This window comes from Pan troglodytes, chromosome 20 (assembly GCF_028858775.2).
Source record: "Pan troglodytes isolate AG18354 chromosome 20, NHGRI_mPanTro3-v2.0_pri, whole genome shotgun sequence".
Lineage (NCBI taxonomy): Eukaryota > Metazoa > Chordata > Mammalia > Primates > Hominidae > Pan > Pan troglodytes.
The window spans coordinates 42464971-42584472 of NC_072418.2; the positions used below are offsets into that span (position 1 = coordinate 42464971).

General features: G+C 52.2%; 7 protein-coding genes and 1 non-coding gene across 35 annotated transcripts; 4 read left to right on the forward strand and 4 right to left on the reverse strand.

Moving 5' to 3' along the window:
- Nucleotides 1-2597: 2597 nt before the first annotated feature.
- GMFG (glia maturation factor gamma) lies at nt 2598-16650 on the reverse strand. Of its 4 annotated transcripts, none has more exons than XM_063801666.1 (7): nt 16563-16650; nt 9695-9791; nt 9521-9570; nt 7336-7385; nt 3770-3852; nt 3226-3299; nt 2598-2787 (listed from the first exon to the last, which is right to left on the reverse strand). In XM_063801666.1, coding segments are annotated over exons 2-7 (330 nt in total). In that variant the 5' UTR covers nt 9696-9791; nt 16563-16650; the 3' UTR covers nt 2598-2715. The 4 variants fall into 4 exon arrangements, with proteins under 4 accessions (XP_063657736.1, XP_016791408.1, XP_512648.2 ...); XM_016935919.4 differs by lacking the exon at nt 16563-16650 and adding an exon at nt 15782-15935; XM_512648.7 differs by lacking the exon at nt 16563-16650 and adding an exon at nt 10234-10383.
- Nucleotides 16651-16691: 41 nt separating this feature from the next.
- SAMD4B (sterile alpha motif domain containing 4B) lies at nt 16692-59955 on the forward strand. Of its 15 annotated transcripts, none has more exons than XM_016935911.3 (16): nt 16692-16865; nt 22571-22672; nt 26103-26660; nt 28287-28347; nt 30972-31372; nt 43937-44407; nt 49905-50144; nt 50692-50801; nt 50960-51046; nt 51740-52079; nt 52758-52843; nt 54212-54330; nt 54834-55032; nt 55237-55360; nt 57456-57539; nt 57747-59955. In XM_016935911.3, exons 5-16 carry the CDS (start codon nt 31177-31179, stop codon nt 57773-57775), a joined length of 2085 nt encoding a protein of 694 aa, XP_016791400.1. In that variant the 5' UTR covers nt 16692-16865; nt 22571-22672; nt 26103-26660; nt 28287-28347; nt 30972-31176; the 3' UTR covers nt 57776-59955. The 15 variants fall into 15 exon arrangements, with proteins under 15 accessions (XP_016791400.1, XP_063657731.1, XP_063657734.1 ...); XM_063801661.1 differs by lacking the exon at nt 26103-26660 and adding an exon at nt 29335-29430; XM_063801664.1 differs by lacking the exon at nt 26103-26660 and adding an exon at nt 29335-29430 and having other exon boundaries at nt 57956-59070.
- A 144-nt stretch (nt 59956-60099) lies between these two features.
- Nucleotides 60100-84020, reverse strand: PAF1 (PAF1 homolog, Paf1/RNA polymerase II complex component). Of its 3 annotated transcripts, none has more exons than XM_054672477.2 (15): nt 83811-84020; nt 65073-65479; nt 64512-64541; nt 64321-64413; nt 63892-64013; nt 63732-63798; nt 63534-63635; nt 63345-63450; nt 63199-63267; nt 63014-63117; nt 62812-62928; nt 62591-62719; nt 60948-61053; nt 60736-60826; nt 60100-60657 (listed from the first exon to the last, which is right to left on the reverse strand). In XM_054672477.2, the coding sequence occupies exons 2-15, from the start codon at nt 65117-65119 to the stop codon at nt 60239-60241; spliced, it is 1602 nt and encodes a 533-aa protein (XP_054528452.1). In that variant the 5' UTR covers nt 65120-65479; nt 83811-84020; the 3' UTR covers nt 60100-60238. The 3 variants fall into 3 exon arrangements, with proteins under 3 accessions (XP_054528452.1, XP_063656362.1, NP_001267355.1); XM_063800292.1 differs by lacking the exon at nt 83811-84020 and adding an exon at nt 81252-81484; NM_001280426.2 differs by lacking the exon at nt 83811-84020 and having other exon boundaries at nt 65073-65405.
- On the forward strand, nt 65616-74846 carry MED29 (mediator complex subunit 29). Of its 2 annotated transcripts, none has more exons than XM_016935917.3 (4): nt 65616-65894; nt 66717-66775; nt 67808-67892; nt 71740-74846. In XM_016935917.3, exons 1-4 carry the CDS (start codon nt 65616-65618, stop codon nt 71980-71982), a joined length of 666 nt encoding a protein of 221 aa, XP_016791406.2. In that variant the 3' UTR covers nt 71983-74846. The 2 variants fall into 2 exon arrangements, with proteins under 2 accessions (XP_016791406.2, XP_016791407.2); XM_016935918.3 differs by having other exon boundaries at nt 71810-74843.
- On the forward strand, nt 81063-83699 carry ZFP36 (ZFP36 ring finger protein). The gene is made up of 2 exons (XM_016935916.3): nt 81063-81220; nt 82035-83699. Exons 1-2 carry the CDS (start codon nt 81179-81181, stop codon nt 82989-82991), a joined length of 999 nt encoding a protein of 332 aa, XP_016791405.1. The 5' UTR covers nt 81063-81178; the 3' UTR covers nt 82992-83699.
- Nucleotides 84021-86466: 2446 nt separating the features above from the next.
- On the reverse strand, nt 86467-86559 carry TRNAI-UAU (transfer RNA isoleucine (anticodon UAU)). Its single transcript is given in 2 exon segments — nt 86467-86502; nt 86522-86559. It is a non-coding gene; the product is annotated as a tRNA-Ile (tRNA).
- Nucleotides 86560-86851: 292 nt separating this feature from the next.
- PLEKHG2 (pleckstrin homology and RhoGEF domain containing G2) lies at nt 86852-99734 on the forward strand. Of its 7 annotated transcripts, none has more exons than XM_024351331.3 (19): nt 86852-87709; nt 88362-88492; nt 89283-89554; nt 89633-89733; nt 90536-90602; nt 90739-90785; nt 91038-91188; nt 91744-91881; nt 92094-92294; nt 92923-93015; nt 93106-93192; nt 94835-94868; nt 94960-95061; nt 95158-95205; nt 95284-95322; nt 95491-95507; nt 96323-96496; nt 96953-97874; nt 97954-99734. In XM_024351331.3, exons 2-19 carry the CDS (start codon nt 88384-88386, stop codon nt 99513-99515), a joined length of 4164 nt encoding a protein of 1387 aa, XP_024207099.1. In that variant the 5' UTR covers nt 86852-87709; nt 88362-88383; the 3' UTR covers nt 99516-99734. The 7 variants fall into 7 exon arrangements, with proteins under 7 accessions (XP_024207099.1, XP_024207102.1, XP_063657728.1 ...); XM_024351334.3 differs by having other exon boundaries at nt 89286-89554; XM_024351338.3 differs by having other exon boundaries at nt 86884-87709; nt 89463-89554.
- Nucleotides 99735-107369: 7635 nt separating this feature from the next.
- Nucleotides 107370-110252, reverse strand: RPS16 (ribosomal protein S16). Of its 2 annotated transcripts, XM_512651.7 has the most exons (5): nt 110008-110252; nt 109767-109868; nt 107828-107924; nt 107685-107732; nt 107370-107581 (listed from the first exon to the last, which is right to left on the reverse strand). In XM_512651.7, exons 1-5 carry the CDS (start codon nt 110053-110055, stop codon nt 107436-107438), a joined length of 441 nt encoding a protein of 146 aa, XP_512651.1. In that variant the 5' UTR covers nt 110056-110252; the 3' UTR covers nt 107370-107435. The 2 variants fall into 2 exon arrangements, with proteins under 2 accessions (XP_512651.1, XP_009433846.1); XM_009435571.2 differs by having other exon boundaries at nt 107685-107924; nt 110008-110166.
- Between the last annotated feature and the right edge of the window lie 9250 nt (nt 110253-119502).

The window sequence follows — 119502 nt, forward strand, 5'->3', positions numbered from 1 at the left end:
CGCCCAGCTATTTTTTTGTATTTTTAGTAGAGATGGGGTTTCACCATGTTGACCAGGCTGGTCTCGAACTCCTGACCTTAGGTGATCCTCTGGGATTGCAGACGTGAGCCACCGTGCCTGGCCCAACATGTGTTCTCAAGTGCGTCTTGGGAGAGGACTGGGGAGCTAGTCTGGCTCCAGACTCAGTTCAGGGACCACAGGAAGGAATAAATACGACCTCTTAGCCCAGGTTCCCTAGAAGAAAAGGGTATGCCCAGCAGCTGGAGAATGTCTCATAAGGTAAGGGAATGTGTGAGTTGGCCTGAAAAACGGGCAACAGGTTGAACTAGACATCTTAATTGTTTCCCTGGAGCCCTAATTCCTGCCCCAAACCTAATACAGACCCTCTACCAATCCCATTCTTCTGGCCCCGCCCCAAGCCTAGGCCCCACCCCCAGACTCTTAGGCCCTGCCCCAAAGCAAAAACTCCAGCCCTTTTAAAGCTAAGCAATGCCCATTCCGGCCCTTTCAAGGTTAGGAAGTCCCCCAAGTCTAGGGCACCGACTCAAAACTTAGGGAGCTTGGATCTGTGGGCGTTTATAGGATAGGTTGGTGGAACTAGAGGAGGCGGTCCCCAGTTTGTACTGCCTCTCCAGGGAATCTCCCCAAACCCGAAGACACGTCCCATTGTGCTGACTCCTCATTGGATGGTGCAGTCTGTTCTGGCCTCTCTGATTGGTCCTTCCACAATCCCTAGCTGTACTCTCTCTGCATTGGACTGCGCCTGTGAGCCACCCTTTCTGATTGGCCCCTGCTTTCCCATGCTTTGCTCCTGATCGGGCAAGTCCTTGTGCATGGCTCTTTCTAATTGGACCGTTTGTAATCACAAGCCTGGATGAAACAGAAGTTCCACTATGGAGGGTGGGAGTACCACCAAGGAGGACGAGGAGGAGGGGGAGGGGGAGGGGGAGGGGGAGAGGGAAGGGGAGGGGAGGGGAGGGGGAGGGGAGGGGGGAGGAGGAGGAGGTTCCCTAAGTCTCTTGCCTAAGAGAGGGTGTGGCCATTGACCCCCAAGATAGCCTGGGGTTAAAGAGTTCTAACTGTACAGACCACAGGTGCCTTTGGCTTCTATGCCTCAGGTTTTTATCGTCTTTAAGTTGGAGAGAATAATAGTACCTTTTTCACGAGGTATTGCAATAATTAAATAAGCTAATGCCTATAAACTGCTTATAGAAGTACCTGGTACATAGGAAGCCCTCAAGAGGAGGGTCAGCTATTAGTATTCATTTGATCATGTAAGTGCATGACCTTGGATGAGTCCCTCTGCCTCTCTGACCTCTGCAGGCCAGGAGTTCCTTGTCCATTTAATTGAATGACCCCTCTTGTCTCCAGTCCTCCTCCCTCTCCATCTCCTGCCTTCAGGGACTGGGCCTGTGATCAGAGGGAGGGACAGAGAGATAGGGACAGGAAAACAGCACTAGTGGAGGGCAGAGGAGCTCAACCTAACCCTCCAGAGAATTTAGGGCAGGGTGAATTTTCTCTATGGACCAGTGTAGAGTGATTCTATCCCGAATCCCTCATGCAAAGGACTTGCCCTGATTGGGGGTGAGCGGGCAAGAGATAGGGTAGAGTGGGGTGGTAAGAGGATGGTGTGTTAAGGCTGGGAGGGCTTGGAGCTGGGCTTTTGGGACCCTATCCCCGGAAACACCAAGGTTGGGGGAACGGGCAGCCCAGGCCCAAGGTCACTATGTCTTTGTTACCATGGCAACAGCCACCTCTCTACCGGGAACCTGAAAAGGGGTGGGGGGAGGGAGTTCCCACGTCCCTGAAACCGGGGACAGAGAGGGGAACAATTAGAAACATGGAAGAGAAGCAGAGAGACAGAAAGGGTGTGATTCATCTCTGTGAAGACCTGCCCATCTCGGAATTCTCAGAGCCCAGTACATTGTGGGTACTTAATCAATGTCCCTCAGAGACAGACGCAGAAAGCCTGAGAAAGTTCGATGTCCAGAGATGCCAGAAAAAAGAAAAGAAGAATCTTCAGATGGGGGCAAGTGTCCCTTCCCTGTCTCCTCAATCTCACACCCCTGGGAGTCCACCGAGGGCCCAGGATCGACTTCAGCTTCCCCAGCCCTGGGTGTTCAGGCCTACCTGACCGTACAAACCACTCACCCCCCAGCAGCTCCTGATATCCTGAAGCAATTACGTTCAAACCTCTTCCGCCTTTAAATTCTTCCTATCTAAGGGCTCAGCTGAGAAAAGTCGCATTCGGTGATGCCTCCTACCCCCCAGAGGTGGGGAGTGGGGGAGGAAACGGGCACTTTGCCTCCTTTATTCTCAGGGGTCCTTGTTCCCCTTGGGAGTGACCGCTCTGTAGATCCAGATATTTCCCCAATACCTCCAGGAGACCCAGGCCTCGCCCATCCGTCCCCTACCCCCCAAGGAAATCCTTCAGGCCCTTCCCTTTCTTTCTAAGAAAGAGGTATCCTCCTTCCCTCCCGTGACCCAGCTCGCATTCCTCTAGGTCAGCCCGCCCCCTGCTGGCCCAAGCCTCGTACTGCAGGAACCGTCAGCTAGAGCCCAGATGAGAGGCAGAAACTGAGTCCAAACTGAGGATCTCCGAGTTTTTGCATTTTAAAATTTATTTAAAGTCTTGGTTGTTCAGGTCCTAGGGGTTCCAAGTCCCCAGTCACCTTGAGGACTCAGACATCAGGAATTCAGTCCCCAGCCCAGAGATCAACGAAAGAAAGACAACTTTTCTTGGAGCCAGGCCTCGGTGAGGTCATCAGTGGTGCGGATTTCAAACACCTGGGCAGAGAGAGGTCTCGGCATTATGATCTACTCAAGCACTGAGACAGTGGCTGGGCACGGTGGCTCACCTGTAAGAGAGCACTTTGGGAGGCTGAGGTGGGTGGATCACTTAAGGTCAGGAGTTCGAGACCAGCCTGGCCAATATGGTGAAACCCTGACTCTACTAAAAATACAAAAATTAGCCAGGTGTGGTGGCGTGTGCCTGTCGTCCCACTATTTGGGAGGCTGAGGCAGGAGAATTGCTTGAACCCAGGAGGAGGAGGTTGCAGTGAGCCGAGGTTGTGCCACTGCACTCCAGCCTGGATGACAGAGCGAGACCCAGTTCTTTTTAAAACAAAAACCACTGAGACAGTGAGGACTCTAGTCCCTCTTCCCTCAGACCCAGGACCCACACCACCTCTCCCTAACACTCTGGAGCCCCATCCCAGTCTGAACCTTTGTGAGCTCTGCTGTCTGCACCAGCCTGTTTTTACTCCCTGCATACATCATCTGTTGTTCCGGCTTGCAGCCTGCGTGGAAAAGAGGAGAAAGGCACATCAGTGGGGACCCAGGCGTGTTCTCTAAAGCTCTAGTAATGTCCTGAAGGCCCTGCAGTTTTCCAAGGGTTCTAGGAGCTCTTCTAAGGAGGTCCCTGCACTGTACTCAGTTTCTAGGTTGGCTTGGGGGCTTCAAGTTATTCTGAGGGTCTCTGGAGATGATTTAGGGGCCAGACGGGGATTTCTAGGTGAAAGGAAAAGGTGGGTTGGCTTAGGCCCCAGGACTGAGAACGGGTGGGCTCTTGGTGAATCTGAGCCCCCACCTCCACTTCACTGCCCTCCCACATCATGCGTGCGACACACACACATCCTCACCCAGTCACACACAGGCTGTCACATGCTCACACTCTTACACAAGTGCCTGCACACATTCGCATTTACACACAAACACACACACACAGAATCGAAGACCCTCTCCTGAGGACAGTAGAGCTGTGTCTCACCCACAGGGCTGGAGAAGATGAAACACAAAGGGTAGGACACTCGGCCATCGTCATGCACGTACTTGTAGCTGTAAACCACGAACCTACCGTGAAAGGGAATTGAAAATCAGGACTCTGGCCTGCAGCCCAGGCTTAACAGCCATTACCTGAGTCCACAGCCTTGAAATGTTGGCTGAGTCTGAGAACCCAGGGTTGATGTCTGGGACTCAGGGTACTGACCTCAAACACAACAAATGATTAAAAAATAATCATAGGGCCGGGCGCAGGACTCACACCTATAATCCCAGCACTTTGGGAGGCCGAGGCGGGTGGATCACCTGAGATCAGGAGTTCGAGACCAGCCTGGCCAACATGGTGAAACCTCATCTCTACTAAAAATACAAAAATTAGCCGGGAGTAGTGGTGGGCGCCTGTAATCCCAGCTAGTCAGGAGGCTGAGGCAGGAGAATCGCTTGAACTCAGGAGGCAGAGGTTGCAGTGAGCCAAGATCACGCCATTGCACTCCAGCGTGGGTGACAAAAGTGGAACTCCATCTCAAATAATAATAATAATGATAGTGCTCATTTGACTCACAATTACTTTATAATATAGGTGCTATTAATTAATATCCCCATCGTATAGATGAGAAAACTGAGGCCCAAAGTCACTTGCCTAAGGTTCTACAGATAGGGGAGAGATTTGAACCTGGGAAAGTGAATGCCAGCGTGTAAGTTCTCACCCCCTATGCAATTCTGTCCAGTGCACTTGAACCCCAGTGCACTGTGACCAGTGATGGCTACAGAATCATCCAAGCCCGGTATAAAATGAAAATGTGGGGCATCTAGTTCAAGAAGCAGGAAAATTGTTTTCCTTTCTTTTGTAGTCTCTCTCTAGACTGATCATCGTCTTTTTTTTTACTATTATTAGAGACAGGGCCTCACTCTGTTGCCCAGGCTGGAGTGCAATGGTGCGATCCTAGCTCACTGCAGTCTTGAACTCCTGGGCTCAAGCAATCCTCCTGTCTCAGCCTCCAGAGTAGCTGGGAGTATAGGTGCACACCACCGTGCCCAGCTAATTTTTTTTTTTTTTTTTTTTTTGAGACAGGGTCTCACTTTGTCACCCAGGTTGGAGTACAGGGACGTGGTCTCAGCTCATTGCAGCCTTGACCTCCCAGGTTCAGGTGATCCTCCTGCCTCAGCCCCCCAAGTAGCTGAGATTACAGGGGCGTGCCACCACATCCAGCTAATGTTTTTTGTGTTTTTTGCAGAGACAGAGTTTCACCATGTTGCCCAGGCTGGTCTCGAACTCCTGAGCTCAAGTGATCTGTCCACCTCAGCCTCCCAAAGTGCTGGGATTACAGGTATGAGCCACTGCACCTGGCCTTTTTAAAAAAAATTTTAGTAGAAATGGGGGTCTTATTATGTTGCCCAGGCTGGTCTTGAACTCCTGGCCACAAGCAGTACTCCCACCTCAGACTCCCAAAGTGCTGAGATTACAGGTGTGAGCCACTGCGCTCAGCCTGTCTTTTTTAGTTTGCTATTTAAAGTCGTGCTCCCTCGGGCATGAGGATATGCGCAGGCAGAGTGCAGATGCTCACAGGAACACCCTGTAACTTGTCAGGCAAGGGGTGCCTTCTGGACCCTGACCCTCCCTACACCAGCAGGAAACCCAAGGACAGCAGTGGTCACTGGGTGGGTGCAGAGAGTGGGTGGCTGAGAACCTGTTCAGGGAGGCAGCCAGGTGGTGGACTGCCTGTGAACCTAGCTCCAAACCCCAGCACATTTGTGTGAAGTCCATTGTCCCATCTGACTTCATACAAAACAGAAATTCAAAGATAAAACTATAAAGAAGGTGACCGTTAACCCCCACATGTGAGGCCCCCTCCTGGGTGCGGGGCCCTGTGCAATTATCATATGCCCATGAAGCTGGTCCTTGTTGAGTCCTACAGCCTGGATTGAGGATCAAAATCCTAGAGACCCAAAATGAATTCAGTCAAGATGAAAAATCTTAGCAGACCAGTTTTCACAGAAATAGTCAAAGAGCTCTTCCACCAAAAAAAGCACCAGGCTCATGAGACTTCGCCCAGGATTCTACCTGATAGTTAAAAGTCGAGTCATTCCTTTAGCAGGGTGCAGTGGCAGTGCCTGTAGTCCCAGTTACTTGGGAGGCTGAGGCAGGAGGATGGCTTGAGCCCAGGAGTTAGAGGCTACAGTGAGCCAGGATCACAGCACTGCCCAATAGCCTGGGTGACACAGTGAGACCCTGTCTCTAAAAATTTTTTTAATAAAATAACAATAATAATAATTAATTTGTTTGCTACCTAAAGTGTTCCCAAACATTGAAAAAGAAGGAAAATTTCTTTTTTTGTTTTTTTGAGACAGGGTCTTGCTCTGTCACCCAGGCTGGAGTACAGGGGTGCTATCTTGGCTCACTTGCAGCCTCAGCTTCCTGAACTCAACTGACCCCCGACATCAGCCTCCCAAGTAGCTGGAACCACAGGCACATGCCACCATGCCTGGCTAATTTTTTTTTTTTTTAATAGAGACAAGGTCCTCCACCAGGCGCGGTGGCTCACGCCTGTAATCCCAGCACTTTGGGAGGCCGAAGCAGGGATCACCTGAGGTTAGGAGTTCGAAACCAGCCTGACCAACATGTCTCTACTAAAAATACAAAAATTATCCAGACATGGTGGTGGGCCCCTGTAATCCCAGCTACTCAGGAGGCTGAGGCCAGAGAATCGCTTGAACCCAGGAGGCGGAGGTTGCAGTGAGTCAAGATCGCGCCACTGCACTCCAACCTGGGCAACAGAGCGAGACTCTGTCTCTAACAAAAAAAAAAAAAAAAAAATAGAGACAAGGTCTTGCTATGTTGCCCAGGCTAGTCTCGAACTCCTGGCCTCAGGTGATCCTCTCACCTCAGGCTCCCAAAGGGCTGGGATTACAGGTGGGAGTCACAGTACCTGGCCAAAATTTCATTTTTAAAAAATGATGCCAGCATAATGTTGAAACAAAAACTCAACAAAGTTTGTACAAAAAAAAAAAAGACTCTAAACCGGTATCATAAATAACCGGTATCATAAATAAATAATCGGTGTAAAATTCTGCAATAAAATATTGCTATACAAACAAAAAGTTCTAGAATATGAACTCTTGGCCTCAAACACAGATTCTTTTTTTTTTTTTTTTTTGAGATAGAGTCTCGCTGTGTCACCCAGGCTGGAGTGCAGTGGTGCGATCTCAGCTCACTGCAGCCTCTGCCTGCCAGGTTCAAGCGATTCTCGTGCCTCAGCCTCCCAAGTAGCTGGGATTACAGTCACATGCCACCACGCCCAGTTAATTTTTGTATTTTTAGTAGAGACGGGATTTCACCATGTTGGTCAGGCTAGTCTTGAACTCCTGACCTCAAGTGATCCACCCTCCTCAACCTCCCAAAGTGCTGGGATTACAGGGATGAGCCACCTCACTCGGCCAAACACAGAGATTCAAAGTCCATGAATAGGGCTGGAACTCCAGCAGTCCCTTAGCCTATACCTCCAACATCACCCCTCCCCTCATGGCCTGATCCAACCCTTTCTTCCCCCAGGATACCTGGGCTGTCTCTCCGGCAACTCCATTTTGAGCTCCTCTGGGGAAATGTTCTGAGGCAAGAAAACAGAAGAAAAGACAAAGAATGAGGCAGGGCGCAGTGGCTCACACCTGTAATCCCAGCACTTTGGGAGGCCGAGGCAGGTGGATCACAAGGTCAGGAAATCATTGAGACCATCCTGGCTAACAGGGTGAAACCCGTCTCTACTAAAAATACAGAAAATTAGCCAGGCATGGTGGCACGCACCTGTAGTCCCAGCTACTCGAGAGGCTGAGGCAGGAGAATTGCTTGAATCAGGGATGCAGAGGTTGCAGTGAGCCGAGATCGCGCCACTGCACTCCAGCCTGGGAGACAGAGTGAGACTCCATTTCCAACAAAAAAATTAGCCAGGCGTGTTCGGGACGCTGAGGCAGGAGAATTGCTTGAACCCGGGAGGCGGAGGTTGCAGTGAATCAAGATTGTGCCATAGCACTCCAGCCTGAGCAAAAAAGATCGAAACTCCGTCTCAAAAAAAAAAAAAAAAAAAGAATGACCACCTTTAGGTGAGCACTTACCATGTGCCAAGGCATCATTCTATGAAACACACATGGATTAATTCATGCAACTATCCCGTAAGTCTGTGGGGTAGGTCCCATCATTATGCCCACTATACAGCTGAGAAAACTGAGGCCCAGAGGTGTTAAGGCATTTGCCCAAGATTGCACAGATAGAAAGCAGCAGAGTTGAGATTTGAATCTGGGTTCGAATCATAACTGCTTCACTATACTGCCTTTCAGAGGGCCTGAGAGAGCCCCAGCCCCCAGTCTCCATGGATTCCCTTATAAATCCTTATCGCAACACTAGAGAAATAAGCCTTATTATCATTCTTGTTATTGATAAAGACAGTGAGGCCACCAGGGGGTGAGGTCTACCCCCCTTTTTCTTTTTTTGTAGAGATGGAGTCTTTTTTTTTTTTTTTTTTTTTTTTGAGACAGAGTCTGCCGCCCAGGCTGGAGTGCAGTGGCACGATCTTGGCTCACTGCAAGCTCCGCCTCCTGGGTTCACGCCATTCTCCTGCCTCAGCCTCCCGAGTAGCTGGGACTACAGGCACCCGCCACCACACCCAGCTAATTTTTTGAATTTTTAGTAGAGACGGGGTTTCACCATGTTAGCCAGGATGGTCTCGATCTCCTGACCTTGTGATCCGCCCGCCTCAGCCTCCCAAAGTGCTGAGATTACAGGCGTGAGCCACCGCGCCCAGCCGAGATGGGGTCTTGCTTTGTTGCCCAGGTTGGTCTCAAAACTCCCAGCCTCAAGCAACCCTCCCACCTCAGCCTCCTGTGTAGCTGAGATCACAGGTGCACACCACTGTGCTTGGCTAATTTTTGTATTTTTAGTAGAGTTAGGGTGTTACCATGTTGCCCAGGCTGGTCTTAAACTCCTGGGCTCAAGTGATCCTCCTGCCTCAGCCTCCCAAAGCGCTGGGATTACAGGCATGAGCCACCATGCCTGGCTAGCTTTTTAACTTATATGGAAACTCTTTAATTTAAATGCCAATAAAGCATTATTATCATCATTATTAAGATCATCATCACCTTATTGAGCATATACTAAGTGCCAGGCCTTGTTCTAAACCCATTACAAGAATTAAATCACTGGATGTAAAAACAAGCCTATGAGATAAGTACTATTCTCCCCATTTCACAGATGAGGAAATAGAGACACAAACAGGCAAAGTCTCTTGCTGGGGGTCATGAGTGAGCTAGAACTTGATCTCCAGGGTTTTTTGTTTTTTTGTTTTTTGTTTTTGTTTTTGAGACAGAGTCTTGCTCTGTGGTTCAGACTGAAGTGTAGTGGCACAATCTCGGCTCGCTACGGCCTCCATCTCCCGGGTTCCAGCGATTCTCCTGCCTCGGCCTCCCAAGTAGCTGTGATTACAGGTGCCCACCACCATGCCTAGCTAACTTTTTATATTTTTAGTACAGACGGGGTTTCACCATGTTTGCCAGGCTGGTCTTGAACTCCCCACCTCAGGTGATCCACCTGCCTCAGCCTCCCAAAGTGCTGGGATTACAGGCATGAGCCACCGTGCTCGGCCAATCTCCAGGTCTTTCTACCCCCATGCCAGGCTCTTCGTATCAGTTCCCACCACTTGGTTCTCCCAGTCTCACCCTGTACCTCCCAGTCCCAATCACCCCAGCCCATCACCTGAAATTCTTCCTCCAGCACCACCATCTGCCGGTCTTTGTCCACCTTCACTGGGGAGGGGTGGCACACAGGGATTAGACACTCCCCCTGATCCATGGGGGACACAAGCCCAGCCCTCCCTATCTGCCCTCACCACCGCCCTCCCATCCTTCCGTGGGGGAAGATGTCACTCACTTATGATGGCTGCATTGTCTGTCTCTTTTCGGAAGCGGAATTTCCTCAGCTTTTCTGTTAGCTCTGGGTCTACCTCGCACACCACCAGGGAGTCAGACTGCCGGAGGGACCCAGGAAGAGCTGAAATGGCCTGGCCTCAGCCCTCACCCCTTCCCCAAACCTGTTTCTCCATCCACTAATGAAGAGGAGCATCGCGCCGGCCCATCTGATGCCTTTGTGAACATTGAGAAAAGGCACCCTTCCCACAGAGTAGATACCCCTCACCAGGGCGCTCAGCTTGGGGGGCGGAGCAGAGGCTGGGTTCCCGCCTTCTCCACGGGGACTCTTGGGGGACACTCAAGGAGGTGCAGAGATCCACTTCCTGAGCCTAAACCCAGAGCCACTGTCTCTCTGTTCTTCCAGCCAGGCTGTTCACCACAGTTGGGTCCCCTTCCCGGCCCGTGACCTCCATCCCATAGCCTGACCTTCGCCCAGGTGTCCTCCAAGCCCCAGCCCCAACCCCAGCCCCAGCTCTTCCCATAGGACCCCTGGCCCCTGACCATGATTGTTCTGTCCACAGGCCTTTTCTTTTCTCAGTTCCGCTGTCTTCTAGGCGTGGGGACCGGGGCTGTGGGGGGGCGGGCTGTGCAGTAGGAGGAAGGTTTCATCCAACACCACATCCTGTTTATGCCCTTTCTGGGACAACTGTCACAGAGGGCTCCTCCCCCTCCTTCCTTCCCCTCATCTGCCAGGACCTGTCAGGAAATCGCTCAGACCAGGGTTCGAAAGCTTCCTTGCTGTGTGACCCTAGCTAAGTAACTTTACCCCTCTGATTTGAGATTGTGGTGAGGATATAAATAGCTTCACATCGGCCGGGCATGGTGGCTCACACCTGTAATGCCAGCACTTTGGGAGGCCGAGGCAGGCGGATTACCTGAGGTCAGGAGTTGTAGACCAGCCTGACCAACATGGCAAAACCCCATCTCTACTAAAAACACAAAATATTAGCCTGGCATGGTGGTGCACACCTGTAATCCCAGCTGCTCGGGAGTCTGAGGCACAAGAATTGCTTGAATCCGAGCAGCAGAGGTTGCAGTGAGCCAAGATCACATCATTGCACTCTATCCCAGGCAATAAAAATAAATAAAAATAAATAAATAAATAGCTTCACATAGCTGCCAGCACGGCAGACACAATAGGTACTAAAAACAAACTATTTTGCTCCTCCCCTCCTCCAGGTGGCCTTCCTAGATTTACCCCCATCTGGGATATTTGAATTGCAGGGCTGGAAAAGGGGAGTTTAGTCTTTTGCTGGTCAGACTGACGCCCATTATGTCAATGGCAAAATGGGGACCAGAGGGGCAACCCCACAGTGCCTGGGTAATGGTGACTTTTTTCCTGCACTTTTTCAACCTCACTAGCCTTGCAATGACCTATGAGGCCCTACAACAAGGGAGTTCAATCCTGTCAGACCGGTACCCACTTTTTTTTTTTTTGAGACAGGGTCTCACTCTGTCGCCCAGGCTGGAGTGCAGTGGTGCGATCTCAGCTCACTGCAACCTCTGCCTCCCAGGTTCAAGCCATTCTTCGGCCTCAGCCTCCCAAGTAGCTGGGACTACAGGCACGTGCCACTACGCCCGGCTAATTTTTGTATTTTTAGTAGAGATGGGGTTTCACCATGTTGGCCATGTTGGTCTCGAACTCCTGACCTCAAATGATTCACCTGCCTCAGCCTCCGAAAGTGCTGGGATTCCAGGTGTGAGCCACTGTGAGCCACCGTGCCTGGCTATTTTTTTTATTGAGTATTTTTGCACTGCCCCCTTTTCCCATCCCGAAATAAAATTCCTAGATAATATAACCTACTTACACACATAAATTCAAAAAAAAATCAATATAATGTCCTGACTGTCATATAAAGAAGAAATAAAAGGAATGTAGTTCACACAAAAACCATATGTATTTCAGTGAGAAGATAAAAGCAAACAAAAGACAATTTTCACAGGGTCCTAGGCCAACTGTGACTGGCCCACTTCCCTCCATGGTGGGCAAACCCCGGACCCTACACTGGACTCTACCCCTTCACCTACATCTCTGCAGCTGTCCTCTCTCTCCCTCTTGTCTCACCAATGTCCCCATGCCTCCTGGATCTTTCTCCTTAGTCTCCATGCAGTGTTACTTCTTCCATCTTAATTTTTTTTCTTTTCTTTTTTTCTTTTATTTTGAGACAGGGTCTCATTCTGTCACCCAGGCTGAAGTGCAGCGGTGTAATCATGGCTCACTGCAGTCTCCAACTCCTGGGCTCAAGCCACCTTCCCACCTTGGCCTCCTAGGTAGCTGGGACTATAGGCACGCAACACCATGCCTGGCCAATTTTACTTTTGATTTTTATAGAGACAGGATCTCGCTATGTGGCCCAGGCTGGCCTCAAACTCCTGGCCTCAAGCGATCCTCCTGCCTCAGCCTCCTGGTGTGCAGGGATTACAGGCGTGAGTCACTGTGTCTGGCCTCTTCCATCTTAAAAACATAAAACTGTATCTCCTGTCCAGCTGCTGCTCACTCATTTCCTTCCCTTTTCTGCAAGATTTCTCAAAAGAGGCTGGGCGTGGTGGCTCATGCCTGTAATCCCAGCACTTTGGGAGGCCAAGGTGGGTGGATCACGAGGTCAGGAGATCGAGACCATCCTGGCTAACAAGGTGAAACCCCATGTCTACTAAAAATACAAAAAATTAGCCGGGCGTGGCAGCAGGTGCCTGTAGTCCCAGTTACTCAGGAGGATGAGGCAGGAGAATGGCATGAACCCAGGAGGCGGAGCTTGCAGTGAGCCGAGATTGCGCCACTGCACTCTAGCCTGGATGACAGAGTGAGACTCCGTCTCAAAAAAAAAAAAAGATTTCTCAAAAGAATAATCTACATTGCTGCCTCCAATTTCTCCTCCCAGTTTTCTCTTCTGCCTTCTCCAATCAGCCTTTCACCCGTATTCCTCTCAGCTGACATGCCCTTGTCAAGGTCACCCATGCACTCCACGGTGCTGGATCTAATGGTCAATTCTCAGTCCTCCTCAGCCACATCTGACACAGCCCATCACTCCCTGTTCCCTGAAACATCGTCTTCATGACACCACACTTGCCTGGTTTTCTTTTTTTCTTTTCCTTTTTTTTTTTTTTGAGACAGGGGTCTCGCTCTGTCACCCAGGCTGGAGTACAGTGGCACCATCTCAGCTCACTGCAACCTCCGCCTCCTGGGTTCAAGCGATTCTCTCACTTCAGCCTCCCAAGTAGCTGGGATTACAGGCGTGAGCCACCACACCCGGCTAATTTTTTTTTTTTTTCCTTGAGATGGAGTGTCTCTCTGTCACCCAGGCTGGAGTGCAGTGGCACAATCTTGGCTCACTGCAACCTCCACCTCCCAGGTTCAAGCAGTTCTCCTGCCTCAGCCTCATGAGTAGCTGGGATTACAGGTGTGCGCCACCACAACCAGCTAATTTTTGTATTTCTAGTAGAGACGGGGTCTCACCATGTTGGTCAGGCTAGTCTCGAACTCCTGACCTCGTGATCGGCCCGCCTCAGCTTCCCAAAGTGCTGGGATTACAGGCGTGAGCCACCGCGCCTAGCCATATTTTTGTATTTTTAGTAGAGACAGGGTTTTACCATGTTGGCCAGGCTGGTCTCGAACCCTCCCATGGGCCAGACACAGTGGCTCACGCCTGTAATCCCAGCACTTTGGGAGGCCAAGGCAGGAGAATTGCTTGAGACCAGGAGTTCAAGACCAGCCTGGGCAACATAGCAAGACCTTGTCTCTACAAAAAAATTTTAAAAGTAGCCGGGCATGGTGGCACGTGTCTGTAATCCCAGGTACCAGCTACTTGGGAGGCTGAGGTTGGGAGGATCACTTGAGCCCAGGAGTTTGAGGCTGCAGTGAGCTAGGATCACACCACTGCACTCCAGCCCAGGTGACAGAGTAAGATCCTATCTCTAAAAACCAAACAGCAGGCCAGGCGCAGTGGCTCACGCCTGTAATCCCAACACTTTGGGAGGCCGAGGCAGGCAGATCACTTGAGTCCAGGAGTTCAAGACCAGCCTGGGCAACATGGTGAAACCCCATCTCTACTAAAAATACAAAACTTAGCCAGGTTTGATGGCATACGGCTGTAGTTCCAGCTACTCCAGAGGCTGAGGCAGGAGAATCACTTGAACCCAGGAGGCAGGGGTTGCAGTGAGCCGAGGTTGCAGTGAGCCGCGATCGCACCACTACAATCCAGTCTGGGCAACAGAGTGAGACCCTGCCACATACACACACACACACACACACACACACACACCCCAACAATGACTAAAATACTAAGTTATCTGTCACCACCCCTACCCCATTGCCTCTTGGACCTTGTCCTTCACTGCCCTCTTTTGCTCACTCCACTCCAGCAATGCTGGCCCCTTTGTGGTTCTGTGAATGATCCTACTACATGGCCTTTGCACTTGCTGTTTTCTCTTTCTGGAACCCACTTTCTCCTTCATTCCTTCAGATTTCTGTTTCAGTCTCACCTAATGAAAGAGGCCTTTCCCCATGTAAATTAATTCTGGCTGCATCACTCCATTCCCTTAGCTGCTTTCTTGTTATTTATTTGTTTATTTATTTAGAGACATAGTCTCGCTCTGTCACCTGGGCTAGAGTGCAATGGCAAATCTCGGCTTATTGCAACCTCCGCCTCCTGGGTTCAAGTGATTCTCCTGCCTCACCCTCCTGAGTAGCTGGAACTACAGGCACGCATCACTATGCCCAGTTAATTTTTGGCATTTTTAGTAGAGACAGGGTTTTGCCACTTTGGCCAGGCTGGTCTCAAACTCCTGGCCTCAAGTGATCCACCAGCCTCAACCTCCCAAAGTGCTGGGATTACAGGCATGAGTCACCATGCCCAGCCACTGCTTTCTTTTTCTCCTTGGTACTTATCACGAAGTTGGTACTTATCACGAAGTTACACTGTATTTCCTTATTGTTTGTGTCCCCAAGAACTAGAATGTAAGTTTTTTTGGTTTTTTTTTTTGTTTTTTTTTTTGAGACGGAGTTTCACTGTTGTTGCCCAGGCTGGAGTGCAATGGCACGATCTTGGCTCACTGCAACCTCCGCCACCCGGGTTCAAGCGATTCTCTTGCCTCAGCCTCCCAAGTAGCTGGGACTACAGGCATGCTCCACCACGCCCCGCTAATTTTGTATTTTTAGTAGAGATGGGATTTCACCATGTTGGTCAGGCTGGTCTCGAACACCTGCCTCGGCCTCCCAAAATGCTGGGATTACAGGTGTGAGCCACCGCGCTCATCCTATTGTTGTGTTTCTAGCACCTTAAGCAGAGCCTGGCACATATTAGATAGTCAAGAAATATTATTGAATGAATTAATGAACCAGCAGTTATTGAGCACAATCATTCTATGCAGTGTGAAGGCTGTTGCTTACATGCAGGAGGTAGTGGATGGGGTTTGTGACATGGCCCCACCCTGGTGAAACGGCCTTTCCTCAAAGCGTCTATAATGCCACACTCTCCTGGTTTTCCTCTCTCTGGCTGCCCTTTGCAATATTCATCGACAGCGTCAATTCCTTTGCTCAAATCCTGCCTCTCTGTTTCAGGGTTCTGTTCAGTCCCTGTCTCCAATGATCCTTCATACCCTCCCCGGGCTAGACCCCTAACTCCCACAGCCTCAATTACCATCTTTGACGATCCTTAAATCTTGGTCTCCAGCCTCAATTTCTCTCTTAAGCTACAGACCCAGGGTTTGTGCACCTCCTGGACCTCGCTGCTAGGCATCCACATTGCGCTTAGTATCTTCCCAACCTGCTTCTGGCGCCCTGTCTCCCGGCTAGAGGGGCCTGGTCCTAAGCTTTTCTCCCCCTTCCACTCCATAGCCAGCCAGTTTCAGGGCCCGTTCGCTCTGCCTCCAGGGCGTCCCTCCCACCTGCACCTCCTTCCCTCCCCACAGTCCCTCCCTCGTGCAAACCCCCCTCTTTCTTCCCCACCCCCTCCCCCAGCTGCCTCCCTGGACTCCCGATCCCGTTTCATTCCCTCCAATCCGCCCTCCATGTATAAGCCAGAGAGACATCTCTCCAAAACCCCCGACTCACCATGATCCTCCCCGGCTTGAAGCCCTTCACGGCTCCCTAGTGCCCTCGGGACAAGTCCAAACTCCCTCAAGTGGCCAAACAACTGGCCTCTGCTCGTTCCTCACCCCTCCCTGTCTTCAACTCGACCCTCCATCCCGACTGCCTCTCTAAGTGCCTGTAACAAGCCAGATCTCTGTCACCGAGAGCCTTCTGAACACAGGTCCCTCTGATTAGTTCACCCGGACCCAATACAGTTTGTGGAACGCACAGATCACAACCAAAGTCACAGCAACAACTCCCGTTTATTGACGGCCTCCTTGATCCTTAGCGCTTTCTGTGCATTCTCTTCCCACCCTAAAGGCTAGATCTCGCCTCGCCATTCCCATCGGAGAGAGCAAGCGGCAAGGCTGAGAACAGCGCGATGAGAAAGCCGAGCGCCCAGAAGCCCGAGTGCAGACGGCCACCGAGGACAGCCTTGGGTGAGGCGGGCCACCCAAGGGGCGGGGAAGAGGAGGCCTGGAACGCCTGAATCAGGAACTGTGACTTCGCTCGGGGCAGCTGGGGTGGACGCGCGCGAGCCTGCCCCCTGCGGGCCTGGAGGCCCAACCTCAGACTCCGCCGGGCCCGTTGCCCTGGGCAACGCCCCGCGCGCCCCGCCCCTTCCCCGCCCCCCAGCCCCAAACCCCAGGCCTGGCCGACTGCCCGTCACCCCCACGTCCGACCAATCCCGCCGAGGAGGGGGCGGGCCTCTTGGGCCCGGTTCCACCACCGTCGCTCCCCCCTCGCCGCGACCCCGCCTTACTCGGCTCACACCTCCCGCCCTTCGGGCTGCCCTCGCCGCCCGTTGGCTGGCGCGCCGTTCGTCACCCGGGCGTGAGCTAATGCCGGCGCGCGGCGGCCCCCGTCGGGGCGGGGCCAGGGGCGGTGACGCACGGCGCGGTGACGCAGCGCGACGGCGGCGGCGGCGGCGGCGGCGGCGGCGGCGGCGGCGGCGGTGGTCGGTGCGGGAGGAGGGAGGGGAGCTTGCGGGCCCGAGAGGGGGCGACGGCGGCGGCGGTGGCCTGAGGAGGCCCGAGCGGCGGCGGTGGCGGCGAAGGCCGAGGCGGTGAGTCTCGGGCCGGGCTGGCGCGGGGCGGCGGCGGGTCGGGGCGCGCGGGTCTCCCCTCAGGGCGACCCAGGCCGCGCGGGCGGCCCCGCCCCCTCAGGGACCCCGAACCGCGGGCGGCGGCGGCGGGCGGGTGCGGAACGCGGGCCTGGGGGTGCCGGGCCCCACGGGAGAAGCCCCGCGCCCGTCCCCAGTCTCCCTCTTGGGCCCTGGCCGAAGCTTCCCTCCGAAATCTTCCTCATGCCCTCGGGATTGCCGAGGGGCCGGGCCGGGGGCCTCTCCTCAGGATCCCCCGCACATCCCCCTCGGAGAGCCCCGGAAAGCCTGCCGATCCCCCGTGTGCGCCCTGAAAGGTCCCCGCAAAACCCACCCCTCCCGTGGAGTCGCCTCCTCGAGCCCTTCATGGGTCCCAGCAGCTTTCCTCGCAGACCCCCGCCCTTTGGCCCCGAAGCCCCCGACCTCCTCCTGTCTCCAGAAATAGTCCTCGGAGGCCACTCCTCGTCCATTCCACAGCGTGGCTCTCATAGCTGCTCCAGGAGCCTCCCTCACGAGCCCTGCACACCTCCCCAAGGCTCCCTCCGGACCCCTGTCCATTCCAGAACTCTCCCCCGGAGCCCTGCCTCTCACAGCCCAACAGGCTCACCCGACTTCCCCCTCCCGGATCCTAAGAATTTTCCCTCCCACTTACCCCATTCCAGAAACCTCCTTGGAGATTTTCCGCTCATACCCCCTGCATTTCTGATTCCCCCTCCCAGAAGTCCTTCAGAATGCCCCCGACGGACCCTGATCATCTTCCCTGAAGATCTCCTTCCCATATCCCCAAAATAAATCTTCCTCACAGACTTTGTGAAATGCCCCCAGATCCCAAAAACTCACCTAGAAGACCCCATCCCCCTCCCCACCGTATTGCAACCATCTCTCATACACACTTCCCCTTCACGTATCCCTCTGGACCTTTCCACAGATCCCAAAAGTCTCCCCCAGAGGCCTCCTGTCTCCCCCTGGTCTCACCACCCTAAAATGCCCTAGAGATCACCCTCATGTAGCCCAGTGATCTTCACCGGGATCCCCTTCCCCACCCCCACTCATTCTAAAAATCTCCAGCAATTGCCTGAAATCTCCAGAGGACTCTCAACATCATATTGCAAAAGCTTCTTCCAAAATCCCTTTTACATACTCCACATCTTTTCCAGTCCCCCACATCACACGCTCCAAAAATTGTTTTAAGGATCCTGAAAACTTTCCTCGTGGTTTTTCTCTCAGATCCCGTAGAACTCCCCTTCACTAACACCTCAGAATCCCCCCTTGCAGACCGGTTTTAGAGGAATTTTCTGAAGATCCTCCTCACAACCCCTATAAGACCGTAAGATTCTCTTGGTGACCCCTCTGATATGCAGGTTTTCAGGACCCCCCCCCCCACACACACACACACACAGCTTAGAGACCCCAGCAACCCCCTGGAGCCCTCCTGACGTATGTTCTTGAAATCCCTCCAAGACCTTCCTGACACCACCAGAACCCCTTGAATCAATACTTCTGCCTTACTAAGGGACTTTTCTAGAGATATCCCTCCCTGAACTTGCTCACACAGGTCCCCTAAATCCTCTAGAATCCCCTGAAGAAGACCCTCACACACACCTAATTTTCCCCCAAAATAACCCGAGCTCTTGCTCTGAGAAAGTCCTATAATTCTTTCTGAAAAACCCTCTCCTCTGACACTCTCTCAGAAGACCCCGCCTTCCCCATATACTCTTTTGGAGACTTTACTCAGCTTTCTCCTCAACCGAGATCTCTGAAGAGTTTTTCCTAAAAACATCCCTCTGTCATCCCACTCCAGGACCAGTCTCAGAAGACCACACCTTCCTCAGACACTTTTTAGAGAATTTTCTCCCAAATTGCCCTCCATCAGCCACCCACTCCCAGCGCTTCCTGAGACTTCCTCAGAACTTTCCCTCAGATTCCACTTCTGACATCCCCAAGAAACGTTATTTAGGACCCTATCAGATTTACCCACTAACTTTAGAATTGCTATTTACACCCTCTCATTTCCCCATTCTCTTTCCTCTGAAGTCAACTCAGAGACCTTTCTCAGGGGGCCCCCTTTTCCCATTATCCCTTCAGAGGCCGCCAACATTCTCCAGACTCGTTGCCCAAGAGCCTCTATGTTTCCTTGTAAAGATTCTTGAGAGACACCTTTCCCCGCCCCCTTGAAATCCCAGTGCTCCGAGATCTTTCTTTCAGACCATTTTTCTTAGGTGCCATCCTCATAGACCCCTCTTCCCTTCGGAGATCAAGAGACCCTTAACACCCTCCTTAGAGACTTAGGATTCTCCCCATTTCCCTTTCAGAAGCCTTCTTCCTTCTCCCCTTTGAGGACCTCCTCACCAAATAATCCCTTCCCCTATAGCAGTGGTTCTCAGTGTGGTTCCTGGCCCAGCAGCAGCCACATTTGTTAGAAATACACATTCTTGAATCCCACTCAGATCTACTGAAACTGAAAACCTGGGAGCAGGACCCAGCAATCAAGAGTTTTTAACAAACCCTCCTGGTCATTTTGATGCACACGCAAGTTTGAGAACCTGTGCCCTTTAGGAGGATTTCCTTTTCCTCACTAAAAGCCCCCTGAAAGATGCCTCAGGGTATGCCTCTGTGCCCTACTGCCCACTGCTGCTTTCCTGTTTTTCTTTATGAAGTACCCATCCTCCAGAAAGATTTCTTACCTACCTTGAAAGGATCTTGGCTTCTCCACAAGGTTACTCCATCCCCTGAGCAGTTATTTCCGATTCTACTTTTGAATGGTTTCTTTTCAGATCTTCCTCAGTGCTTTCTCTTTCTGGCTACCCCTCCAGCCCACTACCAGCCTTTGGTGCTTCTTTAAATTGCTGCTTCTTTGAACACACATATCCATCTCTTCTTGTCCATCTGTTTCTTCACATAGGCACCCTCCCCTTGAGGCACCCTCAGAAGGTCTTTTCATTCTGTGTCTTACTGCCAAGACCTCTCCACCTCCATTGTACCTCTTAGAACACCACTCACCTTCAACCTTGTAGATTTTAATGTACATGTCCACTCACCCTCACTGGACTAGGAACTCTGAAAGTACGGGATGTGTCTTGTTCTTCTCTGAATCCCACAAGGTGGGATCTACTCTTTGTAAGTTATTGGAGATCACTGGAGAATAAGCAGCTCTTCCTTCTGCATTTGGCCAGAAATCTCCAAGTTCCTCAGATCTCACTCCTCATTCAGGTTTAGTACACCTTCCCTGCCCCCTCCTCTCCTCTCACCTCCCTTTTTTTTCTCCACACAGCACCCTTTGCCTTTACTCCTGCCCTACTTGCTCCTGTCTTAGGGACTTTCTTTGTGCTGTTTCCTGATTCTGAGCTACCCCAAGTCCTTTGCCTGGTGACCTGCCTCACCCGTCCTGGTTGGCTTCTCTTAGCAGCCCCTCTCAGCTGCTAAGTCTGGAGCCTCCACAGAGCTCTCAGCATTTTTTCAAGGGATTCTGTTTCTAGGGCCCAGAAGGGGAAACAGAGACCCCAGGGTAAATATTGGGGCCTGCCTTCAGGGAGCTCACAATACCAGTAGGGGGCTTGGGCATGTACAGAGCAGAAAATGAGGTACAAATTATATGCTGTAGAAATTCAGCAGTGAGAGGGAGCCTTTTATTTGGAAAGACTTCACAGAAAAGGTGGTATTTGGGCTGGATAGTGTTCTATGGGACTTGGGACAATGATGGTGCCCCCAGGCAGAGGAAACAGCTTAAGCAATGGGTCAAAGACAAAGCCTCCTCATCTCTCACCCATGGTATCTCTTCTCTTCACCCGAAAGATAGAGATGAAAGAAGACAGATTTCCTCCATTTGCATTGTATTTGCCAGCTGCACTTTAGTGACCTACAGAGTAATAATAATAATGACCACTGGTTTTTGAATGCTTTCTAACTGCCAGGCACTGTTTAAGTGCTTTACATGTATTCATAGGAGGTAGGAGTTTACCTACCCTATGAGGTAAGTAAACTACCATTATCCTCATTTTGCATATGATGAGATTAAGAACAGGTAGGACTAATAGAGGGTCTGTGGGCACTGTCCATTCCAAGATGGTAGTGCCTTGGGTCAAAAAGTTGGATTTTTAGTTAAGATAGGTTTGGCTGCAATGGGGCAGTAGTTGTTAGGTATGCAGACCCTGGGTCTGGACAGGATTTGTATCCCACATTACCACTCACCAGTTTTGTGCCCTAGGACAAGTTACTTCCCTGGTCTTTTAGTTTCCACAGCTAAAAATATGAAGGAAATAATGATACTCTACTTCATAGAATTGTTACGAGGATTAAATAAGTTAATACATGTAAAGTACTTAGAACAATGTCTTGCCCATAATTGCAATGTTAGAAAAACAATAAAAGAAAAAAAAAACTCATATCAGCCAGAACTCTAAAAACATAAAGTGATAGAACCTTAGCTCAAAGTGGTTTAATGAAAAAAGTGGGGGATTAATTGGCTTTTGTTACTGGAAAGTCCAGAGCTAGGTTGGCTTCAGACCTAGCTGCATCCAGGTGTTCAAATAATTTTCTCGGTCATCTCCTCCCATTTCTCCACTGAGTTAGCTTCATCCTCAACAAGCTTCTGCTTTGGATGACAAATATGGTCCTCAGCAGCCCCAGGTTTTAACCCTACCTCCTTGGAAAGCCTTAGTGGAAAGAGAACTCTTTCTTGAGAGTCCCAGTTTGAAAATAGTTTCTTCCTTGAATAGATGTGAGATTATGCCAGAAGATCCTTAGAAACATATTTTGGGTTCTGTACCCTGCAACTCAGTCTCTGGCTTGCTGAGCCAAATAGGCCTGTGATTCCATCCGATGAACTTTCTGAGCAATGATGGCAATCTCCCTCCCCACTGTCCCCCAGCCCCAGTCATTCTCTGCTCTGTGATTGTTTGGGTCTAGAGAGAGCTTATGGCTGGTCTGACTCAACCACACTTTGCTTTGGGATATCACGGGTGATATGAGGTGATCAGCCTGGCTTGATGGTGGCCTCAGGGGAGCAGAATCCAGGAGTAATGGCAATACCCTCACCACAGTTTAAGGTTTCCAAGACACAGAACTTTGGAAGAGAGTTAAGTAGGATTGCTGTGAGTGGAGTTTTGTTTTGTTTGTTTTAGTGTAAACTTGTTGAATAGAAGCGGGTTCAGGGCAAGTTACAGAACAGCAGTGTATGGAGTATGCAAGTCTCAAATATCTCCAGCCTGCACTCATTCATTAATGCATGGAGGCACTATTCTAGGTACTGGAGACAGAGCAGTGAATAAAACATTCAAGGTCCTGAAATTCATGGAATTTATATTCTGATGGGGGGAGGAAACAAAAAAATCAGAGTGTGATTCATGCTGTGAAGGAAATAAAACAGTGTGAAAGAGAGGGTGGGAGTGGCCACTGTAGTAGACAGGGGGATCAGAAGAGGCCTCTTTTGGGAGGTGACAGTTGAGCCTGATAACCAGAAAGATGAGAAGGCACCAGTTGTGGGAAGATCTGGGAGTGGAACATTCTAATCTAAGCATTGTTACATGCAGAAAAAGCACCTCTGCAAGGTGGGGAAATTTATCACAGATATTTATTGAGGGCCTGCTGTGTACCAGGTGCTATGCTAGGAATTGGAGATGTAGCAATGAATAATATAGCTACAGTCTTCCCTTCTCTCATGGATCTTACAGTCTAGGTGTTTTTGGAAGAGCTGCAGCCTTTGAAGAAACATCTCTTGATGATGATATCATAGACTCCTTCCTACTGGGCAGATGAGGCAGAATGGGGCACAGGTGAGCCCAGATCTGATTGATGAGAAGGAACCAACCTTGTGACGGTCCGGGGAAGAGCATTTCAGGCAGAGAGGTCAGCAGGTGCAAAAGCCCTGCCATATGTTCAGGGAATCGCAAGGACCAGTGTGGCTAAAGCCTAAGTGAGGGAGAGGGGTGAGGGTTGGAAAGGCTGACAGAAGCCAGATTACTTGCAGCCTAAGGGCCACAGTAAGGAGTTTCTATTTTCATTTAAGGGGATTGGGAAACTATTAGAAGGGAGTTTTTAAAAGCAAGACAGCGACATGATCTGACTAATTTTTTTAGAAAGCTCACTTTGGTTTCTGGGAGGAAAACAGAGGGTCAGGACAGAATCAGGAAGGAAAGTTAGGAGACAATCCATTTGTCCAGATGAGAAATGGTGACATGAATGTGGTGGTGGTGGTGGTAGTGAAGATGTAGAGAAGCAGATATATTTTGAGTGTACAGAAAACAGGACTTGATGATGGGATTAGAGAAAGAGAGGAATCTAGAATAATGATAATAGCCAAGTCATTTATGCCTCACAACTCTATGAGAGTAGGCACTATTATTATTTTCTGTCTTCCTTCTCAGTAGGTACTATTAGTACACCCACATTACAGATGACAAAACAGGCACAGCAAGGTGAAATCACTTGCCCAAAATTACACAGGTAGTAAGTGGCAGGCTTATATTTCCAACCCGGCAGTCTGGTTCTAGAGCCACTTAGGTTTGGGGAAAGATAAGGAAGGCATGTGTAGCTGACATTAAGAAAAAAGAAATATCAAGACCTAATGACTGGGTCTTTGGGAAATGGAAGAAGTCAAAGATGACTCAAAAAAATGTCTCAGTTGTCCACAGAGAGGTGATGATTGAATCTACAGGAGTTAATTACATGCCTAAGTGAGAGAAAACAAGTGTAAAGAAGGGAAAGGAAGCAGAGAATAAACTTTTTGGGGGGAAGGGGTGTCAAGACATTTAGGAGTGGGAGGAAGAATGCTAGCTTCCTCTCTATTCCAGAGTTTACCGGAGCTCCCCATACTGTGCTTATCTTCCAGGAGGCCCTGCCTGGCTTCTCCTCTCCTCTCCCTCCCTTCCCCAGCACCATTCATACAAAAAGCTCATTCTTTGCTAATGCAGTGGTATACATATTTTGTGTACGTATTTCAGGAGTTTCTGGAAATAATGGTTGATTCTTATAAGAGAAGTTGTGCTCCCTTGGCTTCTGACAGTCTCTTCTCAGGTTATGAAAGTGAGTTAACCCTAGGTAACTAGCCTGTTACCTTGTTCATGAAGTGTTAAGTTCTCAAAGGCCTAGGTTGTGCTGTAAAAAGAACTAGGAATGGGTAAGAAGGCAGATAGGATCCCCTTATTCATCCAGAGATGTTGGTATTAAAGGGCCCTTAGGCCCAACTTTCACCTTGTTGCCCAGGCTGGTCTCAAACTCCTGGGCTCAAGCGATCTGCCCACCTCAGTCTCCCGAAGTGCTGGGATTACAGATGTGAGCCACCATGCCCAGCTTTGTTGCATTGTTAAGAGCAAGCAAGAGCTCTGAAGCCAGACTGCCTGGCCTTGAAAATCTCAGCTTGGTGTGCAGTCTTGGGCAAAGTGACTTAACTTCTCTGTGCCTCAGTTGCTCCATCTGTAAAATGATAATATATTCGTATATGTATGTAATATATTTTTGAAATAGAGTTTTGGGAATCAAATGTGCTTATCTGTGGAAAGCTGTTGGCAAAGGGCCTGACAATGTATGATGTATGAAGACATGCTAAGCATCATGCTTGCTATTGAAATGAAGTATAGAGGAGGAAAAAAGCATCATGTGCGGTATTTTTAAATACATTGTTTCATTTAATTCTTCTAACAAGCTTCATTGAGGAAGAAACAGAGTTACTTGTCATAGTCAATACAGCAAGTAAGTATAACAGGAGAGCCAGGATTTAAGCCAGGTCTGACTAACTCCACCATCCTGCTTCTGAATGAAGAGAGCTGGACTCCAGAGGCACTGTTTATGGGCATATGGGCCTTTTCTCACTGTTTGGGGCCAGAGAAGAAGCCCAGAGGGCAGTTTGTCCTGGAACGTCTCAGCATTTTTTTGTTTTTGTTTTTGTTTTTGTTTTGAGACAAAGTCTCCAGTCCCCCAGGCTGGAGTGCAGTGGCGCAATCTCAGCTCACTGCAACCTCCACCTCCCAGGTTGAAGCGATTCTGCTGCCTCAGCCTCCTGAGTAGCTGGGATTACAGGCGCCTGCCACCACGCCCAGCTGATTTTTTGTATTTTTAGTAGAGACAGGGTTTCACCATGTTGGCCAGGCTGGTCTCGAACTCCTGACCTCAGGTGATCCGCCCGTCTCGGCCCCCCAAAGTGCTGGGATTACAGGCGTGAGCCACCGTGCCCAGCCTTTCTCCAGGTGGGAGTGCAGTGGCGTGATCTCAGCTCACTGAAGCCTCGACCTCCAGAACTCAAGTGATCCTCCCAAAGTAGCTGGGACTGCAGGTGCACACCACCACGCCCAGCTAATTTTTGGATTTTTTGTAGAAACGGTTTTGCCATGTTGCCCAGGCTGCTGATCTGGAACCTTTGGCTTTTGTTTTGTTTTGTTTTTGTTTTTTGAGACAGGGTCTCACTCTGTTGCCCAGGCTGGAGTGCAGTGGCACGATCTTGGCTCACTGCAAGCTCTGTCTCCCGGGCTCAAGTGATTCTCCCGCCTCAGTCTCCCAAGTAGCTGGGGTTACAGGTGCACGCCACCACGCCTGGCTAATTTTTTTGTAATTTTTGTAGAGACGGGGTTTCACTGTGTTGCCCAGACTGGTCTCGAGCTCCTGAGCTCAAGCGATCCACCCGCCCATGCCTCCCAAAGTGCTGGGATTACAGGCGTGAGCCACTGCACCCAGCCCTCTTAGCCATTTTGTTAACCTCATTTCCCACCTCTGGAGGTGGTAGGGGCTTCCCAAGAAGATCACTTGGACCTCTTCAAGTATGGTGGCAATATTGCTGGGCTGTTGGAGAGACTTTTGTTATAGAGGCTCCCCTCTTGTGTTTTTCCTCAAAGGCAAGGAGTCATTTTTGGTCACATGAGGTCAAAGAGACCAGACCAGTAGTGCATTCTGTTTTGCATGGGAATTGTCAAGGCTCTTTCAGTTTTAACTGAAACCCAACTCAAACTGGCCTAAGTCAAAAACGAATTTATTCATCTATGTAACTGAAAAGAGTGGGCCACAAGGGGGAGGCTTCAGGCTAGCTGCATCTAAGTTTTAAATCATGTGAACAGATCTCCCTTTCCCCCTCCCCCATCTCTTGACTTTGCTGTCATCTGTGTTAGTTTCATTCTGAAGCAGGCTTCCACCGTGAAATAGAAGAGGTGGCAACTGGTGACATCATGAGACGATGTGTAATCTGAGCAACCCTAACCAAGAACTTATTTTCCTTAGTAGTTCCAGCAAAAATCCAGAGAGGACTATCCTTGGCCAGGCTTTACCCCATGTCCACTTCTGGAGCCAAGAAAGACAGTTCCTTCTCCAAGGGGAACCCAGGGTGTTGATACTAGAAGATGGAAATGGATACAGTAAGATGCTGCCACAGTGAGATGCCTCACCCAGGTCTCCCTCTGTCACTCCAGCCAAGCACATGGGATAGAAAGTAGCAGGCGGCCTCTGGCCCTTTAATGGAAGAGGGCCATCCAGTCCTCTCCAGTTAACATCTAGACCGAACACAAAGCATCCTTCTCTCATCCAGAAGACATAGGAACCCTACCTTCAGGGATGATTTTTTTTTAACAGTGAAATCTTAAAAGTAACTGTTTCACTAAAGCCTCCAGTATTTACTGAAGACTGTCAGAATCATCCTCCATCACTAGATCTTCTCCACCAGTCATGTTCCCTGAGCAGTGGGGTGGCTTGAAGGTATAAACCAGAGAGGCCCAAGGGAGGGATAGTTAGCAGACTTCTGGTCTTTTTCTAGTTTGTGCTCATCTGTTCCAAGGACCACAGGTATGTCTTCTTCTGTGTAGTTGTTCACTATTGTTTCAATGTGATTCGTTTCCCACATTTGAAAATAGGGGGATTTTACTTTAAAATTCAGATATCTGGCTCCTCTTTAGGGGGAGAAAAAAAAAAAACCTAAGACGTAACAATACTGGACCCACATTCCTTCATGGTAGCAGTTGATAAGAGGTGGATAGTGACTTCTCCCTTTTGACCGGGTGTGGACTTTCCAACTCACCATAGTCCCAGTTGGCCTGCTTTGTTCAAAGCCTGGCCTTGTAAGCATCATGTTTGAGACCCTATTATGTCCCAAAGCTTTGCTTCTATCGTTTGGCCTGGGGGGGAAAGCTGGATTAATGTTTAGTCAGCAGCTTATTGGGTGGGTGGAGGGGGGGAACAGTGCTGTTGCTTAGGAAAAGTAACAACCCAGTAAAAGAATTTATGGGAAAGAGTGTGCACAACTTTGGTCTGTTTGTGGATTTGGTCGTTTTTTTGCTGTAAATGCTGTTGGCATATCAAACCTCCCGTCACAAATGTTCCCTCTGAAATAGTAACATGTCCTTCTATCTTATGAGTTGCCACCCAGTGAAGGAATCCCTCCCACTCCCAAGGGATGTTCATCCAGCCTCCGCTTGACCACTTCCAGCAGCCAGGGAGCTTATTACCTCCTCACATGGCAGCCAGTTCCATTCTTGGACAGATGCGTTATTTTAAAATTCTTCCTTATGTTGAAGCAGCTGCTGCCTCTTTGGGACTGAAAGCCACAAAATGCTGGAGCTGGGAAGGAAAACCGATTTTTTTAGGCGCGTGAGCTACCACTCATCCACCCTGCATCCAGGGCAAACATTGATAATTAATCACAGCACTCTTTCTCACTGAGTCAGGAAGTATGCTGCCTTAAAATTGTTTTTAATTAAATTCTTTTTTAAAAATTACAAAAGTAATAAGTATTCACTTGCAACTAGTGAAGTAGTACAAAGTTATATAAAGATAGTGTTAATAATCCCCCTGTTTCTCCAAGATAGTGTTAGCAGCCGAGGGTGTATTCTTCTATACATTTATACACATATAGACATAAATATTCATATATAAGATATATAAGGGGTTTTGTATGTGGCTTTTTTTTTAATTTAAAAAATGGCATTATATTGTACATATTACTATGTAGCTTATGGACACCCCTCCAAGTAGTTACAGATCAAACATTGTATATAGCTTTGTTTTTTTGTTTTCTTGTTTTCTTTTTGAGATGGAATCCCGCTCTGTCACCCAGGCTGGAGTGCAGTGGCATAATCTCGGCTCACTGCAGCCTCCACCTCCCGGGTTCAAGCGTTTCTCCTGCCTCAGCTTCCCAAGTAGCTCGGACTACAGGCGCCCGCCACCACACCCGGCTAATTTTTATATTTTTAGTAGAGATGGAGTTTCGCCATGTTGGCCAGGCTGGTCTCAAACTCCTGACCTCAAGTGATCTGCCTGCCTCAGCCTCCCAAAGTGCTAGAATTATAGGAGTGAGCCACCACGCCTGGCCAGATTAGGCATGTTTTTAATAGATATGTTATATCATACAATGTGGGATCTGCCCCAGTTTATTAATCATTCCCCATTAATGGATATTCCCATTCATTTCTTCAGGATTCTTCTCATCGCAGTGCTCCAGGCAGCCACTACCAATCGATTGGAGTTAGCCTGTGAGGTAAAACCTATTTGTCATGTCTCACCCAGTCCTGCTCCTTATCTTACATTCTAGAGAAGAGAACAGACTAGCTCCGTGATCAAAGTGAATCAGTGGCTTGGGCAGGACTAGAACTGAATTTTCTTGACTTTCAGCATTTCCTATATCCCATGTTGTCACTCCCTTAGAGTCATCTACCCTGCTTTTCTCCTCTAGAGTAAAAGAACAAATATAATTTCTTTTCTGTGTGCTACCTCTTCAGATATTCAAAGTCAGTTATGCCATTCCCCTTGAGTCTTCTCTTCCCCAGAGGAAAATCTCAGTGCCTTCAATTTTTTTTTCTTAAAACAAGGTTTTCAAATCCCTTTACCATCCTATGAGCTGTTCCTTCTATCTTCTTTCCCCCTAGGGCTATAGAAATCCCAAGTGTGGCTTCCACATTCACCTTCTATAGCTATTTATTTATTCAATAAATATATATTGAGCACCTTCTACGTGCCAGGCACTGTTGTAGGCACTGGCTGACTGTATGGCTTGCGTTTTGGTCAGTAGAGAGAAACATAAATAAGATGATACCTGAGAGTGCCAAATTATATAGGAATGAAATAGTGTTAATATAATTGGAGGAGTAACTCCTGAGATTGGATGGTCAGGGAAGCTCTCTCTGAAGAAATGACAGTGAGCTGAGACCTGAATGACAGGAGCCAGCTTCTAGGGGAAGACAATTCCACTAAATAAGAAATAATTTGGTACAAGATGAGGTTGGAGTGGCCACAGGAGTCCTATAGGGCTCGGTAGTTCAAGATAAGATGTTTGGAATTTGTTTAGATTTTTTTCTTTTTTTCTGAGACAGAGTTGCCCTGTCACCCAGGCTGGAGTGCAGTGGCATGATCTCAGCTCACTGCAACCTCCGCCTCCCAGCTTCAAGCGATTATCGTCCCTCAGCCCCCCAAGTCACTGGGATTACAGGCGTGCAGTAGCACGCCCGGCTAATTTTTGTATTTTTAGTAGAGACGGGATTTTGCCACTTTGGCCAGTCTGATCTTGAACTCCTGACCTCAAGTGATCCACCCGCCTTAGCCTCCCAAAGTGCTGGGATTACAGGTGAGAGCCACCATGCTTGACCTTGTTTAGATTTTATTTAAGTGCAATGGGAAGTCATTGGAGAATTTTAGGCCAGGGAGGTGACATCTGATTTCCCCTTTAAAAAAAATTGCTGGACGCTTGTTTAACTTGGAGCAAGGTTTCATTTTCCCTCATACCTTTCCTGCTTCTTACATCCAAAGGGATTGGCAACCAGGCCAGTTCAGTCTGTTTAGGGGTCCCACAGGGGATCTGTGAGGCAAGTCACAGCTATTGCCTAATGCACCCCACAGCCCTCCTCAGCAAGCGCACGGAAGTTCAGAGAGATGTGAGTAGCTCCCTTAGACCTGAGCCCAGTAGGTTCAATGGGTCTTTGTATGAAGTTCTCAGTCCAGGGAACCTTAGTCCTTTGGCAGCCAGAGGGGGATGGAGCTGAATGTGGTTTGAGGATAGAGCCAAGGGCACTGGTTGCAAGAGAGACAGATGGAAGAAATGTTGAGTGGAGATCTGGAGCTCGAGACACTTAGAAAAAGCCTTCGGAGTGGTGTCCAGAAACCAACCACCTGAAAAATAGGTCTGTTGTTTGCCTGGTTGAAATAACTTTTCTTTAGTTCCTGCCTAAGATGGGAATTTGGACACTTTGTAGCTTGTGAGTTTTTGTCTTTTGATCTGTCCCCTTCCCCTCAGGTTGGCATTTTCTTTGCTTCCAGGAGGAGCCTGAGACAAGCTGGCATCTCTGGAAGTCGGGGACTTCCCAACCAGAGAGTTTAGGTTTGGAGCAGCCTTCAGGGGAATTAAGAGGGCAGGGAGCAATTCACCTCAGAATAGAGATGGGTAAAATCTGATAAATCAGAGTTGTGCCTTTTCTGGAGTCAGGGAAGCTGGGTTAGAGAGGGTGAGATTCCGTCAGCCTGTTGGTGATCTTTGAAAAGCCCTTTGTCCATGCCCACACCTGATAGATACCCAGCCAGTTACTAATCAGATGGCTGGCTGCATACCTGAGATCTCCACCAGGGTCACTACCCCACCATCCATCCTCTACCCAGCATTGTGGGTCTAGCTTGAAGTAATTTAAAGAGCCCTTGGAGTCCTATCAGTAGGTTAGGAGTCACACTGTCCAGCTCTCAGAGAAGGTGGCCAGAAACCAGCAAGGTCAGAGATGTGCTGTGCTTGGTCATGTCACCTTGGGCCAGATCGCCATCAATTCATATCTTTTCTCATAATTTGCAGCCTACTATTTCCCACTTCTGAAAAATCTTTCCAATATATTTTCTGTGTTAAATCCGCTTCCTTTGACACTATGACAGCCAGGTGTGAGGGCCAACATCTCCTTGGTCTCTGGGATAGGCATCTAAGTCCCAGTCACACCTTTTCTCTGGATCTGAAGATTTGGGTGAAAGTAGCTTTAATATCTGGTGTTGGCTTCATGTTTCTTCCAGGAGCTCAGCAGAGCAAGTACCCTGAAAGAGAAAGGCATGAGGCCTTCATGCCCCCTCAACCCACACTCACCAGGCAAGTTTCAGCCCCTTCTTTCTGTTTGACCCCTTTGCTTCCTTTTTCAGGAAACTGGAGAGGCGTGGCTGGACCAAGACCTCCCCCCATGTGAGCAGGCTTCCTCCTCCCCCAACAACCGTTGCCACCACGCCCAGAAACGTCCTTAAGCCCTGGCCCTCAGGGGAAAGGTAACAGGAGGCCAGAGCCGGGACCATGTGACGGCGCTGGCCCTCGCCACCGCCGTCCCCCCACCCTGGCCCCAGGCCCGGCACCATGATGTTCCGAGACCAGGTGGGCATCCTCGCTGGCTGGTTCAAAGGCTGGAATGAGTGTGAGCAGACAGTGGCCCTTCTGTCACTTCTGAAACGGGTCACCCGTACCCAGGCCCGCTTCCTGCAGCTCTGCCTGGAGCACTCACTGGCGGACTGCAATGACATCCACCTGCTGGAGTCGGAGGCCAACAGTGCTGGTGAGTCTCCACCCTTAGAGATGGGAGCACAGCAGGAGGGAGACCTGGAACAGATGTCACATGGCTAAGAAGGTCAACCCAACAATGGGACTAAAAAACGTGGGTTCTAGGCTTGGTGGGTGGGGAGTTCCTTACCTTCTAAGTTGTCATCATGGGTCTTCTGGGACTGTGTTGCCATAAATCCTCAGGCATGGTATGGTGGACTTACGGGAGAAGGCAATGCAAACTGGAAACTCCCCATAACAGGAAGATCATGTAGAGTGGTTTATGTGGGCTGCTGAAAGGAACAGACTAAAGTCATTATGAAAGGGGTATAGAAGGTGAGCAGTAATTAATTTCTTAAGCTTCAGGATATCAGGGCTAGGAGGGAATTTGAGAACTCTTCCAAAATTCATGTCATCCTATACTATTCTTTACCCTCAAAGGTAGGTTGGACTTAAAGCATAAGCAGCTTCCAGAAAGTTTTGAATTTAGATACAGTTCATCCTGTCAGTTCCCTAAGTACTTATTAGGCACTCTGTGTCCTGTGAGATTGGCATTGGGATGGGTGAGCCAGGCTTCTCTAAGACCTGTCCCTTAGGCCCCAGTTGTAGACAGGAATCAGGCTAGAATCAGGGGCTACTGCTGAAGCTACTCTAGCTGTCTGGGCCTCCACAGGGCTGGATGGAGAGCTGTTGGCCCCAGTGACAGATGGGAGAGATGGAGGCCAAAGAAGAGGGAGGGTAGTGGATACCCGAAAGCTAGCTGGGAAGGGCATCAAGGGGCTCCATGCAGTTTGTCCAAATTAGTCACCCTAACTCTTTGCACCTTCTTCTTCAGAATAATAGTTCATATTGAGCCTTTACAGCAAGCCAAGTACTGTCTTTACTTGTATATTAACTTTAAAAGCAGTGTTCTTGGCCAGATGCAGTGGCTCACGCCTATAATCCCAGCACTTTAGGAGGCTGAGGTAGGCAGATCACCTGAGGTCGGGAGTTCGAGACCAGCCTGGCTAACGTGGCAAAACCCCGTCTCTATTAAAAGTACAAAAATTAGCTGGGCATGGTGGCAGGTGCCTGTAATCCCAGCTACTCAGGAGGCTGAGGCAAGAGAATCGCTTGAACCCGGGAGGCGGAGGTTGCAGTGAGCCAAAATCGTGCCATTGCACTCCAGCCTGGGCTATGAGAGCGAAACTATCTCAAACAAACAAAAAAAAAAGCAGTGTTCTTACGTGGCTCTCAAGTCAGACTAAGTTTAAATCCCAGTTCTGTTACTTGCCATATAACCAAGTAACTTAACCTCTCTGTGCCTCACTTTCCTGCGCGCCACCACGCCTGGCTAATTTTTGTATGTTTAGTAGAGACGGGGTTTCACCATGTTGGTAAGTCTGGTCTCAAACTCCTGACCTCATGATCTGCCCACCTCAGCCTCCCAAAGTGCTGGGATTACAGGCACCAGCCACCGCACCCAGCCAGTTTCCTCATCTTAAATTCAACATGATATCCTGAGAAGTGTGTAACCTCAGTAAAAAAAGAAAGAAAGAAAAGGAAAGAAAAAAGATGATAATTATATCTACCTTCTAGGGTAGTTGTGAGGATTCAGTGAATTAACACGTGTAGCTTCCTACATGCCTGACATGTAGTAAACAATAACTGTCAGTTGTTAATTGTCAATAATTCACTTAGTCCTCACAACAACCCCATGAGGTAGGTCCTGTCATTAGCCCCATTTTACAAGTCAGGAAACAAGCATGGACTGCTAGGATTGGGTTTTGGGGAGCCACACAGCTGCCTGGCCTCCCTCATCTCCCCAGGCCCACCTGCCTTAGCAACAGTCACCCTTATTTTACTGAGTTTTTGTGTGGAAGTCACAGAAGCAGCATGATTGTAGCGGGAGATGGTTACTCAGGCCAGGGGTCACATCAGCTTAGTTCCTAGTCTGGCAGTAAGTTCTTAGTCCTAGACAAAGAGCAATAAGAACCCAGCTCAGCTGCAGCAGGCTCGGAGCTCAGCCATTTCTCACCCCTGCCACACTCCCCACCACTCTAACACTAAAGGCAGGAGTTCTGTTTGTGGTATGACTCTGCCTTTATAGTGGGGGCTCCTGTGGGGCAGGCCAGTGTCTTACACAGCTTCGTCACACATCCCCACTGCCCCATCCTGAGCAGGCAGTTGGATTACCTCTGGGTGCCACTCTTAGCTGTATATCAGAATCACCAGTAGTACTTAGTAATTTCAGTGTTTTTAGTTTTTGCTTTTGTTTTCAGAACTTGCAGTAAAATCAGATAGTACAAAAGGTGAAAGTGAGGTTTTTCTTCCAGACTTCATGTTCTCATTTCCTTATGTTTTATGAGATAAATTCCCTGCATATATGAATGCATATATATTCTCCTTCCAACTTTGTCATTGTTTTGTCTTAATACATATGGCCAAACATGCATATTAACCAGTTTGTTTTTTTCACTTACCAATATGATTTGAAGGTCATTCCATATTCAGCACATACGTCTGTATCTCGTTAAGTATTTATTTACACCTCACAACAACTCTGTACTCCCCTGTTACTCCCCCATTTTACAGAGGAGACTGTAGGTCTGGAGATATTAAATGACTTGCTGTGGGTCACACAATTGATAAGAGGTAGAGTTCAAATTTGACTTCAAAGTTCTTTAGAGCTCTTGACCAATAGACTCTTCCACATGGTACATGTGGTCTTCATCTTACAAACAGTGATGTAATGAGTACCCTTTAAACATCTCTAGGATGAACTCCTCAGATTCTGCAGAACTGCTAGTTTAAAGGTGTATGCAATTAAAATATTTGTTCTCCAGGCCAGGCGCGGTGGCTCAAGCCTGTAATCCCAGCACTTTGGGAGGCCGAGGCAGGCGGATCACGAGGTCAGGAGATCGAGACCATCCTGGCTAACACGGTGAAACCCCATCTCTACTAAAAATACAAAAAAATTAGCCGGGCGTCGTGGCGGGCACCTGTAGTCCTAGCTACTCGGGAGGCTGAGGCAGGAGAATGGTGTGAACCCGGGAGGCGGAGCTTGCAGTGAGCCAAGATTGTACCACTGCACTCCAGCCTGGGCGACAGAGCAAGACTCCGTCTCAAAAAAAAATAATAAAAAAATAAAATAAAATATTTGTTCTCACCACATTGCCCTTGAAAGACATGCTGCATTTTATACAAATAACCTAAGGCCCGTTCCCAAATGGTTTGCAGTGGGATATTGGTGGTAATGCCTAGCCAGGGTTGAGAAGTGGTGTGAAATGAATTGAATGATGGATGAATATATGAATCAAGGTTTTTATCCATAGCCCCATATCAGATAGTGAGAATAACAAGCTGGTACTTAAATGGGTGGAGAGGAAAGGAAAACTTAGAATGAGGGAAGGCCATGGTGTGTTCCAGAGTCAGCAGGAAGCCTGCCAGGACTGGAGCAAAGCATGACTTGAAAGAGAAGTGATCACAGAGGTAAATTCTGGTAGAGTCTTGAATGCCTGTTTTCTAGTAGACCTGAGGGCTCTAAGACTAAGAAGCGGGTGCCTCCTGTCTCACTTCTACCCTCAAGTAGAACCCCACCTGCCTTATTTGTAAAGGAAGGTGCTACTTTCTGGGCCTGGAGACCTGCCTCAAAGAAGGAGCTGTTCATACTCTTGTTTCTCCTCTGGTTATTATGGCCTTCCCATTCCCTGGTGTTTCTCAAACTTGCATCATCATCAGAATCACTGGGGTTAGGTGACTGTTAAAATCCAGATTTCTGCCCCCCATAGACCTACTAAATCAGAATCCTGAGGGTATGGGCTTGGGAACGAGTACCCAGGTTCTTCTGCTCACCAGGCAGCGTGAGAGGTGATGCCCTGCTGGATGATTCATTTGTTGTGAGACATGAGACACCCAAGAGTTGTAGATCCAGCTCTCCACTAACACCTCTTGTGACCTGGGTCAGTCCTGCCTGACCCTCTCGGGCCTCAGGATCCCCATTTGGACAGTGAGGGGGTTGTTCTGGTACTTTCCAGGTACTTCTTGGGCTCTGAAATAATGTGCCAAAGAAGACAGAGCCACAGCCAAGCATACTACTTTCTTTTGGGAGAGGCCCAGCACATTATTCTAGGGCAAGAGTTCTTAATATTTAGTGGGATGGACCAGTTAGAAAATCTTCCCCTCCTCCCCACCCTCCCCAAAAAGATGCACACCTACTCCACAAACCAACTCTTGAGTTCAGTTGGTTCACTAGTCCCCAGTTAAGAGTTGCCTGGCCGGGCGCCATGGCTCACGCCTGTAATCCCAGCACTTTGGGAGGCCGAGGCAGGCGGATCACGAGGTCAGGAGATTGAGACCATCCTGGCTAAAATGGTGAAACCCCGTCTCTACTAAAAATACAAAAAATTAGCCAGACGTGGTAGTGGGTACCTGTAGTCTCAGCTACTTGGGAGGCTGAGGCAGGAGAATGGTGTGAACCCAGGAGGCGGAGTTTGCAGTGAGCCTAGATTGCGCCACTGTACTCCAGCCTGGGCAATAGAGTGAGACTCCATCTAAAAAAAAAAAGAGTTGCCTGTCTTCCCGGCCGGGCGCGGTGGCTCACACCTGTAATCCCAGCACTTTCGGAGGCCGAGGTGGGCGGATCACGAGGTCAGGAGATCGAGACCATCCTGGCTAACACGGTGAAACCCCATCTCTACTAAAAATACAAAAAAATTAACCGGGCATGGTGGTGGGCGCCTGTAGTCCCAGCTACTCGGGAGGCTGAGGCAGGAGAATGGCGTGAACCCAGGAGGCACAGGAGCTTGCAATGATCCGAGATCGCACCGCTGCACTCCAGCCTGGGCGACAGAGCCAGACTCCGTCTCAAAGAAAAAAAAAAAAAAAGTTGCCTGTCTCCAAGCCCTTCTTTAGCTTGGTCCCTTCAAACCTGGAGAGCTGAACAGTGAGGTAGATCCCCTGCTTTTTTGTGGGTTGTATCTCCATGTCCCACTGAACCAACCTTACTACTTCCTCCAGTTCTCCAGGGAGACCTTGGGTGTGGGTCAGAGCTGCCCAGTTGTCTGCTTCCTGCTCAGATAGATCAGGTAGCACAGAGCTGACCTAGGTGAATATGTCCCTAGCTTTGTGTTAGAATCCCCCAGGGCCTTTCTAAAAATAATGTGAAGCCCAGGTCCTATCCCTGGAGATTTAAAGCTCCCTGGTTGACTCTTGGGTGCACCCAGTGGAGAACCACTTGTCTTGATGCTGACGCTGATTTGGGGTAGGCCTGGGAAGCTGGTGAGGATACTGTTGTGTGACCTACTAGAAGTGAGGAGTCGGGGCTTATAGCTGTGGAAAGCCTGGCCTAGGTCATCGCTTCCTCTGAGGCAGCTGGGAAGGTATAGGGAAGTCCTCCAGCACAGGCAGCCAGCATCAGTTTCATGGAAGTAGGACATGAGGCGCAACACCTAGAAACAGAAAAGCAATGTTCCAAGGGTCTCTGGAACAGGGAAGAAGAGGTCCCAGGTTGCCCTTTGTTGTAATCCCTGTTTGTTCTCCAGGTGCTGTCTTCCCTGCCTCTTTGGAGCTAGAACAATAACCCTGGTCCTCTCCTTTCCTCTGATGCTGACTTGGACCAGAAGACTGTTCCTATGGACAGGAGGAAGGAGACTAGGGGGGTCAGGGGAGCTGAATTCCACTTCCCTCCATTGTCCTGTAGCTTCCTGGGAGACATTTCCTGCGTTTTCTTCCCACCTCCTATTCTGAGTCAGTCCCCATATCTAGCAGGTTTAAACTCCTCCCTCTCTGGCTCATTCAGTCTGGGTGGGGAAACTGAGGTCAGGAGGGGCAATGGCAAGTGAGTCATCAGAGCTCAGCCCTGTCCTCCACCCTCCACTTTCAGGCTCTGCTTGACAGTTCATCAAACAAAAATGTGAGCCCCCTGCCCTCCCCTGTGTCCATGTGAGCTGGGGTGAGGCAGAGAAGGTCATGTTTAGAGCCAAACCGTAGCCCCTCTGACTGGTGCCTGAGGCTACTCCAATTGTTGTACCAGGCCAGTACATAAAAATGGGTTTGCTCTTAGAGCAGTCTCGTTTGGTGCCTGTAATTTGCCAGGACCCAGGGTCATAACCTACTTAGCTCTAGTCACCTGGCCAGCTCTGCCCTGCTGCCACTATAGCCAAGGAGGACATTTATACGCACAGCATTCCCCAACCTCTCCATGTTTGCAGAGTCCAGGTTTGCAGCTTGGTGAGAAGCAGCCGTTGGTGTCTTGGCATTCCCCAGCCCCTTCCCCCATCCGCCCACCTCCAGAATTTCATCATTGCTTGTTGTACTTCTAGCTCCAAGGAATCAGAGATGTGTCTGTTTTTGGTAAATAACTGTATGAAATTCCCCACCCCTGTCGGGAATCTTAAGGGGAAGGCCCAGATGTGCTTTTGTACATGAACTGTTCCCACCAGCCCTGAAACAGCACGGGCTCTAGATTCAACCAGGAGCAACAACAATAATAGTTAAAATGTTCTTGAGCACTTACCACATGCCAGACGCTTTGCATGATTGTCTCATTGACTCTTTACAACAATCCTGTGAGGTAGAGGCCTTACAGTCCCCATTTACAGAAGAGACCAAGGATCAGAGAGGTTAAAGGACTGGCCCACAATGATATTGAGTTAGGTCATGGAGGCAGAGCTAGATTTTGAATCCAGCAAGTATGCCTGTTGAACTTGTGCTCTTACTTAGTATACTCTGCTAGGACCTGAGACAGAGTACACCACTACCTTCCAGGGGACCATCTGGGTTCAATTGTGCAGGTATTCGTTGGGCCTCTGCTGTGCCTCCACTCTGGGCCAGGCTTTTTCTGATCTGGGCAGGAAACTAGAAGTTCCATCCCCACCCATTATTTACAGCCCCAGCTGGGCTCACCCCAAGGGGCCTGAGGCTGCACAAATTACTTGGGCCAGTTCCAGTGCTCACTGATGCTTCTCAGTCATGGGAGGCCCGCCCTCCCCACCACCACCACACAGACACATGAACACACATTTCCCCAGAATCAGCTTCCATTTGTCCAAAACCACTCTCCCCTTTCTCGGCAGCAGAACAAGGTCCTGCATTGAGCCCAACCCTTGGGGCTGTTCTGTCATGTCCCCTGGCAGTACCAGAGAAGCTGTGTCCCTTAGCCCTGGGGTCCTGGCAGTACTCTGGAGTGGGGAAAGGACTAGACAAGGCTTCTCTCTGTCCCAGATGCCTCTGGCTACGCTGCAAGGCCTAAACAACAGCGATTGAGAATGTCAGGGTAGGGCTGGAGGGGCAGGCTGACTCGACTACTGGAGAAGAGAGGAAAACACCCGTCACTGAGCCACAGACTGAATGTTTACTATGAGTACACTCTGTCAGATGCTTTACATGCATCATCTCCCTACATCTTCTCAGCAGCTTTATAATCCTTACTTTACAGAGGAGGAAGCATACTGCCCAGGCCACTGTATGTTTTTGACTGGGGTGCATATCCTTGACTTATTTTTATTTTTATTTATTTTCATTCTTGACTTTCTGTCCCTAATGGGAATCACTGTCTTTCTTCTTTCTCATCAAGAACTGAAAACTACAGGACTAAGTTATCAAACAGGGGTACCACAGAGTTCTTATCGTTTGATCCAGTGCCAGGTGGAGTTGGGAGGGCAGGAAAGACAAAAGTTCTGTGACTTCAGTGAGGCCTGTTCTGCCTTGGAAAATGATCTTTAGATGTGGAGATGGCCTGAAGGACAGCTTCATAATCTTGGCAGTCGGTTCAAGTGAAGACAGACAAGGGAATGAGGTTTCCTAGCTTTGAGTGGCAGATGCTGAAGGGGATCTGGAAATCCAGGGAAGAAGAGAGACTTGGGATTGGAGAGATACAAGGTTGTGGGTAAAAAGTTCCCCCCTGGCTGGGCGCAGTGGCTCACGCCTGGAATCCCAGCACTTTGGGAGGCTGAGGCAAGTGGATCACGAGGTCAGGAGATCGAGACCATCCTGGCTAACACGGTGAAACCCCATCTCTACTAAAAATACAAAAAAAAATAAATTAGCCGGGTGTGGTGGCGGGCGCGTGTAGTCCCAGCTACTCAGGAGGCTGAGGCAGGAGAATGGTGTGAACCCAGGAGGCAGAGCTTGCAGTGAGCCGAGATCGTGCCACCGCACTCCAGCCTGGGTGACAGAGCGAGACTCCATCTCAAAAAAAAAAAAAAAGTTCCTCCCTGCTGGACACCATGGCTCACACCTGCAATCCCAGCACTTTGGGAGGCCGAGGCAGGTGGATCACCTGAGTTTAGAAGCTTGATACTAGCCTGGCCAATATGGCAAAAGCCTGTCTCTACTCAAAATATAAAAATTAGCCAGGTGTGGTGGCGTGTGCCTGTAATCCCAGCTACTGGTGGGGGCTGAGGCAGGAGAATTGCTTGAATCCAGGAGGTAGAGGTTGCAGTGAACCGAGATCATGCCACTGCACTCCAACTTGAACAACAGAGCAAGCCTCCATGTCAAAAAAAAAATGGAGGCACACAGAGCCTGGATTCAGATCTCAGCTGTGTCGCTTAACGGGCTCTGTCACTTAGGGTGTGTGACCTCACCTTCCCAAATCTGTTTTCTCACCTGCAAGATGAGCACACCAAAACAGGATTAAAACAGGGATGAAAAGCAATCATATTTTTAGCATAGTGTCTGGCACATAGTAAATGCTCAATAAACAGTATCCTTCATTCTGAATGAAAGTGCCATACGTTATTGCTATTGTCAGTAGTAGCAACAGCAATAGTGGTATTGGTTCTACTATTAATTTTAACCAATGCTGTAGACATAGTATGAGTTGATGACTTTGAATGAATGGATTTAACAGGTGTTCCCTTGGCTGGGCACAGTGGCTCATGCCTGTAATCTTAGCACTTTGGGAGGCTGAGGTGGGCAAATCATTTGAGAGCAGGAATTTGAGACTAGCTTGGCCAACATAGTGAAAAAAGTAACAGGCAGGACACGGTGGCTAATGCCTATAATCCCAGCACTTTGGGAGGAAAGGTGGGCGGATCACCTGAGGTCAGGAGTTCCAGACCAGTCTGGGCAACATGGTTAAACGCCCCCTCCACTAAAAATATAAAAATTAGCCAGGTGTCATGGTATGTGCCTGTAATCGCAGCTACTCAGGAGACTGAGGCAGGAGAATCGCTTGAACCCCGGAGGCAGAGGTTCCAGTGAGCCGAGATCGTGCCACTGCACTCCAGCCTGGGCAACAAAGTGAGACTCCGTCAAAAAAAAAATAGCCAGGCATGGTGGTGCACGCCTGTAATCCCAGCTACTTGGGAGGCCGAGGCAGGAGAATCACTTGAACCCGGAGGCGGAGGTTGCAGTGAGCTGAGATCACTGCACTCCAGCCTGGGCGATAGAGCGAGACTCCATCTCAGAAAAATAGAAAACAAAAACTAACAAACAGGTGTTCTCTCTTGGAAGCTTAGAGCAGAGAGCCCCAGGCCAAGAAAATGCACAGTCTTTATAGCCAGGAGTTAGGAACTGTGTGAGATTCATTTTCCTAAGGCTACAAACTTAAGCAGAATTAGGAGTGTATGTGAATTCTAGGCCACAGAGTTCTAAGGGGATCATTAAGAGAAATAGGGCTACAGAAAGGGCATTTCTGAGTTTGTATGCAAGGCCAGGGGTCCATCCTTCAGTGTGGGCAGAGGAGACCAGAAGTCCATGGAACTTTTTTTTTTTAAGTCAATCCTGAAGCATGCTAGATGTCCTTGGAATCGTAAAGGCCTAAGGAACTTGGGTTGAAAGACCCTCAGATGTCTAGGTTTCCAAGACTTTCCTTATAGGTGCTTATTCCTAGCCTCTTGGTTTCCTGGGCCCAGAGATTTGGCTTGTGCCTTTAGAATCTCTGTGTGTATTTGAAAGGAGGGAGACACAGTGAGATATAATAACCACAATACTAGTAAAAGCAGCTAGTGTTTACTGAGGACTTACTCTATGCTGTGGCCTCACATAATTCATAGCAGCCATGCCAGGTAGGAATGATTCTGGGTTCCACTTTACAGATAGAGAAAATAGAGCTCAGTGAAGTGATCACACTTGCCCAGAGTCACATGGCCAGTAAGTGGTGGTAAAGGGACATATGCCACATCTCTGCCTATTCCTTTTCATCACCCACTCCTTTGGGGTCCTAGCTCTGTCTGGTTAGAGCCAGCAACTTTGCCCATTTCCAAGACCTCACCATTAGCACATCTCTCAGAACTCTTTCGTGAGATATTTGTAAGTCATCACCTTGGCTACTGATGTGAGCTCAGTTGCCCAAGGGTGAGAGCGTAGTTGGCCTCAGACCTAAATCTTTGTCTCTTTTCCCAAGTATTGGTATTTTTTGTCCCTCTCCTTGTCCTGTCAGCATTATCTCCATCTTCCACCCTGTTTAGCTAGTTACAGAAGTGCTAATGAGGTTTTTTTTTTCTTTTTCTTTTTCTTTTTTTTTTAAGACGGAGTCTCACTTTGCCCCCAGGCTGGAGTGCAGTGACGCGATCTCGGCTCACTGCAACCTCCACCTCCCGAGTTCAAGTGATTCTCCTGCCTCAGCCTCCCAAGTAGCTGGAATTACAGGCATCCACCACCATGCCCGGTTAATTTTTGTATTTTTAGTAGAGACAGGCTTTCACCATGTCGGCCAGGCTGGTCTCCGGCTCCTGACCTCAGGTGATCCACCTGCCTCAGCCTCCCAGAGTGCCGGGATTACAGGCGTGAGCCACCACGCCCAGTGCTAATAAGGTCTTTGAGGGGGAGAGTCAGACTTGTAACAGTTCCTACCCAAGCCTTCTTTGATGTGGCCAGCCTGGGGCTATATTCTTAGGGACCTCCCTTGTGGGTTGAAAGGGGAAACGTGAGGCCGGGCGCAGTGGCTCACGCCTGTAATCCCAGCACTTTGGGAGGCTGAGGCGGGTGGATCACAAGGTCAGGAGATCGAGACCATCTTGGCTAATGTGGTGAAACCCTGTCTCTACTAAAAATACAAAAAATAAGCTGGGCGTGGTGGTGGGCGCCTATAGTCCCAGCTACTCGGGAGGCTGAGGCAGTAGAATGGCGTGAACTCAGAAGGTGGAGCTTGCAGTGAGCCGAGATCGCGCCACTGCACTCCAGCCTGGGCGACAGAGCAAGACTCCGCCTCAAAAAAAAAGAAAAGGGAAACCTGGCTTATCTCCACAGGGTAGACTCAGGTCCTCACACAGTGGGATAGAAAGGAGAGGTCAAGATGAGCATGACATGGAACAGCCAGGGAATGCTTCCTGGAGGAAGGCAGTAAGTTAGGCCATCTACAAAAGAGAATTTGTATAGGAGGAAGGAGGTTGTTGCAGGCCAAAACCTTGAATCTCAGCCAAGGTGTGGAGCTTGGATAAATACATACTGTGGAGAGAACCCCAAGGAAGATGGGGAGATATCCTGAGCTGAGTCTTTATCTGGAGGAATGGGAGATGGAGGGTGCCCTGGAAATGAAGGTGATGTTAGGCTAGGAGTTCTTGGACTTGAGTCTGTTGGTGCTTGCTGGTTGCCATTATAAACTCCTGGTCAGAAACATGACATCCTGTTGTGATTTAGGAAGATAAATGCATCTGGATGTATGGGATCGATTGGAAGGGGAGAATCTAGAAGCAGAGAGACCAGTTAAAAAACAATAGCAAGCATTTATTATGTCGCCAAACCACTTTGTGTTCTTTGCTAGCTCATTGAATCTCAAAGCAACACTGTGAATTGGGTACTGTAATTATCTCCAAAATTTCGCAGATAATTTAGTGCTCAGTGAGGTTCAAGGTAGCTTACCAAGATCTAGCTAGTAAGCTGGGGTGTCTAGACCATCTGATTCCAGAGCCCAAGCTTTTAACTACCATATACCACTGCCTTCTCCATTCAGGAAGGAGACTGCTTTTTGGCAGGGGAAATGGCATAGAGGCCATGAAGAATGGAGGAAGGAGTCATGGAGATAAAGCATGAGAGCAGGCCTGGGGACAGGAGTTGTTCAGATTCCAGAGTAGCAAGTTTGGCTGATTGGGAGGCACTGCAGGTTTCTGAGAACAGGAGTGATAGAACAAAGAAAAATTACTCTATACCAGCTGTGGTGGGCACATGACTGTAGTACCAGCTACTTGGGAGGCTGAGGCAAGAGGATTGCCTGAGTCCAGGAGTTCTGCGCTATAGTGTGCTATGCTGATTGGCTGTCTGCACTAAGTGTGGCCCCAATATGGTGACCTCCTAGGAGTGGGGGACCACCAGGTTGCCTAAGGAGGGGTGAACTGGCCCAGTTTGGAAATGGAGCAGGTCAAAACTCCCGTGCTGATCAATAGTGGGATTGCACTTGTGAATAGCCACTGCACTGCAGCCTGGGCAACATAGTGAGACCCCATCTCTTAAAAAAAAAAAAAGAGAAAAATTACTCCAGAGGCAGGGTCAGTGTGTTTGATCTCACCTATATGAGGGATAAGTTTGGGAGTTATGAAAAGAAAATCGTTATGAAAAGGAGATTGGAGCTGAGGGAATAGGCCATAGGCAGTGCTCTCAGGTGAATAGGAGTACCCCACCCTGGCTCTCCTGACATTTCTTCTTATCCCTTCTGTAGCCATCGTCAGCCAGTGGCAGCAGGAGTCCAAAGAGAAGGTGGTGTCCCTCCTTCTGTCCCACCTTCCCCTGCTTCAGCCAGGCAACACAGAGGCCAAGTCGGAGTACATGAGGCTATTGCAGAAAGTGCTGGCCTACTCAATCGAGAGCAATGCTTTCATCGAGGAGAGTCGCCAGCTGCTTTCCTATGCCCTCATCCACCCAGCCACCACACTGGAGGACCGCAACGCACTGGCCCTCTGGCTGAGCCACCTGGAAGAGCGGTTGGCTAGTGGTTTCCGCTCCCGGCCAGAGCCCTCCTACCATTCACGCCAAGGCTCAGATGAGTGGGGGGGCCCTGCAGAGCTAGGCCCTGGGGAGGCAGGGCCAGGCTGGCAGGACAAGCCACCCCGGGAAAATGGACACGTGCCCTTCCACCCATCCAGCTCAGTGCCGCCAGCCATCAACAGTATTGGGAGCAATGCAAACACAGGTAAGTGGCGGGGGTGTCCCAGAAGGCCATGCCTACTTGAAAAAGGTTGGACTAGGCTCAGTGAGAGCTCCCTCGCTCTGTGGCATTAGACAAGTCACATAAGCTGTAGGCCTCAACTTTATGAGGCAATGCAGAGGCTGTGAACTGGCTTTCCCAGAGCTGAATCTGACCTACAGACATGTCTTATTGAACCCATACTTTGGTTTGGTTTTATTTTGTTGTGTTGGGTTTTTAAATAAATGTGAGTGGTACAAAGAATCAAGAATTTTTCCCTAAAAATGAGATTTCCAGCCTTTCTTGAGAAGTCAAAAGATCTAGCAACTCAACAAGATCTGTTTTCCTAGTGGCAGCAATAATATAGAGCTTAATGTTGAGCATGCCCTTTAGACCCTGCACAAGTGCCCCAGTCTGCCTCTGCTCCCACCAACCCCCCTTTGGGCATTTCTGATATATACCTGGCCTCTAAGGGCATCAGGCTATGACGCTTGATGGAGGTGTGCATACCATCATCTGAGATCCCTTCCAGTTCAGACAACATTATGGATTTTATGTATCTGGCCTCACTTTACAGCTTTGTTTCTGAGAACACTGTCTGTATAAGACAAAACTCATGCTGCAAGGTGTTTGTAATAGTAGGTAGCATTTTTCAGCATTGACTATGCTAGGTACTCTTTTATAGACACTTTTCAGGTGTGATCTCAGTCCGCATCACAACCATATCATTAGCCCTATTCAACAGATGAGGACACCGGGACTCAGAGGTGAAGTGATGTGTTCAAAGTCACACGTAGAACAAGTGGTGGAACAGACCCAACCAGTCTGATGCCAGAGCCTGCCTCTGACCACTACACTGTCCTGCCAACTAAGCAGGTTTGAAAGAGCTCTCTTAGTAAAAGCCCTACAGGCGGGAGTGAGCAGGAGTTGTTGGTATCCCAGTGACTTTTTGAAATGTACAGGATAAGGGAGGGTGGATTTTCCAAGCCATGGTAAGGCAGCATGACCTGACCCAGGGTGAGGGAGAGGGTTCATGATGTAAACCTCAGAGTAGCTAGTCACCTTCAGCAGGCACTGGTTTAAAGCAAGACAAGAGAGAGTGACAGTGAAATGTCACATGTGTCAGTGGGTGGGGGTAACCTCGGGTCCCTAATGCCCCGCTGTCTGGTACCTGGTGCTCATCAGTTATTCCTTGAGCCTGTTTTTCCCCCAGTTAGTGTGGCTATTCTGGTCCATCTGCCTCCCTCCCAGTTGCTGGTGAGAACCTGGGAAGATAGAGGGATAGAAGGGCAGTTTCAGGAAACTTAGCAACCTGAGGTGTCTTGGACCTCATTTTCCAGTCATGGAGCATCACAGTTCCAGGATGGGAGGATGTATTAATAATGATCATTCTAGGCAAAAAATATTGAGTGCTAGTCCGGGCATGGAGGCTCACGCCTGTAATCCCAGCACTTTGGGAGGCCGAGGCAGGCAGATCACCTGAGGTCAGGAGTTCGAGACCAGCCTGACCAACATGGTGAAACCTCATCTCTACTAAAAATATAAAAATTAGCTGGGTATGGTGGTGCGTGCCTATAATTCCAGTTACTCGGGGGGCTGAGGCAGGAGGGTCGCTTGAACCCAGGAGGCGGAGGTGGCAGTGAGCCGAGATCTTGCCATTGCATTCCAGCCAGGGCGACAGAGCAAGACCCCATCTCAAAAAAAAAAAAAAAACAAAAAAAAACACATCGAGTGCTTAGTCTTTACTAGGAGCTATTCTAAGAACTTTATACATATAAACTCAAGGTTTAAAGCCAGGCATTCTGACTATAGACCTCATACTCTGAACTACTATGCTACACTACTTCCACCAAAAAGTACCTCTCCTGGAGATGCTCATCCCTCACCAAGGGGAGGGGTCACCCAGGCAGGGTGCCTATAAATTTCTTTGTCTTCATACCTTTTGTGCTCCCCATCATGGGGACCCCAGCAGCCATTAAAGGATGAAGATTGAACAATGTTGATAGGGGTTTGGACCAAAAGAGGAAAAGGAATTGGGCATTCCAAGTAGAAGGCACAGCATGAAATAAGCACGGGGTGGATAATTAGAGGGGACAGTATACAGACAGATCTGGCTGGGGTGGATTTGAATGAGTAATAACAGTAGCAGAGACTTGTGCTTACCGTGTGCCTATCCCTCTGCTAAGGACTTCATGTGGAAATGGAGGCAGAGAGGCGAATGAAGTGACTTGCCCAAGATCACACAGAGGCGACAGAGTCAGAGTCAGGATTTGAACTCAGGCCTGTCTTTACCCTCAGACCTCAGTGTGTGAAGGCTACATTCTGGGGGGCGTTGAAGGACAGGAGAAGCTTTTGGATTCCAGGCAGTTGCAGGAAACAGGAAATCATTAAAATATTTTTGAGTGGGGAGCAAGGATTGGCCTTTGAGGGCAGGCAGCTTGGGTTTGGGGTGCTGCCAAGAACAGATCAGGATTTCTTGGAGAGTGCAAGGCCCTGGATCTCTGGCCGGCATTCTTGTTTTTGTCATTCTCATGCTGTGGCCAGCCTCCACCCCAGTGCGGAGCTGAGCAGGGCTCCTCAGGAACTGCACGATCATTCCAGTCAGGGTAATTTCCTGCCTCTCAGCCTCTCCTGCCCACTTCTTGGCTGAGAAGGGAGAAAGAAGGAGGCCAGAGACACCAAAACAGGCAAAAAGGCCTGTCTTGAGGATTCCCCAGTCCCCCAGGGCCCAGAGTGTGCCATGTTCCCCAAGAGTGCTGAGTGGGGACAGAAGCCAGGGCTGAGGGAGTCTAGAGGCTGAAGAACTCCTGGGAAGAGGACCCCGGACACTCTGGGGTAGGGCAGAAACTGGTATTAAGGATGGGCCACTGCCTTGCCCTGTCCCTTAGGTGACTTCCTAGCCAGGAGCATTAGTATTGTCACAGCTGAGGGAAGATGCTCTGGGGCCTGCACCAGGCTAGCCCTCCTTCCTGGGCTGGGTGTCACTGTAGCACTGGCAGGAACCCCAGCCTTTCCATCAGAAACAAGGCTTGGGCTCTGTCTCAGCCTGTCAACTCCCGTGGGAACTGGGGCAAAGGGCTTCAGCTCCCTGGGCCTTGATGTCCTCACCTACCCAGGGTGAGGCTTGTTGGCTTTGTTTCATTTCTTTTTGTCTAGGCTGATTTGGGGTACTTCTGGATGCCATAGGTGGAGCTCAGAGGCCCTCTTAGCACCCTTTTGTCCTTTATGAAACTTCGTTGGAAGGACTTCTGTGTGTCATGCCCTGTGCCTGATCATGGGATTGCAGAAGTAATTGGACTGGGCTGCCATTCTCCATGGACCCACAGTCCAGTGCAAGAGGGAGGCTAGTGAGAAGGGCAGCAAGCGCCAGGCCTGAGGCAGCAGCAGAGGGGTACATGACCGAGGCATGAAGGGAGAAGTGGCTGATGGAGAAGAGTTGGCGAGGTGAACGAGGCAGAGGAAAAAGCACAGATAAAGGTCTGGGAGCTCATGGGAACCTGCCCTGTCTTGGGAGTGGTTAAAAATCAAGTTGGAGGCCAGGCATGGTGGCTCACACCTGTAATCTCAGCACTTTGGGAGGCCAAGGCTGGCGGATCACCTGAGGTCGGGAGTTCAAGACCAGCCTAAGCAACATGGAGAAACCCCCGTCTCTACTAAAAAAATACAAAATTAGCCAGGCGTGGTGGTGGGTGCCTGTAATGCCAGCTACTCAGGAGGCTGAGGCAGGAGAATTGCTTGAACCCGGGAGGCAGAGGTTGCAGTGAGCCGAGATTGTGCCACTGCACTCCAGGCTAGGCCACAAGAGTGAAATTCCATCTCTAAAAAATATATATATATGACCGGGCACAGGTGGCTTACGCCTGTAATCCCAGCACTTTGGGAGGCCAAGGCAGGTGGATCACCTGAGGTCAGGAGTTCGAGACCAGCCTGACCAATATAGTGAAACCCTGTCTCTACTAAAAATACGAAAAACATTAGCTGGGCATGGTGTCGGGCACCTGTAGTCCCAGCTACTCGGGAGGCTGAGGCAGGAGAATCGCTTGAACCCAGGAGGTGGAGGTTGCAGTGAGCCAAGATTGCGCCACCGCACTCCAGCCTGGCGACAGAGCAAAACTCCATCTCAAAAAAAAAATCAAGTTGGATTCCTTTGCCAACCTCAGACTTGGGATGGACAGAGGGTATGGAGCATCCTTCAGAAGAGGACCTGGGATCACCCTGAATCACCAGGCCTCATGAGTGGCCAGTTTGGGCTCACTGCAGAAAAAAAATGGGAGGTAGTGAGGCCCCATAACAGGGTTGTTGAGGAAGCAGCTTACGTACTTCATTCATTACAAGATATAATGATGTTTAAGATGGGACAGGTTTCTGCTGTCACAGGTCTTCTATTCTAGCAGGGGGTGTAGTTAATAAGTAAACAGGCTGGGCGCAGTGGCTCACGCCTGTAATCCCAGCACTTTAGGAGGCCGAGGTGGGCGGATCACGAGGTCAGGAGATTGAGACCATCCTGGCCAATGTGGTGAAACCCCGCCTCTACTAAAATACGAAAAAATTAGCTGAGCATGGTGGCAGGCATCTGTAGTCCCAGCTACTCAGGAGGCTAAGGCAGGGGAATTGCTTGAACCCAGGAGGCGGAGGTTGCAGTGAGCTCAGATCGTGCCACTGCACTCTGGCCTAGTGACAGAGCAAGACTCCATCTCAAAAAAGTAAATAAATTTTTTAAAAAATAAATAACTTGATAATTTCAGGTTGTGATAGGTGCTGTAAGAAAGACAAGACAGTAATGTGATAGAGTGACGGATTGGGGCAGCAGAGGTGGGCAGTGACTTCAGATTAAGGGTTCAGGGTAGGCCTCAGAGGAGGCGACACTTGAGATGAGACTTGAGGGAGCCAACCGCTGAGATCAAGAAGGTAGGAAGAAAGAGCAAGTCCAGAAGTCCTGAGGCTGGAACAACCTTGAGTGTTTCAGGAACAAAGGGGAGTTTGGGAGGAGGCAAAGGCTAGAGAGGCATGAACCAAGTGGTGGGTTGTGGGAGAGGAACAGGGGCCAGGTCCTGCATGGCCTTTTAGGCATGTGGAAGCATTTGTATTTTGTTCCCACTATGAAAGGAAGTCACAGGGATTTGAGCAGGAGTCAGGCTCGGTCAGATTTGCATTTTTAGAAGGACCTTTATGGCTGTTGTGAGGGGCGTGGACTGTAGGAGGCAAGAGTGAAGGCAGGAAACCAATGAGGAGGCTATGGCAGTAATTCCTGCCAGGGGTGCTGGTGGCCTGAGCCAGCGGAACTGGAGAAATTCAGGAAAGTGGCTGACAGCTTGCTGATGGGTTGGGTGTTGGAGGTAAGAGAATGAGGTATATCTGGTAGGCAGTTACCCTTGGACCCCAGGTCCCTTCCTCTTGGCAGGTTATGGGGCCAAACTGCCATCCTGGCACTGACGGCAGGGGGATGGTCTCCTGTGGTTGGGTCCCCAGGTCTAATATTTTGCTTTTCTCCCACTCTGGCCAGGTCTCCCCTGCCAAATCCACCCTAGCCCACTGAAGCGCTCCATGTCACTCATCCCTACAAGCCCCCAGGTCCCTGGTGAGTGGCCGAGTCCAGAGGAGCTTGGGGCCCGGGCTGCTTTTACCACGCCCGATCACGCACCTCTCTCGCCCCAGAGCAGCGTGGCCTCCTCTGGCAGTGAGCAGACAGAGGAGCAGGGCTCCAGCCGGAACACTTTCCAGGAGGATGGCAGTGGCATGAAAGGTACATTGGGGACAGCAGCACCAGGACCCTTTTCCAGGGGCTTCTGCAGAGCTTAGAGGACAGAAAGGAGCTTGTAGCTGACACCTGCTTACCCCTCTGAGGAGGGGACATGTCTGAGGGGAGTAGATAGTCCCTGCTTTTAGGGCTCAGGACTAAGCAGAGAGACCCCACATCTACCCTAACAAGTTCTAGTCTGACTGGGGAGGAGCCCCCTGTCTTCACACACCCCAGTCTGACAAGGAAGCCAGGAGACAGCTAAGTGATGGAACAGAGGTTCCAGCAAGAGTTGTGGAGCAATCAGTGAGGTCATCCTGGTATACATCCAGCCTAGCAGCTTAGAAGGGTCAGATGTCCTTCCCAGGGAAGGCTGCCTGAGGGTCTGGCTAGGCAGATGAAGAAGGAGCTGATGGAACCTTAGCTCCCCCCAACCCCCTCCCAATTTTTTGCATCTTTTGAGGCTTCCTGTGGGTTTATCCCCACAACTTTTCCTTTACCCTGGTAATCTGGGCCAAACTCCTGACCTTTCACTCTCCCTCCTTTGCCAAAGATGTGCCCTCATGGCTCAAGAGCCTCCGCTTGCACAAGTATGCAGCCCTCTTCTCACAGATGAGCTACGAGGAGATGATGACACTGACTGAGCAGCACCTGGAGTCTCAGGTGAAGCCAAGGGGTCCATCCGGGAGGTGCTGGGGGCAGCGCTAGTTTGGCATCCTTGCAGCCCAAGCCTCCTCTGTCTCCTTGATCTCTATTTGGGTACCCACAAATATCTCAGCCTCACATCTCTAGCTTCCTGTCCCCTTCTGCCCTTATCACAGAACGTCACCAAAGGTGCCCGCCACAAGATAGCCCTGAGCATCCAGAAGCTGCGTGAGAGACAGAGTGTCCTCAAGTCCCTAGAGAAGGTGAGGACCTGGTTTCTGCATCTTCAAGGCCAGCCAGCCACTTGGTGGTACCAGTAGACCAAAGGCCCTGAGTTGGCCTCCAGACTCCTCGGATCTGGCCTCCAAAATTCCCAGCCCTAGGGACCCAGACTTCAGGGACCACATGCAAGCCGGCATCAAAAGGCTCACTTGCTGGTGGCTAAGAGTCTCCCCTCCCTGTCTTTCCTGGTTTGTGGTTCCAGGATCTCTGTCTTTTGACTCTACACCTTCTCTCCCCTTTTGCTTTTCCATTTTTTACTGGTCTTTCTGGTAGAGCAGAGTGTCTCTGTCTGTACAATCTCTCTTTCCATTTGATTGTTTCTAAACTCATTTTCCTTCCACATCTGATTCCGTTTCCTTGCCACTGCCTTCTGTTTGTATTTTTCCCTGCTCAGTGTCTAGGTCTGAATCTCTGATTCTATCCTTGTTGGGTCCTTGAGACTCCAACATTAGACTGGCTTTTCGTGAGTTCTGTGGGACTTCATCTTAATGGGAAAGAGGAAATGTGTACCTATATGTTTGTGGGCTTGCAGTACCCTTACATGCCTTCTCTATGTGCTGGAACCCAGGGTCCTACCCAGCCTTCTGCAAGCCCTGTCTGACTCTCTGTGTAGATACTCTCAGTCCCTCATTGTAGGGTCTGCATGTGACCCCAGCCTGTGTCCTCCCATCCAGGATGTGCTGGAAGGCGGGAACCTACGAAACGCTCTGCAGGAGCTGCAGCAGATCATCATCACTCCCATCAAGGCCTACAGTGTCCTCCAGGCCACCGTGGCTGCCGCCACCACCACCCCTACTGCCAAGGATGGGGCCCCGGGGGAACCACCGCTGCCAGGTGCTGAGCCTCCCCTAGCCCACCCCGGCACAGACAAAGGCACCGAGGCCAAGGACCCTCCAGCTGTGGAGAACTACCCACCTCCACCAGCTCCAGCTCCCACTGATGGCAGTGAGCCTGCCCCGGCTCCCGTCGCCGACGGAGACATCCCCAGCCAGTTTACACGGGTGATGGGCAAAGGTGAGACCAGCCACAGCCTAGCAGGAAATCCTGAGGCAGAAAGCCAAGTGAACTCAAGCACCAGGGATCAAATCCAAGTTCGATGGTGGGAGCAGGGCTTTGTAAAGCCTACTGGAGACTGGAACACTACAGAGAGTAGCCGAGACAGGGTGACAAGGCCCCTTGCCCTTGGGCACGTCTGGGCTGATGGTGGATAACAGCCCTTCCCCTCAAAGCATCTCCAGGCTGAGCAGAAATGGGGCAGTGGGTCAGAAGAAATTCCATGTAGTAAAGGGTGAGCAGTTGAGGGGAGTCCATTGATTTCTCTCAGAGGGGACCAAAGTCCAGGGGATGGGGATGGTGAAATTTATCACAGCTTCAGCCTTTCCTAAAGCAGCATGATACAGCAGACTTTACACTTGGATCCAGATCAGTCTAGATCTGGATCTGGACCTGAGGCAAGTGACTCAACTCTGAGCTTTAGGTTTCTAAGGCTAAAAATGTGTGTAGTGACAAGATTGTGTCAGGCACTATGTTGTATATCCTCATGATAACCCAAATACCATGGCTAGCACTTAATAGTTGATACTCATCCAGCCTGAGTCTCCTGTTCCTTCTTGTGCACGAGCCAGCTGGAGGCTGGAACATGGCAGAGGGCATACTAGGGGTTAACCTCCTGCCCTTTCTCATGTCCCCCAGTGTGCACCCAACTGCTGGTGTCCCGACCAGACGAGGAGAACATCACCAGTTACCTCCAGCTCATCGAAAAGTGCCTGACTCATGAGGTAAGGCCTTCCCTAGCATACTCAAAAAGGGAAAGGCGGCCAGGCATGGTGGTTCACGCCTGTAGTCCCAGCACTTCGGCCACCGAGGTGGGCGGATCATGAGGTCAGGAGATCGAGACCATCCTGGCTAACACAGTGAAACCCAGTCTTTACTAAAAATACAAAAAATTAGCCGGGCGTGGTGGCAGGTGCCTGCAGTCCCAGCTACGCGGGAGGCTGAGGCAGAATGGCGTGAACCCGGCAGGTGGAGCTTGTGAGCCAAGATCGCGCCACTGCACTCCAGCCTGGACGACAGAGTGAGGGAAAGGCTGCCCCATCTTTCTCAAGACCATTGTGTTGTATGTGGCCCATAGGGCCTTACCTGACGTGGCACATGCCAGCCCTTCCAGTCTTGTATCTTACCAGTGTTGGCTTTAGAGGCTTCTTCTCAGAACCCTTGTACACACTCTTCCTCTCTCTCTTTTTTTTTTTTTTAATAGAGACGAGGTCTCACACTGTTGCCCTGGCTGGTTTTGAACTGACCTCAAGTGATCCTTCCACCTCAGCCTCCCAAAGTGCTGAGATTACAGGCGTGACGATTTTCTTTTTTAGAGATGGAGTATTGCTTTATTGCCTAGGCTGATCGCGAACTCCTGGCCTCAAGCGATCCCCTGCCCTGGCCTCCCAAAGTACTGGGATTATAGGCATGAGCAACCATGCCCAGCCTGTACATACTCTTTGTCAGCAACAGTACCCTTTCCTCCTCCTCACCCCTCAGCTGTCAGTTCAAACATTTATACCTCAGGGACACCTTTACCAACCCCTCATTTTTATTTAAGTTTCTTTTGCTTCCTGTTCTTCTCCCTCAGGGAGGGATAATTTGTCACAGTTGTCATTATGTATGTATCTTTCCCTCACAACCAGACTGTAAGCTCTCTGGGCATGGTCACCTCTGCATCCCAGAATTGCCTGGCACAGGCACAGAGTAGATGAGCAATTAATCTTTTTTTTGGAAACAGAGTCTCGCTCTGTTGCCCAGGCTGGAGTGCAATGGCGCAGTCTCGGCTCACTGCAACCTCCGCCTCCCAGGTTCAAGTGATTCTCCTGCCTCAACCTCCCAAGTATCTGGGATTACAGGCACGCACTACCATGCCTGGCTAATTTTTGTACTTTTAGTAGAGGTGGGGTTTCACCATGTTGTCCAGGCTGGTCTCGAACTCCTGACCTCAAGTGATCCACCCGCCTCAGCCTCCCAAAGTGCTGGGATTACAGCATGAGCCACCACGCCCGGCCAGGCAATAAATATTTGAACAAATGAATGGAAGACTGGAAGGGAGGTCTGAAGGAAACATCACCCTCTCTGCTTCACCGGTGCCCTGCCAATTCTAGGCTTTCACGGAGACGCAGAAGAAACGGCTGCTATCCTGGAAACAGCAAGTGCTGAAGCTCCTCCGGACATTCCCGCGCAAAGCCGCACTAGAGATGCAGAACTACCGGCAGCAGAAAGGGTAGGCGGGTGGCCAGGTTACAGGGACCTGCCCTCCATAGGCCTTTGCTGGTTAGCAGATCATGCTTAGAGGGGTGATTGTGTTCTGGGCTGAGAATCTAGTTTTATTCAGTCACTGGGCGACTTTCCCAGAAGAAAATTTCCCACTAGAATAGGATGCTGAGCTGAAAAACAACACATGTCCCATGAGCAGGCCCCTCATATGTACCTTGCTCCTCGCCTGTATGCAGAGGGCCTGGAAGTCCCTCCTTAGACCAGACAAATAACAGAAATGTCTCCTTTGAGAATTGAAGATTGGAGAACTGTTTTGAGTGGACAGTGAAGAAACCCTTGTACATGTCCCATCTCCTTCCAGGGGGTACCCTTGGGGCAGATGAGGACAGAATGTGTGATGGAGGTTTATGTTCTCTCCTACCACTTGGGGTTATTGGGGAAGGTGAGGAAGGGGTGGACAGATAGGCCCCATCTATGTAAATTAACACCCTGCCTTCTGCTCTCTCATAGCTGGGCATTCGGCTCCAACTCGCTCCCCATAGCTGGCTCTGTGGGGATGGGAGTGGCCCGGCGTACCCAGCGGCAGTTCCCAATGCCTCCCCGGGCCCTCCCACCCGGCCGGATGGGCCTCCTGAGCCCCTCGGGCATTGGGGGTGTCTCCCCTCGACATGCCCTCACCAGCCCCAGCCTTGGAGGCCAGGGCCGACAGGTAAGCTGGCTGGAAGCAGGGGCCCGGCCTCCTGGGGTTGGGGTGGCAGTACCTGGGATGTCTATTTGCCTGTATACTCTGTATCCGGACCCAGCTTAGAGGTGGCGGGGGTGGGAGTGGGAGAAGGCCTGTACCACCTCCACCACTCTTGGGTCTGGGCCTCTTCCGCACTCACTACTTTCTCTCTTCCTGGGACCTGTGTAGAACCTGTGGTTTGCCAACCCTGGAGGCAGCAACAGCATGCCCAGTCAGAGCCGCAGCTCTGTGCAGCGCACCCACTCGCTCCCGGTCCACTCGTCACCCCAGGCCATTCTCATGTTCCCTCCAGGTGAGGTGCCCCACCCTTGGGACTCTGCCTGGCCAACATCCTCAGCTGACCTTTCTTTTTTCTCCTGGGTCTCATGTCCACTGTTCTTCTAGACTGCATTGGCACCTCTCCCCATACCTCACACCACTCTGCACCCATCTCCCCCAATTGTTGGGGGTTGTTTTCCTCCTCTGCTTCAATTTTATCTCTCAGGTCTTGCCCCCACCCCTCTGAATCATCATCTCTCACCCCTTACTCCCACCCCATCTCATGTTTCCCACCCTATGTCATAATCTTAGTGTCTGTGTTGGTCTTTGTCATCATCTCTTTCTTTACAGGATCATTGAATACTCAACTTAGAAGGGGTTGAGGGGATGGGACAGTTAAAGTGTGAGATTTCTGTGGAGGGGAGTCCTGCCCATCAGCCTACTGGGATTCTTTCAGATGCCAGGTGACCACACAGGAACCAGTGGACTTCACCTCTTAGAACAGGTGTTTGAAGTGAGAGGGCTGTTTTGACCTCTGCTTACAGACCATCCTGGAGATGGGAGAGCAGAAGTTGGGCCAAGTGCGGGCACAGTAACTCACGCCTGTAATTTCAGCACTTTTGGGAAGCTGAGGCAAGTAGATCGGTTTGAGACCAGTCTGGACAACATGGCGAAACCCCATCTGTACAAAAAAATACAGAAATTATCTGGGCATGGTGGCACACACCCGTAGTCCCAGCTACTCGAGAGGGTGAGGCAGGAGGATCGCTTGAGCCCAGGAGGTCAAGGCTGTAGTAAGCAGAGATTGTGCCACTGCACTGCAGCCAGGGCGACAGTGAGACCCCATCTCAAAAAGATGTTGGGACAAGTGGGCAAAAGGAAGATTAGAGACTTGCTAACCGCAGGTCCCTGCCCTGCTCAACAAGTGAGGGGTTGACTCCTCCACACGGTGCTGGGCACTGGGGCTGCAGAGACAGATAAGGCTCGTCTGGAATGGGCTGACTCTAGAGAGAGCATGGATTTGCAGAATTCATGTCATAAACTGCCAAGTCAGTCAGGAGTCTTACTTGATGAGGTTGTGTGGACAGCCATCTGTTGAGGCCGTGGGAACCCATCCATCATGTTCATCCTAGCACAGGGCTTGACACACAGTAGGCATCTGTAAATGATGTTAAACAAGCAGGTGGATGAACCGCAGGAATGAACAAGAACCATTCTCTTTACCGGTATGCTGTGTCCCAGGCTTTGTCAGACAGCTCTCCTGCACTGATTAACTCCTCCCAACTGTATGTGTAAGGACGCTGATGTTATTCATCAGTCAGCAATCTGAGACAGGTCTTGCCCAAGTTCAAAAAAAAAATTTTTTTTTTTTAAGGAGAGACAATTGGGTGATCTGATACGACATGAGCTCAGGGTTCAGAGGGAACAGTGATGAGAGATGAGGGTGGAGATGGGAGCTGGGTCGTCTAAATCCAGGTAAACAGCTCGGACTTTGTCCTGATGGCAGTGAGGAGTCAGGGAAGGGTTTAAGCAGTGTAGTGAGGGAGGTCAGGTCTGCCCAGGGAGGTGGGTGGTTTCCCAGATGCCCGAATAGGAGGCCCTTTTGAGAAGTGTGGTTTGAGGACAAGTCCCATGGTGGTTGTCCTACTTTGCCCCCACCTGCCCGGCCTGCCTGGATTGAATCCTGCCCAGAGGAGCAGGTCCAAGTGGGGACAGGAAGGGTTTTGATTTAGCTTTTGCACCAAGTACAGAGCAGGTCTTCAATCAGGGAGCCTTGGGGGCTGCCCAGTGTCCAGGGCAGATGCCCAGACTGTGCTCAAGACAGTATGCAGTCTGTGTCCAGAGTAGTCACAGCAGGCTGTGTGTGGCCTCCAGGAGCTCCTTCAGTTTCAATTCCACTCTCTGCAAGTCAGGCTTTTTCTGTATTGCCAAGCCTCTGCCATTGCCATTGTCTCCTCTGCCTGTTGTGTGACATGCTCGCCTCTCTCCCTGTCCACCTCCTCCCCTTCTTCCCTCTCCCCCTCCATCTCTCTTGCTCCCTTCCCATACCAGCATCCTTTGTCATCCCAGCTGTCTTCACCCGAGTCCAGTTGGTCCTTACCACCCCCATTCTCTTCTCTCCCACCCAGACTGCCCGGTTCCTGGGCCTGACCTGGAGATCAATCCCACTCTGGAGTCTCTGTGTCTGAGCATGACAGAACACGCCTTGGGTGGTGAGCATTTCCTCTTTCCCTGACCCAGCTCCCACCTACCCAGCGTCTCTGCCTCTGAACTGAGCAACTCAGAGTCATCCTGAGGGGTCCCCAGGGGAGGCCAGACTCCAGGGAGGGCCTGACTGGGATGACAGGCTACCTGAGTGCCTTTTCTTGGGTCTCCCTCCAGCTCCTGATCTTCCTCCCTTCCTCCCTTTCTTACCACAGATGGGACAGACAAAACCTCCACCATCTGACGGGACCCACAGCCCAGCGCACCCATAGGCTCCCTGGGCGGCGGGCGGGGGCCAACCCCCAACGGGCTTCTCCACGACAGCGAGAGGGTGGGCTGGCTCAGCTATATATTCTAATATTTTTCTACTCTCTCACCCTCTTAACTTTTGTTTAACATTGGCACATGCCTTGCTCACTCCCAGGCCCGTCGAGGGATCTCTGCTGAGGCCCGGGGAGTTGGGGGCAGCCAGGATAAAGGGGGCAGGGACTGGCCAGACTGCCTGCCTCTCTCCTTTCCTTCCTCATCCCCACCTGGTCCCATCCCACCCCTGCCTCCTCCAGACCGCTGACCACCTGCCTCTCCCCAAGGGAGCAGACTCCCCAGAGACAAACTGACCACTACCTTGTGGAGCCTGCTCAGAAACATTTGACATTTGGGGTGACGCGCAGGGCAGAGAACCTGCCCTCCAGAATGTTATTGAGAGGAGCTGGGGAGAAGGAAGGGGAGCAAGGAGAGGAAGCTCTCTCTCCTCTCCCTGCTTCCCCTTCACCATTCCCCACATTCTGCAAGGACAGGAGCCACCTTCCTCTCTCTCACCTCCCCTGGCCCTGTTCACCAGAGGTTCTCTATGATTAATTTCTTAGGCCTATTTAAGATACATATTTATATAGTTCTTAACGGTTTTTCTCTGATCATTTCCTCTCATTTTTAGAATCCCCAGGTCTCTCTCAGCCAAGACAGTGGCAGGGAGAGCCTGAACTTTATGAGGGGAGAGGGCAGAGCCCCCTCCTCCAGACCCCCAAGCTCTAACCCATTTTCCTCCAGCCCTGGCTACCGGGATGAAGAGGTTGGAGGTGGGCAGCCAGGGTAGCCAGTGAGGTCAGGAAGTCTGTTGCCTTAACGTCCCCTTCCCCACGAACACACACCCTTCTCCGCTCCCAGGTCTGGTTGGTGAGACTTGGGAGTCAGGAATAAGGGAAAGGGGATTGTTTGGTTTTTGGGTTTTTCCCTAAGCCCCTCCCTTTTCTTTCAGCCTTTTTCCTTCCCCCATTATGTCATGACCTCACTTAAGTGGAACACTATATCATAACCCAGAGATTTGTCCCAGCCCCAGAGTCCGACAGACTGTCTGGTCCCTATTCCTAATGAGGGGTTGTGTTGGGGCCCAGGTGGAGGGAGGGGATTTGGGGGTTCAGACTGCGGGGAAGCCAGGGTCTCCCTCTTCAACGCCCTCCTCCCCCTCAACCCACCTTCCCCACTGGGACATTCTCAAGCTTTTCACACCGAAAAGGAAAAAAAATGTTATTTTTAGATACATTTTATGAATAACTTTTGTTATGAATATGGCTGGTAACCATTGTGTATGTTATTAAAGATACAAAATGTTGGGAAAAAAACAAAAAAACCAAAAAAAAAAAAATTTTAAAACCACCACCCTCCCTGCACTATCACCCCATTCCCCAGACCTTCTTGCCCCCGCCCTCCTGGTCTGTGGACTTCCCTCTGCTCTGAGCCCAGGGAGGGGGAAGAAGCCAGGGGGTAGGGTGGCCCTGGGAACCTGGCTCTGGGTCCCCACTTCCTCTCCCAGTGCCGGGCTGGGTGGGGTGTCAGGTTTATTTATGTACCTCTTGCACACTCATCAACCTATGCAAGTCCCCCACCCCGGCCCTCCATGTTTCTGTGCCTTTGCTCATCCCCTCAATCTCCCAGGGCTTCTCCAGTCCCCCTCCCACTAGCTGCAGGAAGTGGGATGGATGGGCCACCTCGTTTGGAATCAGCAGGGTGTCCCTCTCATGGGACCCTCCCCTCTCCCCAGCCTGTCCTGTCTTGTTCACTCTCCATCAGGGTGAGCTGACTGTGCCTGGCACTGGGAGGTGGTGAGGGACACCGTCTCACACACACAGGGAGGCAAGAGCTGCCCCCCACCCCACCTGACAGCAGAGTGTGCAGGACGCAGGCGGCCCCACTCTGATGGGCAGGACCCTGACCCTCTCCCGCTCCAGCCCCCTCCCCAGGCCCTCCTCCATGATTTCACCCTCCCTACCCACTTCTGTCCCCAGCCCCACTGGCAGAATCAGCTTTGAGTAACTGTACAGTTTTTCTCGCTGTTGGAGAAGACTTATTTGTTGGAGTTTCACTTGTTTAATGGTCTGGGCTTATTTTGGAAAAAAAAAAAACAACAAAAAAAAAACAAATTCTGACCTTCGTTGTGCTACATTTTGTGGGAGACCATTGGCCCTGCCTCTGGCCTGTGTTTCTAAGCCTCAAGCCAAGATCCTTGAGCACCTGGGGGTTGGGGGAGGTATGTGCTGGGCTGAAGGACATCATAGGGGCTGGGAGGGGAAGTAAAGAGAAGTTGACTTTATTAACAGCAAAGGTTTGGGGGTGGGGAACAAACAAGTGAAAGGCTCACAAACAGACCACTAGAAAAGTGCTTTCCTGCTCACAATAATGGTGTCTGAACCAGCCCTGAATGCCCTGGGACTCAGTCACTGTCACTATCAGCTTCACTGGAATCAGAAGCTGCAGCTTCACTGCCATCCTCCTGGGCCGAGTGCTCGCTGCCACTGGGGAAGGGACTGGCGCTGCGGCTGCGGCTGTGGCTCCGGCTCCGCTGGCCACCCCCATTGCTGCCGCTGTCTGAATCATTGTCACTGCCACCTTGGGCCTGTCCTCTGTCCTCATCATCAGAGTCGGCATCGTCCTCAGAATCAGCATCACTGCCAAAGATCTCCTCTTTGTCACGGGCAGCCCGGGCCTCATCCTCGCTGCTCTCGTCCTCACCACTGCCACTCTTGTCACTGGCCTCGTCCCTGTCACCTTCCTCCCGTTCACTCTCGCTGCCCGAGTGCTCATCTTCACTGCCCTCCTTCTCACTGCTGCTGCCCTTCTCCTGCTCCTCATCTGGAAGGGAGTGGAGAGAGATGAAACCCACTTTTCCACCCTCCCAGGGCTCCCAGAGTCCGGCCTGTCCAGATTTACCTGAGCCCCCAGCTTCTTTCTCTTCTGTCTCCATCTCCTCTTCCTCTTCCTCCTCCGGTTCGTGGTTTTCTAGCTGGGCCTTCCGTGCCTCCTGGAAGCAGCAAGATTGGAATGAGGGGAAGGAGGGTGTTCTGCTGGGTTTTTGTCCCCCTCCTCACCTACAACCACCACCCTCCCTGCCATGGGTGCCCTAAGCCAGTGGTGCTTGTTACCTGAGCTTCCAATTCCTTCTCATTCATGTCCCGATGTTTGACCACAAGCAGGGCGTTGGTGCCTGACTGAACCCCAGCCTTGGCCCGGCGCTTACTAAGGCGGACCCTGCAGGGGGTGAATTTGGGAGAGAGAAGTGGAAGATGCAGTTAAAGACACACCTCCCACTTCCCCGCCCCCCAGTGAGGGGTCTGGTCTGACTTGGTTCCCCATCAATACTTAGAGTAAATGGGAATAAATACAGATTGAATAAGGGCAGCTAAGCTCAAGGTATTGAGGGCAGGGGAAAGGAAAGATGGCTCCCATGGCACCAGTTTGGTTGCCCTACACTGTGTGTGTGTGTTATATGGTGTATTTACATAAATACGGGCATGGGCCATTTAACAGGGACACATTCTGAGATATACATCATGTGAACATCATACAGTACACTTATACAAACGTACATAGTATAGCCTACTACATACCTAGGCTGTAATGGTGTAGCCTATTGCTCCTAGGCTACAAGGTTGTACAGCATGTGACTGTACTGAATACTGCAGGCAATTGTAATACAATAGTAAGTATTTGTGTATCTAAACATAGAAAAGGTACAGTAAAGATACAGTATTCTATCTTAAGGGACCACCATAAGCAGTCCATTGTTGACTGAAACATGCAGTGCATTACTGTATATGTCAGTTAGTTAGCAACACTTTGAGAAACCAGATGTCAAATCATTTGGATTTGGGGCTTTTGGAAGATAGGAATTTCTGGCCCCACAGCATAGCAACAGTGGGCTGGAAGTGAATAGTGCCCTCCATGATTGCCCAGAACTCCAGGTCACTCAGATGCTACCAGCCACTGCTCTTTTACATTTCCTGCCTGGCCTATGGGGTCACAGTTCTTGTAATCTCTGCTTTAAACAGAAACTCAAGACTTCCCAACTCTACACCAGAGGTGCTGGCATAGCAGTAAACTTTGAGCCATAAGGGAAGGAGTTTTGGAGTCACATTTTTGAACATGGGTTTAAGCATTTCATTTAAAACATTCATGCTAATTTTATATATTACTCCATACTTTGGCAATGTTTACTTTCACATGAAGTCTGTTACTAATACTGGGAAACTTGGTCCTCTGCGTTGCACAAAGGCTCTAAATGTCTCCTGCATTAAGATTTTCTGGCTGGGCGTGGTGGCTCACACCTGTAATCCCAGCACTTTGGGAGGCCGAGGCAGGCAGATCACCTGAGGTCAGGAGTTCAAGACCAGCCTGGCCAGCATGGTGAAACCCCATCTCTATTAAAAATACAAAAAAAATTAGCTGGCCATGCTGGCACACGCCTGTGATGCCAGCTACTCAGGAGGCTGAGGCAGGAGAATCACTTGAACCCAGGAAGCGGAGGTTGCAGTGGGCTGAGATCACACCACTGCACTCTGGCCTGGGCAACAGAGCGAGACTCCATCTCAAAAAAAAAGATTTTTTTTCTGGCTCCTCCTGTTAGAACCAAGTCCAGCTCATGTGCATGACCAGACATCTGCTGCTCTTGTTTACCAATGCATATGACAAATTCTTAGGTACAAATGACCTCCAAGGTGGCTCTTGCATGCCCCAGGGTCTTAAGAAGCACAGATCCAGGCTAATCAGATAGGAGTGTGCTGAGTACCTGGTTTCCAACTCATTGTAGTAAACCCCGTCACCCTCTCGGAAGATGAAGAAGTAGTTTTCCTCATAGCCCTTGCTAGCTTTGTTCTTCACGTTCCAGTTGTACTCCCGAGCAATTTTGTAGTCATACCTGAGGATGAGGGCACAGGTTCAGCCCCATTTCTTCCCTATCCCAATCCCCAAAACTTCCCAATCCCCAAAACTTAACCGCAACCCACGCACACATCATCTGGTGCATAGTCCATCTCCTCCTCCTGGTCCCGCTTTCGTTTCTTCAACGTCTCTTCTACAGGCAGGAAATAGGCCACAAACTGGTTCCCTTCCTCATCCATCATGCCCCTGGTTGGGGGAAAAGGAGTAGCAATGAAGTGTGAGGACAAGAGGCAGCAAGGAGCAGGCCAAGGTGGACAGCAGGACCACCTACCTAATCATGGCCTGAGACATCATCTCCAACGCAGCTGCACCACTTGTGTCCTTGGGGGCTGGGTCTGAGTCAAAGATCACCTGAGCACATGGATTGATCCACATCTAGGGAGATGGAGGCACTGGGGTTAGATGGGAACAGGCACAAATAGGCTGTCCCTTTCTACCTCCCACCTTGGGCCTGACCTTAAAGTCTGGGAAGACAGGCATGACCTCCACCGGTGTGACTCGGGGTTTGCTGTAATGCTGTGAGATCTGGTGGGACAAAAACAGGGTGAGGAGGAGCTCTGCAGCCGCACCCTTGCCTCTCCCCATCCCAGTCCCTCAATTACTGATTTCTGGGCATCCTCAAAAGTCTTCTCAATGGCTGTGATCTGGCTATCCCTGTCTTTGTATATTTCTTCCTCGGTAAACTGCTGCTTCACAGAAACCCCAATCCTAGGAATGAAGAAAAAGGTCCTTAGGGGCCACTGGACACACCTAATATCTCCACCTTCCCTCTCTTCCTGTTAGTAACTTACTTGACCTCAGGCTTCTCATTGGAGATGCCATAACGGTTGAACTCAGTGGAGATGTACTCTGTCTTTCGCATCCATGGCACCACCTTCGCGTGCTGCTGGGATCTGGGGTGGGAAATCAGGTATCTCAGGACCCCACCGCCCTCCTGCTTGTAGGGCCCACCTGAGCCAGTCTCCAGTACCCATTTGCTACCCACTTACCTCTTGGAGCTGGTGGGGGCCTGAATCTCCTCTTCCAAAAGTTTCTCATCAGCTGGATCTAGAAGAACTAGAGGAGAGCGGGGGGCAGGAGGACCATGAGGGAGGCCCAGGCCTGAGCCTTTGCTGACCTAGAGCAGACCCTCCCTGTCTCCCCACACACCATTGGGGTCGATGCGGTAGGTGTCAGGATTGATGAGATCGATGGTGACCCCCAGGTCTGGCTCAGTCAGGAGGTCATGTTTGTGCTGTTTCTCCAAGGAAGTGGCTTTGTACTGGACGAACCTGGGTGGGGAAACACCTATTATGGTGTTTGGATTCCAGCTTCACCCCTCACAGCCCTGCTTCCCAGAGGCGGAGCTTCTCTGGGGAGGAACTCAGAATGAAGTGTCCCCCATGGCAGAGTCTGAAAGCTGGCTCCCCAGTGGGAAGGGACTTGGACACTGCTTGCTCCATTAACAATTGAGCAGCTACTACTATGTGCTAGGGTAGGTACTGTGCTAGGCCCTGAGCAGACAGCAGCCAACAAGACAAGCAGTCCCTGCCTTCAAGGAACTCATACCGGAGTAGTTTTCCCATTCCTTAGTCTCACCTGTTCTGGTCGAAGGGGTAGGTGATGAACTTGGGGTCGAAGGGGATATCAGGGAGGCTATTGCAGTACTTGACTCGGCAGACCACTCCAGACCTAGGAACATTAGTGGCTCAAAAGTGGGCCCCCGCTGCCCCACCTCTGCTCCCAGCCCCACTGCCCCACCGCTCCTGGGAAAGCACAGTGGGGCTCACCTCTCAGGCAGAGTCCGGTGGGAATTGGGCCTAGTGGAGAAGAAAGAAACAGTGATAGGTGGAGAGGACGGGATTGACAGGAGAATGAAAAAGGTTTCCCCAACCTTTCAAAAGGTAGAAGGAGGGGTGACAAATGCTGGTTTCTTTCGGTGGTGTTGTGGGGGGTGTCCAAATGCTTTAATGGAAGGAGACAAATGTTCAATTTATTTAGGAAGAAATGCCCCCAAAAGCTTTAATGAACAAGGCCAAGTGCTCAATCCCTTTTGCAGGAGATGGCTTCAAGTGCTTTAATAAAGAACTATGTACTCAATCGTCTTCGGAAGAGGGGTCTCCAAACGCTTGACTGGAGGGATCCCTTCTGGAGGGAGTCTCCAAAAGCCTAATCCCTGAACTGCACGGCGGGGAGGAGGGGAACACCTGAATCTCAGAAGGAACCCACCCCCTTCGTCAAAGGTGAGCGCTTCATGACGTCACGGGCAGACCTGGGGGCTGGTGACGTTGTTCAGCAGAAACCCTCTCCCGATCCCCCGCCTTGCTGCAACAGAAAAGCGTGGCGCCTACCTGTGGCCATCCTCCCGCTGGGCCTGGGTCTGGATGGTGGGCGCCATAGCGACGAGGCGACGGCAGCCCGGACGGGGTCCTAGCGGGACCGAAGGGGGACGCAGAGGGGCGTGCCGACTTCAGGGGACGCCTGATCCGAGGAAGGCCCAGCTTGGCGCCGCTCCCCGCGGAAAGTGGGTTGAGATGAGGTGGGCGGGCGAGAAGAGCTCCAGCGAGACTCAGGTGAACGCGCAGGCAGCACCGGGGACGGACTCGAAGCTCCGGTTCCACCAACTGCCGCCAAGACGCTGAGGACCCAACGGGTCTCCTCAGGCCGCGACGCCTTCGGGGAAATGAAGTCCGGATCGGAACCACACACGGATTGGCGAGCGTCTGGGTGAAGGGCGGAGCGAGGGAGAGAGCTGCTTCTGTGATTGGTGGAAAGATATCTCAGTCTGGACCCCAGATTTGAGAGTGACGTAACGTTGGGGCACTTCCTTCCTCTCCATTGGCTTAATTGCCTAGGAGGCGGGACTAACTAGCAAACGGGGACTAGAAATAGGGATGCTGAAAAGCAACGGGGAGAGACGCAGTCGTAACGCACTTCCGGCGGCCTACGCGAGGAAGATGGCTGCATCCCAGCAGCAAGCTTCAGCGGCTTCCTCAGCTGCTGGTGTATCGGGTCCTAGTTCGGCTGGCGGCCCGGGTCCCCAGCAGCAGCCGCAACCGCCAGCACAACTGGTGGGCCCTGCCCAGAGCGGCCTCCTGCAGCAACAGCAACAGGACTTCGATCCTGTGCAGCGTTATAAGATGCTCATCCCGCAGCTGAAGGAGAGTCTACAGGTGATTGGCCTTAAGCAGCGAGAAGCAAACTGGATTTGGTAGTCTAGAGGGACAGGCCGAGGGCCTGGTTAGTCGGAGAGAGCGCTAAGCAGAAAGAGGAGTAGAACCTGCTGTTTTGGCCTGGCTGGCGCACGCCTGTGTTCCCAGCACTTTGGGAGGCCGAGGCGGGCGGATCACTTGAGGTCAGGAGTTCAAGACCAGCCTGGTGAAACCCCGGCTCTACTAAAAATACAAAAATTAGCCGGGCATGGTGGCGCGCACCTGTAATTACAGCTACTCGGGAAGCTGAGGCAGGAGAATCGCTTGAACCCAGGAGGCGGAGGTTGCAGTGAGCCGACATCGTGCCATTGCACTCCAGCCTGGGCAACAGAGCGAGACTCCGTCAAAATAAATAAATAAATAAATAAAACTGTTGTTTTCTGCGAGACCTAAGCGAAGCTCGGCAGAGATGGGATCAGCGCTGATGCTGAGGCTGGGACTGGCCGGAGCTTGAGTGAGGGGTTGTTTAAAGGAGAAACTGGGCTCTGGTCGTTAAAGCCTGAGGAGAGTACTGGCTTATACGGAGATTCTGCCCTTGATTGATAGGTGAGGGAGGACCCTTAGGTTATTGGCGAGAAGCTCAGGTGAGAGCGGGCCTCTGGGAGGATGGAGTGGTGACAGCTATAGAAATGGAAACGAATATTACTTTGGAAAGTCAGGAGGGAAGGTGCCAGTTGAAAAGAAAACCTGAGACTGAGTGATCTTAAGAAAGAGTGTAGATCTGCCAGAGGTATTCCCTTTTGTTTTTCCATTTCCCACGTGTTTTGTTTTTGTTTTGACTAGACCTTGATGAAGGTTGCAGCCCAAAACTTGATTCAGAACACTAACATCGACAATGGACAGTGAGTGCAGCCCCCTTTACCAGGATATTCTATTGCCTTCCCAGTCTTTGAAATTCATCTTTCCTTCTCCTGCTCCCCGCCCACCTCACCTTCTATATTTACTTTTTTTTTTTTTTTTTTTTTTTTTTTTGAGACAGGGTCTCCCTCTGTCACCCAGGCTGGACTACAGTGGCACGATCTTGGCTCATTGCAGCCTTGAACACCTGAGTTAGGAGATCCTCTTGCCTCAGCCTCCCAAGTAGCCAGGACTACAGACATGGCTACAGACTACAGATGCCTGGCTAATTTGTAAGATTTTTTTATAGAGACGGAGTCTTGCTATGTTTCCCAGGCTGGTCTCAAACTCCTGGCCTCTAGCCATCCCCTCAGCCTCACGAATCACTCCTCCTATTTTATTTTATTTTTGTTGTTTTGTAGAGACAGGGTCTTGCCATGTTGTCCAGGCTGGTCTCAAACTCCTGGGTTCAAACAGTCCTTCCACCTTGGCCTCCCAAAGTGCTGGGATGACAGGCATGAACCATCATGCCCAGCCTTTTCCTTTTCTTTTTTTTTCTTTCTTTCTTTCTTTCTTTCTTTCTTTTTTTTTTTTTTTGAGACAGAGTCTTGCTTTGTCGCCCAGGCTGGAGTGCAGTGGTGTAGTCTCGGCTCACTGCAACCTCTGCCTCCCGGGTTCAAATGATTCTTCTGCCTCGGCCTCCCAAGTAGCTGGGACTACAGGCGCGTGCCAGCACATCTGGCTAATTTTTGTATTTTTAGTAGAGATGGGGTTTCACCATGTTGTCCAGGCTGGTCTCGAACTCCTGACCTCAGGTGATCTGCTCGCCTCGGACTCCCAAAGTGCTGGGATTACAGGCGTGAGCCACCGTGCCCAGCCTCCTTTTCTTTTTTTTTTGAACCCCTCCGGTTTTCAACCACTACTTCAGATCTCCTGGACCTGTACCTGGTTTCCTGATGGACACTTGGTTGGGTAGATACTGGTGTCCCAAAGATTAGAAATCAATTCTTCAGACATCCTTTTTTCCTTGTCTGTAGAAAGAGCAGTGATGGACCCATACAGCGCTTTGACAAGTGCCTGGAAGAGTTCTATGCACTCTGTGACCAGCTGGAGCTGTGCCTGGTAAGAAGCCTTCTGGACACGGCGTAACAACAGCCGTGTCCCAGTCTCTGGGGTCTTCAGAAACCCTCAGTCAGTCAGTCAACTCACACTCAACTGGGGACCTCCTGTGGGCCAGACCTGTGCTTCCACCAACACTGAGGACACAGGGTTGCTCTGATCCTTGCCCTCGCAGAGCTTTCAGTTGAGTGGAATAATAAGCACACCCCTAAACAGTGACAGCTCAGAGTGGTCAGTGCTGTGATGGGAGAAGCCTAGGCCAGAGTGGTTAGGGTTATGATTGAGGAGGCACAGGCAGAGGGATCAGGGCTGGGATGGGGAAATCTCAGTGTGGAAGCCCAGGGTGGGGATAGGGAGAGAGTGGCTTAGGGAAGGCTACTGCTAGACAGCACATCTGACCAAGTCTGAAACAAAGAAGAGAAGAGGGGCAGGAGTTGAGAGAAGGGTAAGTGACTAAGAATACAGCCTCTGGAGTCAGATGCACCATCAATCTCTACCTCTGACCTCTGGGTTCCTCCTTAGGAAAACGGAGTTTCCGGGAAAACTCAGATTATGCGTGTAAACTACTTAACATGATACCAGGCATATGGCAAATGTGTACTGTAGTATCATAATTATTTTGGACTGGTTTTTTTGGTGGGGGGGTAATGGGGAGGACAGTCTCACCATCACCCAGGCTGGAGTGCAGTGGCACGATCTAGGCTCACTGCAATCTCCTCCTCCCGGTTTCAAGTGATTCTGGTGCCTCAGCCTCCCAAGTAACTGGGACTATAGGCACACACTACCACGCCTGGCTAATTTTTGTATTTTTAGTAGAGATGGGGTTTCACCATTTTGGCCAGGCTGGTCTTGAACTCCTGGCCTCAAGTGATCCACCCGCTTCAGTCTCCTAAAGTGCTAGGATTACAGGCATGAGCCACTGCACCCGGCCTTTTTTTTTTTTTTTTTTTTTTTTTGAGACAGAGTCTCACTCTGTCGCCAGGCTAGAGTACAGTGGCGCGACTTCAGCTCACTGCAACCTTGGCCTCCCAGGTTCAAGCGATTCTCTTGCCTCAGCCTCCTGAGTAGCTGGGACTACAGGCACGCACCACCACGCCCAGCAAATTTTTGTATTTTTAGTAGAGATGGGGTTTCACCATGTTGGCCAGGATGGTCTTGATCTCTTGACCTTGTGATCCACCCACCTCAGCCTCCCAAAGTGCTGGGATTACAGGCGTGAGCTACCACACCTGGCTTTTTTTTTTTTTTCTCCAAGTCAGAGTCTCACTGTGTCGCCCGGGCTGGACTGCAGTGGCACAGTCTCGGCTCACTGCAGCCTCTACTTCCTGGGCTGAAGTGATCCTCCCACCTCAACCTCCCAAGTAGCTGGGACTACAGGCATGCACCGCCATGCCTGGCTAAGTTTTGTATTTTTTGTAGAGACGGGGTTTTGCCATATTGCTCAGGCCAGTCTTGAACTCCTGGGGTCAAGCAATTCACCCACCTCAGCCTCCCAAGCGCTGGGATTACAGACCGCTGTGCCGGGCCTGGCCTGGGTTTTGAAGGAAAAGTGAGAGGTTGAGAAGCTTGGTAGTGTCAGAACCATGTTCCAAACAGAGGGAATAACATTTGCTTTAAATTTGTTTTAGGAACATCAAGTAATTCATTCTGGGTGAGGTGTGGTAGGCATAGGGCTTGTTGGATTTTGAATATAATCCTAAGGGCACTGGGGAAGCATGGAGGGTTTCAAGCAGGGAAGAACATGGACCTATCTGCTTTTTAGGAATATACCTCTGGCTGACAAATGAGGGGAGGGTTCAAGGGGCCGAGACTGGAGGCAGGAGCCCAAGGGCGCAGCCATGGCAGGATCCAAGGACGCCTGGACTGGGCTCCACCAGGGCGGGGCCATGAGGAAATGGGGAAGACTGGGGGAACTTGAGAGGCTTCGTGTGCAGGGCTTTGTATACGGGCCACAGGACTGGTGTGCTGGAAGGAGATAAAGTTTCTAGGATGAGGCCCAGGACTCTGGTTTATAATGGAGGACTGTCACTGGGCCCGGTGATTCATGCCTGTAATCCCAGCACTTTGGGAGGCCGAGGCAGGCAGATCACGAGGTCAGGAGATCGAGACCATCCTGGCTAACACGATGAAACCCCGTCTCTACTAAAAATACAAAAATTAGCTGGGCGTGGTGGCAGGCGCCTGCAGTCCCAGCTACTAGGGAGGCTGAGGCAGGAGAATGGCATGAACCCGGGAGGCAGAGCTTGCAGTGAGCCGAGATCGCACCACTGCACTCCAGCCTGGGTGACAGAGCGAGACTCCGTCTCAAAAAAAAAATGGAGGACTGTCCCCGAAACAGGGACCTAGGAGAAGCAGTTTTGGGGAGTACAAGGGCCCTACAAATGTCAGGGGGAGGCCAGCGACAGTGTGGGCGCCATTAGTGCAGAGGTGGAAACTGAGTGGTGTGCGTGGGTGTGACAGCCCTGGGAGGGCTTGAACAGTGAGAGAGGACAGGGCCTAGGAATGGCTGCACTTACGTCTTAGGTAGTGTAAGAAGTACCTAGAGCTGGTCAGGTGCGGTGGCTTATGCCTGTAACTCCAGCACTTTGGGAGGCTGAGGCGGGCAGATCACAAGGTCAGGAGTTCAAGACCAGCCTGGCCAACATGGCGAAACCCTGTCTCTACTAAAAATACAAAAATTAGCCAGGCATGGTGATGTGCACCTGAAATCCCAGCTACTTGGATGAGACAAGAGAATCTCTTGAACCCGGGAGGTGGAGGTTGCAGTGAACCAAGATGGCGCCACTGCACTCCAGCCTGGGTAACAGAGCGAGACTGTCTCCAAAAAAAAAAGGGGCCGGGCACAAGTGGCTCATGCCTGTAATCCCAACACTTTGGGAGGCCAAGGCGGGTAGATCACAAGGTCAGGAGTTCGAGACCAGCCTGGCCAATATGGTGAAATCCCGTCTCTACTAAAAATACAAAAATTAGCCAGGCTTGGTGGCATGCACCTGAAGTGCCAGCTCCTCTGGAGGCTGAGGCAGAAGAATCACTTGAACCCAGGAGGCAGAGGTTGCAGTGAGCCAAGATCGTGCTACTGCACTCCAGCCTGGGCGACAGAGCGAGATTCCACCTCAAAAGAAAAAAAAAAAAAAGCCGGGCGCGGTGGCTCATGCCTGTAATTCCAGCACTTTGGGAGGCTGAGGCGGGTCGGTCACCTGAGGTCATGAGTTTGAGACCAGCATGGCCAATGTGGTGAAACCTTGTCTCTACTAAAAATAAAAAAAAATTAGCCGGGCATGGTGGCGGGTGCCTGTAATCCCAGCTACTCGGGAGGCTGAGGCAGGAGAATCACTTGAACCTGGGAGGCGGAGGTTGCAGTGAGCTGAGATCGTGCCATTGCACTCCAGCCTGGGCAACAAAACCGAAACTCCATCTCAAAAAAAAAAAAGAAAGAAAGTAGTACCTAGAGCAGCCAGAGAAGCAGGCAGAAAACCAGGGGTGAGATGCCACTGCCAACACCAGGCCTGGAGCCAGGGCAGTAACAATGATAGTAGCTAACAGTTCTTGGCACTTTAAACAGTGTGCCAGGACCCGTGCCTGTGTCTCACACACCTGCTCTCACTGTTCTCACCTTATGAGGTAGGAAGAGGCGGTTATTAAACCCGTTTTCCAAAGGAGGAAACTGAGGCTCAGAGAAGAGTAGCCGCCATGCCCCCAGGTTCCCCAGCAAATGACTGGCAGGGCCAACCTCTGACTCTAAGACCTGGGAAATCCAGAGGCCAAGCCGACAACCCCCAGCTGGCCCTTGGGGTGGGGTAGAATGACCTGGGGTGGAGCTGATGCTGTCCCCTTGCCTGCCTGTCCACAGCGCCTGGCGCATGAGTGCCTGTCACAGAGTTGTGACAGTGCCAAGCACTCTCCAACGCTGGTGCCCACAGCCACCAAGCCCGACGCAGTGCAGCCTGACAGCCTCCCCTACCCACAGTACCTGGCGGTCATCAAAGCCCAGATTTCCTGTGCCAAGGACATTCACACCGCCCTGCTGGACTGTGCCAACAAGGTCACGGGCAAGACACCCGCACCACCTGCTGGCCCTGGGGGCACCCTGTGAAGTGGGGGACAGGGAGTGGGGCAGGCAGTGGTTGGTGGGTGGTGTGCAAAGGGAATGAAGAGCGTCCTGGGCCTAAACACAGCAGCCTCCTCTCTTTTCCTGCCTGAGCACCGCAGCGGGAGCCAGCAGGGGGCAGCAGAGGCCAACAGGGAGCTCGCAAGCCGGGCCCCTGCGTCCCTGCCCCTTCTTCCTGCTCCCCCTCCTAGCCTAGGGTAGACTTTGAACTGTGTGTGTTGATGACTTCTCTGTTCCACAGGCCCTCCCCCATTCTTGCCTGGGTGTGGAGCCCTGGCTGTCCCCTCTCCCTCAGTCCTTCCTGACTGTCTCCAGCTGGGAGGTGGTCTCTGTGTGCCACTCCTCTGTGTCTCTATTACAGTTGTGTCTCTCTCATCCTGTCTCTTTTTTCCTTGTTTCTCTGTTCCTGTTAATGTGTTTCTCCCCATGGTCCTATTTCTCTCACTCTGACCTCTCTCTCTTAGTCCCCTTTAGCTGTCTTCTATCCCCAGCTCCTAACTGGGACTCTGTGTCTATGCAGGGGGCCAGCACCCCTGGGTTATCTGGGGCTAAGGGAAGGGACTTCATTTCCAGGGGCCACAGCCAAGCCCAGAGTCCCCCAGCGGCTCGCATGTCAGCCCAGACCCCAGGGTCCTTGGCCTAGGAGAGGAGCAGTGGAGGGGCCCAGGCTCTGAGCTCCACAGGTCTGAGCAGGGAGCAACTCAGGCCCCCACCCAAGCCTGCGTCAGCGGAACTTGAGTGAGGGGCGTTGTGCAATCTGTGGCAAGGCTGGCCCAGCTGGATGCCTGGGTCCCAGTATTTTTAGCCCCAAAGGAGAAGTGAAAAGGCCCCAGCCGGGGTGAATCATCAGTCCTGGGGAAGAACCCAGGCGCCTGAGCCCCAGCTCCGGGAAGCAGGCACTGGGGAGGGGGCTTCAAGGAGGGAGTGCCCCCTCAGACTCCCTGCTTCCCTGGAAGCTTCAGGAAGCTCAGCCTCAGCCTTCAGGCCTGAGCAAGTGCAGGGCGGAGCTACCAGCCCAGGCTCAGATGTTGGGGTGTGAAAGCCTCAAGTGACTCAGCCTGGTTGGAGAACTGCCCCACCCAGTATCTTCTGTGCCATGGTTCCCACATTCGCACTCCGTGGCCTCCTGTCCTGGACCCCACGTCTGCAAGGAAACCCTAGGACCATGGATACCTCTGATTCACGCTGAGCCCAAGTCCCCACACTGGAAAACTGGGAAATGGCCAGCTGTGTGTCCCAGGAAATTCCTCCCCTTATTCTTCCTTGAAGTGCCCGAGCATGTAGGGCAAGAAGGAAGGCTGAAGCGCTGTCCCTAGGAGGAATTTCTCCTTCAGGGAAGCCTCAGTTTTGCCCATTTATCTAATTGAATCAGTTTTTTACCCAATCCCCTGATTTTGTAGGATAATCTCCCTTACCTAAAGTCAACTGATTATGGACTTTAATCACATCTACAAAACACTTCCATGGCAACAGCTAGATGAGTGTTTGAATAACTGGGACTGTAGCCCGTCCAAATTGACACATAAAACTGACCATCGGGCCGGGGTCGGTGGCTCACGCTTGTAATCCCAACACTTTGGGAGCCCGAGGCGGGCGGATCACAAGGTCAGGAGTTCGAGACCAGCCTGGCCAACACGGTGAAATCCCGACTCTACTAAAAATACAAAAAATTAGCCGGGTGTGGTGGCACACGCCTGTAGTCCCAGCTACTCGGGAGGCTGAGGCAGGAGAATCGTTTGAACCTGGGAGGCAGAGGTTGCAGTGAGCCAAGATCACACTATTGCACTCCAGCCTGGGCGACAGGGCAAGACTCTGTCTCAAAAAAATAAAAAACTGACCATCTAGTCCTTGTCATCTGGGCACCCTCACACATCTCCTTAACCACACTTAATCTCCAAATAAGTATGATAACAGTCATAGTCCCACCCAACATGATGCAGTTATCTTGCATACAACTGAAAACAACTAACCCTTTCCCCAACAGAGCCCACCAGCAGTGGTGGAGATGTTGGTCCATGAGCACACACACAAGACTGAGGGACTGTCGGCCCTCCCAGGTGGTGTCAACACAACATCACACACAGGTGGGGGGGCCTGATAGCCCAGCACCCATGATACAGGGCCTACCAATGCTTAAAACTACACCCAGGGAGCCCACAGAGGCACTCAGTGGGTAGTGGGGTGATGGATACACATCTATCAGGCACAGGGTGGAGGTGGGCACCACTAAGTTGCACTCAGCAAACGCATTGGGTATCTTGTGCCCAAGGCCTGTATTTGTGGAGCTGATGTTCTAGTGAGAGACAGTAAATGTGACAAAAGTAAAATATATCAGATGGTGAGAAAACAGAAAAATGAGATCAGAAGTGGAGATGTTGGGGCCGGGCACAGTGGCCCAGGCCTGTAATCCCATCACTTTGGGAGGTGCAGGCAGGCAGATGGCTTGAGCCCAGGAATTCAAGACCAGTCCGAGCAACATAGCAAAAGCCCTTATCTGCAAAAAATTCAAAAATTAGCCAGGTGTGGTGGTGCGTGCCCAGGTTCCCAGGTACTCGGAGGCTGAGAGGTGGGAGGATGCCTTGAGCTTGAGAGGTTGAAGCTGCAGTGAGCTGTGATCGCACCACTGCACTCCAGCTTGGTTGATGGAGACCCTGTTTTTTTAAAAAAAGAAGTGGAGGTGTTTACACAAGCAAAATACTCATTTTTTAAGTGTAATTAAGTTGAAGATCAAAAAATGGAAATGTATAATTAAAAAATCATACTTAGCAAATCTAACACATGAAATGTAACATCTGCATATGGAGAATCGTGTTACTTTATTGAAAAACATTAAAAGTTTGAGAACTTAAGTTGGATTGTGGTTTCGTGAGCATTCATTATGGTTTATATATGTTCCATGTATTTATTATTAAATAGATGACAAGGGTTTTCTTATTCTTGTTTATGTATGTTTGAGACCACTCTCACTCTGTCGCCCAGGCTGGAGTGCAGTGACGCCATCTCGGCTCACTGCAACCTCCGCCTCCTGGGTTCACGTGATTCTGCTGCCTCAGCCTCCCAACTAGCTGGGATTACAGGTGTGCATCACCACACCTGGCTAATTTTTGTATTTTTAGTAGAGACGGGGTTTCACCATGTTGGCCAGGCTGGTCTTGAGCTTCTGACCTCAAGTGATCTGCCCGCCTCAGTCTCCCAAAGTGCTGGGATTACAGGCACAGGCACGAGCCACTGCAGTGGGCCTTTTAATTTTTGTTTTAATCCTTGACAGAGGTCAAGGAAGGCCTCACTGAGAAGGCGATATTAGAGCAGCCCCGAAGGAGAGGGAATGAGCTTGGGGACATCCACACATCCAGGCAAGAGTGCTCCAGACAGAGGGAACTGCAAGTGCCAGGGACCTGGGACAGGAATGTGCTGGGGTTTATGGAACACATAAAAAGGAGGCTTGGGCACAATGAGGGAGCAGGGATAGGAGAGGAAATCCAGACAGGTCACAGAGGGCCTTGGTGAGGACTTGGCTTTGCTAGATAACTAAACCCAGAGGGAGATTACACAGTCTGGTGCACACTGCATGCTCCAGGGACGGGGTGTACGTGAGGTGCACAGCCACCACAAAACAGACCGTGGGGACTCCAGCACACAGCATGTCTGCCCCACTGCAGAGCTAACCCACCATCCTACAATCATGGTGCCCCCAGGGACCCCATCCCATTGACAGTCCCACAAACATACTTTCAGGGAGCAACCCAGCCACATGAATACACAAACAACCCTCTAACCACCACTTTACCAGATAAGCTATCTCTCACCCCATCGCAGACTTTGCCCATCACAGGCTGACTCAGCCCTGTCCTTAGCCCAGCACTATCAGAAGCAGCCTCATCGGTGCTGCCCCAGCTTCTCAGGTACTCGTGTCTGCACGTCTGCTCTGCCCACAGAGGCCGACACAAGAAGAACAGTGACATGGAGGGGGGAGCTCGCCAGCTACTCTCCCCATCACGCGGGCTGTAGACGTCAGAAACCAAAGTTCATCGGTTTCTCTGCCTTGTGACTCGGGCCACAGGAACTGCATTCAGACGCCGGCCTGCTGTGGTCTGCACATGCAGTCTCAGACACCCACGACAAAGGACGTGGACATATGTGAACACTTCACACACCCAGGGACTACACACACTGAGCCACAAAGGCCTTGCACATGGCCACAGCTGCAGAGTCACAGATGCTGACACAGCTTCAAATGTGTGTGCCGGGTTTGGTGGCACGTGTCTTTAGTCCCAACTACCTGGGAGGCTGAAGTGGAAGGATCGATTCAGCCTAGGAGGTCGAGGCTGCACTCCAGCCTGGGCAACAGAGCGAGACCCTGTCTCAAAGCAACACACACACACAAAGTTGTGTGTGCACACAGCCTCAGTCACAGGGGAGGGCAGTCATTCCCTCACCCAGGCACCTGCGCGGAGTTACACACACTTAGTCACTGCAGATCCCACAGTGGCTCAGAGCTACGCACAGATATGCAGGTGGGGATGAAAATCTCATGTTCTTAAGAATGCCGCCTCAGAGACAAATTGCAGTACAGTTACAACAGAGCATCCACCCCACACCCAGAGATGGCCAAAGTACACACGGTACAGTCGATCACACAGGCGGTTTCACACATTGATTCACACAGCCAAGTCATGCGGGATTGTATGCACACAGCCTTCTCACAGGAAACTGGGCACACTCGTGTCCCTCACGTTCCCCCACTGCATACCCAGGCACACAGGCTCTCGCAGCCCCAGATGCCAAGGCGCACACCTTTGCACCCGCAAGCACACATACTGTCCACACAACCGGGTACACAAGACGGCTAGCCCAGGCCCGCCGCCCACGCAATCGCAGGCCAGGGTACACACGGCCAGCCCCGCCCTTGGCCACGCCCGCTCAGGCCCAGGCAATCGCGCCAGGCGCACACACGGCGCGAGCACACGTGCCGCGGGTACACGATCCCCAGCTCGCCCGCGCACTCGGCCAGCTCTCACACCCCCGCGTTTCCCGTCCCCGCTTGTTTTTCTGGAAACTCTGCTCTCCCCTCCCCTCCCCCTAGGCCGGAAGTGTTGGCTGTATTTTTAGCCTCTCTGGTTTCCGCCCCTTTCCTTCTTTCCCCGCCCGCCCAGGACTGGCCCCAGCGCCCCGCGGGGGGACCCCGGCCATCCCCTTCCCCACCGTCATTCCAGAGGGGATTCCCGGCCGCCGCTGGGGCCGCGGATTTTCCCGCTGGCTACGTAGGGAGCAGGGAGGAGTCCTGCCGTGAACTTCCTTCTGGCCTGGGACGCCCGAGACCTGAGGGGAGGGCTGAGGGCCTGGTCTCCTGGATCTGATCGAGGACAGGCTGGGGGTCTCCCGGGTCTGAGGGAGGAGGGGTTAGGGGCCTGAACCGCTGGATCTGAGGGAGGAGGAGATGGGGGCCTGGACCCCTGGGTCTGAGGGAGGAGGGGCTGGGGTCTCGGGGGACCTGAGGATCTGAGGGAGGAGGGGCTGGAGGCCTGGACCCCTGGGTCTGAGGGAGGGGGGGTTGGGAGTCTCCCGGGTCTGAAGGAGGAGGAGTTAGGGGCCTGGACCCCTGGATCTGAGGGAGGAGGAGCTGGGGGCCTGGACCCCTGGTTCCGAGGGAGGAGGGGCTGGAGGCCTGGACCCCTGGATCCGAGGGAGGGGGGTGCTGGGGGCCTGGACTCCTGGGTCTGAGGGAGGAGGGGCTGGGGACCCAGGGCCCTGGGTTACTGCGAGGGAGGAGGGACTGAGGCCTTGGCTCCTGGGTCCCCCAGGTCTGTGGGTTTGGGGAGGTGGAGGACCAGTCCTTCTGCGAGCAAAGCATCCCCCTCCTTTGAGAGTGGCCCTATCCCAAAAGTCCTGACTCTTGGGGCCGATGACTCAGCAGATGGGAGAGAGGAGGGGGACAGCCTGACTCAGGGATGGGAAATGCTCCCGGTCTCCAGGGAGTAGAAACTGGAATCCCTCCTCCAGGATTGATCGCAGCCCGAGCTGAGCCGGGCTCCGCGAACCCAAGGATGCCCCCAACCCCCCTTTCCCCGCCTCAATCCTTTAAGCTGCGTAAGGATTTGGAGATCGGCCTAGAGGCGGGTCCCAGGTCCCCCTCCTCCCCCCTTTTTCCCCGTTGTCCTCAAGGCTCTGTTTACAGGAGACGGGAGCCCTGGTTACAGGAGAGGAACCCGAGTGTCCGGGCTGAACCTCCTCGTCACGGCTTCCAGGAAGCCCCCACTCCCCCGCCCCTTGCGAGTGAGTCACGGGCGAGCAGGAGGCCACAACCGTGCCAGAGCCGCCCGCGGCCCGCCCAGCTCACGAGACCGACCCGGGAAGGCCCCTCAGCAAGCGCCGCACCAGGGATTCCCCCCCGCCGCTCTCGGACGAAGCAGGTCGACGTGGAGCCTGGCAGAATCTCCCCACCTTAATACAAGCCCGCAGCCTGCAAGAATGAACTTTCCACCATTATAACTGCGCACTGTGGCAATGATTTCTACCCCCACATTTTCAGTCAGGGCATCCAGCTCTCCAGCACCCCTTAGAAAATAGTCTTCCTAGATCTTAAGAGGGTTTTCACTTAGGGCGACCCTTTGATAACAAAAGATGTGCCAGTGTGGGGAATGATCCTTGAAAATGTAGTCTGGGCGGGGTGCGGTGGCTCACACCTGTAATCCCAGCACTTTAAGAGGCTGAGGCAGGTGGATCACCTGAGGTCAGGAGTTCGTGACCAGCCTGACTAACATGGTGAAACCCCCGTCTCTACTAAAAATACAAAAATTAGCTGGGCGTGGTGGCCGGCGCCTGTAATCCCAGCTATTCGGGAGGCTGAGGCAGGAGAATCACGTGAACCCGGGAGGCAGAGGCTGCAGTGAGCTGAGACCGCGCCATTGCACTCCAGCCTGGGCAACAAAAACGAAACTCCATCTCAAAAAAGAAAAAAAAAAGGAGGCCCGGCCGGCTTGGTGGCTCACACCTGTAATCCCACCACTTTGGGAGGCCGAGGCGGGTTGATCACGGAGGTCAGGAGATCGAGACCACCCTGGCTAACACGGTGAAACCCCATCTCTACTAAAAATACAAAAAATTAGCCAGGCGTGGTGGTGGGTGCCTGTAGTCCCAGCTGCTCGGGAGGCTGAGGCAGGAGAATGCGTGAACCCGGGAGGCGGAGCTTGCAGTGAGCCGAGATCGCGCCATTGCACTCCAGCCTGGGCGAAAGAGGGAGACTCCGTCTCAAAAAAAAAAAAGGAAAATGTAGTCTGAAGGCACACCCCACTATAAGAGACCCATCCAGCCATCAACTGAGGATGACCTTTTTTTTTTTTTTTTGAAAGCTTTTTTCAATCAATGCAACCATCAGTTATAGTGAAAGACCTCCACCTTGCCAATCTTGAGTTTTCTCAGAGGGCAAACCTCGACATAATTTCAGACCCTAGTATGAGGCCTGTGCCATTTGCTAGCTCGAACTAGGAGAGTAACTTTATTTTTCCCCCTGAGAGGGAGTCTCGCTCTGTGGCCCAGGCTGGAGTGCAGTCGCCCGATCTCGGCTCATTGCAACCTCTGCCTCCTGGGTTCAAGCGACTCTCCCACCCCAGCCTGCTCCCTCCCCGCCCCCGAGTAGCGGAACCACAGGGTGTGCGCCACCACACCCAGCTAATTTTTGTATTTTTTGTAGAAATGGGGATTCGCCATGTTGCCCAGGCTAGTCTCAAACTCCGAGCTCTAGTGATCCGCCTGCCTTGGGCGCCCAAAGTGCTGGGACTACAGGTGTGAGCCGGGCAGGAGAGTAACTTCACTTTGGTTTCCTCCTGCCTTAAATGGGCATACCACCTGGCATTAGGATTAATGTGCGTAAAGTACTTAGAACTCAGCCCAGGTGAGTTCTCCTTAACTCAGCCTAGAAGAGATCATCCGCCCGAGGGTGAGGGGGCTAGAGCCGCCCTGTGAATTGGGAAAGGAGGCCCCTTTTCAGCCTTGCCAGGTATCCTGGACCCCACCCAACCCACTCACTCACCCACCCAACCCCAGCAAGTGGGGAGAGGGAGAGCAGTCCAGGTCTCCTTATCTGTCTGGGCTGTTTAGGAGTGAGACCACACAAGGCAGGCAGTTCTCAGAGAATTCCCCTCCAAGGCCTGCTGGCTCTTTCTTGGCACTTTGCTCTGCAGATTTCTTTCCGTAAGTGCTTGTTTCTCACAGTCTTTCTCCTTTTTGTCCAGTTTCTTTTTCTTTTTAATTTTTTTAAATAGTATTTTTTGTAGACATGGGATCTCACTGTTGCCCAGGCTGATCTTGAACTCCTGATCTCAGGTAATCCACCTGCCTCATCCTCTGAAAGTACTGGGATTGGCCGGGCTTGGTGGCTCACACCTGTAATTCCAGCTTTTTGGGAGGCGGAGGTGGGAGGATCGCTTGAGCCCCGGAGCTGGAGATTAGCCTGGGCAACATAGGGAAACCCCGTCTTTCAAAAAAAAAAAAAGAAGAAGAAGAAGAAAAAGGAAAGAAAAACACAAAAAGTGCTGGGATCACAGGCGTGAGCCACTGCGCTCAGCCCCTTTCTGTTTCTTTTTGTGATCCTCCCAACCCTCTTCTCCCTCTGAATCTGTCTCTGGGACTGTCTCTGTCTCCTCGTCTTCCCCCCCTTCCTCACCCTGTCTATCTCTCTCTGTATGTCTCTTGGTGTGTGTGTCTCTCTCGATGTTTTTCTCTCTGCCTGTCTGCCTGTCTGTACCCCTCTGCGTCTCTCCCCGCCCCCATCCGTCTGTGTCGCACGCGCACCCCCATCGGGCTTCTGCTCTTGTCAATTGCCCCTGGGGCCCTGCCCCCACCTCCGCCCCAGTTTCCTTCTACAAGCCTCAGTCTCCAGCTTTGAAAACTGGGCAGGCGTCCCCCCATCCGCACCCCCACCCCTTCCCCACGCATTCCCCGCTCGGTCGCGGCTGTCCACCGGCCAAGCTCAGGCGCGTCCTGGCCCAGGGCCGGGCGGAAGGGAACCAGTCCAGGGCCAGCCGGGCTGCGCCGGGGGCGCGCGTCCGGGAAGCGCCCCTCCTGCCCCGCCCCCGGCCCCGGCCCCGGCCCCGCCCCGTGCTGGCAGTTTCCTATAAGTAGCCGGCTCTCGGTGCCAGCCTCAGCCTGACTTCAGCGCTCCCACTCTCGGCCGACCCCCCTCATGGCCAACCGTTACACCATGGATCTGACTGCCATCTACGAGGTGAGTCCCCGCCGCACGGCATCCCCGGTACCTGCATGCCTGAGTCCGAGTCCCCACCTCTCTAGCGCCGCAAACTCCAACCCGGGACGCTTGCCTCCCTTCTCCAACTGGGGCTCCCTAGCGCCGCGCCCTCCAGCCTGGGGCCCCTGCCTCCCGCTCAGACCAGCTTGGTGATTTGGAGGTGAAAATGGAGCCCGCGACACCCGGCTCTTCGCTCAAACATGGGTGGGGCGGCCCATGCAAGTGGAAAGTCGGAGAACTTTTCTCAGACCGAGGCTGCCTGGAGGCGGAAGTGGCCCCCATACCTGGCTCACCCCTAGTCGTTGCTGAGGGCGTGGTTTTGCGCGGAGGCGTCTCTGGGGCTGAAGTCTCAGGGTGGGGGGATCCGACTTCTGTCTCTCCAGTCCCTGACCGTAGAGACAGAGAACCCTAAAACCGAAGCAATCCGGACTCCCAGGTCAACTTTGCCCGGTTTCTCCAGTTGTGAAACTGGAGATCCCGACGCGTGGGTCATATCCGGGGAGGACAAGAGACCCAAAATTGGGAAACAGTGGTGCGCCCTGACTTCGGGGTCCCCCTCTTGGTCCATCCGGGGAAGCCGGGATTCCTGGGTCCCTCGGGATAAGGCCTCGGTCGTGGGTAAACTCAGAACCTCCAACTCTGGGTTCCTGGCATCCGGAACCCAGGGGTTTCTGCGGGCGGGTGGGGCTCAGGCGGGGAGCCCACAAACCGGCCTGGCAAGCTCTAGTTCCCTGCAGCTGGGGTGGGGCGTCGCCCTGCATTTTCAGGTGCCTTAACCGACCCATTTCCGCAGAGCCTCCTGTCGCTGAGCCCTGACGTGCCCGTGCCATCCGACCATGGAGGGACTGAGTCCAGCCCAGGCTGGGGCTCCTCGGGACCCTGGAGCCTGAGCCCCTCCGACTCCAGCCCGTCTGGGGCCACCTCCCGCCTGCCTGGCCGCTCCACCAGCCTAGTGGAGGGCCGCAGCTGTGGCTGGGTGCCCCCACCCCCTGGCTTCGCACCGCTGGCTCCCCGCCTGGGCCCTGAGCTGTCACCCTCACCCACTTCGCCCACTGCAACCTCCACCACCCCCTCGCGCTACAAGACTGAGCTATGTCGGACCTTCTCAGAGAGTGGGCGCTGCCGCTACGGGGCCAAGTGCCAGTTTGCCCATGGCCTGGGCGAGCTGCGCCAGGCCAATCGCCACCCCAAATACAAGACGGAACTCTGTCACAAGTTCTACCTCCAGGGCCGCTGCCCCTATGGCTCTCGCTGCCACTTCATCCACAACCCTAGCGAAGACCTGGCGGCCCCGGGCCACCCTCCTGTGCTTCGCCAGAGCATCAGCTTCTCCGGCCTGCCCTCTGGCCGCCGGACCTCACCACCACCACCAGGCCTGGCCGGCCCTTCCCTGTCCTCCAGCTCCTTCTCGCCCTCCAGCTCCCCACCACCACCTGGGGACCTTCCACTGTCACCCTCTGCCTTCTCTGCCGCCCCTGGTACCCCCCTGGCTCGAAGAGACCCCACCCCAGTCTGTTGCCCCTCCTGCCGAAGGGCCACTCCTATCAGCGTCTGGGGGCCCTTGGGTGGCCTGGTTCGGACCCCCTCTGTACAGTCCCTAGGATCCGACCCTGATGAATATGCCAGCAGCGGCAGCAGCCTGGGGGGCTCTGACTCTCCCGTCTTCGAGGCGGGAGTTTTTGCACCACCCCAGCCCGTGGCAGCCCCCCGGCGACTCCCCATCTTCAATCGCATCTCTGTTTCTGAGTGACAAAGTGACTGCCCGGTCAGATCAGCTGGATCTCAGCGGGGAGCCACGTCTCTTGCACTGTGGTCTCTGCATGGACCCCAGGGCTGTGGGGACTTGGGGGACAGTAATCAAGTAACCCCCTTTTCCAGAATGCATTAACCCACTCCCCTGACCTCACGCTGGGGCAGGTCCCCAAGTGTGCAAGCTCAGTATTCATGATGGTGGGGGATGGAGTGTCTTCTGAGGTTCTTGGGGAAGAAAAAATTGTAGCATATTTAAGGGAGGCAGTGAACCCTCTCCCCCACCTCTTCCCTGCCCAAATCTGTCTCCTAGAATCTTATGTGCTGTGAATAATAGGCCTTCACTGCCCCTCCAGTTTTTATAGACCTGAGGTTCCAGTGTCTCCTGGTAACTGGAACCTCTCCTGAGGGGGAATCCTGGTGCTCAAATTACCCTCCAAAAGCAAGTAGCCAAAGCCGTTGCCAAACCCCACCCATAAATCAATGGGCCCTTTATTTATGACGACTTTATTTATTCTAATATGATTTTATAGTATTTATATATATTGGGTCGTCTGCTTCCCTTGTATTTTTCTTCCTTTTTTTGTAATATTGAAAACGACGATATAATTATTATAAGTAGACTATAATATATTTAGTAATATATATTATTACCTTAAAAGTCTATTTTTGTGTTTTGGGCATTTTTAAATAAACAATCTGAGTGTAAGCTGGGATCCTGGCTTCTTCGCGTTCTAGAGACAGGAATGGAGAGGGAGGGGGTGACTTTTTGGAAGCTGGGTGCAGTTAATTCTTCTTCTCCGAGCCCCGCGGCGCTTACCTGGCAGGAAGTGACGTCACCGGGCCTGGCCGTTCACCTGAAAGGGTGGGACCAGGTGAGGTCACCAGATGGGAACCGGGGGAGCCAGTTCCCGGGCGTCGGGGGCGCCGCGCTCCCGTCCTGCCGGGCTCCTTGACCCAGCTCTCGGGCGGGTGCGGTCGGGGACGGGATGTTTCCGTCCCCGCGGGGCCGCGGGAGGCGGGAGGGGCCGGGTGGGGAGGACGGAATGTGCTGGGGCGCGCGCCCAGAGCGAGCGGGGGCGGGCGCGGGGCGGGGCAGGGCAGTCGGGGGTAGCGGAACCCGTTTCGGGACTAGGGGTTCCGGGGGGGCTTCGACACCTTCTGGATGTTGGGGAAGCGGGTTTAGGGTCTCAAGAGGCTAGGATCTCAACATTTGGGAGTCACAGGTTGCATCCCCTAGCGCTTTAGACTCTAGACCCCTGGTGGCTCGGAGTTGCAGATTTCTGGCCACCCGGGACCCTGGAGCCCGGGAATTACCGGGTCTTGGCATTTCCGAACCTTGGAAGTCCGAGGCTTCGCACACCAACCAGGGTCGGCCCCGCGAGGCCAGGGCGTGTGGGTAGGGGCCGCGCGTCTAGGAGGGGCCCCGGGGGAGCCGCGTCTTCAGACCATACAAGGCCAGCGGCGTCGGGACCAACCCCGGGGCCCCGCGCCCGGAAGCCGCCCTGCGTCAGCGCCTGCGGCTCGGCCCTGCCGCCCAGCCTTCGCCCCCTGCGACCCCTCTTCTTTCTCCTTGCCCCGCACTCCTCCCTCCTCCCTCTCACTTCCCTCTTCTCTCCTTTCCCTACCCTCACCCTTCCTCCTCTTTTTCACTTCCTCCTCTGCACCCTTCTGCCCCGCCCTACACCCTTTGCCTTCTGTTCTTCTCTCCCCCTCCAATTTGTCCCCTCCCTCATTACTCCTCTCCCCCTACTTCCAGCCTCCCCATCCTGCCGTCTCTTACCCCCTTTCTCCTCCTTCCCGTCTCCCTTCTCTCCCTTTTTCCGTCCTTCCTTCCCTCTCCACCCTTTCCTTGCCCTCCCACTCCCCATTGTCCTCTTCCCCTCCTCCCCCTAGCCTTACTCCTTCTCCTCTTCTCTCTCCCTCTGCAGCCCCTTTCCCTCCTCTCCCTTCTCTCTACCCTCCTCAAGCCTCCCTCCTGCTCTCAGGCCTCCTTGGCCCACTCCGCTTGCTCACTGACCTTTGGTCTCCTCTTCCAGGAAACTGCTTCCCTTGTGGGAAAGGGCTCAGGCCCTAATAAGTAGAAGAGGATCAGGCGAGAGGGAGTCAGAACCCCTGAGATGCAAAGGCAGCAGAGGGGCAGAGACCAAGAGCAAGCAGTGAAGAGACATTTGCAGAAACAGTCTTGGAGACTGAAAGAACAACATCTCTGGTCCTTCCTTTAGCCAGATCTGATTCTCTGCCCCTTCCCCAAAAAATCCCTCATATAAGAAAACGGCACCTCTCACCATCTACCAGGGCTTAAGCCAGACACCCAGGAGTATCCCTTGACACCTTGTTCTCAAATCCACACCCCAGTCCAACAGCAATCCTGTCTGATCCACCTGCAAAATAGATCCACTATCCACCTGCCCCCACCATGACCCCCACCCTGGTCCTAGCCAACATCGTCTGCCATTTGCATCTTCGTAGCAGCCCCAGCCCCAGTCTCTGCTCTAGCCCCTGCCTTCAGTCTCTCCTTTCCCCACTCCCCCACGAGACAACCAAAGGAAGCCTGTTATGAGACCTGAGTCAGGTCACATAAAAGTCAAAGTCCGAAGTCCTCCCCACAGCCCACACAGTCTGGCAACCATCGCTTACCCTCCCCCTTGGCCACTCTGCTCCAGTCACACTGGCCTCCTAGCTGCTCTACCAAGTCTGGTCTGCTTCATCCATAGGAGCTTTGCACTAGCTGTTCCCTCTGCCTGAACACTCCCCTGGTGTCCCCATGGCTCACTCCCCTCCTTCAGGTCTCTGCTCAAAAGTTGCCTTCTCTGTGAGATCCTCCCTGACCACTGCTGTTGCAATCCACACCCCACCTCCAACTACCCCATCCTCCCTACCTTACTCGACTTTTTCCATGACATTTATCATCACCACCTAACATTAAAATGTACTTAATTCTTATGTTGACAGCCATCTGCCTCCCCACTAGAATGTCGCGTCCTCAGGGGCAGGAACTACTTGTTCACTGCTGTATTACACACAGCTAAAGGAAGCCAGGCATAGTGAATGTTCAATATTTATTGAAAAAACAAGTCGACTCGAAAACATAGTTTTCCTTTTCAACAGAGGTCGAAAACTCCAAGACAGATAGCTATGTTCATCTGTAAAGGAGGCATTAAAAAGACAGAAATACGGAGGAGGCAGAGTCATATACAGTTTGCCGAGGACCCACATCTCTACAGAAGTCAAACTATTTGCACACAATTCCATGCCCAGAGCATCTAATAAGAGACGATACCCCCACCTGGTGGCTGGGACGGAAACGGCACCTTCCTACAATACAGAACACCCAAAGGACCGTCGCCAAAGCCCTAGGAGTCTTTTGAGCCCAATAATTCAAAAGATAGAAACGTTCATTCATCTAAGTGATGTAGATGTTTTGGTTGGTTTATTAGATGTATAAGTTTATAAAAACTGATGGGGAAAAAAAGTGCTCCAGGTGAGGATCGAACTCACAACCTCGGCATTGCTCCGCTCGCACTGTCATATAAGTACCGCGCGCTAACCGATTGCGCCACTGGAGCTCCGGCCGCACCCCTGCGCCGGGGAATTCTTCAGTGGTTCATAGCCACGTGACCTCACCGGAGGGTCCCGCCTTGTGTTATATATGCAAATTAAAAATTTTGCATTGACCAATAGGAGACAGGCATTGCCAGTTCCGGATTCTCACGCCTCGCGGCCCTTGCTGTAAAAGGGAAAAGTCCGCGAGGCGTTTGGAATGTAGGGGTGTCGCCTACCAGAAGGACACGCCTCCTCATGAATATTCAAAACAAGGGGTGGGGTCTTAACCCTTCGCTGGCGGGTCGGCCGGAAGGCAGCCCCTCCCCCCCCGCAGGCGGGAACAGGATGTGAGCCCCGGCGACAGCGGGGGAGGGGAAGCCCCGGGCGACCGCCCCCCGCCTCACAGCTGGGATCGGACTCTCCCGCCCCAGATGTGGCGCCGCCGCCGTCACACGAGCCCCGTGACACCCAGCCGGGAGCCCGAGGGGTCCAGAGGCTCGGACCCGGGCGTCCGGAATTTCTGCACCGCATCCCGAGAGACCCCGAGGTCCAGACCCCGGCGCCCAGGCTGGAGGACTTGAGCCATCCAGGTGCGCAGCGCCCCCTCCTGGAGCAGCCGGGAGCCCGGACGTCACCCCGCGGGACCCTGGAGGCCGAGCGCCCCGTATCCCCGTTTCAAGAACTCAGGATCCAGGACCGCAGACTCCCTCCAGGGCTCCGATCCCAAGACCCCGCGTTGGAGGAACTTGAGATCCGGACTTCTAAGCGCCCCAACCAGTTTCGGGCTGCAGCGGCCATCGCTTCAAGGGGACCCAGGACTTTGGGACCCCCCTGTGCTCCCACCTGGAGGGAGTTTCATTCCTGCCCGTAGAATTAGGGGAACTCAGAAATCCATCCCCCACCCCACGGCCCTACCTAGAAGACTTAGGAATGTGGGTCCCCAGCGCCGCCATCTGAGACTCCAGAGTCGAGGCTCCTAGCATCCCCCACGTAGAACACTGAGAAATTCCGACTGCGGGACCCCAGTCTCCGAGAGACCCCAGATTCTATTCCTGGAGCCTGAGAGCCCGAAGTTCACGCCCCTGAGTCTGGGCTCCGCACCTCCCTGGGGACCGCGTCGGGGTCGCGCAGGAGCCGGGCTGCCTCGAGCCGGGGCTGGAGGCTCCCCGGGAGGTGAGGGGGGAGGCGAGGGGCCCAGGCGGACTGGGGGAGGGGGCGGCGCCACTGCTGAACAATGAGGGGGCGTGCCGGCGGGGGGCGAGCCGAGGCGCCGGCGGGAGTTGGGGGCTGGAGGAGTGTGGGAAGGCGCTGGGGAGGCTGTGGCTGTGGGGACGGCGATCGGGGTTCGGAGAGACCGGCTGGAGGGGGTGCGAGGGCTCGGGGCCAGCGCCCCAGCGCGCAGCCCTCGGCGGGGGAGGGAGCCGTCTGCAGGACCCTGGCATCCGGTCCCCCAGCCTCCGCCCTCCCCTGGGACCCCGCGGCCTCCCGCCCACGGCTTTTCCCAGCCCTGCCCCTCGCCCTCCGCTCCAGCCGGAGCCCAAACGTTCCCAGGATCCCTAAGCCTCCGGCCCCAGAAAAACGGGACTCGCAGCTTCTGCGCCTCCTGCTCCGCTCACTCTTCTTTGTCTCAGCCTTTCCATCTTTTTCGCCAGGTTCTCTCTCCTTGTCCCCTTCTTTCTGTCACTTTGTGCCTCCCCCATTAGTTACTCCCAGGGGCCCCTCCCTGGATTTACACCACGCTCCTAATTCCCAGCCCCCATCTGTGAGTCTGGGCGGCGGAGAGGCCCATGGGGTCCTGATATCCAAGAAGGGGCTCTTTCTGCAGGACTCTGCTGGGCCGCTCAGCCATGCCTGAGGGAGCCCAAGGACTGAGCCTCTCCAAACCTAGCCCAAGCCTCGGGTGTGGCCGAAGAGGTGAAGTGTGTGACTGTGGCACCGTGTGTGAGACTCGGACAGGTGAGCCTAGAGGCAGGGGCGGAGCCTGTGGGGCTTTTATTCCTTGGCAATGCTGTCAAGGCAGGGTGATGGAGACAACCCCAGGCCAACTCGCACAAAGCTCCGAGTCTGGTGGGGAAGGCGGGCCCATCCCCAGGCAATGACAGGCCAGAGGGGGCAGCGCTGGGCAGAGTGGTCAGGGCTGTGATCGTGGATCCTCTGAGCTCAGAAGGTCAGGGGAAGTTTCCTGGAGGTGGGAACATCTCAACTGGGAAGTGGAAGATTAGGGGGAAGGAGTTGCGCAAAGACAAGGAAGAGTATTCTACATGCAAGGAACAGCATGTGCAAAGGCCCAGCGGTGAGAAAAGGCTGCATGTAAGTGACTGAAAGAAGTTGAGTGTCACTGGCATCCAGAGTGTAAGAAGAGGGGTGGCCGTGGGAAGAGAACTGGCTAGAGGGATCTGTGTTGGCCACATTGCCCAGTGCCCTGTGGATCTGAGGAGTTTGGACTTTATCCCCAGGGGCATGAAGGGGTTACACTCACAGGAGTAATACAGTCAGATAGACAAATTAATAAATGTCTACCTAGCTGATTCATGGAGGTGGATTAGAGAAATGGAGGCCAGAAGTCCAGAGAGGACCCTGATGGGAGAGGATGGGACTGGACCAAGACAGGGCAGTGGGGAGAGGAGGAAGGAGCCTGTGGGAAAGCTGTTGGACAGGTGTGGGTGAGGGTGTGGGCTGAACGCATGAAAGGCTGTGGAAGTCCGTGCATGGGGAGATTTCTCTGACCTCCTGTTCCACACCCCAGCAGCTCCTGCAGCCCCCACCATGGCCTCCCCCCGAGGTTCTGGGAGCTCCACATCCCTGAGCACAGTGGGCTCTGAGGGGGATCCAGCCCCTGGGCCCACTCCAGCCTGCTCAGCCTCCAGGCCAGAGCCCCTTCCAGGGCCCCCCATCCGCCTACATCTCTCTCCGGTGGGGATCCCAGGTTCAGCCAGACCCTCAAGGCTGGAGCGTGTGGCCCGGGAGATCGTGGAGACAGAACGGGCCTATGTCAGGGACCTCCGCAGCATCGTGGAGGTAAGGCGGGCAGACACCCGAGGGCAGTGGGTACCCAGGTCAGCCCCTTGGCCCCCATAACCCCAGTCATCCCAACAGGACTACCTGGGCCCTCTGCTGGACGGCGGGGTCCTGGGGCTGAGCGTGGAGCAGGTGGGCACGCTGTTTGCCAACATTGAGGACATCTACGAGTTCAGCAGGTCAGGGGCAGGGGGGACAGGCAGGGGGCATTGATTGGTTGGAGGGTCTATTTCCTAATCCAAACCTCGGAGCTTCATAGTGTCTTGCCCAGGCTGGTACGTGGGGTTGTGACATTGGGCAAGGATCAGGGATCACGACTGGGACTGAGGACCCAGAGTGAGGGAGGGGCATAGGGGATGGGAGTCAGAGGACCTGGATGAAGCCCAAACACTGGGACAGGGTCCCGGCATCAGGACGAGTCCTTGGGGCTGTCTCAGGTCTGGGCTCACGATGAATCCAAGAATCATGGGGCCTGAAGGCCGAGACAGCGTGAGCATGCAAGTGACCCCCTAAGCCTGATTTGCCTGGGACTTTTCCAGTTTTAGCACTGAAAGCCCTCGTCCTAGGAAACTGCTCAGTCCCGGACAAACCAGGATGGTTGGTCACTGTGGTAAGGAGGACTCTGGGGTCCAAGGATCATGACATTTCCAAGTACCTTGACGAGGTCTTGGGATTACAGCAGGAACTTAAGATCATCCTAGCTCTTTGGGTCATGACATGACACCCCTAGGCTCATGCCAGCAGTTGCACAAGTTCAAGCTGAGGAATGAGAAGCTGTCCAGGGACAAAGTCTAAGCAGGTTACCATGCCCCGTGTAGCCCTCAGAGGACCCTTCCTCCGGACATGACATCCCCTTAGGAGATGCTGGCAGTCAGCAAGCCCCCAGCCCCAGCAGACCATTGGGGCCTCAGCCTCCTGGAGGCCTCCCATGGAGGGGTTTGTGGAGGCAGGCGGTTCCTCACCCTCCCCTCTCCCCTGTAGCGAGCTCCTGGAGGACTTGGAGAACAGCAGCAGTGCCGGGGGTATTGCCGAGTGCTTCGTGCAGAGGGTGAGTGGAGGGGTGGGGGGCTCTCGGTCCTGGATGGGGCCTTTGTAGATGGGGGAGAGCAGGCTTGGGCTAGGCTGGAAGGGGGGTCGTGGGAAGCCAGGACCTGGGGTCTCCCTGACTCCCATGTCACCCACAGAGCGAGGATTTTGACATCTACACATTGTACTGCATGAACTACCCGAGGTGAGGGGCAGGAGCCCCTGCCGGGCCTCAGGCCGTGCCCACAAGCTGATGTGCCAGTCACCCGTCACCCTCCCTCTACCCCCGACCCATCCAGCACCGACCCCTGCCAGGCTGTGACAGTAACTGACCTCTCCCTCACTGCCCCACCCCCTGTCAGACCCTGACCCTTCCCAAACCCTGGCCCCTCCCTAACCCCTCTTGACCCCGCCCACTGGAACTGACAATCCCCACTGACCTGTGCTGTGCCCCCAGCTCCCTGGCCCTGCTCCGGGAGCTGTCGTTGTCTCCGCCAGCAGCCCTGTGGCTGCAGGAGCGCCAGGCCCAGCTTTGCCACTCGCTGCCCCTGCAGAGCTTCCTGCTGAAACCTGTCCAGCGCATCCTCAAGTACCATCTGCTGCTGCAGGTCAGCTGGGGCCCCTGGAGCCAGGCTGGGGAGGGGGAGGTCCTGTCCCTTGACCACCTGTTGGTTCATCTGGAGGATTGGACCCCCCACGAGTTGGGCGAGGCCTCCCAAAGTGCTGGGATTACAGGCGTGAGCCACCGCACACAGCCCTAGCTTTTTTTTTTCCCTTTGAGGTGGAGTTTCACTCTTGTCGACGAGGCTGGAGTACAGTGGTGCGATCTTGGCTCACTGCAACCTCCACCTCCTGGGTTCAAGTGATTCTCCTGGCTCAGCCTCCTGAGTAGCTAGGATTACAGGCGCACACCACCATGCCCAGCTAATTTTTGTATTTTTAATAGGGACGGGGTTTCACTATGTTGGCCGGGCTAGTCTCGAACTCCTGGCCTCAGGTGATTTGCACACCTCAGCCTCCCAAAGTGCTGGGATTACAGACATGAGCCACTGCGCCTGACCTCTGCTCCTATCTTTATATTTCTCCATCTCCTGTTATTCTCATTCTCTTTCTCCTTCTCTGTTTCTCTCCCCATCCCTGCGTGCCTGGTGGCTGCCTGACAGGAACTAGGGAAGCACTGGGCGGAGGGCCCAGGCACTGGGGGCCGCGAGATGGTGGAGGAAGCTATTGTGTCCATGACAGCAGTTGCCTGGTACATCAACGACATGAAGCGCAAGCAGGAGCATGCAGCGCGCCTCCAGGTGGCCCCAGGGTGGGCTGGGGCTTGCTGGATGAGGGAGTGAGCGAGGGGGCCTTGGGGCGGGTGGGGGGAAATCAGTGCCTCAGAAGTAGCCTTGGAGGGTTGGCTGGGACAGCATGGCCCTGTTGCTAACCCCCTGTTTTGGTGTGTATGTGTGTGCCACCTACCCATGCTTGTCTCTGCGCCCCGGCGCACCTGGCGGGGTCCCGGCAGGAAGTGCAGCGGCGGCTGGGTGGCTGGACCGGACCAGAGCTCAGTGCTTTTGGGGAGCTGGTGTTGGAGGGCGCGTTCCGAGGAGGCGGAGGGGGTGGCCCCCGGCTACGAGGGGGTGAGCGGCTGCTCTTCCTGTTCTCTCGGATGCTGCTGGTGGCCAAGCGCAGGGGGCTGGAGTACACCTACAAAGGCCACATCTTCGTGAGTTTGGGGATGGGGTGGGGCTAGAATACTACCTACAAAGTATATCCCATATACCTGTATCTGTGTGCCCAACAGTGTGGGCCAGGGGACCCTGCCACATTTTCTTGAGTTAGAGAATGGAGGCCAAGGGAAGCTTTCTTTCTAGTGTATAGAATGAGAGCTGCCCCACTTAAGAAAAAAAGGGAGAAGGCTGGGCGTGGTGGCTCATTCCTGTAATCCGAGCACTTTGGGAGGTCAAGGCGGGCGGATCACTTGAGGTCAGGAGTTCGAGACCAGCCTAGCCAACGTGGTGAAACCCCGTCTCTACTAAAAATACAAAAATTAGCTGGACGTGGTGGCGAGTGCCTGTAATCCCAGCTACTGGGGAGGCTGAGGCAGGAGAATTACTTGAACCCAGGAGGCGGAGGTTGCAATAAGCCAAGATCGTGCCACTGCACTCCAGCCTGGGTGACAGAGCAAGACTCTGTCTCAAAAAAAAAAAAGGGAGAGGAAACCCACCATACAGCCTTATGGGATGCATCTTCCTAGGGAGGAGGACCCAGATACACCTCCAAGGGTGTCTCCGTACAAGGGGCATCACTGAGCCCAAGGACTCTGAGCTTGCTGCCCCTCTCTTTCCTTCCAGTGCTGCAACCTGAGCGTGAGCGAGAGTCCCCGAGACCCTCTAGGGTTCAAGGTGTCTGATCTGACCATTCCCAAGCACAGACACCTGCTCCAGGTGAGCATGTAGTGGGATCAGGCTGGCAGGGATCCCCCAGCCTCGAGACCTCACACCTGGCCCCCTGACTCTACTCCAACCCACTCCTAGGCCAAGAACCAAGAAGAGAAGAGGCTGTGGATTCACTGTCTCCAGCGCCTCTTCTTTGAGAACCACCCTGCCTCCATCCCTGCCAAGGTACAGCTCCTGCCGCAGCCGGGGGCCCTCTGAGTGCTGGAGACACCCTCCCCCAATAGTACTAAGAGACGCCCCTGCCCAATGCCACAGCAGTCTGTTATAATGTGATTGCTAAAAGTGCAGAATTCCGCTACTTGGGTTTGAATCTTAGCTCTACCATGTCCCTGCTTTGTGACCTTGGGCAAGTAACTTAACCTCTCTGAGCCTTAACTTCCTCACCTAGAGGAATGATAGCACCTTCATCCTAGAGGAATGAAAGCGCCTTCATCCTAGGGTTGTGGTGATGATTAATGGTCACCAGCCACGTCATGGGCTTGACCAATAGAAGCACCCATCAGCTGGCTGTGGTGGCTCATGCCTATAATCCCAGCACTTCGAGGGGGTGATGTGGGAGGATCATTTAAGCCCAGGAGTTCGATACCAGCTTGGGCAACATAGTGAGACCCTGTCTCTAAAAAACATTTTTTAATTAGCTGGGGCTGGCCAGGCATGGTGGCTCACACCTGTAATCCCAACACTTTGGGAGACCAAGGTGGGCGGATCACCTGAGGTCAGGAGTTCAAGAGCAGCCTGACCGACATGGAGAAACCCCATCTCTACTAAAAAATACAAAATTAGGCCGGGCGCGGTGGCTCATGCCTGTAATCCCAGCACTTTGGGAGGCCGAGGCGGGCAGATCACGAGGTCAGGAGATCGAGACCATCCTGGCTAACATGGTGAAACCCCGTCTCTACCAAAAATACAAAAAATTAGCCAGGCGTGGTGGCAGGTGCCTGTAGTCCCAGCTACTCGGGAGGCTGAGGCAGGAGAATGGCGTGAACCCAGGAGGCAGAGCTTGCAGTGAGCCTAGGTTGCGTCACTGCGCTCTCCAGACTGGGCAACAGAGTGAGCCTCTGTCTCAAAAAAAAAAAAAAAAAGAAATTAGCTGGGCATGGTGGCGCATGCCTGTAATCCCAGCTACTAGGGAGGCTGAGGCAGGAGAATCACTTGTACCTGGGAGGCGGAAGTTGCGGTGAGCCGAGATCATGCCATTGCACTCCAGCCTGGGCAAGAAGAGCGAAACTCCGTCTCAAAAAAATAAAAATAAAATAGCTGGGCTGGACGTGGTGGTTCACGCCTGTAATCCCAGCACTTCGGGAGGCCAAGGCGGGTGGATCACCTGAGGTTAGGAGTTCGAGACCAGCCTGGTCAACATGGTGAAACCCCGTCTCTACTAAAAACACAAAAATTACCGGGTGTGGTAGCGGGCACCTGTAATCCCAGCAACTCAAGAGGCTGAGGCAGGAGAATCGCTTGAACCCAGGAGGCAGAGGGTGCAGTGAGCCGAAATCGCACCTTTGCACTCCAACCTCGGCAACAAGAGCAAAATCTCCGTCTCAAAAAAAAAAAAAATTAGCTGGATGTGATGGTGCACATATGAAATCCCAGCTACTCAGGAGGGTGAGGTGGGAAGATCGCTTGATCCCAGAAGTAGAGGCTGGAGTGAGCTATGATTGCACCACTGTACTCCAACCTGGCGTATAGAGCAAGATCTAAAAACAAAAACAGCACCCATTAATGGGCATGACTACGGTGCTTAAAGCATCCTCCCTGTGGTACTCCAAGATCGACCCACCTCAGCCCTCATCCTCCTGTCTTTCAGGCAAAGCAAGTTCTCCTTGAAAACAGCCTGCATTGTGAGTTGGGGCCTTGGGCTGGGAGGGTGTGGAAGTAGACGAATTACTTCCAAGAAAAAGGTGGCTTTTAGCCCCAAAACTCTCCCCACAGGTGCCCCCAAAAGTAAGCCTGTCCTAGAGCCCCTGACACCCCCACTTGGGTCTCCTCGACCTCGAGATGCTAGAAGTTTTACCCCTGGGCGAAGGAACACAGGTAAAGGCAGTGGATCCCTGAGTCCCGGCCCTCAGCCCCACTTCCCTAGGACCCGGGAGCTGGGCTCACACAGGGCTCTGGCCCTCCCTCCCACAGCTCCATCTCCTGGGCCCTCTGTGATTCGCCGAGGCCGCAGGCAGTCTGGTGAGCACTCACCCCTAAGGGTGATCCAGGCATCGGGGTGGGAGCTGGACTCCTGACATCACTATGTCCTCCCCGCAGAGCCGGTGAAGGACCCTTATGTCATGTTCCCACAGAACGGTCAGTGACTGCCCCGGTTCAGCCTGGTCCATCCCTGTCTGTCGCCCGGCGGGATGTCTGGAGTGGGTTGGGGAGGGGTGGTTGCTTCAGCTCATCAGTTATGGGGGATCACTCTTTTTCCCTTACATCTCACTAATGCTTTTCTCTCTCTCATCTCTCCATCCTTAGCTAAGCCTGGATTCAAGGTAAGAGATATCTCGAGATAGGGTCTGGGCACCTTAACTTCTGGGTCTGATGGAGAAGGGAGCTTGAGTTCCAAAATCCTGGGTCTGAATGAGAGGGGGATTGGGGCCAGACAGAGTAGCTCATGCCTGTAATCTCAATATTTTGGGAGGTCAAGGCAGGAGGATTGCTTGAGCCCAGGAGTTTGAGACCAGTCTGGGCAACATGGCAAAACCTCATCTCTACAAAAAGTACAAAAAAATTAGCCAGGCACACTAGTGCATGCCCATAGTCCCAGCTACTCAGGAGACTGAGGTGGGAGGATTGCTTGAGCCTGGGAGGCAGAGGTTGCAAAATGAGCTGGGACACGCCACTGCACTCCAGCATGGGTAACAGTGAGACCCTGTCTCAAATAAATATATAAAAATTTTAAGAGAAAAATAAAAAAATTTAAAAATTGAGCCAGGCACGGTGGCTCACCTGTAATCCCAGCACTTTGGGAGGCCGAGGTAGGTGGATCATCTGAGATCAGGAATTTGAGACCAGGCTGGCCAACAAGGAGAAACCCCGACTCTACTAAAAATACAAAAATTAGCTGGACATTGTGGCAGGCGCCTGTAATCCCAGCTACTCAGGAGGCTGAGGCAGGAGAATCACTTGAACCCAGGAGGCGGAGATTGCAGTGAGCAGAGATGGCGCCATTGCACTGCAGGCTGGGCGACAGAGCGAGACTCCATCTCAAAACAAACAAACGCAAAAGAAGGGGATTGGGACTTGGGGTCCTCTATGTGAGGGAGGAGTCTTGGCTCTTGCCTTCCATTGCTTTCCCTCCTCACAGCACGCTGGCAGCGAAGGGGAACTCTGCCCTCCAGAATCTCAGCCACCAGTTTCAGGCTCTGCACCCCCTGAGGACCTGGAGGATGCTGGACCTCCAACACTGGACCCCTCTGGGACCTCAATCACTGAAGAAATCCTGGAACTGCTGAATCAGCGAGGCCTTCGAGATCCAGGGGTGAGCTGGCTGTCCCATCATGGTGTCCTTGGGCCTCTGGGTGTGGGCACACAGACCAGGGACCAGATAGGCCAGCCCATGCTGATACCTTTATTTTTTTTTCATTTGAGATGGAGTCTTGCTCTGTTGCCCAGGCTGGAGTGCAGTGGTGCCATCTCAGCTCACTGCAAGCTCTGCCTCCCAGGTTCAAGCGATTCTCCTGCCTCAGCCTCCTGAGTAGCTGGGACTACAGGCACCCGCCAACACACCCGGCTAATTTTTTTTTTTTTTTTTTTTTTTTTTTTTGTATTTTTAGTAGAGACAGGGTTTCACCATGTTGGCCAGGCTGGTCTCAAACTCCTAACCTGAAGTGATCCGCCCACTTCAGCCTCCCAAAGTGCTGGGATTACAGGCATGAGCCACCACACCCAGCTACCATGCTGATATGTTTGGCTTGTTCTCCTGTGCCCACTATAGCCGTCCACCCATGACATTCCCAAGTTCCCCGGAGACTCCCAGGTGCCTGGCGACAGCGAAACCCTCACATTCCAAGCCCTGCCCAGCCGGGACTCTTCAGAAGAGGAGGAGGAGGAAGAGGAAGGGCTGGAGATGGATGAACGGGGGCCTTCCCCACTCCACGTCCTGGAAGGGCTCGAAAGTTCCATTGCAGCTGAAATGCCCAGCATTCCCTGCCTTACCAAAATTCCTGACGTGCCCAACCTTCCTGAAATTCCCAGCCGCTGTGAAATTCCCGAAGGTTCTCGCCTTCCTAGTCTCTCTGACATTTCCGATGTTTTTGAGATGCCCTGCCTTCCAGCCATACCTAGTGTCCCCAACACCCCCAGTCTTTCTAGCACTCCCACCCTCTCCTGTGACTCCTGGCTCCAAGGGCCTCTGCAGGAACCAGCTGAGGCTCCAGCCACCAGGAGAGAACTGTTTTCTGGAAGCAATCCTGGGAAACTGGGAGAGCCGCCTTCAGGAGGCAAGGCAGGGCCAGAGGAGGATGAAGAAGGGGTATCATTCACAGACTTCCAGCCCCAGGATGTCACCCAACATCAGGGATTCCCAGATGAGCTGGCATTCCGCTCTTGCTCAGAAATCCGGAGCGCCTGGCAGGCATTGGAACAGGGACAGCTGGCCCGGCCAGGCTTCCCAGAGCCACTGCTGATCCTGGAGGATTCGGATCTGGGTGGAGACAGCGGGAGCGGGAAGGCAGGAGCCCCGAGTTCAGAAAGGACGGCGTCCCGAGTGCGAGAGCTGGCCCGGCTTTACAGCGAGCGGATCCAGCAGATGCAGCGGGCGGAGACTCGGGCATCAGCCAATGCCCCGCGCCGCCGGCCTCGGGTTCTAGCCCAACCCCAGCCATCCCCCTGTCTGCCCCAGGAGCAGGCAGAGCCAGGTGAGGTCCGGGTACATGGTTGGCAGAGGTGGTCCCCGCTGGAGTAGTGGTCCTGACTCGATCCTCTTTTCACATTCAGGGCTCCTGCCTGCCTTTGGACACGTGCTGGTATGTGAGCTGGCCTTCCCACTGACATGTGCCCAGGAGTCTGTCCCCCTGGGTCCTGCTGCCTGGGTTCAAGCTGCCATACCTTTGTCGAAGCAGGGAGGCAGCCGGGATGGCCAGGGTCTACATGTTTCAAATTTGCCTAAGCAAGACCATCCGGGCATCCACGTTTCAGCTGCTACCCTTTTGCCTGAGCAAGGAGGTTCCCGGCACGTCCAGGCTCCAGCCGCCACACCTTTGCCCAAGCAAGAAGGCCCCCTGCACCTCCAGGTGCCGGCTCTTACAACTTTCTCTGATCAAGGCCACCCAGAAATCCAAGTTCCAGCCACCACTCCTTTGCCTGAGCATAGAAGTCACGTGGTTATACCAGCTCCATCCACCGCCTTTTGTCCTGAGCAGGGACACTGTGCGGACATCCACGTTCCCACCACTCCAGCTTTGCCCAAGGAGATTTGTTCTGATTTCACAGTTTCAGTCACCACCCCTGTGCCCAAGCAAGAAGGTCACCTAGACAGCGAGAGCCCAACCAATATCCCACTGACAAAGCAAGGAGGTTCCAGGGATGTTCAGGGCCCAGACCCTGTCTGCAGTCAACCCATCCAGCCTTTGTCTTGGCATGGAAGCAGCCTGGATCCCCAGGGCCCAGGCGACACCCTACTGCCCTTGCCCTGTCACCTCCCAGACCTTCAGATTCCAGGTACCTCACCTTTGCCTGCACATGGAAGCCACCTGGACCATAGGATCCCAGCCAACGCCCCACTGTCTTTGTCCCAGGAGCTCCCAGACACTCAGGTTCCAGCTACCACACCTTTGCCCCTGCCACAAGTCCTCACAGACATCTGGGTCCAAGCCCTCCCAACTTCACCCAAGCAGGGAAGCCTCCCAGACATCCAGGGTCCAGCGGCTGCACCTCCACTTCCGGAGCCAAGCCTTACAGATACACAGGTCCAAAAACTCACACCTTCGTTGGAGCAGAAGAGCCTCATAGATGCCCATGTTCCAGCTGCCACACCTTTACCTGAGAGAGGAGGCTCTCTAGACATTCAGGGCCTCTCACCCACCCCAGTTCAGACCACCATGGTTTTGTCCAAACCAGGAGGCTCCTTAGCCTCTCATGTTGCCAGGTTGGAGTCTTCAGACTTGACGCCACCTCATAGTCCCCCACCTTCCAGCCGTCAGCTCCTGGGCCCCAGTGCAGCTGCCCTCTCCAGATACCTGGCAGCCTCATATATCAGCCAGAGCCTGGCTCGGCGGCAGGGGCCTGGGGGAGGGGCCCCCGCAGCCTCCCGGGGCTGCTGGTCCTCTGCTCCCACGTCACGGGCATCTTCGCCGCCCCCCCAGCCCCAGCCACCACCTCCCCCAGCCAGGCGGCTCAGCTATGCCACGACGGTTAACATCCACGTGGGCGGGGGTGGGCGGCTGCGGCCAGCCAAGGCCCAGGTCCGGTTGAACCACCCTGCTCTCTTGGCCTCCACACAGGAATCTATGGGCCTTCGCAGGGCCCAGGGGGCTCCTGATGCCCCCTTCCACATGTGAGCCAGGACATGAGGCTTCCCTGAAGCAAGGATTTCAGCCAGATGCCATAGACCCTCAGAACTTGAGCTGGAAGTCCAGACACTGAACGCAGGCCTCAAAACTGCTGCGGCTTTCCAACTCCTGGTATCTGCATTGGCGAATGGCCCTTCTTGCCTTGATCCACAGGGATGGGGAAGGGAATGTCATTAATGTTTTGTTAATACTGATTCTTTCATGCAATGATGTGTATTTTCCCATTCTGGAGGCTGTGGGAGATGACAAGACAATGAATGGGAAGGTCTGACACAGAACAAATCAGCGGTTCTGAAAGCTTGGGGAATCTCAGACTCCTTTGAGAATTATTGGAAAATGGACCCACTATAACTTGGCGTGTGATTTCAGCAGGTGTGTGAACTGCTTGATGCCCATCCAGGAAAGCCAAGTTAAGAAGCTTTGCTTCAAGTAGACACTAGAAATCCATTCCCTTGGCAATTTATACAGTTCACGTCTCCCACCATCCGCTCATCTCACCCACCCTGCCATCTCTCCACCTATCCATCTGGCTATTGCTCCATCTAGCTTTCCCGCTCCATCTACCCATCTTCCAATCCATCATCTCACGTATCTGCCTTGCTTATCCAACTGTCTGCCTTATTCACCCACCCATCCCTTTATCATTCTAACCCCATCTGGCATTCCATCCCTCCATTTATCCATCTTCCCACTTACCCATCTTCTCCATCCAGCACTCCATTCATCAGTCTGTCTCTCCCTCCATATTTCCATCTGTGTCCATTCATCCACTCATTTTGCCATCCATACATATTCACCCAGCCATCTCCCAATCCATCGACATACCCCATCCCTCCCTCACTGGACTCTTCGGGGTCTTAGTACTACGATACTTCAGAGACAATTCCATGCTGATAGAGGGGAGATCAATTTTGGGGCTCTGGGATAAGTCTGTCCCACATCTGTCTGATTTCCCTTGGCATCCTTCCCGTCAGTTCCTCTTGAATATCCCAGTTCTTGTGCCCACTCACATACCTCAGATCCTTCACTCCTCCCCGCAGTTTGCAGCCTCTACAATTCATCCACATGCTCCCTCCCCCAGCAAAATAATTCAGGTCGTGGAGACAAAAGGCTTTTATGTTAGGTTCTGTCTGCCCCCTTGTTCCAGCAGTGGTATGCCCAGTGAGAGGCACAATTTAAGCGGTTTCTTTGGTGATGATATTAGCTACTTTCATCAAATACTTAGCCTCTTGTGCTTTAGCACATTACTTATGTAAGCTCCCCTAGGATTCTCTGAAGCACCCTGGTGTCCTGGCTGTGAATTCAAGTCCCATCTTTACTTATTTGGTGTGGGTCCTCCCTCTGAGCCGGTTTTCTCATCTACAAAATGAAGACAACAGTACTTCCCTCCTGGGATCATTGAAAGATTTAGGGAGCATATCCTTCCACTTCTCAAACATATTTGAACCTCTGACTTGCTTAGGAGCATCATTCAAATCACAGATCCCCCAGTATCTAGTCCCAACCTATTGAATCAGGATCCCCAGGGAAGGAGGAGCTTGGGAATCTGATTTTTTTTTTTTTTTTTTTTTTTTTTAGATAAAGTCTCACTCTGTCACCCAGGCTTCAGTGCAGTGGCAAAATCTTGGCTCATTGCAACCTCCACCTCCTGGGTTCAAGCAATTCTCATGCCTCAGCTTCCCGACATAGCTGGGATTATAGGCGTGCACCACCATGCCCAGCTAATTTTTCGTTGTTGTTGTTGTTGTTTTGTTTTTGAGACAGAGTCTCGCTCTGTTGCCCAGGCTGGAGTACAGTGGCACGATCTTGGCTCACTGCAAGCTCCGCTTCCCGGGTTCACGCCGTTCTCCTGCCTCAGCCTCCCGAGTAGCTGGGACCACAGGTGCCCGCCACCACGCCCGGCTAATTTTTTTGGTATTTTTAGTAGAGACGGGGTTTCACCATGTTAGCCAGGATGGTCTCGATCTCCTGACCTCGTGATCCTCCCGCCTCGGCCTCCCAAAGTGCTGGCATTACAGGCGTGAGCCATCATTCCTGGCTGGGAATCCGAATTTTTTTTTTTTTTAGACGGAGTTTCGCTCTTGTTGCCCAGGCTGGAGTTCAATAGCGCGATCTTGGCTCACGGCAACCTCTGCCTCCCAGGTTCAAGTGATTCTCCTGCCTCTAGCTGGGATTGCAGGCGCCCACGACCACGCCCAGCTAATTTTTGTATTTTGTAGTAGAGACGGGATTTCGCCATAGTGGTCTTGAACTCCTGACCTCAGGTGATCCGCCCACCTCGGCCTCCCAAAGTGTTGGGTTTACAGGCGTGAGCTACCATACCCTGCCCAGGAATCTGAATTTTTAGCAATCAGTTAACAGCAAATAAGCTGAGATTTCCTGGGTACTAAGCACATACTATGAGCATTACAGCTGCTTTATATAAGCTCGTTCAGTGTCCTCATTACATTCCTAATATGCAAGTGAGCATGTTTTTTAATCCTCAGTCTAGAGGTGAGGAAACTGAGGCAGGCACAGAGAGGCTAAGGGATTTGCCTAGTCGCACAGCTAGGAAGGTGCAGCACTGAGACTCGAATCCACACAGCTTGGCTTAAGTCTACCATTAAATTTGCCTGTCCTGGCCAGGTGCGGTGGCTCACGCCTGTAATCCCAACACTTTGTGAGGCCAAGGCAGGTGGATCACTTGAGGTGAGGAGTTCGAGACCACACCAGCCTGGCCAACATGGTGAAATCCCGTCTTTACTAAAAATACAAAAAATTAGCTGGGCGTGGTCGTGGGTGCCGGTAATCCTAGCTACTCAGGAGGCTGAGGCAGGAGAATCACTTGAACCTGGGAGGTGGAGGTTGCAGTGAACCGAGATTGTGCCACTAGACTCCAGCCTGGGAGATGAGCAAAACTCTGTCTCAAAAAAATAAAATGAAATACATAAATAAATGTGCCTATCCTGTGCCAGGTGCTGTTCTTGCCAGTGGGGATACATGAGAGAACACTGCCTTGCCCGCATGAGGCTTGTGGCCTGGTACTGTGCACATCTCAGGGGATTCTGATAATTAGCTGAGCACAGTTGCCAGCGCAGGGCCTGGCTCAATAAATATTAGCTGCTGGCTTCTGCTCACTTACCGTTTATTGACTGGCTACTGTACACCAGGGCCGAGGCTGTGTCCCGGGGGCCCCGTGGCGACGGAGGTGAACTCCTCAGCCTGGAGTGATCCACTCCACTGGAGCCTCCCCAAGGTCAGGACCGCGGCCGACGCTCCCCTCCTCCACCCCAGCTGCACATTCCCGGCTGAAGGAAAGTTCTCAGCCTGGCCCAGGCTCCCAGCGGCGTCGGAATTCCCGGTATTCGAGGAGGCAGGGAGGGAGAAGGGGCCTGTCTACTCCAAGGCCTGGATATGGGAAGGAGAGGCAAGCCCCTTTCCAGTCCAGATGTGTCCCAGCTGTGCCTCTGGGAAAGAGCCAGGAGCCTCAATAAGGGGGTCTCTGGACCCCCTGGGAAAACCATGGGCGCCAGGCTTGCCTCCACCCCTCCTCCTAGCATCTGTGAATTCCATTCCTCCCTCCCGCCCAACTCCTACTGCTGCTTCCCAGCCCCAGCTCCGTCGCCTCCTCAGGAATACCTTTCCTGCTGGCCTACCTTGGTTCTGAGCCCAGTCCTCCTCAGAGCTACAGCTAAATCAGGCTCCGAAAGGATAAGGATGGTGCCCGCTGTCCTCTCTGGGACATTTAGGTTAATGCCAGCTAAACCAGTTAACCGGAGTTAACTCTGGCTGCGATGCAAAACTTGGCGAGCTGCAAAACATTTTGCCACTAGGGTAGTTTTCTCATCCTGTGTCACCAACCTCACAGGGATGTGGCTACCTCCAACAACCACCTACCTGATGCTCCATGAACCCCACTCCTTTACTTTTTCTTTTTTTTTCTTTTTTTGAGGAGGAGTCTTGCTCTGTCGCCCAGAGCTGAAGTGCAGTGGCGCAATGTCGGCTCACTGCAACCTCTACCTCCTGGGTTCAAGCGATTCTCCTGCCTCAGCCTCCAGAGTAGCTGGGACTACAGGCACGCGCCACTATGCTCAGCTAATTTTGTACTTTTAGTAGAGACAGGGTTTCACTGTGTTGGCCAGGCTAGTCTCGAACTCCTAACCTCAAGTGATCTGCCTGCCTCTGCCTCCCAAAGCGCTGGGATTACAAGAATGAGTTGCTGCGCCCGGCCCCCCACTCCTTTACTTTTTATTTTATTTATTTATTTATTTGAGACGGAGTCTCTCTATGTTGCCCAGGCTGGAGTGCAGTGGTGCGATCTTGGCTCACTGCAACCTCTGCCTCTAGGGTTCAAGTGATTCTCCTGCCTCAGCCTCCCAAGTAGCTGGGATTGCAGGCGAGTGCCACCATGCCCAGCTAATTTTTTTGTATTTTTGGTAGAAACAGGGTTTCACCATGTTGGCCAGGCTGGTCTCAAAACTCCAGACCTCGTGATCCACCCACCTCGGCATCCTAAAGTGCTGGGATTACAGGCATGAGCCACCATGCCTGGCCTTTTTTTTTTTTTGAGACGGACCCTTGCTCTGTGGCTCAGGTTGGAGTGCAGCGGCAAGGTCTCAGCTCACTGCAACCTCTACCTCCAGGGTTCAAGCAATTTTCCTGTCTCAGCCTCCTGAGTAGCTGGGACTACAGGCACACGCCACCACACCCAGATAATTTTTGTATTTTTAGTAAAGACGGGGTTTCACCATATTAGTAAAGACAGGGTTTCACCATATTGGTCAGGCTGGTCTCCAACTCCTGACCTCAGGTGATCCACCCGCCTCGGCCTCCCAAAGTGCTGCGATTACAGACATGAGCCACCACGCCTGGCTTTTTTTTTTTTTTTTTTGAGGTGGAGTCTCGCTCTGTCGTCCAGGCCAGAGTACAGTGGTGCAATCTCAGCTCACTGCAACCTCCGCCTCCCGGGTTCAAGCCATTCTCCTGCCTCAGCCTCCCAAACAGCTGGGACGACAGGCACCCGCCACCATGCCCAGCCTTTTTTTTTTTTTTTTTTTTTGTATTTTTAGTAGAGACCGGGTTTCGCCATGCTGGCAAGGCTGGTCTCGAACTCCTGACCTCAAGCCATCCACCTGCCTTGGCCTCCCAAAGTGCTGAGATTACAGGCGTGAGCCACTGGGCCCAGCCCCCGACTCGTTTTATGTATCCTGTGTCAGTGCTGTCCCATATAACCTTCCTTGATGACGGAAGTGTTCTAATATGTGCAGCCCCGCTTGGTAGCCATACATGGCTTCTGAGCACTGGCTACTGTATTAACTAGGGCAGATACATAGAAAATGGGCAAGTGGACAGAAAATCTCAAGTTGTAAAACATTCCCCCTGAGCATTTAGGTGCGGGACTTCCCTATTGGCTGCAGAGGCTGGAACTAGGAAGTAGAAATCTCTGCGCTCCCCAAACAATGAAGTTCACTCGCTTCCTATGAGTCATTAGCCACTCAACCAAGTCCTCACTTAACGTCATCAATAGGTTCTGGGAAACCGTGACCTTAAGCGAAACGACGTATAAGGAAACCAGTTTGTTTAAAGGACTGTTATTACAGGATCTGCTTGTTTTGCTTAAGTCCGTTTCCAAGCACCTATACAAAACGCTGAGGATGCACTGTGCTTTGAAGCCCAACTCCTCTTCCAGCACCGGCAGCAACCCTTGCGTCATTTGTGACTCCTTGGGAGGGGGAAGAGGGCTGTGGTCACTCAGTGCCCCATGACGAGCACATGGCCCGGCACAGGTGTTCAAGTGAATGAGCAAGTTGAGGCCATAGACGCCCGAAAACAACTCATCACAGACATGGTCTCCCTGGCTACTCTTCCTACCGGCCAGCAGACCCTGGTTCCCATGTCCTCTCCCCCAAGGAGTCCACCTGACTCCTCCAGGCTGTCAGGCACCGCTTGAGTCCCACAGCGTCTTGTGCTTTTCCCACAAGCGGCCACCCTGACTCCTTAGCTCATGTTGAGGGGCCACAGGGTAGAGATGGGGCCTCTTGAGCAGATCTGTGACAACCTAAACTAGTAGTCAAGAACCTGGGCTCTAGGTCGGGCGCCGTGGCTCACGCCTGTTAATCCCAGCACTTCGAGAGGCCAAGGCAGGGGGATCTACCTGAGGTCAGGAGTTCAAGATCAGCCTGTATAACATAGTGAAACCCATGTCTCTACTAAAAATACAAAAATCAGTCAGGTGTGGTGGCACTTGCCTGTAGTCCCAGCTACTCAGGAGGCTGAGGCAGAATTGCTTGAACCCGGAAGGCGGAGGTTGCAGTGAGCTGAGATTGTGCAGCTACACTCCAGCCTGGGTGACAGAGCAAGACTCCGTCTCCAAAAAAAAAAAAGGGAGGGGGGCAGGTGTGGCGGCTCACGCTTGTAATCCCAGCACTTTGGGAGGCCATGGCGGGTAGATTACCTGAGGTCAGGAGTTCCAGACCAGCCTGGCCAACGTGGTGAAACCGTCTCTACTAAAAATAGAACAATTAGCTGGGCAAGGTGGCAGGCGCCTGTAATCCCAGCTTCTCGGGAGGCTGAGACAGAATTGCTTGAACCCGGGAGGCGGAGGTTGCGGTGAGCCGAGATCACGCCATTGCACTCCAGCCAGGGATACAAGAGCAAAACTCTGTCTCAAAAAAAAAGAAAAAGAAAAAAAAAGAACCTGGGGTCTTCCACAGCCCGGTTACCTGTCCAAAATGCCACTTTGGGCTCGGCATGGTGGCTCATGCCTGTAATCCCAGCACTTTGGGAGGCTGTGGCAGGAGGATCACTTGAGGTTAGGAGTTCAAGACCAGCCTTGCCAACATGGTGAAACCCCATCTCTACTAAAAATACAAAAATTAGGCCGGGTGCAGTGGCTCACGCCTATAACCCAGCGCTTTAGAAGGCAGAGTCGGGTGATCACTTGAGGTCAGGATTTCAAGACCAACCTTGCCAACATGTTGAAACCCTGTCTCTACTAAAAAAAAAAAAAAAAAAAAAAAAAAATTAGCTGGGTGTGGCAGGCGCCTCTTCAAGCAATTCTTTCCTTCAGCCTCCCAAGTAGCTGGATACAGGCGCCTGCCACCATACCTAATTTTTGTACTTTTAATAGAGATGAGGTTTCACCATCTTGGCCAGGCTGATCTTTAACTCCTGACCTTGTAATCCACCAGCCTTGGCCTCTCAGAGTGATGGGATTACAGTCGTGAGCCACCGCGCCCGACTCTCCTTGTTTTCTTTGTATTAAAGATTATTGGCTAGGCATGGTAGCTCACACCTGTAACCTGGACACATTGGGAAGCTGAGGCAGGAGGATTGCCTGAGGTCAGGAGACCACGCCTGAGCAACATAGTGAGACCTGTCTCTACAAAAACAAAAATTCAGCTGGGGGTGGTGGCTCTCGCCTGTAATCCCAGCACTTTGGGAGGCCCAGGAAGGCGGATCACTTGAGGTCAGGAGTTTGAGACCAGCCTGACCAACACAGTGAAACCCATCGATACTAAAAATACAAAATTAGCATGGCGTGGTGGTGGGTACCTGTAATGCAAGCTATTTGGGAGGCTGGGATTGAAAAAAATAGACACCCACAAGGATAAGCCATATATCCGCCAAGGTCTGCAGCCACTAATGGCCCCAAACGACTGCCATCTCAGCTTTGCCTGCACACTGGACTCTACTGGAGGTGTAGAGACAGAGACCCCCTGCCTTCTGCTTCCACTCACCCAAACCAAGCCCAGCACGACCACTTCTGGGGAGGGTCAAAATCCAGACTGGCAATAGGTCCAGGATGTTTACTGATTTCTGTCTGGTTAAACATCCAATACCAACACATAAGGCCACACACAGTTCTTGAAACTTTAAAATCCCTCAAAAACTGTTTATTATACAAGTGAATTTTGAGTCACGATGGGCTTATCGGTAGGATTTCTGGTAGCGAGCACGGGCACCAGGGCCTCCAAACTTTTTGGACTCGCAGCGACGAGGATCAGCTACCAGCAGGGTCCGGTCATACTGGATGAGGATGTCTTTGATCTCCTTCTTGGAAGCCTCATCCACATCTGGCAAGAAGAGCAGGGACGAGGATTTAGATAATCACACAGAGTCCTTGACTTGATCCCCACACACCCACCTACCTCATGGGAAGGACCCATGCTCACTCACATTTCTGGTAATAGGCCACCAGGGCTTTGGAGATGGACTGACGGATAGCTGTGAGAAAGACACACAATTTAAGGGTACAGGAGCGCTGTGAAGGCCTCCCTCCCAGAGCCACCTCCCCCATGCGCCCAGTTCCTGGGACTCACCATAAATCTGGGCCACGTGACCACCACCCTTTACACGGACACGGATGTCTACACCAGCAAATCGCTCCTTGCCGAGAAGCAGAACTGGCTCCAGCAGCTAAAGGAATGGGGAATGAACAGGGATTTAAGTTACATGCTGGGCAGCTTAGCCATCTCACTGGGCTTCTTGTTTCTGTGGCTTCTGCCACCACTGGCCTTCAAGTACTAGTGGATGGGGGTCAGGGTGTCACTCCAAGCCCCTCTACAGACCCAGAGAAGAGGAAAGTCAAAAAAGCCAGATGTGAGACTGCTGAAGTGATGTTAAGAAATATAGGCAAGGTAAAGGGAACAAGATCTGGGCTCCCTCCTACTTGTGTCCCTCACTGGACCTCAGACACCCTACCTCTAAGACTGGTTCTTAGAAGGCTGAACAGTAAGCATTCCAATAGCTTCTGAAACTCCCAAGGCTGTTTCAAGCAGTCGAAAGCCATCCCTGGACTGTTCAGGTGCCTTTTCTATTTCCCACCTGAGCTCTCTGCCCTTTCTTTGAGCCTCACAGGTTTCCAGAATTACAGTACAACCTGTCCCTGGTCCCTAGACCCTTCCCAGCTCCAGGTCTTTTACCAGTGCCTCTGTCTGGATACTTCCTTTACCTGCTTTCAGCTCACAGGTCTCCTTCCCCAGTTCTGACCACTTTGGATCAGCTTCTGGTATTGGGCCCAGTCCTTCTCCCCAACTAGGCTGGCAGGTCCATGAAGGCAAGACCTGAAGTCATCTGGATCACTGCTATGTCCCCAAAACTCAACAGAGGGTACACATACAAATCCTTCAAATACAGTGACAGCCAATAACAGTAACATTCAACATCTGCTACACAAAGGAAATCTCAGAATTTTTATTAAATTCTAGGCCAGGCATGGTGATCACACCTGTAATCCCAGTCCAGGCAGAAGGATCACTTGAGACCAAGGACCAGCCTGGGCAATAAAGTGAGACCCCACGTCTACAAAAAAATATTTCTCAAATGAGCCAGGCGTGGTGATGTGCCTGTAGTCTTGGCAACCGAAAGGCTGAGGTGGGAGGATCTCCAACTCAGGAGTTTAAGGCTGCAGTTCATTAGGATTGTGCTACTGCACTCCAGGGTAGGTGACAGCAAGATACTGTTCTTAAATAAGAACCTTATAACTCAAAAAAAATTTTTTTAACTGACCCTGCAATGTAGATATTCTTTCTTTTAAAAGTAGTAGAGTTCAGAAGGGGCAGAAATCAGACTCTGGTTTCTTTCCATTCTGAGCCAAAGAAATTGAGAGTCCCAAAAAGGGAACAGAGGAACCCCTTTTACAAGCAAGCATTTAAACAGACCCAAATTCGGCCGCACACGGTGGCTGACGCCTGCAATCCCAGCACTTTGGGAGGCCGAGGCTGGTGGATCACCTGAGGTAATGAGTTCGAGACCAGTCTGGCCAATATGGTGAAACCCCGTCTCTACTAAAAATACAAAAATTAGCCGGGCGTGGTGGTGCATGCCTGTAATCTCAGCTACTCAAGAGGCTGAGGCAGGAGAATCGCTTTAACCCGGGAGGCGAAGGTTGCAGTGATCCGAGATCGCGCCACTACACTCCAGCCTGGGCGATACAGCGAGACTCCCTCTCAAAACAAATAAATAAAATAAAAAATAGCCGGTGTCCCTTCACCCTTTTGGTCCCCCCGCCCCAGTTAGGTGAGCTTCCTAACATCCCACTTTTCAAAGCAACCCCTTAATCTTCAACACCCCCATCTCAGCATTTACATCTTCTGAACCCCAAGCCCAGCTCTATTGCCAAATACCCCACTGTTCTACACCCAACACAACTTCTAAACATCCCGTTGCTGATACCAGCCCCCTCAGCTTTCAAGAGCTACAACATCTCTGTCTCCAAGAGTCCTCCATCCACTCAACGCCGGTGCCGGATCCCAGCACCTTGTACTGTAGCGTGCGCGGCTCAATCATCTCCAGGGGCCGCCCGTTCACCTTGATGAGACCATTGCCGCGTTTGCAGTGCGCCACAGCTGTCGCTGTCTTCTGTAAGATACATGAGAAACAGGGGCCCCGTGAGCTCCGGCTCCAGCTCCCATGTTACCCCCTAGATTCCTGCCCACCGACCTCTCCCAGACCCTGGACTTCTCCTTCCCCTCCCCTTCCGATCCGGCGTCTGGCTCACCTTGCGTCCGAAGACCTGCACCGACTGCAGCGGGCCCTTGGACGGCATGGCTCCGAGCGTGGACTAGACAACCTCACCGCGCGGCGCCGCAACTGGAAAAGGAAAGCTAGGGGCCACCCTGGCCGCTTTTCAGGGTCTGCGCAGGCGCCTTGAGCACTGCGTCGCGACGGGAGAGAGCTTTACGGCTTCTGTTGCGGCTAACGGGCGGGGCGTCTGGTCAGCGGCGGGAAGGCCCTTAGGCGCTCAGAGCGGGCGGGCCCTGTGAGGCGGAAGGGGCGGGCTCTGTGGGCGGAAGGGGCGGGGCTTGGGAGTGTCGTGTGCGGACTGAAGGGAACGCTGCTGGAGTGTACCTCGCGTCTTCTGTAGTCGACTGCCGCAGCTCTTCTTTGCATTCTGGCTCTTTAATAATCTCCCTTAGCCCTTTCTTTAAATCAGTTCCCACCCTCCCACCACCTGTAATCTTTCTCCCCTCTGGACTCCCTCCTCCCCGAATCCCCCGCATCAGAATCTTCTCTTTGGAATCTACTGCAAGAAATCTGGCAGGATTCTCAGATTAAGGACTTCCAGAATCCTATCCTCCCTAGAATCCCCCTCCTTGGGGATCCTCTCCCAGAATCCTTTTCCCCTCAGAGCCCCTTCCCCTCAGAATCTCCCTTTCACCAGAATGTCCTTCCTTTCAGTTTCCTCTTCCCAGAATGTTTCCCATCCTTCTCTCAGAAGGCCAACCCCAAATGTCCCTCTTAAGAGTGCTCAACTTAGACCCCCCTTTTCCCTGAATCTCCCTCCGTTCGGTCCTCGTCCCCTCAGTCACCCTTCCCAGAATCTTTGTCTTGTCAGGACCCAGTACCCCTGGAATCTCCCTCCTCCAGAATCTCCCTTTCCCGGCAAATCCCCCTTTCCCGGCAAATCCCCCTTTCCCAGAACACCCCGCCCCGCAAATCCACAAAAACTTTTCTCTCAGAGACCCGTCCCTCAAAATCTACCTTTCTCCTGAATTTATTTCCCTTCCGAGACTCCTCTTCCCAGCAACTGCCTTCCCTGGAGTTTTCCCTCCGTTAGAATCCCCCTCTCCTAAGAGACCCTCCCCCAAGAATTCACCTCTTCCCCGTCCCCACCCTAGAATCTCTCTCTTTTTTCTGAGACGGAGTTTCGCTCGTTGCCCAGGCTGGAGTGCAGTGGTGCGATCTCGTCTCACTGCAACCTCCGCCTCCCGGGTTCAAGAGATTCTCCTGCCTTAGGCTCCCGAGTAGCTGGAATTACAGGCGTCTACCACCACGCCCTGGTCGTTTTTTGTATTTTTAGTAGAAATGGGGTTTCACCACGTTGGCCAGGCTGATCTCGAACTCCTGACCTCAGGTGATGTGATCCGCCTCGGCCTCCCAGAGTCCTGGGATTACAGGCGTGAGCCACCACGCCCGGCCGAATCTCTCTCTGTTTTTGTTTTGTTTTTTTTTTTTCTTTTTTTTGAGACAGAGTCCTGCTCTGTCGCCCAGGCTGGAGTGCAGTGGCGTGATCTCTGCTCACTGCAACCTCTGCCTCCCCGGTTAAAGCGATTCTCCTGCCTCAGCCTCTTGAGTAGCTGAGATTACAGGCATGCACCACTACGCCCGGCTAATTTTTGTATTTTTAGTAGAGACGGGGTTTCACCATATTGGCCAGACTGGTCTCGAACTCCTGACATCAAATGATCCACTCAGCCTCCCAAAGTGCTGGGATTACAGGCGTGAGCCACCGCGCCCGGCCCCTAGAATCTCTTTCTCCAGAATCTCCCAGTCATCTTTTTCCTCTCCCCCAAATCACCCTCCACTTAGGCCTCCTCCCCACAGAATTCTCCATCCCCAGCCCCCCAACCCCACCTGAGGAACCCCAGGATTGGGTTGTCCTCTGGTTCCCCGGCAGATGTCCCTGCATCTCACCCCATCAAGAGTCTCCTCAGTGAAGAGGTTCCTCTCTCAGAGCTAGAGGGAGCCCACAGTTGCCTCAGTTTCTCTGGCAGTACAGGGTCTGGGAACCAAGGTTCAAAAGGGCGTCGTGGTGCACCTTGCCAAAGAGGGTGGAGACAGGGAGACACTGGAGGGCAGGTCTGGGGCCAGAGGGAAAATCCAGCCCGGAGTCCAGCTCTAAAAGGGGGAGGGGGGAGGGGGCTATTGGGAGGGAGGAAGGAAGTACCCAGAGGCTGACCGGGAGGGACACAGACACAGCCCAAAGAAATGTAGGCACAAGTGGAGAAGAAGAGAAAGATGAAAGGCCAAGGGAGAAGAGGAGGAGAAAAGGGAGAGACCAGGACAGTCAAGAGATGGACCCCCAAAACAAGCCCAGTGACAGATTTAGAGGCAGAGAGGCCAACCCTCAGACAAAAAAGAGATAAAGGCAGGCATAATGTTTCCAAAATACTTGAGACAGAGGCCAGGTGCAGTGGCTCACACCTATAATCCCAGCACTTTGGGAGGCCAAGGCAGCAGGATCACTCGATCCCAGGATTCAAGACCAGCCTGGCCAACATGTTGAAACCCCGCCTCTACTAAAAATACAAAAATCAGCTGGGCATGGTGGCAGGTGCCTGTATCCCAGCTACAAGGGAGGCTGAGGCAGAACCACTTGAACCCGGGAGGCGGAGGTTGCAGTGAGCTGAGATGGCGCCACTGCACCCCAGGCTGGGCGACAGAGCAAGACTCTGTCTCAAAAATAAATAAATAAATAAATAAACTGTGTCTCAAAAATAAATAAATAAAATAAATAGGAGAGCAGAGACCTCAAATATTCACTTGCAGACACAGATAAAGGCTACCACAGGTGTTTTCCAATGAAGACACAGGCAGATGAGAGGATGCATACATTCTACCTGTACTTTTTTTTTTTTTTTTTGAGATAGAGTCTCTCTGTGTCACCCAGGCTGGAATGCAGTGATGCAATCTGAGCTCACTGCAACCTCCGCCTCCCCGGTTCAAGTGATTCTCCTGCTTCAGCCTCTGGAGTAGCTGAGATTACAGATTCTCCTGCTTCAGACTCCTGAGTAGCCCAGATTACGGGCCTCCACCACTACGCTTGACTAATAATTTTTCTTTTTTTTTTGAGATGGAGTCTCGCTCTGTCGCCCAGACTGGAGGGCAGTGGCTTGATCTCAGCTCACTGCAACGTCAGCTTCCTGGGTTCAAGCAATTCTCCTGCATCAGCCTCCTGAGTAGCTGGGATTAAAGGCATGCACCACCATGCCCAGCTAATTTTTGTATTTATTAGTAGAGACAGGGTTTCACTATGCTGGGCAGACTAGTCTTGAACTCCTGACCTCAAGTGATCCACTTGCCTCGGCCTCCCAAAGTGCTGGGATTACAAGTGTGAGCCACTGTGCCTGGCCACTAATTTTTGTATTTTTTAGTAGAGACAGGGTTCCATCGTGTTGGCCAGGCTGGTCTTGAACTCCTTACCTCAAGTGATCCGCCTACCTCGGCCTCCCAAGGTTCTGGGATTACAGGTGTGAGCCATAGCAATTGGCCTAGCCTGCACTGTCTCAAGGGCCTGTTGGGCAGGGGAGTTCAGGTTCTCTCGTCTCTCCAGATTGATCTTCACACATTTGCTACGTCTCGTATCGTCCCTGAGCTTGGGAGTCAGGGAGCGCTCTGACCTAAGCCCTCCTGACTTTGGGGTCACCATCTTTCCCCAGCCTCTATGGGCACACTCCCTGAATTATCTGTGGCTTGAGTGGAGCAAGCAGGGGATGGGATGGGGGGTGGAGGGGGAGTTCCCCTCACCCACTTCAGCCTTCCAGTCTGCTCCCCCTTCCTGTACCTCTCTCTTCCAGAACCCCAGGCCAAGCACCAGAGAAGGCCTGGGAGTGAGCAAGGTGCCCATGTTGCTTCTGTGGATCATCCTCCTGCTTGTATAGCCCTGGGAAGGCCTAGGAACGCCCTTCTGCTGGAGGGAGGCTTTTTACTTCCTTGCAGCCCTCTGAAGATACCAGCGAGTGGGGAGCAGAGCCAGCAGACAGGGGTGGGCCAATTGATGGGGCGTGATAGGGGGTGTGTTTGAGGAAGGGTCAGCCGCTTTCCCTCCAAGATCTGATTCTTCTCCTTACCCCTAAACTGTAGGAAAACAAAAATGATGACACCCTATACACCCCAGATGATCTCTCAGTGAGTATCGCATTCGCTTCTTTCTGCAGTTGCAGGTTTTGAGAGAATTCAGTGGTCTCCATGTGTGAGGGCTGCTGTGTGACCATATGAATATGTTGCAGGGAGGAGGTAGTGGGACTAACTCCTGACCCAGCCCCTAGCCTTGACAGATATATTTTGCTCACTGCTGTCTCCAACACCTAGAATAGGGAGGTATATAATAACAAATGATGATGATGACTACAGCTACATGTAAATAGTGCTTACTCTGTGCCAGGTATTGGTTTAAATGCTTTAAGTATGTTAGCTTATTTACTCTGTACACCAATCCTATAAGATAGATAGGACCACCATGTATGGATGTGAATGTTGTACACTGCACAAGGATCCCACATCTACAAAGACGGTACTATATTCACAGGCTGGACATTGTAGATTTGCATATTTGCCAACTTCCGGCAGATGGCAGTAAAGTATCTTGTGCTAATAAAATCAAGACTTAGAAGGTAGAAGGAACTTAGGGAAGGTCTTTTTATTTTCTTTTTTTTGAGACAGGGTCTTGCTCTGTCCCCCACGCTGGAGTGCAGTGGCGCAATCACAGCTCACTGCAGTCTTGACCTTTTAGGCTCAAGCAATCCTCCCACCTTAGCCTCCAGAGTAGCTGGGACCACATACATGTGACACCACAAATAGCTAATGGCTAATTTTTTTTTTTTTTTTGAGACACAGTGTTGCTCTGTTGCCAGCTGGAGTGCAGTGGCATGATCTCTGCTCACTGCAACCTCTGCGTCCTGGGTTGAAGCAATTCTTCTGCCTCAGCCTCCCGAGTAGCTGGGACTACAGGCATGTGCCACCATGCCCAGCTAATTTTTGCATTTTTAGTAGAGACAGGGTTTCACCATGTTGGCCAGGATGTTCTCGATCCCTTGACCTCGTGATCCGCCTGCCTCAACCTCCCAAAGTGCTGGGATTACAGGCGTGAGCCACCGTGCCCGACCTTTTTTTTTTTTTTTTTTTTTGTAGATATGGGGTGTCGCTGTGTTGCCCGGGCTGGTCTTGGACACCTGGGCTCAAGTGATCTTCCTGCCTTGGCCTCTCAAAGAGCTGGGATTACAGGCATGAGCCACTGTGCCCAGCTGAGTGTCTTTTTCTAACTCGCACATAAGTACAGCATGGGATAGTGTCAGGCCTTATGGTTGGGATTATCCAGAGCCCTATTTACAAATGAGGAAACTGAGGCCCAGAGAACTGAAGGGGTTTGTTCCAGGACACAGATAAGAAACCTTGGGAGTGGGGACTTGGACTCACGCCCTTACCCATAGATACCAGGTCACTTTGTCCCTACTGTGTGTCCTGCTGAGACTCTAGGCTGCTCCAGTTTGGAGCTGTCTGTGATTGGGTTTGAGGAGGGACCATCTATGGGAACTGCTGTGTTCCAGCTACAGTACCTGCTGGATCCCCTGGGGTCCCGGCTGTGGGTGGCCAGCCAGGGCCCTTGCCTGTCCTGTGAAGGACATCCCCAGAGACCTGTCCTCCTCTTGGAGTTACTACAGGGAGCTTGTGCTCGGCACCCTACCAGAGCCTGAGCTTTGGAGGACATGGGCTCCCAGGTACACCCAGAGAGGCTGGGTAGAGAGAGGGAGGGAGGGAATAGTCTTCAGCTTCAACTGCCAAACCCTAAGCCTTTTCTTCCCTCTAGGCCAGAGGACCCCACCTGGAGCCCTAGTAGCCAAGGGGAAGAGGTAAGGAGGAGGAAAGTAAGGTGCGATCTGAAGTCTCTGACCTCTTGGGCAGGGAGTTGGATAAATTGCCCCACCTGCCCCCATTCTCACCCTCCTTTAGATACTCTTCTCTCTTCTTCCAGGAAGGGACAGAGAAGTGCACAGGTATTCTCTAACCTCATCCCTACCCCTTGAGAACAGGGAGGGTCCTGTGGTTCACATCCCTACATCCCTGGCTACAAAAAATTACCACTTGAAGAACTTTCTTTTCTTTTCGTTTCTTTTCTGTTTTTGAGGCAGAGTCTCACTCTGTTGCCCAGGCTAGAGTGCAGTGGCGTGGTCTCAGCTTGCTGCAACCTCCACCTCCTGGGTTCAAGTAATTCTCCTGCCTCAGCCTCCTGAGTAACTGGGATTACAGGCACGCGCCACTACACCTGACTAATTTTTGTATTTTTAGTAGAGATGGGGTTTCACAATGTTGGTCAGGCTGGTCTCGAACGCCTGACCTTGTGATCTGCCCACCTCAGCCTCCCAAACTGCTGGGATTACAGGCGTGAGCCACCGTGCCCAGCCCACCACTTGGAGAAATTTCAAGTAATACTGATGGCCAGAACCCAACCCAGATAATTTGATAATTGGTCTCTGGTGGAGCCTAAGCATCTATATTATTATTATTATTATTATTATTACTTAGAGACAGGGTTTCACTATGCTGCACAGGCTGTACTTGGCATCTGCCCATATATTTTTTTGAGACAGGGTCTCACTCTGTCGCCCAGGCTGGAGTGCAGTGGCATGATCAAAACTCATTGCAGGCTCGCTCTTTCAGGCTCAAGTGACTCTCCCACCTCAGCCCCCCAAGTAGCTAGCGCTATAGGCGCATGCCACCACACTCAGCTAATTTTTGTATTTTTTGTAGAGATGGGGTTACCCTTTATTGCCCAGGCTAATCTTGAACTCCTGGGCTCAAGCGATCCTCCCCCCTTGGCGTCCCAAAGTGCTGGGATTATAGGCATGAGCCACCACACCTGACATTTTTTTTTTTTTTGAGACAGAGTCTCCCTTTGTCACCCAGGCTGGAGTGCACTGGCTGGTGGACTGGATGGCCACATTTCCATCACCCCAAAGAATTCCTTATCTCTCTTCCCAGTCAATTTCCACCTCCCTCTCCAGCCCCAGACATCCACTAATCTGCATTGTCTGTATAGGTTGGTTTTGCTTGCTCTGGAGTTTCATATGAATGGAATCATGCTGGACATCTCCTGATGTCTGGCTTCTTTCACTCAGCATAATGTTTTGGAGATTCAGTCATGGGTGTATTGGTAGTTGTTACTATTCTGTTGCATGGATGGATGTACCAAAATTTGTTTTTCTTTTGAGACGAGTCTCACTCTGTTGCCCAGGCTGGAGTGCAGTGGTGTGATCTCTGCTCACTGCAACCTTCACCTCCCTGGTTCAAGTGATTCTCCTGCCTCAGCCTCCCAAGTAGCTGGGATTACAGGCGTGCACCACCACACCTGGCTATTTTTTTTTTTTTTTTTTGTATTTTTAGTAGAGATGGGATTTCACCATGTTGGCCAGGCTGGTCTTGAACTCCTGACTTCGTGATCCACCTGCTTTGGCCTCCCAAAGTGCTGGGATTACAGGCGTGAGTCACTGCGCCCAGCCCTAATTTTTGTGTTTCCAGTTTAGGGCTATTATGCAACTCTTTCTTTCTAAAATATTCTCAAGTATTCTGATGTGCTACCAGAGTTGAGTTCAGAACCACGGATCCACCAAGGAAGAAACTTCCATGGCGGGGGAAATGACTGTGCCCTCCTTTTTCTGCAGGGAATGCCTTTCTGCAGCAGTGTCTGTAGCGATTTAATATGTAGAATCCTATTTTCTTTTTTGTTGTTGTTTTTTTTTTTTTGAGACGGAGTCTTGCTCTTTTGTCACAGCAACCTCCACCTCTCAAGTTCAAGAGATTCTCCTGCCACAGCCTCCCGAGTAGCTGGGATTACGGGTGTGCGCCACTACGCCACCTGGCTAATTTTTGTATTTTTTAGTAGAGACAGGGTTTTACCATGTTGGCCAGGCTGGTCTTGAACTCCTGACCTCAGGTGATTCGCCTGCCTTGGCCTCCCAAAGTGCTGGGATTACAGGCGTGAGCCACCGCGCCCGGTCGAGAATCCTATTTTCTTTTCTTGAGATGGAGTCTAGCTCTGTTGCCCAGGCTGGAGTGCAGTAGCACGATCTCAGCTCACTGCAAGCTCCGCCTCCCGGGTTCACGCCATTCTCCTGCCTCAGCCTTACGTGTAGCTGGGACTACAGGCGCCCGCCACCACGCCCAGCTAATTTTTTTTTGTATTTTTAGTAGAGATGGGGTTTTACCGTGTTAGCCAGGATGGTCTTGGTCTCCTGACCTCGTGATCCGCCCACCTCGGCCTCCCAAAGTGCTGGGATTACTGGCGTGAGCCACCGCGCCCGGCCGAGAATCCTATTTTCAAGAGCTGCTATTTAAAAGAACCGAGCTTAAGGAAGGGGAAACACTCTTCGACAGAGTGCCCAGCCCCTCCCCAATCTATCTTGGACTCAATTTGGGATTGCTGGATTTGGGAGTGTGTGCTTTTGGGGAGACACACGCACCTTCAGGTATATTCACTGCCTGCTTCCATCATAACTGCACCCCACTCCCCAGTAACTAAGTAGGTATATCAAGCTTAGGTAAATTGAATCCAGGTGTGTCATACTTATTTTTTTATTTTTTATTTTTTTTGAGACGGAGTCTCGCTCTCGCCCAGGCTGGAGTGCAGTGGCCCGATCTCGCCTCACTGCAAGCTCCGCCTCCCGGGTTCACGCCATTCTCCTGCCTCAGCCTCCCGAGTAGCTGGGACTACAGGCACCCGCTACCATGCCCGGCTAATTTTTTTGTATTTTTAGTAGAGACGAGGTTTCACCATGTTAGCCAGGATGGTCTCGATCTCCTGACCTCGTGATCCGCCCGCCTTGGCCTCCCGAGTAGCTAGAATCACAGGCGCATGCCACCACGCCCGGCTAATTTTTTTTTATTTTTAGTAGAGACGGGGTTTCACCATGTTGGCCAGACTGGTTTCGAACTCCTGACCTCAGGCAATCTGCCCGCCTCGGCCTCCCAATGTGTTGGGATTACAGGCATGAGCCACCGCGACTGACATGGACTTCTGATTTTTAAAATTTCCCCTATCAGGTTAATTTTTCAATTTTTAAAAATTTAAGTTTTAATTTTTTTTTTTTTTTTTTTTTTTAGAGACAGGGTCTCTATTACCCAGTCTGGAGTGCAGTGGTGCAATCATAGCTCACTGAAGCCTCAACATGGGTTCAAGTGATCCTCCCACCTTAGCCTTTGGAGTAGCAGGGACCACAGGCACACGCCACCACACCACATTAAAAAAAACACAAAAATTGGATACATGGGGTCTCAATTTGTTGCCCATGCTGGTCTCAAATTCCTGGCCTCAGGTGATCCTCCCGCCTCAGCCTCCCAAAGCGCTGGGATTACAGGCGAAGGTTCATTTTTCATCTCTCCATTACACCTGTCCACTCTGCCACCACTCGTCAGCCGTCATTACTAATAGATAAATTCGCCTTTAAATGAACTTAGGGAGCCTGGAAAGAAAAATAGGGACTTGGGCCGGGCGCGGCAG

What these genes read in the sequence shown, in the direction of transcription:
- RPS16 (XM_009435571.2), bottom strand. Translation starts at nt 110,055, where the DNA reads ATGCCGTCCAAGGGCCCGCTGCAGTCGGTGCAGGTCTTCGGACGCAAG. An exon ending in CGCGCACGCTACAGTACAAG is followed by an intron (nt 107,925 to 109,766) that starts GTGCTGGGATCC and finishes CCATTCCTTTAG; the next exon opens with CTGCTGGAGCCAGTTCTGCT. An exon ending in GGTGGCCTATTACCAGAAAT is followed by an intron (nt 107,582 to 107,684) that starts GTGAGTGAGCAT and finishes TCTTCTTGCCAG; the next exon opens with ATGTGGATGAGGCTTCCAAG.
- MED29 (XM_016935917.3), top strand. Translation starts at nt 65,616, where the DNA reads ATGCTGAAAAGCAACGGGGAGAGACGCAGTCGTAACGCACTTCCGGCG. An exon ending in ACTAACATCGACAATGGACA is followed by an intron (nt 66,776 to 67,807) that starts GTGAGTGCAGCC and finishes CCTTGTCTGTAG; the next exon opens with AAAGAGCAGTGATGGACCCA. An exon ending in ACCAGCTGGAGCTGTGCCTG is followed by an intron (nt 67,893 to 71,739) that starts GTAAGAAGCCTT and finishes GCCTGTCCACAG; the next exon opens with CGCCTGGCGCATGAGTGCCT.
- PLEKHG2 (XM_024351331.3), top strand. Translation starts at nt 88,384, where the DNA reads ATGCCTGAGGGAGCCCAAGGACTGAGCCTCTCCAAACCTAGCCCAAGC. An exon ending in AGCACAGACACCTGCTCCAG is followed by an intron (nt 93,016 to 93,105) that starts GTGAGCATGTAG and finishes ACCCACTCCTAG; the next exon opens with GCCAAGAACCAAGAAGAGAA. An exon ending in GAGGCCTTCGAGATCCAGGG is followed by an intron (nt 96,497 to 96,952) that starts GTGAGCTGGCTG and finishes TGCCCACTATAG; the next exon opens with CCGTCCACCCATGACATTCC.
- GMFG (XM_016935919.4), bottom strand. An exon ending in TTGCCGGAGAGACAGCCCAG is followed by an intron (nt 3,853 to 7,335) that starts GTATCCTGGGGG and finishes CTTTCACGGTAG; the next exon opens with GTTCGTGGTTTACAGCTACA. An exon ending in AGACAGCAGAGCTCACAAAG is followed by an intron (nt 2,788 to 3,225) that starts GTTCAGACTGGG and finishes CTCTCTGCCCAG; the next exon opens with GTGTTTGAAATCCGCACCAC.
- SAMD4B (XM_063801665.1), top strand. Translation starts at nt 31,177, where the DNA reads ATGATGTTCCGAGACCAGGTGGGCATCCTCGCTGGCTGGTTCAAAGGC. An exon ending in TGGGAGCAATGCAAACACAG is followed by an intron (nt 44,408 to 49,904) that starts GTAAGTGGCGGG and finishes CACTCTGGCCAG; the next exon opens with GTCTCCCCTGCCAAATCCAC. An exon ending in TACACGGGTGATGGGCAAAG is followed by an intron (nt 52,080 to 52,757) that starts GTGAGACCAGCC and finishes CATGTCCCCCAG; the next exon opens with TGTGCACCCAACTGCTGGTG.
- PAF1 (XM_054672477.2), bottom strand. Translation starts at nt 65,119, where the DNA reads ATGGCGCCCACCATCCAGACCCAGGCCCAGCGGGAGGATGGCCACAG. An exon ending in CAGCGGGAGGATGGCCACAG is followed by an intron (nt 64,542 to 65,072) that starts GTAGGCGCCACG and finishes CTTCTCCACTAG; the next exon opens with GCCCAATTCCCACCGGACTC. An exon ending in TACAATGAGTTGGAAACCAG is followed by an intron (nt 61,054 to 62,590) that starts GTACTCAGCACA and finishes CACCCCCTGCAG; the next exon opens with GGTCCGCCTTAGTAAGCGCC.
- ZFP36 (XM_016935916.3), top strand. Translation starts at nt 81,179, where the DNA reads ATGGCCAACCGTTACACCATGGATCTGACTGCCATCTACGAG. An exon ending in ATCTGACTGCCATCTACGAG is followed by an intron (nt 81,221 to 82,034) that starts GTGAGTCCCCGC and finishes CCATTTCCGCAG; the next exon opens with AGCCTCCTGTCGCTGAGCCC.